At 41.4% G+C, this 144179-nt stretch overlaps 1 protein-coding gene and 1 non-coding gene across 5 annotated transcripts; one reads left to right on the top strand and one right to left on the bottom strand.

Annotated features, from left to right (window-relative positions):
• Positions 1–8063: 8063 nt before the first annotated feature.
• On the bottom strand, positions 8064–81003 carry FRMD6 (FERM domain containing 6). 4 transcript variants are annotated; one of them, XM_087820517.1, is made up of 14 exons: positions 80964–81003; positions 43288–43530; positions 36271–36361; positions 33306–33409; positions 32246–32322; positions 29830–30016; positions 26138–26293; positions 22551–22616; positions 21643–21711; positions 18871–19045; positions 14690–15025; positions 13460–13591; positions 11079–11170; positions 8064–9140 (listed from the first exon to the last, which is right to left on the bottom strand). In XM_087820517.1, the coding sequence occupies exons 2-14, from the start codon at positions 43384–43386 to the stop codon at positions 8856–8858; spliced, it is 1869 nt and encodes a 622-aa protein (XP_087676643.1). In that variant the 5' UTR covers positions 43387–43530; positions 80964–81003; the 3' UTR covers positions 8064–8855. The 4 variants fall into 4 exon arrangements, with proteins under 4 accessions (XP_087676643.1, XP_087676646.1, XP_087676633.1 ...); XM_087820520.1 differs by lacking the exon at positions 80964–81003 and adding an exon at positions 80737–80810 and having other exon boundaries at positions 33330–33409; XM_087820507.1 differs by lacking the exon at positions 80964–81003 and adding an exon at positions 80737–80810.
• Positions 81004–83479: 2476 nt separating this feature from the next.
• Positions 83480–83608, top strand: LOC148094086 (small nucleolar RNA SNORA30/SNORA37 family). Its single transcript, XR_015716510.1, has one exon. It is a non-coding gene; the product is annotated as a small nucleolar RNA SNORA30/SNORA37 family (small nucleolar RNA).
• Positions 83609–144179: the final 60571 nt, after the last annotated feature.

A 144179-nucleotide genomic window follows, 5' to 3' on the forward strand; every position in this document is an offset into this window, starting at 1 on the left:
GAATTTATATTCCTATAAAAATTATGAAAAAAATCTATTTCTTCACACACTTTTAAACACTGGATATTATCGATTGTTTTAATTTTTGCCGTTTGATTGGTTAATCTGCCAATAGGCAAAAAATACGAGTACATTGTTTGGTTGCCTAGTTATTGGTAAGATTGAACAGCTTTGCATGTACTTATTAGCTGTTTTAAAATTTTCTTCTTCTGTGAATTGTCCAGTCATATTTTCCCCACATTTCTTCTGTGTTGTTTGTATTTTTTTAAATTGATTTGTAGAATCTCTCTATATACTATAGATGCCAATTATTTGTTTGTTAAAAATGTTGCAGATATTTTCTCCCTGTTCCTTGCCTATCTTTAGAGCCATCTATTTTTAGGTAGTACACAGGAGAGCTTAAATCAAAAATTTTATGCTCAAGTTTATCAACTTTGTTTTTTGTGACCTGTATTGTTTATTTTAGGAAAGCTTCCCCCACCCCAAGTTTATGAACATATTTTTCTTTATTGCCCTATAATACTTTTATCACTTTAATTTTTTAATGTTTAGCTCTTTAATTAACTTAAATTTGTGAATGGTACAAGGTTGAGATCTAATTTTATTTTTCAAAAGTATAGATCACTTTTGTGGCACTAACTATGAAATAATCCATTCTTCCCCCTATGATTTGAAATGCCACCTAAATTCCCTTTTATATACTGATCTGCTCCTAGTCTATGATATTGCTCTAAATCCAAGCAATTGTTCTAAATGTGGCAAACCACAACCCATGGGTTAAACCTGGCCTCCTGACTGCTTGGTAATTAAAGTTTTATTGAAACACAGCCATGCTCATTTGTTTCCATATTGTCTACGGCTGCTGTCATGTATAAAGGTAGAGCTGAGTAGTTGCAACAGAGAACACTTGGCCTGCAAAGCCTAAAATATTTACTATTTGGCTCTTTAGAAAAAATATTTGCCACCCCTTGAGTCAGTATCATTAATAACAGAACTATACAGTGTGCTTTGCATTTGTAAAAGTAAATATGTTCTCATTGGGTTTATATTTTTAAAAATTCTTGGCTTTTCCTTATAAATGTCTTTGTGTGAATTTCACATTTAATTGATTATTGACATGGTTGAGTTTAAATGGACCAACATTCTATTTGTTTTTTACTTGTCCTACTACAAGTTCTTTTCTCCCCACTCTTTGCCTTCTTTGGTTTAGTAATTTTTATTATTTTGCTTTCTCTCTTATGCCTCTTTGTTTTATTTTTAGAGTTTACAGTACGCACCCTTACGCTATCATAGTTCACCTTCAACTAATGTTATATCACTTCAAATATAGTATGAGAAACAACAGTTGAGCACTTTCATTTCCTGTTCCTGGTCTTTTTGCTAACCTGGTCATACATTTTACTCTTTACATATGTTATAAACTCCATAATACATTGTTTTTATTTTTTTCTTTATATGACCAATTATTTTTTTAAGAGATTTAAAATATAAAAAATGTATTTTATATTCCCACATATAATTTCTCGGGCTCTTTATTCTCTGTGCACATAAAGTTTTTCCTATGGTATTTTCTTTTTGCCTGGAAGACTTCTGTTAACATTTCTTGCGCAGATATGCTGGTATTGAATTCTTTCAGCTTTTGCAGGCTTGAAAAAGTTTTTACTTCATTTTTGTTTTTGAAAGAGATTTTTGCTGGGTATAAAATTGTAACTTAACAGCACTTTTCTTTCAATATTTAAAATGGCTTGCTTTTTTAACTTTGTTAGGCAGGACAGTGCAACTGTTAGTTTTGGAAAATACCCTTCTGAGAACTTTACAAGATGCCCACGTAGTACAAGGTGGTTGTTTTTCACTCCAGCTGGTGGAAACACAAACTATTTCTGGCCCTATGTGGGCTCCAGGGATTGTGCTGCCCCTTTCTCATGGTTCTCTCCCCAACTCCAAATGCTTTTCTCACGTGTATATGCTGATCCATACTCAGCTGCAGCCTTGAGAACCTTCTGCAGGTCCCCAGAGCAGAGCATGTTCTCTCCATCTTTCCTCCCGCCCTCCCTCCTGCCCTGTGCAGCGCTCTCTTCTCTGGTACTCTGCCCTGTGAATTCCAGTTACATTGGCCTCCCTGCATTTTCCCCTCTGCCTTCTCAATTCAGGGAGACCACTGGGATCTACTTGGGTTCCTCCTCCCTCACTGTGTCCTGGAAACTCTCTCCAGGCAGTAAGCTAGGGCAATGAGAATGCCCATCTTGTTTCCCTCCTTATGGGACTTACTCTGCTACACTACATAGTGTTAAATGTCTACAAAACATTTTATATACAGTATATATTTTGTTGTCTCAGGTGAGAGGGTAAAACTGGCCCCTATTACTCCATCATTGTTAAAATGTTTCACTTGGGGTTTTAATTAGAATTGATAGGGAAAATTGACATTTACATTATTGAGCCTTTCCTTTAGGAACATGGTATATTAATTTACTTGGGCCTTCTTTCAGTTTCTCCAGTGGATTTTGTGATCTTCCACATTCATACTGACCTTGTATTCAAAGGCCCCAATATAAGCTATTTAATTCCTCTCTTATAGCATCTTTTTAGACCCTGTAGCAGTAACTCAGGGATTGTGTAAAGACGACCCTGGGGCTTCTACTTTGAGTGTCTCCTAGATCCATCCTGTTCCTCCCACCTGTGTAGATCAGGAGAGGGCCTGTGACTGGATCTCAACTGTTGACTTAGTTCCCGATCCCTCTTTCACGATGGCAGAGCAGGGTTCAGCAGCTCTGGACTGGGGCCTGGAGTCTGGATGAAAGAACCCTAGAAGCACCCCTCACAGAACCTCACAGAAATCAGCTTAGAGCTTTTTCATTATGGCATGGCTTACCTGAAGCTTTTTTTCTCGTTTCATTTATGGTTGGGCATGGATGAACTCTGAGGAGTAAACCCTAGAGATCTAACTACTGGACAGGCCTCCTGGGGGTGCTGTCATCTCTGCCTGGTTGTGGAGTCCCTCCACCTACCTTATTTATACTCTGGGTCTCTTCTTTAATAGATGGTTACTCATTCACAGAAAAAAATTATCTCTAATATCATCTCTGGGATAAACAGGCATTCGTGAGCTAGTTAGGGAAGTTGGGGATGTGTTTTCTAAATATCAAACAGCAAATTTAGAAGCAGACTTGGAACATAATCCCTTCCTAAGTTGGGAACTGTCTGTTCTTATGAAATCCATCTCCTGCCATAATGAGTAATAAACTGAGGAGACCTTAACTGACTACCGTTCACACTAGATGGGTAAACACACATTTTAAGTAATGAGTTGGTTAATTATAGCTGTGCCATGTTTATAGATCTTCGCTTAATCTCCTGAGTATATAAATCCATCACCTACAGCGACTCACAGCTTCTGAGCAGAACTTTTCAGAGGTCAGACTCCTCCATTAACTCAAAATACATGTCTTAAGAATCAAAGAAAGGCTCTGGCTGGTGCGGCTCAGTGGTTAGAGTGTCATCCGTGCACCAGAGGGTTTCGGGTTGGATTCCTAGTCAGGGCACATGCTCAGGATGCCGGTTTGATCTCCGGTCAGGGTGTATATAGGAGGCAACCTGTCGATGTTTCTCTCTTTCTCTCTCCCCCCCTCCCCCTTCTTCTCTCTAGAATCAATGAAAAAACATATCCTCAGATGAGGGGTAAAAAATAAAAAAGATTTGAAGGGCGGGGTGGAATTTAGCTTATTTTCATTATACCTGTGTGTGTGTGTTAATTTGTATGAAGAGTCAGAGCAATGATGAGGCAAATGAAGCAGTGGCAGGGAGATTCTTAAGTATTTTACTATACTCACAGAACCCCACCCTTCTACTTAGCCGAACAGTCATATGTATGTAACATCCAAGTCTCTAGAATGTGTTTTTAGACTTCCTGAAACAGTGAGCTCAGTGCCTCACGTGAACCCTGGCCCACTCTCTGACAGCTGTATTGGCAAAACGTTAGTCTCACAAAATGCAACACACCCACTCAGGAGCTGCAACCCACCCCAAGTGTGGGTCACACTAGCTCAGGAGCTGAGAGCCTGACTGGGCTGCATTGCTTGGGCTCACCCGTAGACCAATGGTTTGCAACCCTGACGCGCATAAGCATCACCTGCAACACTTTCACAGTCCCATGCCCACTGCAGGCCAAATACATTGGCAGCTCTGTTCTAGATCCTGGGCACTGTTGTTTCTGTTCCCCAGGTCATTCTAATGTACAGCCAGGGTTGAGAACCACAGCTAGAGTGGTGGTGGCCATTGTGCCAATATTCAAAGTATCCATGCAGAGTAGATTTTTAATTTATAATATAAAGCAGTAACTCTTTAGTCTTCCCAAGGATATTTCCAAGTATGGCAAAACTGCCTGTTTCTAGTATTTAGCTTAGGAGGTTACAACCACGTGTGTGTATATGTGTGTGGGGGGTGGGGGCCCAGTCCTGTAATTCCACTTCCTACAGAGCTTTTGAATTGTCCCTTCCTCTCTCTGCTGCCACATCCTTAGTTGTGGCTCTCATCTCTCTAGTCTTGCTGGCCCCTCCCCACCTTCCCCTAGCACTGCTCTCATTATTTCTCAAACCCCAAACATGCCTTTTCTCTCATACCCTCTTCAATGGGTCCCTGCTGTCCCGAAAAATCTGTGTCCTCATCTGGACGCCCAAGGCCTTTCATGATGAGGCTGGAGAGTCTCCTTGAGTCAAATGGCCCTTGTGGGTCCTTGCAGGTCCCTTAACTAGCAGGTGTCTCCAGCTCCTAAGCCTTTGCCTGGACAGCTTGTACCTTACCCCCTCCTGCCAGGAGTCTCCACTTAAGGCTTTTTTTCCAAGTAAAACCTTCTCTGATCTTCCGGCCTCCTGTTCCCACCCCCTAGGTCTTCACTGCCTGTGAAGAGCAATACCTGTATAAGCCTTGTGTATGTCTGGCAGAGAGTGGGTGCTCAAAAAACAAGTAGTGCATGAACAAATACTTTCATTTATTACACTATCAAAATTTCAAGTCTGTCTTCCCTACTAGATCTGGGCTTTCTCTAAGGGCAGTCGGTAGCATGGTGTATATAACAGAGAAAGCAAAGCATCTGGAGATGAGTTTGGGTTTAAAACTCTGCTCTATCATTTACCAGCTGTAGGATCTTGGGCAAGTTTAAGAGTTTCCTCAGCTACAAAATGGGGGTGACAACTCCTTGAAGGGTTGTGAGGATCAGACATGCTGTGTGTAGTATGAGACAGTAGGCAAACAAGTGTTTTCCTTGCCTCCAGTTTACTTAGTTTACCAGACACTCTGCAAAACTCATGAGTAACACCCACTAAAAGCTTGTGTTTTGGACTTTATGCTTCCAAATGACCCAGTGGCTGAATTCTATAAAGTTCAACGATTGTCAGGAGATTTGAAAACTTCGTCTCTCCCACCTTAGTCATCTGGGGCACATCAGACCTATTACCTTATTTAATCCCCAATGGCCCTTTGTACTATTATTCCCGTTTCTACAGCCAAGGAAACAGGAGCAAAGAGGCGCAATGGACTTTCTTTTCGGAGAGCCGGGGCGCTCCAGAATCCTGCCTGCGGTCCCGAGGCCCTGGCCTTTGTCCTTGATGCCGTTGCCCTCGCATGGTCTTGTGAGTGCCCGCTTTTAAGTGCAACCACTTAAGTTTTTTGAAATGAAAACCAATGCTCCAATGATAATTGTTTTAAGGGCAAAAGTAATAATAGTTATTGTAGTTAAAAAACAATAGCCTGGCCGGTGTGGCTAAGTTGGCTGAGTGTCACCAGTGCACCAAAGGGTCACCGGTCTGATTCCTGGTCAGGGCACATGCCGGGCTGCAGGCTCGATCCCGGGTGGGGGGAGTGCAGGAGGCAGCCGAGCGGTGTCTCTTTCTCTCCCTCTCCCTTCCAATCTCTCTAAAATCAATACAAACATATTTAAAGAAGCAGAGTCTTTACAGCCCCACAGTTGGAACTGAACAGTGGCTGACTGTCCCAACCTCTCGGACTGGGCTCAGCCTCCGGAAGCCCTGCTCCTTCACCTCTAGCGTAAGAATAAGAATAGTACCTGCCTCGGGGACAGGAGGGTGGCAGCGTCAACAAAGGAACTTCTAGCGCACGTGAAGCGGGGTCCAGCCACGGCCCACGGCCCACGGCCCACGGCCCACGGCCCACGGCCCACGGCCCACGGCCAGCTCGGTGCTCTAGCGCCCTGGAGCTTTGGCCTGTCCTTCAATGTGCTCTACAGGAAAGAACAACAGAGAAACCATTCACCCTTTAACACTTTTGCTCAACTGAGAACTCCAACAACACAAAAAGCACTCAAAGACAAATAAAAAGTAACTTTATTGACTGTTAATCTTACCATGAAATGCCTATAAGAATAATTACAAAATAATGCAGTTTTGTTTTTTTTTACACACTTTTGGTATCATCCCGATATGATCCTTTCACAGAAAGGATTATTTACAGTTTGTGTAGATATAAAGCTCACTGTTGCAAATACAAATGTAGAAGCAATGGGTATTAACAAATGCAGAATAAATAACAGCTTTATACTTTTTTCTTTTCTTTTTTAAAACAATGTCCAAATACAAAAATGTAGGTATTCAAAATGGATTTTCATGTACATATATATAATCCTGCTGCAAACAGTGGATCAAAAAGCAAAGATGCCCTCAGCATGTTTCATTTTGGAAAACCTACAAGACTATTCATCCACCCAATTAGAAAGAAGGCGTGCAAACCACCAACAGTGCTGGCAGAACCCTGAAGACTTGACTCAGGTTGAAGTCGAGAGAAAAGCAAGTATAAAGCGCTACCTAGTAAATAAATTTATGTTTTCTTCTTGATGTTTGCAAGAAACACTGAGAGCAAGGGAAACGCAGCACATTGACCTGGGGGCTCTTTACAGTCCAACTTCACCAGGACTTGTCCCTCCAGCATCTATAGGAAATAGTGGGTTATTTAATGACTTCTAAGCAAAACTGTCATTAGATGATCCTTTCATACTTTCACCCTTTTATACAGAGACTGAGATACTTTCATACATTCTTATATCTGAAACTTTGGTTCGTTCAAAACATTTGATAGAAGTAAAATAGTTCCATGACCACAAAATTCTATAGAAATTTTTTTTCTCTTACAGTGTCACGTTAGACTGATTGACCAGGCTTGTGCGTGCAACATGGCCCTGCCGCACCCACATGGGGCTTGTTCGTGTTCTCCGTGTGTCCGTAATACTGACTCCCATGCATGGGTAACACTGCACATTCTGCTGTGCCCTAAATCTATGTCTTTGTTACCTGAAAACTTAATTTTGTATAAAAATATGACTGTTTCTTTAGAAAATAATATATAGCTGTTTTTTTAATAAAACCTGGTAGGTAGAAAAAATGGTATATCAAAATATGGTAAACAAATGTTTTAAATATGAAATCATTAAAAACAGCTCATAGAAAGTCATTGTGCTAACATTCTCCCCTGGAGAGAGAGCAACGTCATCACTGTACATCTAAGGTTCACACGTTCACTCCCTTGGTTTCCTTTATACCTAACAGTAGTGGCAGTAACTGTCTTACAAACAGCCCCTTCTCAAACTCTAACACTTTCTGCTTTTACTTTTAAATTAATAAAAAGACATCCTCTTAATCAGTGGTTTTCAACTCTGCTGCATATCAGCTCCATTTAGGGAACTTTAAAGGAAACGGCAATTCCACCTGGGTCTCACCGCAAGAGACTCATTTAATTCATTGGAGGTGGGACCCAGACATTATATATTTTTTAAACCTCTCCAAAAAAAAACCTATTATGCAACCAGGGTTGAGAATCACGGCAAAAATCACATGAGAAAATAGTCATTTTTTAACTATGTATGTCAGCTGATTGTCTGTAGGTATCATTCATTCAATGACACATCCTCCATATTAAACAAGACAAACCATGTTTACAAGATAGTCATGGAAGCTTTCAACACATATACACACGCACCATCTCGTGTATTTATATATGTATAATAACATGTGTATAGTTAGGGTATTTTTGGTTAAGCAGAAACTAGCATTACCATAATCTGTTCTTGATTTATTTAAAAAACAACACCACTAAGTACAACGCTAAGTACAAAATGTCTAAGACATTTCCATAGTTTTAACAGAAAACAGTGTTGGAAATTCCACAAAATACATTATGACGTGAACACAACTGAGCTGGAAGAGCAGGCCGACGTGGCACTGACCGGGGGGGAGGCATCGCAGCGTGCAGTCTCCCGGGTGCTGCTTCATTCGCGTCTTCGGGGTTACCCTGGGCTGCACTTCTGTTCTGTACGTCTCTTTGGCTTCTAGAACCACAGAACTCTGCCTGCTCTGGGACAGCCCCAGGGAGGCGGCAATGGCTCTGGACTAGGCAAGGCCTCTCCAGTAAAAGAAGAGAGACTCTTTTCTCTCCTCCCTCAAAACGTGGGCATTTCATGAGGGAGCAATAAAAAAAATTTACAGGCAAACAAACCTAACAACACATTCACATGGTAAAAAACATGATGTTATGTGTGACTGAACCAAAAACCAAAACGATCAGCAAACACACCACGGTCCAATATTTTGAAGGCTTGGTAACCAGTAAAGCACATTTCCTTTCAAAGGATCATGAACTTCCAGGCACTTATCTGGCTGTACATTCTCTTTGACCTCTGCATAATACTTAAAGTGCAATTGTCCCAAGGCTTTTGTTTCCGTCGCAAGTATCATAAAGAACGAGCCGTGTTTTGGGCGGAGGAGATATGGCACAAGAAATAAGAAAGAACTCATGGCTTTCACAGCCTCTGGCCAACAGCAGGCGGCCGCAGAGCTGCACGCAGATGGACTTTATACAACAAACTCCGGAACCTCATCGTGAGTGAGATCCAGAGAAAAGTATTTGCTGGTTCTTTTGACTGGAAAAGCATCTTGGATGTTGACACACTGCTGAGCCAAGCAGCTGTTGCAGTAGAGGCCTTCTTCATCCAGTTCATGACCACATCCGAAAGTGTAGCTCTGAGCAGTGTCTTGACACAAGCCTGCGATGCGCAGGAAGTCTTTCTGGTAAAGTCTGATGTCATCGAGGCTCAAGCTATGTCGATCGGTGGAGGTCTTTGGTTTTCGACATATAGTCTGCAAAACAAGGGAAGGCTGAAACAACTGCAAGAGTACAGGCTCAAGTGAAAGGTCAGCAATATTTGCCCTGTAAAGAGAGGCTGCAAAATTATGTGCAGGGATAAGGAATCCCTGTATGTTAGACAGGCTTCCAATCTCAGGTACCTGGCCCCGAGAAGAAAAATATCCCCACCGCCAATAACAGTAATAGCAGCTATATTTACTGGGTGTTTATTATGCGGCAGGCCCTGATATAAACACACTACATGCATTATCAACTCATTTAATCTCCCTATTAGCCCTATGAGTCCCGTGCTATTTTCCCCATTTTACAGATGCATAATCCAAGGCACAGAGAAGTAAACTCAACAGGAATCCAACCATCTCTGGCATCTCAGAAATGAAGCAATTGTCTTAAAATAAGGCTGTATAGAAAAGATAGTGTTTCTTTGTTTTTTTCACTGAGATACGGCAGTTCAGTGCAGCAGCACTTTCATGCCGAGGTCTATTATTATAAGAAATGGGAAAACAAACCAATTATTACTCAAGAAACACAGATCGAAGAACTATTTTTTTTAAAGGCCAGAATTCTTGGGTAGAAAAATAACCTGAAGCGTTCTTGGTGCGGCGAAGGCTGGTAAGCAAGCGCCAGGACCAAGAGGCAGCTCTGGAACACTGCACGGGGCCCAGTTCTGCCAAATGCTTCACACAGCAGGTAGCAGACTTTTGGAACTGTTATCCCAAGAGGTGGTACTGGCTGAACATATAAATAGGCTGCAAAATAGCTCAGCTAATTACATAAATGGAAGATACTAAATGGGTTGTTTATAGAAACGAGATATTATATCTCTAACTTATGCTGCTGACCACCACAAAGGCCAAACCTGCCAGAATTAAGAGGCAAAAGTACCAGGAGAGAACAGGGTCTGAGTCCAAGAGTATTTTAGTGGGAAGTGTCCCATCAGCGCACTCCCTAAAGATGACAGTCCCCTGTACTGATGTGGCCCTCCCAGGCGCCCACGTGCTTCCACACGGAGAATTCATTAGGTCATCACCACGAATCCTCAAGGCAGGCACACAAATGCTCTCCCTTTGTAGGTAAGGACTCTGACCCTTCGCTGTGCCCCACGAACGTTTATGTACAATAAGAGCGAACACATAGTGTCCTAGCAGGATGCAAACCCAGGCAGCTGGAGCCTGGAGCTCGTCCACCTAATCGTCATGCTACATACACAGCTTTAAAAGTCACTCATTGGAGTTTTCAGAAAATATTTAATTAAGTGTCATTTCACATTATGACTACTAAAATGGGAGAGTAAGAAAGGGCAAGTCGGGGTGTGTGGGGGAGATAGTACGCAAAGACTGCCGGAATACGAGAGAGAAAAAAAATAATAATAAAAGAAACACACAGGAAGAAAAAAAAAAGAGAGTGAGAGAGAACCCAAGAAAGAGAGACATAAAGGAGCAATAGAGAGTGCTCAGAAAATAGAGATGAATATATGTTGTACGTTATATCCAAATGCTGCAACCATGAGTATTAGATTGTTAATTTATCTATATCTTTTGACATTTTAACAGCCTAACCAGTGAACACAGGTTACCAAATACTCTCCCTTTGAAAATTTACCCTGAACGAAAGAATCAGAGCGTGGAAACACTTCTACACAGCCCAGCTGACAGGTTGTGGCGAGTCAGCGCATATGCACACAGAATCGACCTGAAGTCTGAGCACTAGGGCTTCCCACCCACAGAGTGTGAAACGAAGTACATAATTTATCCCAAAACCAAATCAACTCAAAAGTAAGTGGAACTAGCAAATAAAATGGAAGTGAACTCAGCATAAAACTGTAATGTATGTCTCTGGTAAGAACCATTTCCTCAGGATTTTTAATTTTTGCCTCTTTATATAAATATAAATGTTAAGTTCCTATTTAAAATGTTCAGTTCCTTCCATACCTGTGGAAGAGAATCGGTACTCTGGCCACGAAGTTTGACAACTGTTTCTGAGGAGCTGGAGGTGGAAGAACCGATTTCTTTCACAATCAGCCCTAAAGTAAAACAGAAAAAAAAACCAAAGACTTCAAATTATTCATACCTCTTGCCACATATCTGAAATATATTACTACTACTAAGAATGAAAGGTCAAATATTAATCATTATTGGAAACTCTCACTCTGACTCTTTGGTGGTAGACAACACCGTCTATCTCATATCTTACAGTAAATCGGGGGTGGGGGGAGATGAATGTAGGAAGTAGTTTAGAGCCTGAATTTTCTAGAATAAATTTCTAATTAATGATGAAGTTAGTAGTAAAACCAAACACTGTAGGTGTAAAGCAGTCTCTTCATTACACCTCCTAAAGTTTTCCCACTTTTCAGACAACACTAACTTTGAATGGAACCCCACCTGAACAGTGACGGAGCCTTCCAGGTTTGGTTCCACTTGGACGTGCAGTGGGTAAGTGTGGGGGCTCTGGCCTCTGGGGTCACACAGATCTGGGCTAGAACTCGGCGGATATGGAATTAACTACACATCCTAGCCGGTTACTTAGCCGCCCTGTGTCTCAGTCTCCTCCTCCTATAAAGGGCGCTCTCCATAGAGTTTTATGATGATTGAAGGGCACGTGCTTGAAAAGGGCGAGGCACAGGGCCTGTGTATGCAACACGCTTGGTTCACGGAAGCTCTTCTTGGCTGACAGGAACGCTGTGGCCCATACCTCCCGCAGGCAACCCCACTCACTGGTAAGAGGCTGAAAGGGGACGCCACAGTGAAGACCCAATCTGGATCTCTAAGATCAACAGGGTCCCTAATCACCCCAGGGCTCAGGGGCAACCTGCTGATATTTGGAAACAGAAATCCAGGGCTGACACTTTCTTATGAGACTGTGGCATGTGAGTGAAGCATCCCCAAGAAATGCTTCAGAAGGTAAAACTGCCAACAAGAACTGGAGATATAAGGGGAGATCACTGATATTTTTCTTGCAAGTAGATAAAGCAAGTGAGTAGGTCAAGTCCTAGGTCCTTAGGGCCAAATAGCTTAAGTACCATCCCACCTTATTAAAAAAACCCCTATGAGTAATGTGGTTTTTATTCAGCCACTGCTAGTAACCTACAGAAATAACTTTCTGTATTATTTTCCCTTACACCCCCTTCCCACAGGCACTTTGGTGTACATTGTTTTAGGTGCTTGCACTTGCGCACACGCACGTGCACACACATAAGCGAGAATGTGCTGGGAAAAATGGGCAAAAAAAGGGGGGAAGCTGGGTATAAGAACTCTAAGCATGACCAGAGCACCAGCCTGCTGAATCTTTGCTGGTCAGGCAGAGCGATTCTCCTCCACCGCCGGTGGGTCTGCTCCTGGCAGAGCATCTGCAGGCCATGGTTCTGCTGCGCTAGCAACTGGAGTTCGGCAATAAAAGGTCCCTCACGCTCTTGCAGAGTAAGAGCCAGGATGGTGCCGGCTGCGTGCTGGCCTTACTCACTGCCCCTGCGCATGGCAGAGGCTCGCCATCAGGGACTGGGGGTCTGGACAGGGCAGTGGCAGTCACTCCGGTCCTAACAGGGTCTCTCACTCAGTCAAAGCTTTGAGTGGCCTAACAACAAGCACCTGGGCCATTCAATAGTGCTGTTCCTAAGGCATCTTTCTCTAAAGAACAGAGGCGAATTCGTGACGTGTGACAAAAACAGAAGTAACTGAGGTTTAAAAACAAAACCTCTGTTGCTATTTTTTTTAGGATAACATCTTTCATTTGATGGAACTAAATATTATACTATATTCTGTAACATTATAGAACCCTATACTAGGGTTACGGTGAATGGATGTTTTCTAGAATTCATCAAACATGGAATATAAAAGTGCCTTTTTATGTCAATCTTTTTGATACTTTTTCCTCCAGATTCCTGTACCTTGTGAAATATACTGGGGAAAACAAAACAGATACACCTGGGGACCTGACCTCTTTCCAGCCATGCAGCATCTGTCCTCTCTAATCTACAGGGTTTCTCATCTGTGAAAAGGAGGAGGCTGGTCTAAAGGGTCTCCAAGGACCCTTCCAGATGTATGATTTCCTGATTATCATTTAAAATAGCACAGGAGAAAGAACTCTATATTACAACTTTATCCAGAGCAAGGGGTAGAAGATGCCACTCCCCAATCCCGGGGGCCTCTCCCCCTTCCCTTTCCTTCCCTCCACAGGAGGCACTCCATCCTGCTGTTCATGACACTGACTTGGAAAGGCTCTAATTCTAGTCCTGTCTCTGACCCAGTCCCACCCCTTCTATTTTTGCTTCTCATGGACAATCACTAGCTAAGAAGAACTTCCCATGAGAGCTCACCAGAGTGTCCATTCAGCTTCCGCGACAGGAGCATGTCCTCCGTGATGTAGATGCACATGTCTGGGCTGACCTCCAGGGACTCTTCGTTCATCTGCTCCAGGTCCCTGGGGTCATCAACCAACATCTCTATTTCTGCCACAGAAAAGGAAAAGACATGTAGTAACATAAAGGGTAATGGCCGTCATAATGAATAGCTACATGAGGGAGGTTATGTAATTATTCATACTTAAAAATAAATTGGGCTAATACGGCTCTACAACAGTCCACTCCAGGGACAATTCTCAACTAGATGCTATTTGTTTTCTTTTTCAAAGGACTCCTGTGTTATCTACAAGTCTTCTAATGGCACTATTTGACTGTTGATAATTGTTTACTCTTTAAGAAAGAAGAAAAATTGCACTATCACTCTGCAGTGACAGGGCAAAAGAGACCGAAGGGTCACCTGCCTAATGCCAAAGCAGACTGTTGACACAGAGAGAGTGAGGAGTTCATGAAGCTCCCCACTGCCCATAGCTGCCTACTCTCAGGGCAGTTAGTGACTCCATTAGAGACCCACATGAATCCTATAACAACCAAACATATGTTCTGCAGTTTTCCTTAATGGAGTCAGAATCTTCTCCCCAAACCTGAATGCTATAGCAATTATTTGAGGCAGAAAATAATAAAAAGGGTGCACACAAATGCCAAGTTTGGCTGATACAGGCTGTTGGTCTTGTCTCCTTTCCTTACCACAGAGTGAAACAGCCAGATGCTGCATTTATTTTATACTCCCTAGGGTTCTGGTGACATGGGAAGTATTTAAGAAATGCTAATTAATCAAATGGCCTGGGCTCATATATATTTTTTCTTTTTTTGGTATAAGTTCAAGACATTTATGTTACCATCACTGAATCCAGTCTGTTGTCTTAATCGATGCTTATTTCAACTGGAAATCAGAAATGTGGACCCAAGGGCTGCAGGACTAACTTCTACTCCATATAAACCACTAAACTTAGAATCCACGAATGCACAACCATCCAACCCTGTGTGGCAAAGGATCATGACTACAGGGATGTTTTGTTCACAAACACAACCCAACCAAGTCATTGGGGAAGATGGCAAGATACCTCTTCCCCTCCTGCTACTTCTCAGATGTTCTGCTGACGTCAATTCTATGGACCTAATACCTGAGAAACAACTCGGAGAGAAGAGGCGGCACCGTTAGCTTGGGGTGCCTGGGGAAAAGGTTACCGTCGTCCTGGGAGTCCTCTTCCAGCCGGTCCTTGCCCCCGCTCTCCACCCCGGAGGTGTGCGAGCTGCCGTGGCTGGTCATGGAGCTGCAGGTCTTCAGCTTGCGGTGGACGGCACTGCCGGAGTAGCTGTCCTCGGGCCCCGCGTCCCGGGGCTTGGTGTCCGCCTCGATGCCTGAGGTGTGGGAACTGCTGTGGCTGGCGGTGGAGTGACGAGACAGGCGCTTATGCTTCACGCTGCCCGCGCTGCTCCCGCTGGCCCGGGACCGCTTTTCCAGCTGGTCCATGTCAAGGTCCAGGTTGTCGCTGATGTAGGACTCCCGGTACTGCTTCTTCTCTGGGGGGGGAGCACAGCTCATCACTACGGTCAACCCAGAGAGAAGGGCCGGCTGGGGAGCTTAAGGGGGTCACTCATCAGGCCCGAACAAGGACAATTTCACACTCAGAATCTAGCGGCTGGAAAGTGGTTCTAATTCTGACAGGCTCTCCACTTAAGAACACTGAAAAGTGAGTAAAAACCAGGATGACACATTTGAGGGGAGCACTTGAACCACCAGGGCGTTCTGAAGCTTCTAAGGCCAGGGAAGGATGCTACCGACCACCTCTGGTCAGCAAACTGCTCCTGGTGCACAGTGAAATAAGTTCGGTAACTGAGAATAAACACTTAGAAAGTTTTAGAGCAATCTGACACTGTCATGGCAGCCACTAGTGTGACTTTGCATTTTGCATAAGTATCAGTCCACAGTGGATCAGAAATTTTAAAAGCCCGGTCCTTCCCCACCCCCCGGACAAATTTCAGAAGCACCGCTCTAGGAGACTGTTGAATAAACCTACTGTGCTAACTGCCATTCGTTTTATTTGTTCCTTTGGTCCATTGTTTGCTTAGCTCTGTTGAATATGATTTAAAATAAAACTATTCTTCTGAGAATTTCTTTCAAAGAATTCCGAAATTTAGACTTACACTGGTGAAGGCTGCTTTTCTCCATGAAGGCTGAATTAGTGAGGCTTTGTCATCTACTTAGAAAACACAGTAGTCACTAATGGTTTGCCATGTGGCCTCTGGCTGGTAAAAATGTTCTGTAACACATCGGTGCTGTTCTTTAAGGCAGACACACAATATTGGAAAGTCCCTTTTATCAAATGCTAAACCAGCCATTATACTAAGGCACCAAGTTACAACTGGGGTGCAGGGGTAGAACTGACACAAAAACGTCAGAAATTTAGAACAAAAAAATAGTTGAGCCTCCTCATATTTTTAATACGGATAAGAAATAGCTCATTAGAAGAATGCTAAAAATGGAGAGAGCATTTGGGGAACGTTAGGTTGATATTATCTCAGAAACTGCTAACGAGGAGACTAATTGGGTTCTCAGGGGGCTGAAATGGATTTAATTGTCTTGTTTCTCGTTAAGTAAAAACACTTGCACTGTGGATGTCTGAATCCAGCTCTGAAGTGCAATTGCCACAGGATCCTGAGAGGGAATGAGCATCAGCAGAAAGAGAAGATGGTGTGCTTTCCTGGAGGCATAATAGGAAAAATGCTTGGAGAAGGGCGAGTGTGATTTCTGGGCTCCGGCCCCTTCATGCCAGTTCTAAGGAATTGGGCTAAAACACAAAGGTGTGTGTGTGTAGCCACAGAGAAAGCAGCCTCGACAGGACATCAGAGCCCAACACACATCACTGAGAAAAAAGTGCATCCGATCCATTTTTAGGGCAGGACAGGGTTCTAATGATTCCTGTTTTCTGAAGGCAACAGGGGTCAAAATGAAGATGAGAGCTTTATAAAAGCACCTGCAAAATTCTCATACAATTTCTATTTACTGTAGTTTGAAAATAATAGATAGTCAGTGACCCCTGGAAGAGTGGCAAGTGAAGAAAAAAAGAAAAACAGTAAAAAAAAAAAAAAAAACACCAAGAAAAAAAAGGAAAAGTTTGTATAGGGTGTCAGAGTTCTAAGACGATTGGGAATTGTGGATCTAATCATTTAAAAGCTTTACTACCTCTTTACAAATAGTCCTTTTAATCCCAGCTTCCTGGAGGCTTTGGAGCCAATCCTAGCCGTCTGTGCTCAGGAGTCCACTCCCTGGACGACAGGCACTCGCCGCCTGCTTTCCTCCTGACAGGAGTCCAGTGTAAACCTACTTGCTGTCAGTGTGCAGCAGCCCTGGTGCTCCACTGGCTGGCTTCTGTCCCCTTCACAGTGAGTACTGCATCACTCAGACCCTCAGCAAACCTTTAAGAAGCTTCACACCACTCAGTCACAAACTGAGGGAAATGCTGAAATAATGCGGACATTTATTCTGAGAGATGCAAAATGCACCAGATGCAACCTCTCATCCCCCGAGTAATCTCTGGTGTCAACAGCGCAGGCGGTCCACATGCCCGTGTTCTGCTATTACTTCTGTGCTAAAAGCTCAGAGACCACAGGTGTTCACACATTATTTTAGCATATATGCAGTCGATGTGACTTCGGGATATATGACTTAAGAATAAGCTCCAGCTACCGAATAAAGTTGGGTTAAAATGTTTTTAATGACAAAGGCATTTCTTCCCTTCTAAATACTATGGGAGAATTCTTGTGATCATTTTCTACTACAAAATGCTAAAATAGTATTTCAGACAAGGTGACTCTAAGTTAAATTTAATTAAGAAAAATAAGATTCTTTTTGAAGATCCAGCTTACAGCTTTTTCATTCCTTCATCGCCCTACATACATAAGCCCCAAATGCACCTGGTACTATGCTGAGTCGTCTACCTTAGACTACCCTATGGTTCATGTTCATTAATTTTTATGGGCTCTAAAGAGCTCCTCCTAAAGTCACCTAAACAAGAATTTACTAAAATGCTGCTGGTAGAGGAGAGCTGGGGGAATAAATGAACTTCTCAAGGCACCAATTAGGAATGAGACTGACTTGGCAAATGATGGGCTCTGAACCTAATGAAGCTGCCTACCTACTCTCGCAAGTTTCCTTGGCACTCTTTCCCGTCTGAATTCTTCATAGTCATGTCAGTGTCGGAGAGATATATTTGTGATACCAATGAGTCACCGCGGGGAAGAACTGGCAGTCTGGCAGCGGAGGAAGCCAATACACCTGACACTTTTACCCATTCTCTCAGAAGACAGATGCAGCTTGGTGGCAGACAGGGAGATGATTCATGTTCTGATAGTTACTTAAATTACAATGACAGCTCCAAACTGGGTCTCATTTAGATAGGGACAGCTTTGGAAAGATATCTATCAGATGTGCACACCTCTATCAGGTTTTTAGCTTGTTAAGAGTGAACTGGTATTTGCCTTGTTTCTGTGGGAAAGGTGGGGTCTGAGAGGTGATTGTTTCAGACACGGACCTAAGATATGAACCCGCATCCTAATGATCATGCAAATCCCTAAAATCTACTGATCTGATCAAATTACCAAGAATTAGAGCAACATAAATTTGCAAAGTAAACTAAAGACATTAAAAAAATAAACAAATACGCAAAGTCACATTTTGGGAGATGAGAAGTTGGGAGTGTTAAATGGAATAACCCCAGGTGGCATAACTGAAGACAAAGAGCCAGCCATGAGTTTATTATTGTAAAGTGGGAGCCTGCTCTTAGGGGCCCTAAGCAGACTGCTCTATTCTGTCTGTGTCTCAGCCAAGCCCCCACAGAACTGGCTAATAAAAATCCTCAAATGAAAATTTCTCTCTCCTTTGTCATTCTTCCTAAGACGGACTTGGGGACCTCCCTGCAGGCAATCCGAGACACTCAAGCCATTTCTGTGACCCACTTCACTGGAAGGAATTTCAGATCACTTGCAGATAATAGAACCAAGGTGGATCGGTGTACATACAGAGCTCTAAGATGCAGATAACCCTGCGCCTGCACCTTCACGTAGTGGCTTTTTGCAAGGATTTTTAAGCCGAGCATGAGATAATTTAAAGAGACAGTACTCAAGGGGTAGCTAAGTGACAGGGATAACCTGGGCTATTTGGGATGGGTACAGCTGGTGGCGTCCAAGCTATCCCTTGCCTCTGGGAACGTTGCTGAGATATAAGCAGAAATGCTACACTAAATCTGAGAGGCCCAGCCCCCAAATCCCAGCCTGCAGGCGCCCAAAGCCAGCTCATGGCAGCTGTGGAGTAAGGGTCCCCGGTGGCAAAGGCAGCATCTGCCTCCCCATCAGAGGGCCCGTGATACCTTCGTTTTCCTCCAGCTTCCGGATGTGGCGCAGGACGGGCTGCAGGTTCATGTAGAGGCGGTGGCTGTTGCTCAGGAGCTGCAGGAGGTGCCGGGAGCGCATGGGGCACCCCGTGTAGTAAATGAGCTTCCTGGCCGAGGGCAAGCCATCTGGCAAAATCTCAAATTTCTTACCCTGGGGAGGGAAAGAACAAATCACATCCGGGAAGAAAAGTCTCTGATTTACCCAGGTCTCCTTCGTTTTCTGTTTATTAAGGAAAGCAACAGATTCAGAAATAGATATGCAGAAGGGCCTTGGATGACGTCATTTCATCACAACATTGACGAGATGCTGTGGGAACCTAACTCTTGTTTCTATCAATTAGCCTATAGCAACATTGGTTTTGTCATATGTCATTTTGCTGAAAGTCACTGAACCTATTGATGGCTTTGAGGACTTGCTGTATAAAGCTCCATTCAAACTTGGCTGAGGCATAAATTACTGTGTTCTCTTTCAAAACTGCCACAGATAGAGGATTACCCAAAATTCAGGAGAGTGTCTAGCAACTGTCTGTTGGTAATCACTGGCTGAGTATGACAGCTGAGGACTATCTTCAGTTTCTCTGGCTGGTCAAGCCATTTATATTATGGAGGAGAGAAGGGCCCATCATGACAGCATCCTCAAATGCAATCCCAGCACCTTAACTCAGCAAACCAATTCCAGAAACGGAATGCATTCAAATACCTGTGAAACGCGTGCCACGGACCAAACCGTGTGCCAGACAGAAACTGAGAAAATAAGTGACTAGAACAGACAAGGTCCCCACCCTCCTGGAGACACATTCTGGTGGGACAGATGGTAAATTAACACATAGAATAATTATAGTTTAGGATAAATTCTGGGAAGGAAATAGAATTATGATAGTGGAAAATACTGGATACCTATTTAGGGGTTAGAAAAAATATAAAACCTCTCTGGCTGGGAAAAGAGGGAGCTGGAAGCTAGAGGGATGGCGAGAGGGATGGTGAGAGGGATGGGACAGGAAAGAGAAAGAAGAGATGTAAGTAGTATCAAGTATCTATCAAAAGAGATATAAGGAGTCACATGTTTTTAAGTCTGGGGTCATTAACATAAAGTTCACAGTTGAGGGTGAGTTTGGCAGAGTTTCTTACAGTTATAGGATATTTTGAATTTCTTTCACTTTCCTAATAATGAATAAGGCTACAGAACTAGGAGAAGGAATATTCCAGACAAAATGATTCTCAGCCAGAGGGGAGAAGTGAAGCAAAGAGGGAGGCACAGTCTAACCTGAAGTCAGTACAAAGCAGGGGTTTATGTAACTCAGGTAGGGATGGAATTTTTCACCTCTGAGTTCACTAAGCAGCTCATTCATCCTCGCAGTAAGGCCATCGGGGAGGGCCAATTATCCCCATTTTGAAATGAAGAAACCAAGGCACAGAGGTTAAGCAATTTGCTCAAGGTCACACAGCTAGGCAGGGCTGGGCTGGCTGCGAGAAGACTCATCTGGGAAGTCTGTCAACCCATGGCCACTGAATCAAAAATCTCTAAGACAGGAGGACGCGGCACAAAAACCTGTATCTCCAACAAGCTCCTCAAGACGTGTCTGATGCAAACTAGATTCAGGGACCACTGAGTCCAGGACCCTTAAAACACTCAATTTCATAAATGCATTTTATTACTACTTAATGTGGGACACGAGAGGAGCAAGTATGGTAATAATTTGCTCATTTTCAAACACCTCAGATCCTTTCACAAAGAGCTGGAACAAAAGAGAGCCAGCAGGGAGGAGGCAGGTCAGGCCCCACTTAATGTCTGAGTAAAGTGAATCAGATTGAACTGTGCCCAAGCAATTAAAGTAATGTAAAGTCAGGAGCAGGTCTTCTGACTCACAGGGCAGTGTGGAATCTGTGCCCAGTGTTATCTGGCAATACGGCCCTTTCTTTACAGAGGCCATCTTCCTCATGGGACAGGCCCATGTGCACAAGTCCTTGTCTTCCCCCTTTCTTTGTGTATTTTTTCAATAGTTTCTGAATAAAGAAAAACTGTGGATTTTAATGACTACTAGACAGGCACACTATTAACTGTAATTCTTTGAACCCTACTAAAATATGGATATAGCTGACAAAGAAAAGAAACAGCTGGAAAAGTCATGAATTTGCTCTACCCAAAAAAAAAAAAAAGTGTACCATTCTCAATATCCTAAAAGTAAAAGTGTTTTTCCCGTTAAGAACTCTAGACCTTTCTTTATAATGATGAGTTTCAAAGAGTCAGATATTAATAGAAACATCTTTTTATATTACTCTTTATGCTTTGCTCAAAAGAAGTAACTTCCAAAAGAATTGGCCGGTCCCCGCACTAAGAGTAACTTACCCTGTGATTACCACTTTCTGTTTTCTAATCCCTCCACTGTATGCTTTTAAAATAATTCTATTTGAATGAACTCATCTTGTACTTTTCTTACTACATTTATTCTGTGAGTAGAATAACTTAGGGTGGTGTGGTAGAGACCAGATACACAAATTAAATTAGTAATTTATTTGCTATAAGATTCTTTAATTTTAGGTTCACTACTGACAAGTGACAAGGATTATAGCACATGCATAAGAATATAAGAAAGCTAATTATCTTCATCATCAACTTTTAAAGCCTATCAACTTTTGTGCCTGGGACAATATTGTTTTAAGAAACAAGAAACAACAAAAATACAAAAACCCCCACAAAACCCACAAATAAGTTGAATAATTTATTTTAGTCAGTTATTTTAAACTTACCACAAACACCAGCTTTCCAACATTCGTCCAGGGGAAATCATAAAGTAATTGTTTCTCTTCATCTAAATTCTGTGGGAAGAATTATAATGCATATGGAGTTACTGATGAAACTGACAGACACTGAAATGGCTCTAATTTATCTCCCAGAAAGTGAAAACCCATTAATTAAAATCTGAAAGAGGTCCTCAACTCTCTCTGGAGATGCGCAGACAGTAATTAAAAGATTAGCGATACAATTCTGTAGCTTCTGGTTCCTGAGTGACTGCATCATTAACGGGCCCTTTTAAGGCAAGCTTTCCTCTCTTGGCCTATCCGTAAATTTAAATAAAAAGTCCAAAGACTCAGGCATTCAAGAGATGAGATAAGGTGCTCAGGCTTTCACAGTTGGGTATTTGGCCTACATCCAAGAGAAGACATCCTTAGATTCTCCTAGGTCTCCCGGAAAGGGGCCTTTACTTCCCCTCATTGATGGCTGTAGCAGAGCACCATCCCACCTATTTATTCAAGGGACAGCTTCATCAGAAAAGTGTGACGGAAATTAAAACGTCGGCTCAGGCACTGTATTAATATGTCATCTCTACACAGTTATAAATGCTCCAGAGGACAAAAGAGTGCACTGAAAACCAATGACACAGACCAAAAAAATGTCTGGACATTAACGATCTATTGGTGATGAATGTGGGCTGATCTTTGGCTTTTTGTTTTCTGTTCTAAAGGACTTGTTACTACAAGGTTTCGGCTGCATCGCTCCGTCCATCTCACATCATCCACATGTGCGCTGGATGCAGGAAACAGGGGCAATCCCTGCCATGGAAGGACCGGCGGACCCATCCCAGGACCACACAGGCACCCGGCCAGCGTGAGAGAGAGTAGGCACCACTGGACACTCATTTCCCTCAGTTACTAACCTGGAAAATCTGTATTCCCCGCATGGTCAGTCCAAGGGTCAGAGAAGCTTCAATTTCCCTTTTATCCTGTAGGAATAAAATTTTATGAAGAAGTATATTTTTCTTCTATAATGGACAATTCAGCACCAGACAAAAGAAAGACAAAGAAATTTCAGAACTGGAAAGTTTTTGACTTGAAATAACTTTGCTCTTGCCTTTTGCATCCCTAGTTTCCTACAAGCTTTAAGGAAATCATAAGCTCTGGCCAGTGTGGCTCAGTTGGGTGAGCGTCCTCCGGTGCACCAAGAGGTTGTTGGTTCAGTTCCCGGTCAGGGCACATGCCCCGGTTGCCCACTTGATCCCTGGTCGGGGTGGGTAAGGGAGGCAACTGATTGATGTTTCTCTCTTACATCAATGTTTCTCTCTCCCCCCACTTCCTTCCTCTCTCTAAAAGATCAATTGAAAAAAGAAAGAAAAAAGAAAAAAAGAAAAGAAAATCATGAGCACGTGGCAAATCAATGATGGTCTATTCTACATTTTTAAATCCTTGAGATTTAAAAGCATCAGTGTTTTCACTATATTCAATATACTTTCATATCTAACAACATTCTAAATACTTATGTTCTTGAGAACTTCAGTAAATAAGACAATTTTTGCAGCGTTTGCATTTTTTTTTTTTTTTTTTTACCTCCTGCCTTATACTTAACCTTCTCTCAGATCTTAGAATCTTGACTCTAATGTGATAGTTAAATTCTGAGATGCACCAGGCTTTATATGTTTCAAACTGGGTAACTCTCCCAGCTCAGAAGCTAAAAATAGAGGCAAGCCTAAATATTTATGGGCTTCTCATGCAGACAGATAATAAAGCTGTAAAAATTTTATATTCAGTTAGTTTTTTTAAAAAGTACTTATTTTTAAAATGTTCAATTATTACTTGCCAAAATGATATACAGTCTACCAGCTAAACCATAAACTGTTAAAAATAAAATACAACTACATAAGGAAAAAAATTCTACCATTAAGAATGTACTCAGAGAATCGGCCAAATCTTTTAAGTGTGCATCTGTAACAGTGAATATAAACGATAAACTTTAAAATGAGACATAAAATTACTAAGTAAACTATTTTCATTATGAAATTTCTCAGTAAAAACAATAAATATGTACTCATGTTTATTACGTTTGGTGCCAGTTTCTCCGTGAACATGGTAAAAATATTTTTTGAAAATGCATCCTCACCAGGCACAGAAAACAGAAGACATAGCCTGATTTTACTGTTTGGGTTGTTTTTTCCAACCAATATATTTTTACAACAAGAAAGGAACATATTTATAAGAGAAACCAATCCATCACTAGGAGTTTAGGCCAATTTCCTTTTCAAGGCTGTTCTGATTGCTTCCTGAAATCAGACTGTGCTCATAAAAATGCTGGTTGTGTGTGTATGAGGTGTGCAGTACTGGAAAAGAGGCACAGAATTTTATCTTTTTCAGCATGTTTCCTGTCCTCCATCTACCTTATTTCCATTTTGTAACCAGGCCTTAAATGAAGCAGTTTTAGTGGCCGCCACTTGACTTCTCCAAGGAATGAAAACTCTGCCCATTAGGTGACAATATCTATTTCCCCACTTCATTCAGTTACATTACTATGATTAATTATCTCATTTTAAGAAGACAAGAGTCATTTTCCATGCCATGTAGAAGTACTGCACTTTAAGTAAATTTGAAAGATTAATTTTTACACAAAAGATAAATTGAGGATGTCTACTTCACTAAATGATTCTTAAAAGGGCTTTTAAAAATTGATTTTTAGAGAAAGAGAGGAAGGGGGATGAGGAAGGGGGGGAGAGAAAGGGAGGGGAAGAGAGAGGGAGAGAGACATGGATTTGTTCCACTTATTTCTGTACTCATTGGTTGATTCTTGCATGTGCCCTGACCAGGGATCAAACCCGTAACTTTGATGTATCAGGACACCGCTCTAACCACCTGAGCTACCTGGCCGGGGTGAATAGGATTTTTTTTAAATACTAAATTTCCCTATCAAATAAGAATCACTGATGTACCAGGCACTCTACCTGGTTATTTCAGATTCATTATCTCACAGAACTTCCCCAACCTCAGAAATATATAGAATCATTCCCACTTAATAGATGGCCCAGAATTATAGTTATGTTTGCTTGGGGTCCTAGCAATAATCAGTGGTAATACAGGGTTTCTAACTGACATCTGATTCCAAAGCCATACTCTTTTCAAGGCACCATTGATACTTCACACATTTTAAAATCCTACACTGATTGTCAAAAATGTCTTTATTTGCATTTCTTCCTATAAATTGTCACAAATAAAATTTCTTAAGGAAAAAAAAAATACCGATTCAGTCCTTTAGGAATTTAGCCGAAGAGATTTTATGGAACTCAGCTGAGCCTTTCATGGGTGACAGGGCGTTAACAATGCATCTCTTGGGCGTGGAAGAGAAAAAACATACCATCCTTTGGTCCCCTGCTGAGTTTTCTGAACCAGGCACGATGATCAGCAGAATATCCCAACTATAGACCCGTGTCCAACGGTCCAGTTATGCTAATCTTACCATTACGGGTGCGGCAGTGGTGACGGTAAGAACCGCTTCAAGCGCTTTTCATCCACTACCCTTTCGGTCTTCAGTGAGCCTCAGAGGCAGGCATGTGACCAGCCCCATCTACCTTCGGGGAAGTTAAGCAAGTTGCCTAAGGCCACATGGTGAGAGGTCAGAGGAGTCAATCCCACAAGTCAGGCCCAAGAGACCACTCTCTGAACCACGCAGTATCCGATTCGGTTCGAGAATATACCTCTGAATATGTTACTGGGAATTCAGGAGTGAAATGTGGCAAGGAGAGGGGAGGGGAGACAGGAGATGATCAACAGTAGTGCGAGTGATTCCCTGCAGAGCCTGGCCCCCAACGGTTATTTGGGAGCGTGACCTCTGACCCCTGAAACAATGAGGCTAAGGGATACACAAGACACAAAAGAGAGTGACAAACATCAGAGAGAGAGGGAAGCGCAGAGTTCGGTGGTGAAAGCGCACAGGCTCTGTCTTCAAATGGACCTGGGTTGAATCCTGGCTCTGCCACTTACTAGCTGTGTGGTCCTTAGTCTGCTTCCTTGTCTGTAAAATGATTATAGTTCCTATCCTACAGAGTTGTGAGGAATAAATTTAAAAAAGAGTAAAAATAAACATAGGACTCAACAAACACTAGCTGTCTTGGTGACACTCTTGTTATTAATGGATACGATGCAGGCAGGACTTCGCTTGGAGGAATATTAAAAACTACCGATCAAAGAAGCTGCCAACGTTACTCCCCGAGACAGGGGTGCAGATCCGGGGAGGAGAAAAGGAACTATTTCTTATCACCGAAAAGCCAGATCACAATATGCGGCCACGTGTTACTGCAACATCAGAACCTGCGCCCAGGCCCGAGGAAAGGCATCACCCACTCCGAGGCTGGCCTGCGGTGACAAACGGCGGGTCGCAGGAATCTCTTTTAAAAGCCCCTTAAAAGGTGAAATGAGAAGTGAAAGCTCCTTGTGCTGGAGAAGGAGGTTTCCCCGAAGTCGAGGACGCGCTGCAGCTTTGTACCTTGTACAGTCGGTAGTAGTGGACAGCGACGTCGTCCAGCCGCACGGCCTCTTTGATGTACTTAAGATGAGCCTCGGAGGCGGTCAGGGCAAACTGATCTTTGTGCATGTTCGGAATGTGCTTCAGGATGTAGTCCTTCCCTCGCTTGGAAACAACCTGTTGGAATACAACGGGCCTGCAATGCAGCGTCTGTCGGGGGGTGTAAGTGCCCTCACCCGAAAGCGACTGAATGACAAGGACCTAAAATAAGCCGCAGACACAAGCTGATAACCCGCTATAAAATTCCCCTTTTACTCTGTTCTCACCATTGGTTATGTTACTAGGCTGAATCAGCTAATACTAAAAGCGACAGTCAATTTAGCTGTAGTTCTGAATATCTAACAAGAAAAATCACAAGAAATGGGAAAAAGATGTTCCCTTGTCTTTAATCTCACCAAGAATCAAAAGAAGAAAAAAACAAACCAAAAACAAAACCATGCAAACTTGCAAATTTTTGTACACATCATTGCTTATTCTTGTAAAATTATTGGTACCATGAAATACATCTCCTGTCAGCACATCTTCAGGTTCTGGATCCCACTTAACTCTTCTAAAATCACAGTCACAGAGTGGGAGGTACTAAATGTTTAATCCAAAGAAGGCAGGGGACTGCAAGACATTCTCTGAAACGTGCGGTTTTTGCATAAGAGGCTGATATGAACAGCTGATTTGAATACTTATGAGCAAACAATTTCTTTCATACATTCACTGTGGCTTATATTTTCATCAGATAGTAGCCTGAGTGTTTAGATATCAAAAATACACAGTATCCAGCAGCTGCAGGCTAAGAGGTGTTGATTAAAGATCCTACCTGATTTCATAAGGATTATAAAATGAGGAAAGAATTATGTAAAGGAAATAGGAGTACTGTTTAAAATCATCAGAATGAAAAAAATTAGAGAATTTTTAGTTTTAAAATGTTTTTATAGATACTGACATTTTATTTCTTTCTATTGAATTAAACATGATAAATTACCGGCCAATTTTCAAGTTTTCCTGAGAACTCAAATTACAGATTTTTCTTTTAGATGCCTTTTACATAAAGATCATCCAAATCAGTACTTGTCGACCTTTTCAAGGTCAAAGAACACATAGAAAATAGTATTTGCAAGGGCAATGAAGTAATGGTTTTGGTGGTCCCATGTGTTGAAGGCACTGGTACCTGGGCACTCCGGATGCCAGGCACACTGATGGGAAGCTCTGATGTAAATGACCAAGGTTCAGTGAGTGCCTGGTAACAACTACGGAATGTAAACGCAGGCTAATTTTGGCCCAACAGACATTGGTATGTAAAAGCTTGACACCTTTTGTGGTTTCTCTTCCAACAACTGAAGCACTGTCAATGAACTATTAACCAAAGCTTATATTGAGCACCTTAACATGAAGTGCTGAAGAAACAAAAAAGGTTATGTTTATGCCTGTCCTTTAGAACATACTAAGAAACACTAGCTGGGGGGGGGGGCGGGGGGGAGCAAAAGAGAAACAGATTATTTGAAAACAACGTGTCAAACACATCCATCCAGGGTCTTGCTGAGTGCAGAGAAGGGGTGCTGGGCACCTGGATAGTCTGCCCAGAGGAAACTACACCTGAGCTGAGTCCTGGAAGATGAACAGGAGTTAGGGGAAACAGGGAAAGGGCTTCACATGCCAAAAGAACTGGAGGCAGAAAGGTCAGAGTGTGAGCCACCACAGGTGTGGAGACACAGGAATTACTGCAAGATGCTACAGCATGAAATTCAAGGTGCTGGGCAGTTAGAAAGGAATCTGGAAAGGCTGGCAGGGGCCACATCCTGCAAAGATCCTCAGTCATGTTTGGGAGCCTGGGCTTCGCTCTGTAGGTGACAGAGGTGCCCCAGGAGGTTTCAATCAGAAGCAAAGTCAAACCTGCACTGTAGAGCTGCTGAGAGCTGGGGAGAGCTGGGGAGAGCTGGAACCTGGGAGGTGGGAGGAACAGTGATGGCAAAGGGGCGCAACAGACATTTTGAAAGTTAACAAAAATACAGAGGAACTTTATTTCTTAAGCTGGGTGATGGGTTATCAAGTGTTCATGGGTTATCAGTGTTCTGGTTGACTGGGTGGGACTGGGAGAAGGGAGGGTGATGAGGGAGAGTTCTGTGCAACTCCAGGTTTCTGGGTGAGCGGGTGGATGGCAGTGCCACGGGCTGAGATTAGGAACACAGAGGTAGGATTACACAGAGCTGAGCTGGTGGGAAGATTAATCTGATTTGGCACATTTTGAACTTGAGATGCCTCAGGACACAGGGGAGAGGTGGTTGCTAAAAGCATTCAGCTGGATGAAATCTCCCAAGACTGGGAGGAGTGAATTGTCAAGTGCGGCTGAGAAATTCAGGAAGTGAGAAGGATTCGTTGGACTTGGCAATTTAAAGGTTATGGTGACCTCGGGGACAGCCCCACAAGTGGAGCGGTGGGGAAAGAGGGCAAGTGGAAGTGGGCGGAGGAGTACATGTGGGAAGTAAAGAAGCTAGAAAATCAAACATACATCACTTTTTCAGGAAGCTTTACTGGGAAGGGAAGGCTAGAGAGACAGCATTCCTTTCCCTCCCTTCTTTCCCGAGGACGGGCCGGTGCAAACCACACACGTCGTGCATGTTCTGACTGAAGGAGGGTTGGTTTGAGCAGAGGGTAAAGGTATAGGACAGAGAGAGGTTACAGCAGAGACCTGGCGGAAGGGTGGGAGCAGGAACAGAGGGGTGGGTGGAGGGAGGACAGCTGAGACTGTTCATGCCAGAATAACCTAAATTTTCCTGCTGAAGTCAGGAGACGGCGGTCAGAGCAAGGAGTTTACTTAGACACAGCGTCCCTGGCTTATATGATAGCTCGACTTACGATTTTTTGACTGCGGTGTGAAAGCGATATGCACTCAGGAGAAACCGTACTTTGAATTTTGAATGATTTTTTTCCCCCTAGGCTAGTGATATGCAATTTGGTACTCTCTCTGATGCCGGGCAGCGGCAGTGAGCCACAGTATCGCTGGTGAACAGCTAATACTCTGTGTCCACTGTGCTACATTTTTCGCTTTAGTTCAAGGCTGTAAACATGCTTCAGGCTGTGTTCAGGCTGTCAGCTGTGCTCCTCAGAGCTGGGTGCCCACACACCCTTCTACTGTTCACTTTCAGTATCATATTCAGTAAGTTACATGAGATATGCAACACTTTATCATAAAACAGGCTTTCAGTTGGGTGATTTGCTTAAGGGTAGGCGAATGTAAGCGTTCTGAGCATGTTTAAGGCAGGCTAAGCTAAGCTAGAATGTAGTTTAGATGTATTGAATGCATCTCAACAATATTTCCAACTTACAATGGGGTTGACGGGGAAGGAGAATATGCTGCTCCAATTAAGAGTAAATAAGAAGATCAAGGCCATATAAAAGCCAAAAGAAGGCTGGCAAATTCCAAATTCCGCCACATTTAGAATGAAGAGCAGTCATCTTCTGCGTTAACTATAAGCCAACCAAGTGCATCAAGAGATCACGTGCACCATGCTCTCAAGTGTTAAATTTATACTTGGGCATCATGAAGGGTTTCACTGGCCACACAACATCTGGGTTCCCATTTCTTGAAGCAACACGAGTGGCTGCACAATGAACTAGAGATGCGCTAGAGAAAACATTTAGGACTTGCAAACAGTGCCTACCCAAGATGGGAAGTAAGCCTCGGGCTCAAAGTATTTTCCACAGTGCTTATTCCTTTTGAAGTTCCCAAGATCAGCCTGCAGGGCAAAGGCTGCCAGCAGGAAATAGGCCTCCTCTCGGAGCACACACTGAGAGTGAAGAACTTGTTTTCTCAGGTGCCAGTAATAATAGTATCTTGCTGCTCTGTCACTGGGAAAATAAAAGAAAACAGAACTCACATTTTGATGGTACAATCCAATGGCATGTAAACAGAACCCAGATCCTGCTATCCATCTGCTGACAAGGGCTTTTCTGTTTCTGCTCCCTCCTCCCTCTCCCTCCCCACTCACTGAGAAAAGGGGAGGCTGAAGGGAGCACCTGATCGCTGTCTCGCCGATTCTAAGTCAGACTGCGCGCGCTGCAAAAATAACACCTCCTAAGACCTGTAACGCTCCATTCATTCAGACACTGGGGAAAAGGCCTGACTCTCTCCACTCTAATATGGTAAATACTTCATTGAACGAGCATGACAACAGAGGCCTAGGCATTAGCTGTAGTAAAATAACTCTGTTGCAGTAATGCTGTACACCTAGCATGAGGAAGGGCAAAGCTGAGGGGACAAGCCTGGCTTTAACGTTTTGCTACTCTTTTCTGTGTTTCAGCTGAGCACCTTACAAATACTCTAAGGCTCTTTTTAAAATGTTTCTGTTTATGAGACTGTCTAGAAAAAATTTTTAACAATAAATGGTGTTTTAAATTCCTCTCTCAGAATGAATGAACTGAAAAATGTTTCCCTTAAATATTTTATTTTTACTAAGCGGATGTTACTTTAGGGGTGTGTTTGAATAAGCACATGTTATGACAGTCATGATATTCCTCAAAAACGGAAATACTAATAGTGCACTCATTGCAATTTGTTGAGATCAGCAATAAATATAGTCCCCACTGAGTAAGAAGTGCTGACTGGGAAAAACATGGTCGAGTTCCAAAAGATGTCATAGGCATATATAAGATGTCTCTGTGATCAAAGTAAAAATGCAAGAAAAAAATGTAAGTATATATTTAATGCGCTTATTTGCCTCCCTATTATTTTAGGTTGAAAGTTTACCTGAGATTCATAGCTCATTAGCTGATGATAATAAAAATACATGGGGTTTATTCTAATCAAGATCATGTTTAAATATGAAGAGTTTAAAAATAAAGCATTTAACAGAAACAAACACAAAAAGAATAAAAACAAAGCATTTATGTAATTTTTTCCCCTTGGTACTTTCAGAGCACTTCTTTTTATAATGCTGACCACACAGTGTTTGGACTAGTTCATCCCAGGGGAAAAGGGCAGAGGTACAGGGATAAATTAAACATTCATTAGCCCCAGGGGGTTAATTAGTGGCTAAATAATATATTTTCTTTCTTTCCAGTGCGTTCCATACTTAATAGATAAATTGAATAAAAAATTTGTACGAACTGGGAATAACTAAAAAGTTTCTCAGCCTTTAAAAAACATTCTTTATGCATATTTTACTTTGTAATATGCATATGGCGATGATATAATTAAGAGCAAATCTCACATATAACTCACTAGCCACACGTATCTTTGTCTCTTACATGGGATTTCTCAAAGTTTAACAGTAAATAAGTAAAACACAGAGTTCACATGTCTAGTATTCTCTTATCAGCCAGCAAAATCACCTCTGAAAGTTTTCTAGTATCAAATCCTCCTAAGCAAATGATAAGTTGCTTTTGAAACAGTGAATTCTCAGTCTGTATCATGAGGATTGTATTGTCCATGCAGCCACCTCCAGAAAAAGCATCAGTTACCTGCTTTTGCCAAATGGCATCTAAGATCCTCACTGGGTAACTCCACTGGGCGTAGCCTTAGCTTTAAAGCTACTGCCAGGAACAGAAGCAAGACCCCCAACGTGAAAAGAACACCAGGCTGTGTAAGCACCCAGGCGATTTTATAGAAGAGAGTTCTTTCGGCTGCCCACTCCCCACCCCCACCCCCACCCCCACCAAAAAGGAATATAATCTTTTCATCAATTTCTCTACTCTTCACAAAAGTGCTAGTTCCTTCTTGAATGAAGTATCTTTATGGTGACTGATTTGTTATTGAAAATGTGGAATACAGAAAATGAGAGCTAGTGATATTGCTAACGTTTTTATCAACGGCCTAACATGATCATTCATTCATTTAACAAATTCATTTAACAAACTGAGTGCATACTGTATCCCCACTGTGGGACCTGAGGATACATGCGTGCGCAAAAAGGTTTAAAAAATAAAAAACCCCTGCTCTTACAGAATTTATAGTCTAGCAGGTGGAGACAGACAACCACAAGTACTTTATTTGGTTGTAAGTACTCCAGTTGGCTTATTTATGTAGGGAGATGAGTGCTATGGGCAAGGAAGGTTCCGAATCTCTCCCCGCCCTCTCACCTGATCAGCCTGCCATTTTCCACATAGTACTGCACTCGGAAGTGGATGATCATAGGAGGTCCGAACTGGTCAATACCCTACAACGAAGACACATAAAAATCAAGCCCTTTTCAGTTACTTCAACACTGGATTTCAAAAGTAATAAAACACCATTATTTACAAGATACTTTTTAAACACTGAAAGGTTTTATCTACTTCTAGTGAGTGCGGCCTTGCAGCGGGTAGACCGTTGTCCCATATGGATACCAGATTCGTGCACAAAGCATCATTACTGTATCTGATACTCATTCACCGTAATGCCAATGACAACATACGGGAAGATAAAAATAAATGCCAGTGGAAATTTCTAGCTGAGATCCAGCTCCTTTCTCAGCTCTGTCCCCTGTGGTGACCATTTGCTCCTAATTACAAATGCTCCCTTGTTCCTCTGACATTCCACATACTGAATTCTAATATGCTGTTTGTTTATGTAGACATTCGTGTTCCTTACTTTGTAGTTCGCTTTGAAGTAGCCTTCCAGTTTATTCCAAGAATTCTTAAATACAAATTGGAGGATCCAGGATTAGACTCTGGGGATTTATTCCCGACTTGCCAGGGTGATCCTGCAAACACTAGGCAAATCCTCCGCGAGCGCTCCCCCTTGTAACTAGAACTGATGTTTACCAAAGAAAGGCTCCAGCATGACAAGGGAGCAAAGTATCAAATGTAAGAACAGTAAAAGCAGATTCCAAAATTGCTAATAATATTTAGGACATCGGTTTTGACAACCAGAACAAGCCGCAGAAAAGGAACGTGTACACTTTGTCCATGCTTTTCATGTCACAGCATTATCCCATGATCCCTGAGAAGTTATTACCAAACATCATTTAAAGATATCCAAAATCTAGTCATACGCTATAAGCTATTAATACTTCATTAATGTGACACTTAAGAACTTTCAGAATTCATTTCCCTTTCCCATTCTCTAATGTGTAAAATGTTGTTTACAGTATTATGTATAATAGCGAAAATAAACCTTTTAAAAAAATCAAAATAATTTTGCTCATAAATGTAATCTCACCCAAGTGACTTCGCATTGTCGTACCTTGCTGGCCTCTTTCTTCCATTCTTTTGGACAATATTTATAAAGCTTTTGTGACAACTCCATATATACATGTTCGTTATCTGCACATTAAAAAAAGGAAACAAGATGATAAAGGTGGTTGGATTTTTTAAAAGAAAAGAATATACAAAGAAACAAGTTTTTCAAAAAAAGCCTCCGGACCTGTGAATGTACTCTGAATTCACATACTACCAAAAAAGTACAAGATACTAAAACCTAAGTTCTGTGGGCTAGATATTAATGAGGGTCTTTACGAATCATTTCGCTTTTGCCATACAGAGCACATACTATTAAAATATGTACTATTTAGAAGAAATATTAGTTTCCTACTCCTGCTTTTACTTAGTTTCTAGGGTCAGTACAGCTTACAGTCTAACTTCCAACACTGGGCGTTACTTGGTCTGGCACCAACACATGCTTTTGTTTAGCTCACAGAAGACTCTTCTCACCAGCGCAAAATAATGAAAACTGGGCAGAAACACCATTTTAGCTGCGATATAAGAAATCAGATAACACTGATGATAATCGTACATTTTCGAGTGAGGGGGCCTGACCCACGCTTTGCAAAGAACAGTCCTCAAGTGTTTTCCACGTAAAACACAGCATGACAAACGGTGAACCATTCCTCACACTGCCTTTGGGATTGATCTTGTGGGAAGAGGAGAAGAATCTCATGAAAAACAAGAATGAATGCCAAAATAGTTCAAGACGAAGAGAAAACAAGGCTGCTAGAAGCCCATGTCAAAATGATCTAAACATGTGAAAGCAAGCTAGTAAAAAATATAAAAGTTTTGCAGGCTTCCCAAAGAGAATCTTTTAAGAGCGGTTTATTTCACAAGAAAAGCCTTCAACATTCCTATGTTGTACGAAGTTTTTAATCTTTTTTTTTTTTTTTTTTTTTAAGCTTATTCCTTTCTCTCTAACCCTCACGGAGGGGGCAGGCTCATGGAAAGCTCTCCATGAGAATGTACTCCTTCTGGAAGGGAGGTGTGTCTTTGGATTACTCCAAGGATGACATACTTGGCCACACACGGCCACTCCTCACTGCATGCTGGGGTTCGACGGGAAAAGTGCCAGGAGAGGAGAGGAGAGGAAGGGTAAAGCCACTCTTGGTCTATAAATGGCGATACTAAATCAACCGACGTGAATGAAAGGGACAGGGAAAAGGTCCCAGAGGAAAAAAGAGGTGCTTCTCAAATCCACTTATCAGATCGATTAGCACCACCTCCCGTCTCTCCCGTTTTACCGATTCAACATGAAATGGACAAGACCAGGCAGCCTTCCCGTTGAACCTGATTTGTGTTTGGCTTGAGTTCCCATCTGCAGCGGCAGAAGGAACAGAACTGAGGCCGCTCCCCAGGAGAAGCACAGACATATTTGCAAAGTACGGCGCTGTCCCTGCCATCCGGCCGTCGGACCAGACCTTTATCCTCTGAGGATTCTCAAGCGCGCATCGATCTGCAAACAGGTGGCACAGTCATTTCCGTCTGACGTGTGAGAAAACTGAAACTGAGGACGTCAAGAGACACGTCTGAAGCCACACAGTTAGCTAGTTGTAGAACCAGAATTAGAACCAGGTCATCAGATTCCTGTTTCCAATGTTCTTTCGCCATATTACAATCTCTCTTCTAAAAAGATCATCTTAAAAACCCTTATTTTGAAACCTAAGGAAGCTGTAAACTGGTTTTATCAGACTGACTTGTTCAACAGCAAAGATCAACAGTCTGGCTGCAGTTGTAGTAAGAATGAACTTTGAGTAGAGAGTAAAATTTGTTATTCAGAATCTACAGGGCACCTTATTTCCTCCCAGCCCCTTTCTTGAAAGAACGACTGAGGTATGTACTAATACAGGGATGGAACTGAGCATTTGTGCTTTTATTGCTTTAACTACCATAGGAAGAAACTGAAGAGCAAATGGTTGATTCAGCCATTCCTGGTGTGTTCTCTGCTCTGGCCTCGCCTAAAAAGACTTTTGAAAATAGTTCACATTTTGGAGGAGATGGGCCTTGCTTACCAGTGGATCATGATACACTTTCTAACCTGACAGATCTAAGCATTTTATGGTACTAACCAGATTCTCAAGATATCATAAGCCTTTAAATTTAAACCAATTCCAGTAGTAGAAAATAATTCATATCCAAGTATAAAACATAAAATCATTTCATAAGAAAATCTCCTTGAAAACTGAGCAAAGACAGGGAAGATTTTTGGCATCTAGAAGATTAGAGAAATTTAAAAATACAATTTGAAAGAAGAAAGCTTATAAGGAATGGCTACAGCTAAACCCTGGGAACTTTAACTAAGATGTTGGGGGGGAGATGCCCTTTACTTGAAAATCTTCTCCACATAAAGTATACAGAGGAAACTGATCCCACATCTCAAAGTCATATATTCTAACTGGAAAAAAGAGAAGGGGTAAAGAGAAAAAAAAACCCAAAATAAGAATAAATTAACAGAAAACGTTGTTGTACAGTCAATCCCAAGTGAATATGAATAGAGGAAAGTCAGTTTTATTATGTCTACATTTCTTTTCATGCCAAAAATTATAAAACAAATTAAATTACAAAAGCATCCAAGCTAATTTCCTACTAGCTCTGGCTGCTCCCTCTGTGCAAGTAAACAAAAGTCAAGCTTGTTCATTAAAACATAAAAGAGCAAACACATAAAATCCAGACTCCTAAAAAGGAAACAATCTTTGAGTTCAAACTATAATAAATACATCATCTAAGATTCTAAATCTTATAAAAAATACCCAAGAGTTAAGTTTAAAAGATGAATACTAGACTAAAAATGATCATCAGTTTACAGGTATTTTCAGAATCACAATTTTATAGCATATGCCCAATTTAAGTTACAGGTATAAAATGTCATTCCCTTAGGGATATAGCTGGCTAAACCCATCAGAGATGAGAATAAGACTTACTCTGTATAACACTGAGTCCAAAGAGGTGACAGTCCTTTAGCCTGAGTAGGTCACACACCTGGACCAGCAACTGGTGACACAGAATTTTAACCTGTAGGGGGGAAAAACACAACTTGAGATAAAAATTCGACCAACTCCACAGAATGAGCCACAATTGGACAATTTAATGCAGCCTAAATAAATTCCTTAAAATAAGCTGACACTACCAAAACAACTGTTGGGTTATTGAAATCATCTACTTTAATCTGTAGCTGAGTTTCAATGATTATCACAATACAAATTTTTACAACAAGGTAATAAAGTTCCAATGCACTCTTGTAGAAGACTCAGGTAAATCTTATGATACACGGACAAGGCCTTAATCTAAATCCATTACGGTGCATGATAAATATTTCAAAAGGAATCTACCCAGATTATCAAAAGTATTAATTTGGCAAGTATCTCAGATTATCAAAAGTATTAATTTGGCAAGTATCTCATTTATCTCTACAATAAATGAATTCTTAGCTCTTATTTATCTTAATTAATCATTTTATTGTTTTATACCTTTCAGGGGCTTAAACCAAGTTTCTTTTCTGAATTCTAGTATAATTCAAACCTCATAAAACCACATTAATTTGAAACCCTGGGAATAAATTATTCTGAAAAGTCACATGATGAATGATAAACCAGTCCTTAAAAGATACAGTTTTAAGACTTCTCAGATGTTTAATGAAGTGTTTTGGGGGAGAGCAACTGTGCTGCGTATACCTTGTTGAATTCAGAATCACTAAAGCATCTTAGAGTTGGAATTGACTTTAAGAGACCCTACTGGTCAATTTCGTCATTTTATAGAAGTAAAAACTAAAACCCAGAAAGCTTAGTCAAGTGGCAAAGGCAGCAACTCACAACTTTGCTCATTTGTGTATTATAATATTATTATTATTTTTTAATCCTCACCTGAGGATATTTTTTCCCCTGACTTCTAGAAGGAGTGGAAGGGAGGGAGGAGGGGGAGAAGAGAGGGAGAAACATTGACCTGAGACACATTAATTGGCTGCCTCCCCCACCCCCACCCCCCGGGGACAGGGACAGGTAACCTATAACCAAGTTACATGCCCTTGACTGGGAATTGAACCCGTGACCCTTCAGTCCGAGGGCTGACGCTCTAACCACTGAGCACACTGGCCAGGGCTGTATTATAGTATTTTTATATGTGTATATTAAAATATGTGCAACATGCCCGGCCGGGCGTGGCTCAGCGGTTAAGCGTCGACCTAGGATCCAGGCGGACAAGGTTCGATTCCCAGTCAGGGCACATGCCCGGGTCGCGGGCTGCAGTTGATCAATGGCTCTCTCATCATTGATGTTTCTGTTTCTCTCTCTCCCTCTCCTTTCCTCTCTCTGAAATCAATAAAGATATATTTTTAAAAAAAGAAAAAAAAAAAGAAATAAAATAAAATATGTGCAACATGCCCAGCCGGTGTGGCCCAGTGGTTGAGCTGACCTGTGAACCAGGAGCTCACCGGTTCGATTACCAGTAGGGGGTGTGCAGGAGGCAGCCAATTGATGTCTCCCTCTCTCATCAATGTTTTATCTCTCTATCCCTCTCCCTTTCTCTCTCTCTAAAATCAATAAATAGCATATTTAAAAAATAAAATATGTGCACCATGACTGTCCTCTCAGCTATATCTATTAGGTGTGGCATTTCACCTCTCGCTTGTACTACAGCTTGCAAATTCTGTCTTCAACGACAATGAGGCCAATTACAGTCTTATTATTCTAAATTAGTTAACTCCAAATTATGACTTCCTATCATGCCTTAATATGTTACTCAGATTCGGAAAATAAAAACATGCTGAGATTCCTCAATAACTAACCACCAAACAATTCAGAATGGTGTTGATGACAAATGGAGTAAGAAAAATAGGCTTATTACTCTTCCACATTCGTTAGGAAATGGGGACTGACCTGAAGCACCTCATCCTCCGAAAGTGCGAAAGGTCTGTACATCAAGGCCAGAGCAGCACAAAACTGGCGGCTTAGGACCACCAGGAGCTCGGCGAAGCTGGAAAGGTGTTTTGTTTTATACTCAGGATATACAGTAGGCACTCAGTAAATATTTGATGAGTGAAAGCCAGGAGTCTGATTTCCCTTTGGGCTCCTTCTGTTCTGTCCCACGACTGCAGACTGCTCTCTGACCCACTGAGCAGACCATTCTATAAATGCGCCAGTTAAGAATTTAGGGAAAATGTATTAATGCAAACCCACCACCACTGAGAGAACACATTTGCCAGCAGGAAACCATTATCATCTTCATTCATTCAAAACACTTTGGCCCGGCTGGTGTAGCTCGGTGACTGAGCATTGACCTAGGATCCAGGAGATAGGGGTTCGATTCCCAGTCAGGGCACATGCCTGGGTTGCGGGCTCGATCCCCGGTCAGGGGCATGCAGGAGGCAGCCGATCAATGACTCTCTCATCATTGATGTTTCTATCTCTCTCTCTCCCTCTCCCTTTCTCTCTCTGAAATCAATAAAGATACATTTTTAAAAAGAGAAAAGAAAAAAAACATTTTAGAGTTCTATGTTACCCTAATTCCGCTTTACAAATAAGCTTCCATAAACAGAATGATAAAGGAAAAAGTATCATGTTACACAAAACTGAACTATATAACACAAATTTCAGAATTAGAATGGCATACAGTCTAGGGAACCTTTAAACCTTAGTTTTGACTGTATTTAAAAATGTCATATACAAAGAAAGCACTTAAGATAAAATGTGACAAAAAGTTAACAGAAAAATTCTTAAACCACAAGCTGTACATAAAAATAAGCCACGATGCATTGTGTAACTGCTGTTCAAATAATGCTGTAGATTTCCCCCATATATCCCATATAATTATAATAATAATAATTATTATTAGTATTATTATTCCACATGTTAAAAGCAGGTCCTTGAAGACTACTGATAAAGCTCTTTAACAACTATCAAGTAAGTACAGTGTTCTTGTTTAAAAACTGCAATTAACTAAGGCTGTGGCGCTGAAGTCTCCCCGGCTGTGAAAACAGCTTGGGTTTTTGTGTTTGTATATTGAGTCTTTTAAGGCAACACTTTAGCTCTTGTGAAACTTTTCGTTCTTTAATCTTTAGGAGCAATGAGAACTTTAAAAAGTGCTATAGAGAATGAGGTATGAAGAATAAGAATTAAGGCATTATCTAAAAATATACTCTACACGTAAGTTTTTAATAAAAACAGCATTTGATCCTAAATGTCAATGGTTTGTTTTGAGCGAGAATGTTTAAACTATGTTCCAAGAACACACACACACACACACACACACACACACAAACTGTTCACTCTAGTTTGAGTGAAGAGCTTTAAGTTCTTGATCACAATTTATATCACTCAAAAATTTTGTGGGTCTTAAATTTACCATGATTTTATTTCCAAAATTTTCCCAAGTTTCCAAATTTAATATTTATCTGGTGAGTAAAATAATTTAAAACAGTCCCTATCAGTTCAACTACTCAGGGAGAATTCGGAATGATCAAAACACTAAATTTACTCCACGGGCAGAAAGACAACGTTCTATCAACGGCACTTGTCAGGGAATAAACTTCCTTTGTTTAAAAAACTATTTAGAAATGATGAAAAAAATCAGACCATTAATGAAATAGTTTTTGCTGCAGTTAATTTGTTATACCACAACTCTACAAACATCGACTGCTATTTTCCGAATACAAACACAACACTTTGTAGGAAAAGACAGGCCTTTGGCAACTTTGAACGGGTTCGCTAGCAAGGAGGGGTTTCTTCCTCCTTGGGTCGGGTAGGAGAGGAGTCCGGGCGTGGCAGGGCAATCTGTACGCCCTGGAATGAGACTAGGCCTCCATGGGGTACAGGCTCCCCATGTGGGTTTCATTAACACGGCGCCCCAAATGAAGTGAGCAAACAGCTCTAAGTGCCTGCCAGCTGCCGGGAGCCGCCATAAGCACTTTCTGCATGCTATAGCTGTAAATCCTTGCAATGTCTCTGTGAGGAGGGGACGATTATCTCCACTTTAGAGATGAGAAAACTGAGGCAAAACATCTAACTTGCCCAAGGTGCAGAGTAAGTCACGGACTATGGATTTTTACTCAGGTCCCTGTGACTTTCAAGCCCTCCTCAGTCATAATGATACATGGCTTTATAGTCCATGCTCACAATCCCGACCATCCTGTAGGAATGAATTATTATACTAATTGTGCAAAAGAAGGAAATTAAAGCAATGCAAAATTAATCTCTGAGTAAGGAATGAAAGTAATAAAAGCAGCTATCATCTATGTGTGAGAAATTATGCTCTGTGCTAACCCTTACTTCTCCCAATCACAGGTACCGTGCCCTTTTTATAGGTGAAGCTGTTGAAGCTGAGGGAGGTTTAATGAACTTGCCAAAAGTCATTCAGACATGGATTTGAATTCAGGTCTGTGTGTGTGTTCAGTACATTCATGTGTTTTTACTACCATACTGGCCCTCAATTATTCTTCATAAAGGGAAGGCAGAAAGGGAGCTAATATAAATCAAATGCCTACTATGTGTTAAGTACTGGGCAAGTTGCTTTTGCAAGTGAGGAAGGTGAGTGAGCTTAACTTGTCCAGAGGTCACAAAACTAGTAAAGTGTAGAGTCAAAATATGAAAAATCTTACATTTCTCAACAACAATGATGATAACTGTATTACTAACAACCAATATTTACTTTGTGTTTACTACATAGTCTAAGGACTAGGCCACTGACACGATGTGAAAAACACAATCCAGTAAACAGAGTTCTGTGGAGTTAAGCTAGGTGGTGCTGGTATTAAGGTCTTGGCCCATCTGGCTTGATTTTAAAATATCTATAGCACCTGCTTAGGGGAGGTTGTTAAATGCAGTTTCCTGTGTCCTACCCTAGACTTACGACATCAGTATCTCCAAGGAGTGGAGTATAATGGTTTGTATATTTAACAAGCTCACCAAATAATTCTGATGTACATTAAAGATTTAAAGCCACTGATGTACAACAATGAATGGATTGGCTATCTTCCAATCTGTTCTCTACAGTTATCTTCCTCACCTGAGATTTTAGTTCAAAATAATTTCCTAGAAAATTATAGTCAGCTTTTAGTACTCCTTATGAAGTCAGATTGGTCTTCCTTCCACTTCCCTGAGATCAGTAAGGTTTTGTTCCACATTCTGTGTGTCTATATAAACACACATGAACACATGTATACATATTCCACCAGGTGAAAAGACAGAAATGGAACTGAGAGAAGTATCTTAAGTGCTTATGCTATATGATTATGTATACTTTTAAAATTTAGTGGATACATTTTTTATAACTGTATAAAAGAACTTAAATAGCATACTCACATATATCAGTAAATTACATTTGAATATATTTTGCCAGTGCCCAAAATGAAACAGAGATATGTTGCCAATCTTTATTAGGTTTTAAAAACCAAATGCTGTAAAAATAGTGTGATATTCACACATCAAAAACAACTCAGGTACCTCGAGTACCTAAGCAATAGAAATTATGCCCAACAAATGATAGTTAATGCAATAGGTAGGTTTGATTCTCAGACAACCCCTAGAAGCAAAAACAAGGTTGCAATAGTAAATCAAGAAACTGTCGTGATTGTCAAAATAAAGCCAAAATAGTTATGGTAATAAGCAGAACCTTTTCCCATCTAAGCTTTTTAATGGGGCCACTTAAATATCATATATGTTCAGTGTAACATTTAGGAATACTCTTTATACAGCAATTGAGTTGAAATATAGTAGCATTAGCAAAAACTAATTCAAGGCATGCACTAAGGCAATTTTTTCCTTAATTCTATCCGAATATAATCAGTGAAAGAAAGAATATGAAAGTTGATAATAGGGAGAGGGGTTGAAAAATGCTAGGCATGATACTGATTACCATAAAATTGCCTGGCAGTCTCTACCAAAGCTAAACATATGTGTCCCTCAGGATTCATGATTCCACTCTCAGCTGTAAGCCCAGAAATATGTACATATATGCATATACATAAAATGTTCATAACATTTTTATTTATAACAGCCCTAAACTTAAAATAACTCAATGCCCATCAGTAGTAAAGACACTGGGCATATTCACACAATGGAATATCATACAACAATGAAAAAGAAAGGATTACTGTTCCATGCAATAAAATTGAAGAATTTCACAGGTCAAACGTTGAGTGAAAGAAGCCAGATACAAAAGAGAACACACCACATAACTTCAGTGTCATGAGGTTCAGAGACAAGCAAAATTACTCTCTGGTGATAGAGGTGGTAATAGTTGTTACCCTCTGAGTGGACATTACCGACTAGGGAGAGTCACAAAAGATCTTTCCAGGGGGTTGGAAATGTACTGCGTCTCAACTCTCACATTGGATGACGATTACATGTATGTATACACCTGTAAAAATTAACTGAGCTGCACACTTCAGATTTCCTATGCTTTGCTGCATGTAAATTATAACTCAATTTTAAAAGTTAAAATAAATAGTGTCATATCCCTTAATGTCCAGGTGAACTAAAGAGAATTAATTTTGACCCATGAAGCATCGGCAACAGCTTAATGTTCAAAAGCACGGCCTATTCTTGAAATTGGCTCGACGTAGGCTACTATTAAAACTGATCAAAACGCATTAAAAAGCCAGCAAGCATTACCATTTCATGTGTGTGTGTGCAGGTGCAACTCAGAAGTATTTAAAAAGAAAATTCATATTATATATCAATAAAAACTAGATTTCAATAGAAAGTTTAAAAATAGTAAAGTGTTTGGTTTTTTATAATACAGTAACCAAAATTCTCTAATTTTACCCCAGGCGAGAGAATACTGAAGGCAGCTGCACTTAAGCCAAAATTCAAAGTTCATACCTGCGTGGACTCCTTTAGTGGCCTCGTTCTGTAATAACTTCAGCCCTACTTAACCAAGTCATCACTTGAACGTGGCCACTGGTGGAAACACAACGAGCTACACATTTCTAAAGTGGATTCACTCACATTGATGATGATGTTCAGAGACTCGTCGTTGGGGAGGAAAATGCACACGCTGCGGCGGTCCTGCATGACTCTGTTGTTATGGAAGTTCAGCTTGTTCATTGTGTGCGGGCTCCCTCGCCGGCAGGGCTGGGCGCCGAGGCCTCGGCAATTCCTCTGCTCCGAGAACGCCAAAGCCGAGCTCCGCTCCTCATCACACTCTCTACAGGAGGAGCATCGTGGTGTTCCACTATGTAGGCTTCATAGCTGTAAAAGAAGAGAAAAAGCCCAACACAGGCAGTGAATAAAGGCAGCGAGACTGGTGAGGGCAGCCACCCAAACCCAGCGCCTCTTGCTGGCACAGGGACAGCATGTCCCAAAGCTCGGGCTGCCTGGCAGAATAAATGAGAACTCCCTGACATTTCTTCTGTATTTTCCCCACTAACAACTATTTTATTTTATTTTTTTAAATATACTTTAATTGATTTCAGAGAGAGGAAAGGAGAGGGAGAGAGAGAGAAACATCAATGATGAGAGAGTCACTGATTGAGCCCGCAACCCGGGCATGTGCCCTGACCGGGAATCGAACCCCGATCGCCTGGATCCCAGGTCGACGCTCAACCGCTGAGCCACGCCCGGCCGGGCTCTATTTTAAAACTTTCATTCACAGTCGTGAATTAAACACAAGCCCATGAGTGCCCCTCACGTTCACGGTGGTGCCGTGTGGGCAGGGCTCACAGAGGCAGAGCCTGCCTTTGTTTCCAGCCTCACGGGACAGGTAACAAAAGGCGCCGAAAATAAGCAAAATGACAAAATAGCAACAGCAACGAAGTTCTCAAACTCTTTTTTCCTTCCATTAGAAACTCAAATAAACGTCTTGGCTTCTATGTGACATTCCTTCTTCAGCCACTCTGGTCCGGCTTTCATCTCCTTCATGTCACCCACGTGGCTCTGACAAGGGAAGCCAGTGGCCTCCAGACCGTCAGTAGTATCCAGTCACTGTAACTGGCGTCTCTATGACATTTACCAAGTTTGTTACACCCTCCTCATGGCTACTTTCCCCCTTAGGTTTCATGGCACTACTCTCTCTCTTGATTCTCTAACCCGACAATGCAAACAATTTTTCTATTTGTTATTTCGCCAACCAATAAAATACATAGAAACAACAAGAATGTATATAGCAAACCATGATTGCATACAAAAGAAATGTGGATTTTGGATACCTCTGATATCTAATCAGTTTATTAAACATATTAATTTTACTTTTTAAAAATATATATATATCTTTATTGATTTTAGGGAGAGGAAAGGAGAGGGAGAGAGAGAGATAGAAACATCAATGATGAGAGTCACTGATCGAGCCCACAACCCGGGCATGTGCCCTGACAGGGCATCGAACCCTGATCACCTGGATCCCAGGTCGACACTCAACCGCTGAGCCACGCCCGGCTGGGATAATTTTACTTTTTAATGTCTCACATTTTCAATGTATACAACTTTGTTTGCAGGTAATGAAGATTTTCTCTCCAATTTTCAATAATTACACCTTTTATTTCTGTTTCATGTCTCATTGCATTGGCAAGATCTTGCAGAATAATTTTAAAACAGTGGTGGATATTTCCTACTTTTAAGGAGTATATCTAGTATTTCATATATTATTACTAATATGACACTATTCAACCAAGATAATGTTAAGACTAGATGCTTCTCAAACCATTAGCAATATTTATATTGTTCCTTTTTAAATACTGTTATATTTATATTGTTCCTATATTTGTGAAGAATTTCCAGGAATATAGAACTGTTTTACCAGGCAGAGAGTTATAGCTTTAATAGAAAAGTTATTATCAGAGCTCACATAAATCAAAGCATAAATGAGACAGAATCTTGGCCTATTTGCTTCTTAAGGTTAAATGTCCATCTGTTATCAGCAGGAGGGTGGGAGAGAACACACTCTTGGATGACACCATGGGTAAATATAAACTAGAATTTCAATTTTAAAGTATAAATAATATACTATCCACAAGGGAGCTACTCGAACTAAGTAAAACCAAATGGTAATATTATATACAGTGTTCCCTCCTTAGGAAGGTGACCAAAAGCTCCCTTAGGAGTATCCTGCTTTTCTTAAAGGATATTTCACATTGTTTCAATTGTTTCACATAAGGTTGTAGCCAGCACATCATCCTACAGGGCCACTGGAGGTTGGTGCTGCAGTTCTCTGCAGGATAGGATGTTTGACCCATGGGCTCTACGACTACAAACTAATTGCACCCCAAGTCCAATCACCTATCTAAAACATGCACACTCTTAGTTCAATGGTTCCAAAGCACTCATTGTAGGACCAGCGCTGATTGCATCAGAATCACCTGGACATTTGAATTAAATACAGAATACTGAGCACAGTGACATTTCTACTCAGCAGAATCTCCAGGATCAGGGCCCCAGAACCTTAATCTTTTAAAAAAGCTCCCCAGCTATTTCTGATATGCAGTCACGTTTGGAAATCACACTTGAGTTAATAGAGGAAGGTACTGGGCACAGGGTTGGATATAATACCTCCATGTATATATACACCAGGAAAACATCTTGAAAGTACAGAATTAGGGGGAAAGCAACACATGTGAATGATATCATCATTTTAACTGTGGAAAAAAAGTCCTCAACATTTTCAAAGGTATTAATTCCTAAAACAGGTCACATGTGTATACTCAGAACATTTTCCTGAAAAATGTTACTAGGTGATCTAGAAATAAATTGGCAAAGCAGGGTACCCTATATATACCTTCTTGGGGAAATTCAGAAAATGTTAAAGGCTCTGAGAAGTCCTGCAGGCAAACTTTTTAAATTTGTTTAACTTACTATTTCTCGAACTTACTTGGGCAGAGAATATTCCCCCACCTACCACATATCTATCAAGATCCTGTAGAATAAAATTCTTAGACAAGCCATTTAAGAAACACAGTTCTAAAATGATTTCCTTGTCAAGTATCATACTTCATGGCAAATGTTCCCCTCTGTAATGATATATTCCAACGCCCAGTCCTCCTCTCTGCTATTAAAATCTTTCAAGAATAAGTTATAAGCTATGCTTAAATGCATCTTATTTAAATGCAAACACTTAAGTGATATTAATCCCAGTATATTTCTTCTTATTTAAATCTACACTTCAAATTGAATTACTCCTATAATTTTTCATTTCTAATTAAACCAATTACAGAGCATTATTTCTACTGATCTACTTTCTGGAATTAAAAAAACAACAAAAACCTAGGGAAAAATATGTTCTATGGTTTGAGAGGTTTCCAAAGCTTCACTAATTTTAAACTTTCATTTTAGTACAATTTTTATTTCTTTCATGGTTCAAATAACGCAGTGAAAAAAGACTAAAAGAGGATTACTGAAGAAAATTTAATAAAAGCAGAGTCTTTAAGAAGCAGTAATGCTTCATTGTCACTTTTTCTAGAAAGCTTTGAGGAGGCAAACTAAGAGTCCTAAGAGAGAGATAGGATTAAGTTTTTACTTTACTCAGGACTGCATTAAAGTTTATTAAAAGGTTCAATTGAAACAACAAAATTACCAGATCTCTAATATACTGCTGTGTAAAATTTAATCTTAAATTGGACAGTTCTGAGGAAAAGAATTAGAATAAATTGTTAGCAATCTGAATTGTAGAAATTAGCCTTTTATCCACCAGCTACTTATTCTGTGTCCTAAACTAAGTTTCAGTTCAGTTCCAGGAGGGCACACTTCTTATTTCAGGGCAGGCTTTTTTCTGCCCAATGATCTTAGGAAAAATTATCTACAAAGAATAAACCATTTCATAATATTATATTTTCCAGGCAAAACAAAACAGCTTTACTAATGACCAAACTCTACCTTACCATCTGTATTAACACCCAACTTACAAATAAAATGTTAAGCTACAAGATTTCCACTCTCGGATTTTAAACTCATATTGTTATAAAGCCCCGATTTCCTGATAAGCACCATTGGTTACAAAGTTACTTAATTTCTTTTAAAGATTAGGAAGCGACTAGGTAGTATGGACATTCAATATTGATTTCCATTATTTAGAAATTATTGGAAATAGCCTTTAAAACTGGGGGGATGGACAAAAGTAGGTTAACAGTTGTGAGTACGTGAAAGAGTTTATTCTTATTTATTGTTTATTATTTTCCATTCGAATAACTGTATGCCTACTTTTGCCCCACCCTGTAATATAGCAAGATTGGTTCAAATGTACCACATGGGGTATACAGAACTCTCGGAAATATCTTTGCAATTCCGGTATACAATAACAGTTTATTTTTAAAAAATTAAGTCACTAGAAATTTCCTACCCACATAACATAGTCTCACTTTGAATGGAGGCAAAGGGGAACTCTCAATTTTGAGATTGTCACCCTGAAAAACATGAAAGGATGGTAACTGGATAAAATTATTATAACGCAACCCAAAATACCTCCAGACATTGTCAAGTGTTCACTGGGGACAAAATCATCCATTGCGAGAACCAATGCTCTACAGCAGGGGTGGGGAACCTTTTTTCTGCCAAGGGCCATTTGGATATTTATAACATCATCAGTGGGCCACACAAAATTAACTTAAAAATTAGCCTGCTATATTTGGTCAAACATTTAACTAACTCACGCCTAATGTGATGGCTGAAACTGCTTCTCTTTGGTGAGGCCTTGGCAGGGCCAGACCGAATGATTTCTCTTGGCTGTATACGGCCCGGGGGCCACACGTTCCCCACCCGCTCTACAGGTTCCCTTAGAGAGTCATCATGGGCTACTTTTTACCATCCAGCTGTTTTTTAATTACAGCAGGTCCTCAAATAATGTTGTTTCATTCAATGTTGCTTCGTTACAACGTTGGTGAGGGGAGAAAAACTGATTCCCAGTGGGGGCCACTGTCTGTGTGGTTTGCATGTTCTACCCAAGGGTTTTTTATGTGTGTTTTCTCCTAGTACTCCAGTGTCCTCCCACATCCCAAAGATGTGCACATGAGGTGAACTGGTGTGTCTACATTGTCCCAGTCTCAGTGAGTGGGGGTGGGTGTGAGTGGCTCTGTGATGGAAGGGTGTTCTGTTCAGGGTGGGTGTCTGCCTTGTGCCCTAAGCTGCTGGGACAGGCTCCAGCCACCTGTGACCCTGAACTGGAACAAGCAGGTTGGAAAATAATGATCTTACTTGTTTTTATTAACCTTTCTTAAAAGTAAGTATAACATACATTTGTTTCAACTTTTAACACGAGAAGTGTTTTGGGTCTTTATTTATAAGTTTAGTGATGTTTCTATGACCAGAAATACACTGTAGGAACTTAACTCCTGTTTATATCAATTAGCCCATGCTAAAATTAGTTTCATTCTACATTGTTTTGCTTAAAGTTGCAGTTTCCAAGAACCTACTGACATGTTAAGTGAGGACTTATTGTAACAGTACAACTCTTAATAAACACAAATTTCCCAACTAAAGGTAAGCAATTGAGTTCCAAACTCAGAAATCTGGCTTGAACCTTGAAGTCAAATTTTTCAACCTCTTGAATGTCTAAAGGCATCTGGCTTCGGAAAAACTTTGAAGGTTAGCCTTCTTGACACTTAAATTTTAATGCAGTGTATTGCCAAACTTCTCACATAAGTACACATCCATTATTACCAGGTACTTGCTCCTAGAGAGCCCTGTATTTTGATCCTAGCACCTAGAAATACAAAAATTAACCTGGAAACAACTGACACTTGATTTCCAATTTGCCTGTATGCTCTGTACTATGAAGATTTCTTAATAGAGTCATTTGGGTCATTTGCTCGTAAGTGCTATTTTGGAACCACAGAATAATTTTTCTTTAAGTAAATCAAACACTTTCTACTTCATGGCCTGTTTTACAGTTACTGTTTTACCCTAAAAAGAAAGTAGTTAACATCTATCAATATTCTGGAGCCAAACCTTCTGGAAAGAACATCAGAATCAGTTCCTGTCTCATCTTACCCTCCAACCATTGCTCTAGTAAATAAACAAGGGCCTGTCGAAAGCTTAAGATCACTTCCCATGTGACTGAATGGCAGGTGCTTAGAGGCAATATGAATAGAATATTAATTAAGAAGACAGACTTTTAGCCTCCCCGGTCAAACCTGGGTTCTAATCTGGATTCTACAGTATTAGCTATATAACCTTGGGCAAGTAACCTAATCTCTGAGCCTGAGTCTTCATCTGTAAAATCTATAATATTAAAAAGATTAAGTGAGATAGTAAAGTATTAGCTATCAGGTTGTTGAGGGAAGGTTTGTTAAAATAAGTTAGCCATGAGCTGCCAGGTCATGAGAAGGTGCGTCTACAATTAATCAACAAGAATACTGTACTATCACCTAGAGATCTAGAACTTAGAGCCAGATGCAGTAACTGGACTAAACTCTGGGAGGCCCACTTTGGGCTCAGGAAGTTAAATGTACTGTTTTTTGTAAATGGAACTGTTGCATTATGTTAGGTGGTGACTCCTTTGAAATTTCATTTATGAAAAAGAGAAAGTGTGCATGACTGCATAGGTTCAAATGTGTGCTTGGCTGACCAAAGAATGGAATGCAGGCGACATCTGTTTTAATCTACTTGGCACCACCTTTCCATTGAAGAGTGCTCCTCTCCCATCCCAGAGGTCTCCCGGGGGGTATCAATCACAGTATGTTCTCTACTCTGGATGGGTGGAGAGATGATGAAGGGTAAGGATGTGACCCAGGGCTGGTCAAACAGGTACCCGGTTCTCCAGTCACAGTGCTTGAGCTAAAGGGTGCACATATAATCCAAGCAAAGTCAGAATTCCTCCATGAAATCTGTTATACAAATGTTGGGATAGAGAGGGCCGCTCCTCTATTTGGATTGCCATTTGTGTGAAAGATATGAGTCTGGAGATGCTGGCAATCACCTTTCCAGGTAAGAATTTTCCTGAAGAAGGAAGACATCACAGAGGAAAGTGAAGCTCAGAAGGAATCCTGATGTCATTTTAACTGTTGTATCTGTGTCTGAAGCCAAAAACCATTCCTGGGAATTCCCATCTAGTAAGCCAATAAGTTATCTTTCCTCTTAAGCTCATTCTGTCAACTGTGACCAAGTCCTCTCTAACACAGCCTATTCAAACAAGAAGCTGACTTATGGCTTGACACACTCATTCATTCATTCATTGAATGTTTACTATCACTGGCTATGGAGACTGATATTTATTTAGGGAAAAAAAAAAACAATGCTCCAAGGTTTAAAATTTCTCTCTATTCTAAAACAAAGTAGAATAACCACTATGATGAATAGACATCATTAGCAAAGAAGACCTTCTGGGTAGAAAAAAACCTGAGTAACTGAAAAGTTTAGGTGGTTGAGTTGCTGTTCATTCTCTAAGAGCACTACACACAGCAAGTGATGTATGGGAAAATGCATAAATTCATTTAATGCAAACAAAGTACAGGGCAATTAATTCATGACAGAAATCTTCGGCAACAACAGAATATCTCATCTTGAATACAAATTTGTGGGTGAACAGTTCTGTCTTATTAAAGACCACAATGTGCTTTTACAGAATTGTGCTGAATGTGCTTTTACTGTGTTGTCCATTTGTAATAAATTATAGTAGCTGCAAAAAAAATGCTTATTTTTGCAAACAAAGTAACTGGAGAGCACACTTGATATATAATTTGGCAATTGGTCACCTTAAAGTATAGTCATAGCAATTTTAGTAAAAATAGCTTTAATTCTGGGTATACTTTATAAATTTGGTAAGGGGAAAATCATTAAGCTAGTTACCAAATACAATCCAGTATAGACTGCAAAGTTATCACACTGTATAAATGGATGTGTTACTTGAAATAGTTATTGTAATATGTATTGTATGTAATATATTCATATAAATATGTAAATATATGTGTATGCATAATGTGCATGGATATGTGTATGTTATGGAGATCTTCAGAGTTATTTTAAATATTTCAAAAAGCCTGATAAAACTGGCATATTTACCCATGGTGATACCTCAAGGGAAATGAAAAGATCACTTACTTAAGTAACTTCATATAATTTTTAAGTGCTTATTTTGGTAGCACAGTTTTACTGCCAGATTTAAACACTGAAAACAAATGACCTAATTTATTTTGATAGACAATCTTTCCAAACATAAGGCCCAAGGAAGGTGAAGGAGAGAAAGGGTAACAAAAGTGATCCTCGATGGTAGGAAAGGTTGGGGCAGATTTAGCGGCTCCACGTGTATACATTTAAAAAATAATCTCGGGAAGAAAAGGAAATCCTCCTTTTGTCTCGTCTATCATTCTAGGTGCCTTCTCCTCTACCATCGCTCCGCGCTGTGCTCTCGCCTGGATTTCTGAATGTGCTTGTCCTGTCCTGTTCTTTACATCTGCCACCCCCACAGTGCTGGCAGCGTGGCCTCGTTTAAACTGCACATCCAGCCTTGCATCTCACACCCCAGCTCACATTCTTAGCGCCGCGGCACTTGCACAGAACAACGCCTACCCTCCAAGGCACAGCGATCCTTCACCACCGGGCCCCATCCATCCTCATGGGACCATTCTACAGCTCATGTTTTATGTCACTGCAACGCTTTTCCTTTGGTTCCCTGAACAAGTCTTGCGCTCACATCTCTATGCTTCTGACCACGCTGTTCCCTCTGCCCAGAATATCCTCCTTTGCATATTACCTCACCCACCACCCACCTCCAAAACGAACAGAGTATCTTGGTACACCCTGAGAACTCGAGACAGTGGTCTGTGAAGCATGCCTCCACATCGGTGGGCAGCTGAGAGGCAGTTCTCCCAAACTTTTTAACAGAGGAAAATAAAATTTTAGTACATGTGCACAGGGAATTCACATATGCATGAAAATTCCAAAGACAGTGAGGTAAAACTGGGTGATCGGGTGATATGCAGACAACTTAGGAAGAGCAGAGCACACATGACAGGTCTATTTTTGTTAGGCCACCAGGAAATAATGGGACATGGGGTGGGACAGTTAACAGGCTCTTGCTTGGAGTCTTCCTGTCTAATGCTTTCTCCTGCACTCTTATCATCTTTGTACTTGTTGGCAAGACTGTCTCCCCACAGAGGACTGGAATTTCCTCAGCATCTTTATGTCTTTAATGCCTGGGGTAGCCCTAGGTCTGTAATAGGCACCCAATAAATTGAATAAATTATTTCAAAATTCACCAGAAATGTGAATAAATCCCTTAGCAATTAAGATTAAAATCATGTTCTTTAAGAAGCACTCCACATCCCACAGCTTCTTAAATATTTTCTGCACGCTATTTACAGGGGGAAAGAGGTGCATTTTTTCTTGTCTTTAAACATGGTGGACAAACACAATGGAAGAATACTATTCCCCAACACTGCCAACAAAATACAGTTTCTAGGAAAATCTCCATGTATATCAAGTTAAACCAACCTGTGTAAAAGCAAACAGAAAACAATACACTGGCTGGGATGCAGTAAGTTGCAAGCAACAAAAATACTGACTCAAACTTTGACTCTGGAGCTAAATTGCCTGAGTTGCCTCTGAGTTAGCTACTCACGAGCTGTATGACCTTGGACATCACACCTCTCTACATGTCAGCTTCCATCTGTAAAATGGAAATCATAGCAGTCTCTATTTTATAGGATGTTGGAAGACATATGGCAAGCACTGTGTAATGGTTAACTAGTAGTAGTTAAACTAGTTAAATGATATAAGGGGAATTTATAAAAACCAAAATAACTTGAAGCCTAGAAGTAGGATGGGTGGGCTTGTGGGAGGTTTGATGTGGTAGCTCACAATGTCATCGAGGACCTAGTTTCTTCCTGGTACCTTGAAATCACTGCACTTTAAGGTTGGCATCTCTCAGAGTGGTCACATCAACAAGAGTACTGAAACTCACCCTGACTGGACGCCTCAGATCACCTTGCTGACCGGCTATTTCAAGCCAGAAATCACCTGCTGGCAAGGTGTTTAAAATTACTTAAATTAACGTAAGTGCAGACACAAGTTATCCTGTGACGGGTCAGCAAGGTGTTAGGCCATCCATCACCAGGGGTGTTAGATCAGCTTACACGGCCCAGGGCCCACCTCCAGAGCTGTAGCTAGAGTTGGGATTAACTTTCCTGAAGTACATGGACATCGAAACAAAAACTGCGTGGAGGTCGAGGTTCGATTCCCAGTCAGGGCACATGCCCAGGTTGCGGGCTCCATCCCCCGTAGGGGGCGGCAGGAGGCAGCCAACTGATGATTCTCTTTCATCATTGACGTTCCTCTCTCTCTCCCTCTCCCTTCCTCTCTCTGAAATCAATAAAGACATATTTAAAACAATAACAGTAAAACCTGGGCACCTCTGAGAAATTGGGAGATGAGGGAAGATTCTAGGTAGACAACAAGAAGAACAAAGACAATGATAAAATCATGAATTTTAAACCAGAGAAACTACTTCTGGTCAAGATGGTGGGAAGATGTGGTACTTACCTCCTCCCACAACCACGTCAAAATTACAACTAAACTACAGAACCACCATCATTCAGAACTGCCTCAAATCTGGCTGAACGGCAGTCCTACAACTAGGGAATTAAGCCACCTCAAGGCTGGCGGGAGAGGGGGGTCGCAGAGCGGGCTGGCCCCGCACCTACGTGTGGTGGACAAAAATCAGGAGGGACATCGCGGCTGCAGAGGAACCCCGAGAAGCGAGGGGTCCCAGTGCCACACCAGGCTCCCCAGCCCAGGGTGCCGGTGCCTGGTTGAGACATCCCCATAACTCGGGCTGTGAAACCAGCAGGGACTGAGGCTCAGGAGGCTGAGGCTGCGGGAGCCCCAGGCAGCGCCTCTTGAAGGGCCCGGCACGGACTCACTTGGATTCGCTCCCCTCGGAGCTCCAGCGCTGGGGCAGCAGCTTGTAAGGCCCCAGAGCTGTACCGGGAGGAGCTGAGTTGTCTGACATCAGCGCGACGGCTGGGGGTGGGGGCAGCTTTCTCCCAGACAGAGCGCTGGCAGAGGCTGCTGCTCCTTTTACCAGCCCTCCCCCACGGAGCTGGCAGGCAGGTGCCCTACCTGAGGCTCCATCGACCTGGCTCGCACAGCTCGCCCTGCCCTGGTGATTCCCCGAGGCCCCTCCCCACCCTGCTTTCAGGCCCACCCAAGCTGTTTCCAGCCGCTTTTCCATTCGAGTGGCCTGTCTTGGCTCATGCTTCAGGTTTTCCTAAAATCTCTCAAACAAGAAGTATTTGGCCTCAGTGAGCCCTGTACCTCTAAGTGGCCCCGGGCCAGGAACTACCAGCAGCTTGGCCTCACCTGGGCATCCCCAAGCCCAGCACAAGTAGCAACCGTCTGCAGATCACTTTGTAGCTCCTGCTGGGTCGGCCTGGGCAGAACACAGGCAGCGACTGACCTTGGCCTGCACTTCCCAGGAGGCCCCAGAGCCAGCACACCCGGTGGACAGCTTCAGACCATGGCGAAGCATCACCACCCAACCATCTCTACAGACAACACACTCAAGGGGCAGAATGAGCGGGCACCGGGGTCCTGCTCTGTGGGGTGGGCCCCTGCACACCGTGGTAGGTGTTTGCAGCCAGTCCTTGCAGCTGACTGGCCTGGGGGTAAATCCCTACCATTGATGTACAAGAGGAGGGTGTACAGCCCACACGAGCGGTGCACCTCAAGTGCCCAGCTTGGGTGTTTGGAGAGGCTGTGCCACTGGGCCCTACAGAACACCTACCACATTAGGCCACTCTACCAAGCCCGGGAGATGAAGCAGCTCTATCTATACACAGAAACAAACACAGGGAGGCTGCCAAATTCAGGAGACAAATAAATATGTCCCAAATGAAAGAAGAGAACAAAACTCCAGAAGAACTCAACAAAATGGAGACAAGCACTCTACTAGATGCAGAATTCAAAGCACTGGTTATAAGGATGCTCGATGAACTTAGGGGACGAGTGCATGAACTTAGAGAGGGCCTCGACAAAAAGACAGGAAACATAAAAATGGAACTAGAAAGCATTAAAGAGAACCAGTCAAAAATGAAGGATCCATTAAGTGACACGAAGAATAACATTACTGGGAATCAGCAGTGGAGTAGATGAAACAGAGGGTCAAATCAGAAATCTGGAAGATAAGAAAGCAGAAAACACCAAGCAAAACAGCAAACAGAAAAAAGAATCCAAAAAAATGAGGATAGTATAAGGAGCCTCCAAGACGACTTCAAGTGCACGAACATTTGCATCATGGAGGTGCCAGAAAGAGAAAAGAGAGGGCAAGGAATTGAAAGCCTATGTAAAAAAATAATGATGGAAAAGTTCCCTAACCTGGTGAAGGAAATAGACAAGTCCAGGAAGCGCAGAGTCCCAAACAGGAGATGAGACGGGTGTTGCAGGGATGGGTGAAAAAAGATTAAGAAGTCCAAACTGGTTGTTACAGAACAGTCACGGGGATGTAAAGTACAACATGGGGAATGTAGTCAATAATATGCTAATAATATATAGAGTCAGATAAGTGTGAGGTTTATCGGAATGATCACTTAGTAAGTTATGCAATGTCTAATCACTGGGGTGTACACCTGAAACTAATATAATAATGTATGTCAGCTGCAATTGAAAAATAAAAAATGATTAAAAAAATAAGATAAATTTATAGTATGGTTTTTATAAATAAACCAGAGAACCTATTTTTTTACAGCCATCTGTACTCAAAAGTCATATTAGGTTTAGTAACCAGGCACAAAAATTCCTTTCAACCAAGATGAATTTCTAGCATGACATCGCCAACAAAAAGTGCTGTTCTCAGGGAAAATCCTTCAACTTAGAAGCATCTGCTTCTAATTTCCACAAAGAAATCTTTGATTCCTTCATTCATGGGACGTGCACTCAACTCCCTGACACAGGAGCTACACTGTTCTAGATGATGATTTTGCTGTGAAATTCTCGTTACCTGGCAGTAATATCTGAAATATTAACATTAACTTTATGTTTCTCCTGAAATGCTTTTTTCCAAAGCGAGTATGATGTCTAACATCGATTGAATTAAACACTCAGAAAGTCGCTAGCTTTCTTGTAACATTGCACAGGGATTTTCCCATGTCACTGAATGGTTGTTAAAAACAACAACTATGATGATGAGATGTGATGTATACAAACTGGAAACCTGAAAATCCACTGATAGTAGGACACATAATTAAAATATGATACATTAGTACATTAAGACAGTTCAGCAGTGAACACTAATGAACCACAGCTCCACATTAACAAGTATAAATCTCAAAAACAATGTTGAGCAAAGAAAGCAAGTTAAAGAAGACTACAGATATGGTATGGTTATTTTCTATGAATAAAAAGTTCAAAACCAGGCAACTATAAACAATGACTGAATTAGGAACACACACATACACACATATGGTAAGACTATAAAGAAAGGCAAAGGCTTGATTAACCTCAAAACAGTAGTAGTGGTGCTGGAGGGGCCGGCCAGGGGAGGGGAGTCTTAAGAAAGGGGCACGAGCTTCAAAGGTGCTAGAGAAATATTCTTTTTCTTAAGCTTCGTAGTGAATACAGTGGTGTTCTTTTATTATTATTATTGCTTAAAATGTACATAGACATTATAAACATTCTTCTATGTGTGTATTTCACAATTTGAAAAAGTAAAATAAATCAGAGGTATTGGTGCTGAAAACGCTGTGGATAACCACGTACTACTAATTAAGCTTTAAAAAGATACATAAGATAGGGCAAGTATGAAATCAGCTACAACACATTAAAATAATCCTTATAAAATATTATTTTGCATAATAAATAATTGTTTCCCTGGCCCTGAAACTGAAAAAAGCCTTAGGTATTCTAGTGTTGTTAATGAATTTTTATAGGAGCTATTACAATTTAGTGGCATGTACATATATTAATTTCTGGCTTTCTATCTACTACTAAATGGAAAAGTAATATAAAAGTACTATCAAATGAAAGCATGACCACTGTATCAGATCTCTGAGATGATCTAGTGCAATCCCTTAATTTGACAGGCAAAGAAACTGACCCTTTGAGTGAATGACTTGGCAAGACGATACCAGTTAGTTTTAGGCAGGCACCCAGTATGCTGTTCCTTCTAGAATTTTTCTTCTCTAAATTCTATTCAAAAATTCCCACAGGTAGGAAACAACTTAATGGAATCTAGACTCTTTTCAGAAAGTTCACGTTTTATGTATTTAAATAGAAAGTCAAGAAACATGTTACAATGATTTACTAAAGTAAACATACCCAAATGCTAACCTGCCTCCTACCCTGGTAGTTGTAGAATTATATGTAAAAAAAAAAGTTTATGAAGCCAGGAAAAGACTTTGAGATGCAAAGAACCCAATCTTTACCCTTATACACATAAATTATGGGCTGAAATTATTTTGTTAAGTGGACACACCCAAAAAGGTAGCATATGCAGCCAGACACACCCTCACACATACTGTGCATGTGCCAAATGTGCAGAATGGGGTGAAGTGAGGCTCCTGGGTGCAGGCGCTCTTTACAGTAAAAGATCAAAAGCACGATCTAGACTTCAAAGTAAAAGACTTCTCCGGACATTCGAACAAGGCCTTATGTTGCTATAAAGGTCCTTATTTAACACCCTTTTGGGGGTTTTGTTGTGAATACATAAGTTAGAGACAAAGTTGTCACATAAACTTATGAAGACATCTGAAAATATCAATTAAAAAAGTCAGAGAAAAAGAATGATTATTTTAATCATCAAAACCCCTAGAACTTTGATTTATGGTTTTAAAAGCCCGTAAGAAAAATGATGGAAATGCTTATTTTGTATATGGCTTCTTTAATTATAGCTTCACAAAATATTTAACATCGTTACTGTCATGTGGGGATTCATCCTCAACCCATTAAGACACATAGATCCAAAGAATTGGATGAAGATTAACCAGAGATGAATAGTCCAATGACGGCCCCCCACCCCACACCCATTCCCTTGGGACATCATCAATGCATTAGCCGATCCACTCTAAGGAGACGGAGGTGTTGTGTTATTCTGGAGAAACATGAATTTAAGACTGTTAAGGTGGCGGACGGGAATATTACTGGGACCCGGGGGAATATTACTGGGACCCGGGGGAATCTTCAGTCAGAAGCTGGCTCTCTCCTACCTGTCATCCAGTGTTTAATTCCCTTGGCTCACTTCTGGAAGACAGTGACCATAAATTTGACAACTCCACCAAGTGTGAAATCCCATTTTCAAGTGGTACTTATGCAGTAACATTCTATTTCCCATAGAGCAATTCACAGTCTTCTTTCTGAAACTCTTCTCAACAGGGGTTTTGAAATAAGATACAAATCAAGGTCAACTCAACTGTTACGTATGTATTCCAAAGCTATTAGAAATAAAAGCCATTTAACAGTGAACCTCTGGGCTCCCTGGTGTGTGAAGTCAACAAAATCCAATACTGAGTCACTGAACAGCCCAATCAAGTTGCCTCCTTTTGACTTGCCTGTTCATTGGATTTTCTGGTTCTCTGATGTACATCCCCCTGCATATTGCTAAAAGACAGCATTCCTTCTTATAGCAATCATCCTGTAATGCTTTCAGAGAGACTTAAAGTCTGGATTTTAAAGGGTGTGGAGGAAGGAAATCAGAATTACACCTTACCCTATGCTAACAGGGTTAATCCTCTTTAAAAAAATGGAACCACAGCTCAACCTTGAAGGTTGGAGTTAAAAACAAACAAGCCAATTAAACAGAAAAACAGAAACCACTCTACCTCTGCTCAGCACTGCTTTTTAGAGGACTCCAGTCATGCTGGAAAGGCAACTAGTCCAGGAGACCTAAGGACTTACCCTGGAGAAATCAGATGAGCGGCTTCATTCCAAGGTCAGCCTTCCCTCAGGGCAGGACCACTGCCCAACACCAACGGTGCATATTGCCATCCATCCCACTCCCTTACTCCTACCACACAAGGCCTATATGCTACCAACATTTAACTTGGAATCATATCATTTCAGATCCAAAGACAAAGCTATTCAAGTGTTCAAAAGTACTCAGTGAGAGGAGTGCCAATTTTCCTTCATGGCCTTCACATTTGGGAGAGTAAATTAAGAAACTATGATGTTGATCCTAGTCATGGGCTTTCTAAGGGAAGCTGGATAACAATTCTTTTTCCGATAAAATTTGGAAAATTATAAGTTATCTACTGGCTTTTCACCTTCATTACAGGTCTAGGTAATCTGGAGATAAAATCCTGAAATTCCCTCTAAAGAGTCTTTCAAAAACATCTTCCAATTGAATTCACCTGTCTACGATTTGGAAATTATTTGCTCTAAGAGTATAAGAAATCACAACAGTTTATGAAAAATCTACAGCTAATATTACACGTAACAGTGAAAGACTGAATGGTTTTCTCCTAATGTAACAAGACAAGGATGTCTGCTCTCACTACTCATATTCAAAGTTGGTGGACTTAGGCTTACTCTGAAGGGTATACACAGTAATCAAAGTGGTATAATATTGTACGAGAGAGAGAGATAAGCCAATGGAATAGAATAGAGTCCAGAAATAGAACCATACACAGTCATTTGATTCTGACAAAGGTGCCAAGGTAATACAGTAAGGGAATGGACTTGTCACAAATGGTGCCAGAACAATTAGATATCTATATGGAAAAAACTGACCTCAACCCTAACATAAAACTTAACTAGAAATAAATTACAGATCTAAATGTAAAGACTAAAACTATAAAACTTATAGAAGAATTTTGTGATATGGGGTTTCTTAGGGCACAGAAAGCATTAAACATTAAAAAAAGAAAACCTGAACTTCTTTAAAATTAAAAATATTGCTCTCTGAAATTCACTTAAAAATGATAATGCAATCCTCAGGCTGAGAACAATATTTTAAAAACATTTATCTGGCCCCGCCAGGCGTGGCTCAGAGGTTGAGCATCGACCTAGGATCCAGGAGACTGAGGTTTGATTCCCGGTCAGGGCACATGCCCGGGTTGCGGGCTTCATCCCCAGTCGGGGGCGTGCAGGAGGCAGCCGATCAATGACTCTCTCATCATTGATGTTTCTATCTCTCTCTTTCCCTCTCCCTTCCTCTCTCTGAAATCAATAAAGATATATATATTTTTAAATGTTTATCTGATTAAAGACTTCAACCCAGAACACATAAATAACTTTTACAACTAACTACCAGAAGACAACTCTCTTAAAAAAATATGGAGAAGAGACTTAAACAGTCACTTAATCAAAGAGATATACAAATGGCAAATAATCATTTGAGATTATGATCAACATTACTAGTCATTAGGAAAATGAAAAATACCACAGTGAGATACCACTGTGCACCCACTGGAATGGTTAACATTAAAAAGACTGGTAATACCAAGTCTTGGTGAGAGTCTGGAGCAACCAGAACTCTTAGACACTGCTGAAGGGAAAGCCAAATGATACAGCCACTTTAAAAAACAATTTGACAGTTTCTTATGAAGTCAAACATTCACGGATCATACAACTCAGCTATCTCATTCTCAGCTATCTGCCCAAGAGCAATGAAAAGATGTGTCTACCAAATCACGATGTTCATAGTAACTTCATTCACAGTAGCTTCAAACTGAAAACAATCCAAATGCCCATTAATAAGAGGTAAATGAATAAACAGATTGTGACAACTGAATAGTACCCAGCAATGAAAAGGAACCACTGACATACGCAACAAAATGATGAATCTGGAAAAAGGAGAGAGAAGCATTACGCCGCGTGAAAGCCGGGCACAAACGCAGGCACGAGAGACTGTGTCCTGCGAGTCTATGCCTATGACATTCTGTAACAGGCAAAATGAAAGATTAGTAGTTATCAGGGACTGGGGTGGGCTGGGGGGTGTGATAAGGGGGAAAGGAAAGAAAAGAGGAAGTGAGGGTGGAGGAGAAGAGGTTTGACCAAAAAGTGGTTATAAAAAATTTCTTAGTGGGACAACCATGTTCTCTTTTTTTTTTTTTTTAATATATCTTTATTGATTTCAGACAGGAAAGGAGAGGGGGAGAGAGAGAGAGAGAAACATCAATGATGAGAGAGTCACTGATCAAGCCCGCAAGCCGGGCATGTGCCCTGACCGGGAATCGAACCCCGATCGCCTGGATCCCAGGTCGACGCTCAACCGCTGAGCCATGCCCGGTCGGGCCATGTTCTCTGTCTTGACTGTGACACTGCTCACATGGTTACATACATTTGTCAAAAGTCACCAAATTATCTACTTAAAATCTGTGAACTTTATTTCTATTTTACATCATTTAGATCATGAAAACGCTGATATAAAAAAAACTTTAACGAGGCTACATATTCATTAAAGTGCCTTATACACTAAGGATTACATTACCTCGATCCTTCGCTGCATGATGCAGGGTGTAAGCGCACGTGAGGAATACCAGCCAAACTGACTAAATTCATGGCCTCAGAAAGTTTAATAAACCAGACATCAGAATTAAAATGTAGGAATTCATGGCGATTTGGAAATAGATTATAAATTTAAAGGATACTGAGTAAAAACAGTTTCTGGAAATAAAAGAAAATTTCTTATTTTAAAAAAATAAGCAAAACTGAATAGCAGGGTTTTAGGTAAGTAGTACTTCGCTTGTCACGGGGTATAATTGTTCAGTGTCTGTCTGTCTCCCCTCATCAAGCAGGTTCTAGCTTCCGGAGGATAGCTCTATGCCTTGTTTCAGCATTGAATTTCCAGCAAAATGCTTGGCGCATTAATGACTGTTGAATGAAAGAATGAATTGCAGATGTTCTCATGCTAAATTTGGTTTCTTATGCAAAATCCACATGTAAGTAAAACTTCCTACAGAAAAGCCCATGGCAGACAGATACGCTTCCATAAAACACTAGCACTACTTCATTACAGTGTCATAGCCTTCTTTATTCCAATTCAGAAATTACAAAGTTCTAAAGAGAAATAAAGCAACTGTATTGAATGTCTCCCTTTTAAATGTATAATGTGAAATCATTTCAAAACACCTTCATTTTAATTTCACTAACCAAGCCTACAGATTAAGATTTTTTTTCAAGGTAACAGCTGTTCCGCACAAAGGATTGATGGTGTGAAATTGTATACACCTTTTGCTTGTTTCAGATAAAATCTAATGATCTGGAATTTTGTGCCAAGTTAAATGCATTATCATGGGAAGTAGAATATGTTTGAAAAGATTACTCTGTCTAGTTCAGACTAACACAAAAATTCTTTACGGCAAAATCAATGTAAGCTAATTAGGGAACACAAGTTGATTTAGTATCTGTCAAAACTAAAACTGACTTAAAAAGGCACTACAAAAAAAAAATCAAAATGTTGCAACATATTTTGCAAATACTCTAGAAATCGACAGGGTAACTGTGCCTGTGGTGGCCTGAAAAAAAAGCACAGGTCTAGAGTTAGGTTTTGTCACAGACTGTGTCAGGTAAAGGTGTCAAATCATACAAGTCATTTAACCTTCTCATCTGTAAAATAGGCTATTTGAGGATGAAACAAAAATTCCTTTTCAATTCCTTTTAAAACTACAAAATGTCATATACATATGTAAAAAATTCTTTTTAAAACTATAAAATGACAAATAGATATGATGCTAGAAATCTAGTTGAAAGAAATAAACTCTCCAACTTTTTAAGGCAGATAACATATACAAACCATGGTTCTTAGATAATCTGATGAATATTATGTATCCTTGCTCTACAAATAAGTGTCCATGCACACATACACACTGGTGTTTAATTTTAGAGTTTCAGAGTCTCCCCCTCCTGACCCGCAGTCTAGGTTAAGCAACCTTGCTGTGGGCTGGCCCATGTACACGGTAATAATTTCTACTCTTCTTTGTCCTGCTGACACCTACCAGTAGTAATGACTACCCAGGGAACTGTGATAAGACACTGAGGTGTGTCTGTACAGGGTATTGCATTTACAAAGCACTTTCAAATGCTCTTATTTCATCACAGTAGTATCTTCCATTTGATAAAAATACTTCAAGATGCATGACTCATTCAAATATCAATTATAATTCAACTTCTGAACTGTGATTTTTTTAAATAATACCAAACTGTTAATGAGAGTTAAATTCTTTTTTTTTGTTTTAAACATATATTTATTGATTTCAGAGAGAGGAAAGGAGATGGGGAGAGAGAGAGAGAAACATTAATGATGAGAGAGTCATTGATCGAGCCCGCAACCCGGGCATGTGCCCTGACAGGGAATCGAACCCCGATTGCCTGGATCCTAGGTCGACGCTCAACCACTGAGCCACGCCTGGACAGGCGAGAATTAAATTCTTAATCATGCTGTATGGCTATGTTGCTATCACATTTAGGCAGAAAAACCTCATTAATTAAGATGTATATATATTTATGAAAACCTATTTTATTTTACATTTTAGCATCTCAGAGAACTGAAAAAACACTTATAATTATTCTTATGGTTACCTAAATTATTCTCATTAGCAAGTATTTTAAAATATGCATATGATTTTTTAAATTACCATAGGAACCTAACCAATGACATCTTTGATTTGTTTCTTTGAGGAAAGTGGGGTTTTTCAATAAGTTACATTCTATTGGTAATCTTCAAAATTCAGTCTTTATTTATGGTTTTTGAAAGTTTAATTAATTTATTTTCTACAAGTGGATCAGAGTTTATTAAGGAGGGAGTAGAGAAGGTGGAGCAGAAATAGAAGTATGCAACACCCAAATGAAACCAAACCTGAGATTCCTGAAAAAAATCTATTACTCAATCGGCCACTTCCTCTCCCATAGACAGAGGGACTTGTCAGGGGAGATGAGGGAATAGGTCTGGTGGCAGGACCAGTGGTTGGCTCCTGGGGCTGGGAATGATCTCCGCTGAGCTTTCAAGGCCAGGCCGCCAGCTCAGGGTTGAGGCCTCAGAGGCAGTGCAGCCAGACCCAGCAAAATAGCTGCCACCGTGAAGCCCTGGGCAGCAATGTGGGTGAGCATCATGAGCTGGGAGTGCTGGCTCTGACCCAGTGGGAGCAGAGGCGGCCAAGGGAACGGCAGCCGCCATGCCCAGTCAGCCTATGGGTACCCTGGGTTTTCATGTGTCTCCCGTTGGATCTTCTCCTTAAAGCTTTTCATTGTCCTAGAGTACTCTCTTCCAGGGCCTTTCGGTCCAGCCCAGGCATCCCACCTGGGCATCAGGGCATTCTGCCCCACTCCCCCATCTCATCATCGCTCTGGCCTAGGCCAAGGCATCTGAGGGGACGGAAAGCTGTCCTCTGAAGTCCATCCTCGGAGTGATTCAGGTGGTAACTGCCTGCAGCTCCATCTCATCAGCGAAACAAAATTTATTTTTCAATGCTACATTAAATCTAACTATGTATTTACTGTTATGAAAGTTACATATTTTACTCATATGTCAAACTTGGAAGATACATGGGTTTTCATAAACATAGTTTTTAATTTGTTTTGTGGGTAAAACTGCTCCCTGGCTTGTGGAAGTGTAAATTCATAAAGGTACTTACAAAGTAACTTTATTACTTTATTAATATCCTCAGGGGGAAAAACATACACACACACACACACACACACACACACACACACAGAGTAAAATACACTAGGAAGGAGTAGCATCTGTATACATAATTTTAGTCAATTGTTTTCTATTAGCCTTTTCATCCTAATATAGAACATGCCATATGAGATTTTTTTTTCTTCAATTAAAATAGAGAACACACAGGTGGTCAGATAAAGCAGGACCAGAAAACAGAAGAGGGCCAAAGAAACAGAAGTCTGGGAAAACTAAAACTCCTATCTCCAAGGGGGTAAAGTCAACAGCAGATAAGATGGATGGCACAGCAATATAAGTTTCATTAGAAATAATCCCAACTTTGGGGTCTTTTTCTCCCCAATCTGAAATAAAGACCAATATAAACTCTTTTATAAGAAAATAGGCGGTCGATTATCACCTCATTCCCAGGTCACAGGGCCAAACAAATCAGCTCAAATGGTCAGAGGTCCATGTCATGTTAAGACTACCTCCTCATGGACAACTTGATCACCACAGCAGGAGTGGACAACACCAGGTGTTAAGCTAAGGACAGAACTGCAGCAAAGGTTAAATGGGTGTTTGCAACGCATTAAGCTTAGGCCTTGTCAACCCCAGGAAAGCAGAGGAACTTGGGCCCGCATTACACTAACAGAAAACTCATGGCACGAGGCACGAGGAAACAAGAAACCCTGTTCTTATGCAGGCTGGAAAGAAACCCCAAACAAACTAAGGCATTTCAAAAGAGGCCTTGCCTTCCTACATCGAGAAATCACAGGTAATTTATATTGCTGCGTTCTGTGTTAATATTTAAAATCCAATCTTTTTTTAATTCTCACTAGAGGATGTGGTGTGTGTTTTTTTAAATGACTTTAGAGAGAGAGGAAGGGGGAGAGAGAGAAACACCGATGTGAGAGAGAAACATCCATCAGTTGCCTCCCGTATGCGCCTTGACAGGGATGGAACTCAAACCTTTCGGTGTAGGGGGCGACATTCCAACTAACCGAGCCACCCAACAAGGCAAAAATCCAATCTTTACTAAGGGTCTTTTGAAAGTTTAAGGAAAAAAATGTGTATATTTCATACCCTTTTGAATGTTTAAACAACAAAATATATTTTTTTTCAACGCTAACATTAAATCTGAATACATTATTACTGTTATGGGTATTTATATGTCAGACTTGGGAGATAGGCATGAGTTTTCATAAACACACTTCTGTTACTTCTTTTATGGGTCCAATGCCTCACTACTGACTTGCTCTAGTCTTAAATCTAGATAACGATTGTTACCTTAGCTAGATCAGAAAAAAATAAAGTTGTAATACTGTGGGGCTTAAAAGTCAAGAGCCAACAGTTTTCTAGAGACTATGGAAGAATTCAAGAGAGGGAGATTGCTGGGGGGTAGGAGGGGGGAGGTGGAAGAGGGTATAAGGAGTATAAATGGGGACGGAAAAAAATAAAATAAATAAGAGAGGTAGAAATGTAACATTTTGTGTGTCCTCAAACAGCTTACTGCCTACCTGGGAAGATGTGACTAACCTCCATAACACAGACAATAATATCATGCCAGGAGAAGATATATAAACAGGAGTCGCCACTAACACATGTCAGGATTCAAACCCTGGAAAATGGAGTTCAGGTGACCAGTAACCAGCTTACCCAAGCTTCAAACAAAATGTCAGACCTTTTTCCACCCCTGAGAAAATATTTCAAAGTCACCTCAGTAGAAAATAGATTATACATTAAAATGCATTAATTTATATCCTGTATCTGTAATATACTGAATACAAATTTCCTGAAAACTTATTGGTCAGAAACATGAGTGGCGGCTAGTTCAAGAATCCATAAGGCAATTGTTAAAGGAAATTTTATGTTATAAATTAGATAACTTCTACTAGCTTTCCTTGCTAGATTTTACTCTACATCTGAAATTCATGAAAATTTCTCTTTCCATTTCTCTAGACCCCATAAACAGTAAAATAATGTAGTATATTACAAATCATCAGTTCAACATCCTTTTTGCAGATTGAAAACGAATGTGGACTCAGTTAATGAATATGAGAGGTTAAAAAGATTGTATTTGGATTTTAAATTCTAGCCTGGCCAGGCGTGGCTCAGCGGTTGAGCACTGACCTAGGATACAGGAGATTGGGGTTCGATTCCTCGCCAGGGCACATGCCCGGTTGTGGGCTTGATCCCCAGTCAGGGGCGTGCAGGAGGCAGCCGATCAACGACTCTCTCATCATGGATGTTTCAACTCTCTCTCCCTCTCCTTTCCGTTCTCTGAAATCAATGCAGATATATTTAAATAAATAAATAAATAAATAAATAAATAAATAAATAAATTCTACATGACACTTGACATTTCTTAAAAACTATTCCCTGATCTCATTTCCTCAAGGTCACCTTTGGAAATCTTGGGCATATTTGAAAACTTCCTTAAATATGTTAATTTTTACGCATCTCCTTCTATAATCACAAGTAACATGAGTTTCTCAGCAGACATTTCAAAAATGGCACCATCACAGCTGACCCTTGTTTCAGCTTGACACTAAACTATGCAAAAAATTAACTTTACCACTATATTTAGATGGGATTAGTTAAGTATAGAATTCTATTTTCTTTGGGGGAAAAGATACTGAAAGCATTTCTGAGTGTTGTTATAAAATACATGCAACCACACAAAATTCTACTCTATTTTTTGGCTTGCTCACGTATGTCACCAGCTTTATTGCTGAGATTTGTTGACACCATACTCACATCACTCCAAGATCAGACTGATAAACTACTAATCCTTCTCAGTCATGGGCTTGGAAGTATAAGATAAAGGTACTATCCACTAGTTACTCTTCAAGAAACAAATCAGTTTCCTTTTTATAACGTATTTTTGAGAAACATAAGAAAAGGCCTTGCTGCAAACATCTTTGAAAAAATTACAGTTTCATAAAATAAAAGTCTGCTTTGCAAGTTAGCTATATCTGAAATTTCTAGCCCAATTTCCCTTTACTTTATTTATTTATTTAAACAGAGTGCAACTCAGGCACCAAGCAAAAGAGTAAACTCAAGAGCTATCAATTATAATTATTTTTTAATTCATTAATGCAATGAGGATAGCCAATGGTAAACTATTTGGAAAAGTTTTAACTCTTATTTTGTTATAGAAATTACACCTCAATTTATTTGTTTCTAAGGTTAAATTTTTATATTCAGAATATTTGACAAACTGCTATGGAATTATGAGAAATTAAAGAGTCTGGAATTTAGTTGTGTTATACTCCCCATTACAGCCCCTATGCCCAGACCACAGTGCACTTTTTTTTTTAATATATCTTTATTGATTTCAGAGAGAGGAAAGGAAAGGGAGAGAGAGAGAGAGAGGAACATCAATGATGAGAGAGTCATTGATCAAGCCCGCTACCCGGGCATGTGCCCTGACCGGGAATCAAACCCGATCGCCTGGATCCTAGGTCGACGCTCAACCACTGAGCCACGCCCGGCCAGGCCACGGTGCTCTTTTATAAGAGCTCAGAGCACCCCCTACTTTTTAGTAATACTTGTCAAAACTGAACAATTATATACCCTGTTATCTGACATCTGCCTTTCCAGCTAAAAGGTAAAAGCTTCAGGAAAGCAGGTACCACCAAGCATGTCACATTCATACTTTCTCCAGGGTCTTCTGTACACACTATTTGTCAAATGAATGGGGGAAAAAAAAAAGGACATTTAAAACAGTATTAGCCATTAGAAAGAAGCATATCTAAAATAATAAAATGGTCTGCAGTAATGACTCATTTACTTGGAAACTTCATCCACTCACATAACAGAATCAGAGAACTGGCAATAAATGAGGTGTTCAGTAAATCAATACTCAGAGAGATTACATAAATGTTACTACGAAGCTACAAAGGAATGGATGCAGTAAATTAAGAAAGCCCTATTGAGGAAGTAGATTTTACACAAGATTTTGATTTTCTAATTCTTCTATAGCACCATTATAATCATAGATTACCATCCACTGGAAGCTAAATCTAAACCACAGTCAATCTAGTAAACCTAAAATAAACTTGCTAGGCACTAGTAAATTATAAGATGTAGTCACTGCTCTCATGAAACTTTTAATACAGCTGGGGAGCTAGAAAAAATATATAAAAAGATGTGTATATAGGAGCATGTGCTACGTTCCAATGAAGTGACCCACGGAGCACACAGCTCAGTTCCGTAGAAGGAGAGGAAGCATGACCCAGACTAAGTGTGGGTGTGCTGGATGGGACAATGGGGAGATCAACTGGGCTGGACTTAGGGAGCTTTGCAATGACATTGGAAAGTCAGTCAAGTAAGTACAACACAGGGATAGCAAACTCACATGCCTGCAGGAGCAGATAACAAAGGAGTGAAGCCTGCAGGATAAAAAACGCCAGCAGCCACTTGGTCTCAATGTTGGGGGCAAGGGGAGCTCTGCTGGGGACTTTGGGCAACTGCAGAACACTCATGCTCCGTGTAAAAGGGGAAGCTTGTATGTTGCTCCAAAAGATCATTGTCACACCTTCCAGTTTTTCAAAAGAAGGTGTAAAATTAAAAAATTTTAACGCATAATTTCTCAGTTTTTAAATGTTGGCAAATAAATGTTTTTAACGCTGCGTTAAAAAACAAAACATGTCTACAGCCAATCTTCCCAGCGGGCCACAGACTTGCAACTCTGGTTTGGAATGTTGAATTCCACACTAAGCGACCTGGACTTCATCCTACAGTCGCTGACTTAAGAAACTTAACACTTGTTTCAAAATTTGCTTAGTTTTACACCTCTGCACACTCCAGTGTTTACCATGTAAAATGCTCAGCACTGCCAAACTATTTCACATTGGCCTTGTGTATTTCTGTTACAAGCCAGGTACATTCATTTAACTAACTGTAGAGTGACTTATAAGTTTCAGCTGAAAAAACATTCAAAATGATACCAATAAAACCGTGTTGACAGAGCAGTACCTAAGAGAACGCTGGCATGAAGTGCATATGCCACAATCCACGAGAAACACACATATAATCACTGAGCTCCGCTTCTCAAAAAACGTGCTATCATCTACTGCAAAGAAAAAGCCCTTGCTCTTTCCAGCATTTTCCCATAATTAGCCACTTTCTAAAAACTATTACTGTACTTTATTACCAAACAACACTCGAACACATGTAACAAAGTTTTAATTCTACAATCACTGTAAGCTTTTAACTACCCAAAAACAATATTTAGGCATTAAAGGCCTAAGTGTTAGCATTTTAATCAGCTTAGGGAAAGAAAAGGTAATTAGTATCAGAGGCTTGTTGATTCGTTCTGATGATAGTATTATAGAAAGTTAACATTATAATTCAAAGGTAATTCCCAGAAGAGAAAATTCCTGGTGCATAATTATGACATAAAATACAGAGCTATGGAAACTGCTTAATCACATGCTTTGAAATAATATTCACAACGAAAGTCATCAACAAAGTAAAAAAGAAATATCAAGCAAGCCATGTTTCCATGACTTCACTTGCTCTGGCTCCTGAGAGCCCCAGCGCTGAGCCATCCCCTGCGTGAATGAAGGCTTCCAGGCTCGTGGGGCACCGTGGTGCGTGCGTGGACTCCACAGCCCAAACCTATCACCACTACTGAAAGAGAAGCCAGCTCAGAGGGCATGTCTCACTGGGGCTCTGCTGTATCGTTTTCAAATAAAGGATCAATGGGCTCAACTAGAAAACAAAACAAACAAGAAAGTCTTAACAAAGTGACCGTGCCTCCAAGATACAGTTCTTACCCAAAGGGATGCAATAAAAAAAATAAAAAATAAAAAGAGAGAGAGAGAGAAACTACATTAGGACTCTTTTCTATTTCAAAGAAACGGACTACAATCCACACACTAGAGCTTTGCCAATAATAACCGGGGGGAAGCTGAAAGGCTCCCATCCCTGGCAGAGTCTACTAAAGACTCTCGTGGCCCCAGCATTCCAAAGTCCCACCCCTCATCCTATCAGACGTGTTAAAATGTACTCACATCCAATATTGAATATTTATGAGAAACTGAACTGAAAGTCAGAATTATCTTTCATAAGCTTTTCATTCTCTCTTGAGCCCACTCCAATGAGGTTTTCATCCCCAATCCTCCATTGACACAGCTCGGGTGGCCTGATGCGGCTCAGGTCCAAGTCACCAATGACCTCCATTGCGAAACCCAATGAGCACCTCCCAGTCCTCACCCTACTTGACCTCTAACCAACCCATGACGCCACTGATTCACTCTCTCCTCCCTTGAGACACTTTGACTTTAAGGATATTCTGATTTCCTTCCTACTCTTCTGGCTGCTACTTCTCAGTCTTCTCTCCTGGTTGCTCCTTTATCAACTCAACCTCTCAAGGCTGAAGCACCCCAGGCTCAACCCAAGTACCTTGTCACAGAAAAAGAAGTCATAGTTCCTTCTTCCCATGTGCGGGTCAACAGAATTATCAATATCTTCTAAAAATAACACTGTTACTTAGGAAATGGAGACACCTTAATAATTTCCACTATGTTAGAAGTATGTGCACCAAGTATCCCGCTTAAGATACTCTCTTATGGGATTTCTCCTCCAGAAACTGTAAATACGGATATGACCCAAAGCTTAAGCCATGGACTGCTTTCTCTACACACATTCCCCAAGTTATCTCATCCAAACTCTGTTGGTGACTTCCAAATTTATATCTGCAGCCTACATGTATTCTTTAAGCTCTTTTTAAGAATGTATTTCTATTGATTTCAGAGATAGAGGAAAGGAGAGGGAGAGAGAGACAGAAACATCAGTGATAAGTCACTGATTGGCTGTCTTCTGCACGCCCCCTGCTGGGGATAGAGCCCACAACCCCGGGCATGTGCCCTGACCAGGATTCGAACTATGATCTCCTGGATCATAGGTCAATGCTCAACCACTGAGCCATGCCAGCTGGGATATTCTTTAAACTCTTGATTCCTATATTCAACAACTTACTCAACTTCTCCACCTGGACGATGAATAACATGTTTAAAACAGCTTGGAGTTGTCTTTCTCAAACCAGCTCCTCCATGAGATCCCCATCTCAGTTCATGGCAACCCCATAATTATGCAAAAAGTCCTGGTGTTATCCTTACTCTGATCTCTTTCTCATATTCCTCAAACAGTTGACCAGGAAATCCTACTGGTTCAACCTATAAAATAAGTCTTGGTCATTTCCACTGCTATTGGCATCTCTCAATTGGATTACTGTAACAGCTGCTAACCTGATTCGCTGCTCCCTTGACCACCCTTGACCACCTGCTCCATTTTTCTATCTCAATACTGCAGCCAGTGATTCTATTAAAATGAAAGTCAAATCACCTTACCCTCTGCTCAAAACTCCCCAACGATTCCCCATGTCACTCCTGGCCCACCATGCAGGCCCTGCGCGACACGCTCTCCAAACCTCTTTGACCTCATCTGGTGCTCTGTGGCCCTTCTAACTGTCCCTGGAACACACTGGGCACATGTCCACCCGAGGCCTTTACTAGTCCCTCTGCTGGAACACACTTCCCCCAGGTGTCTCTGTACGGCCAACTCCCTCCCTCAAGCCACCTCAGTGAGGCCAACTTTGACCACACTACAGTAAGCCCTCACTTAATGTTGTCAACGTTGTCAATAGGTTCTATGACTTTAAGCAAAAGACATATAATAAAACCAGTTTACTATAGGGTAACTGATATAAACGAGTTAAGTTCCTATGGCATCTCATCAATGTTATAATGAAACGATGTTGAACAAAACGAGGATCTGCTGTACTTCATATTGCCAGTGCTCCCACTTCCTACCTCCTATATGCCTATAAAGTTTGCTTTGTTATGTTTATTGCTTGTCTCCTACTAGGATATAAGCTCCATGAAGGCAGAGCTTCTTGATTTTGTTCACTGATGTATCTCTGGAGCCTAGAACACTCCCTGGCACATAGCAGGCAAACATTATGCGGACTGAATGAATTTAATTAAATATTTAATAATTTCAATTTCATAGTTTTCTTTTAATATTTGAGACTTTTATCAGATCCTGAATATTTTTGTTGTTCTTAAAAAAGCTCATTTGTACTTGAAAAATAGAAGGATCCCAGCCTAATCTCATGGCTCAATACAAATCCAGTGGCCCCAGGACAGCCAGGAACATCCTACCTTTGGCCCTCACTGATTCTCCTCCCTAAAGCCAGGGCTCCATTTAGTATGTATCTGAAACATCCAATACCTTTCCACACTCATGTGTTCTGTTCTCCCACCCAGACAAGAAACACCTGGGTAGGACTTGCACAAAGTATTCAACGTAGACAAGGATACTTCATGAAGATGTAAAACCTGTTTTTTGATGGACTTAGTGAACAGTTAAAAGCATTAAGTTTACTAAGTTCAAGATATTACACAACACATAACAGGGAACAGGGTTATCTGGGGTAGGTCCCCCTTTTAATAAACAGATCAGAATGATACATCATGATTATTCTGGAGGAGCCTGTGCCTATTTTGACTGGGCTTATAATTATGCTGTTTAGATGTAAATGTGTCTTTCTAATGTGCTTAAGTTTGTTTTTCTTAAACACTTCCTTTGAAAGTTTCAGACTATTAATTTCCTTTGAACAAATGGTTTAAAATCTTAAGCTCTGGGCCCCATAACAGAAAATTATAAAGGGGTCTGGGGCTGGGAGGAAGAAACAATTGCCTTATACTGTACCAATAACAGTGGCTTTCTTTAAAAGGACTCATGAAATCTACAGGGTTACAGGAGCAAAAGACGTGGGCCACTGGCACACTTTAATTTTAAAAGTACTTTGCACAACATTAGTCATTGTAAAGAGAATTTTTAAATCTGCAGATTTACTTTTTGGCATCTGGGAAGAAATAATTATCCAGCAGGCAGGAGCGGGGGGACTAAGATAGCTAAGAATTAGAAGAGAATCAGGAAAAATAACTCGATCACTTAGTGATCAGTAAGACAGGCCAGCTGTTCTTGTGCAGCACTACAGACTGCCCCTTATCTTCAGCTGAGAAATACTAGGGTTTGTTGCCTAATGAATGCCATCAATAAACAAAATACAGAGTGGGGCAAAAGCAGGTTTACAGTTGTGAGCATGGGAAACAGTTTATTCTTGTATTATTATTTATTATTGTATTATTTTCCATGCGAACAATTGTAAACCTACTTTTGCCCCACCCTGTATAATAAAATCTTGTGAACAACTGCTTACTAACGAAAGCCTAGGGGAAGTCTAAGAAAACTTTAAATCCTTCTATACATCATTTCTTTCTGTCTTTGGTAATAAGAGCTAACATTGCTTGACTTTTTACTATGTGTCAGACCATGCCAGTTGCTTTACATACACTATTTTGTTTCATAATCGACACAACGCTGTGGGATAGTTACTATTGTCTCCATTGAACAGATGAGGAAAAAAGGTTCAGAGAGGTTAAGTAACTTCCCCAAGGTTGCACACTGGAGAACAGTGGAGCCTGGATTTGGGCCCCAGAGAACTGATCTAAAAGATCTCGACATTTCTACTTCACGGCCTCTCTTCCATGTTACTCTTTTCTGTAGTTCATTTCAGTGAGCAACTTGTCAGAATTGTGGCCCTAGAGTGACCTCATTTTTTATTTTCTACGATTAAACATGCTGTTATAAGCAGTATTTCATTCGAGCAGGATATATTTACTACCCATTTGTAAAACGTCTGCTATTTTACCCGTTTTTCACCTTTCTAATGAGCTTAGATTCTTGGCCTTTTTTTTTTAACCATGTAAACGTCATTTTTCTCTTTAGGGAAACATGAAAGAAACTATCAGTAGTTTTCCTTTGCAAGCACTTTGTTTTATCTATTAGATTTCTCAGTGAAATAATAATCCTACGTTTTACAGTAAGTGCCTCCTGGGGACTGCCACAGATTTCAGCATCAGAATGTCACTGCTGTTTTAAGTAGATACCGGATGTTTCCAGGGATATTTAAGAATTAAAAAACCTTGGGGAGAGGGGCTAGGGGGTGGTGTACATTAAAAGTGGGGAGTCATAATGGCAGGAAGAGGCCAAAAAAAAACCCCATTTTTTGCAACATTTTCTTAAGAATGAACTATTTAAAAAGTATTTAGGAAGCAGTCCTCTGAAATTAGGGTCACATCCCAAATCACTTATGAATCGATGAAACAATGAGTCAGGAGGGACAAGATATCACTTCCTTGGCACTCAAAAGCCAAGGTCTCACTGGAGAGCCCTAGGAGAGGGTGAGGAAAGGAGAGAGGAAGCAGAGGCAGAGCAGGCTTGAGGAAGTAAAATTCTGCCTCGCTGGGCCACACCTTCATTTTCTCAGGACAGGTCTGAGTCTATCTGTCCACAGGACACCTTTGTGTGAATCAGAAAAGGGTTCCCTGTCCTCCAGGCCAGTGGACTCGGTCAGGGGGCTGGGTTTCAGCCCTCAGATGGCACTAGTCTAGATCAGACCATCAGAACCAGCTTCGACCCTGGCACTGGCGTTTGCTGTAAGACTCTGTATGAGTCACTCAATCTCAAGGGACCTCAGTCCCTCCACCTCTAAAAAGTGATGGGACTAGCTAACTGTCACCTAAGGTCCCCTCCCTCTTCCCAGTTCTCAAATGAAATCTGGCAACATCCAGTTGGTATATTCCAAACGGAGTCCCTGAAACACTAGGAATCTGTGGACTGAGTTGAGCCTTTAGTGTTTTCATGATATTGCATTTTTTCTCTCTCACATTTCTGAACTATTTTTTCTCTTTTAATCTTGACTATACTCTTCCTTTAGCTCCAAAGTGCTTGTTTTTTCTTGAGTCATCTAAAGTTCATGCCTGACGACATCAGCCCCAAACTACTCAAATGTCCATCAGTAGAATGGATACATAAATTGGGTATATCCATTCACAGAAATAATAAAGAACTGCATCAATTTGGACGTGATACTATGTTGAGCCAAAGAAGACACAAAACAGAACTTACATTTTATTTCATTTAAATGCAGCCCATGAATGGGTTAAAGCCAAGCACTGGCAATCAGAGTGAGAACAGTGGTTGCCCTGGAGCAGGGATTCTAACTGTAAGGAGAGGCTTCTGGGGGCTGGCAATGTTGTTTCTTGATCTGGATGCCGGTTACATGGGTATGATCACTTTCTGCTATACACTTCTAATCTGTGCATTTTTCTGGTTGTATGTAATTATTCAACAAGTTCACTCAAAGACATTAAGCCATAGGGACCCTTCTCCCCGCAAAAAAGCAATCAACTAAAACTGGACAGCACAAGTGGTGCTACCTATAGGGAGAAAATGAATTACCTTTCATTTAATGTTAACTAGACAGAGGACCACCTGAGAAGCTAAGTAAGAAACTTCATTAATTTCCTAATATCTTAATCCAGAATTTGCTTGATTTTTATAATGATTTCCTCCTTCACATGAAGCCATGGCAATAAGTTAGTATTGCTTTTCCCTGTCTCCATATATAAGTAAAATGCTACTGCTCAAAGTTCTATAATATATACATACAAAGGTATTAGAAAACATTTAAGAAGACCCCAGGATAATCAATTTAGAATACTGAGGTTCTAAATAGGTACTTTTGGTCAGAATTATCCCAATTATCACATTAACGAAATCACCTAGATAGTGCCCAAATCTCCACTCAGTTCCGTGCTGTACAGATCAAACTCCACTAGGTAAGGTCCCACAGGTGGGGAAAGGCATCCAAGAAAATGCCGTGCTTCAGACAACTTCAGGGAAGCTCCCACAAACCCTGCCTTCTCCTTCAGCCTATATGTGGTTCATCTGTGAATTTGTTTCAGCACCACCTTTTGCTATTCCTCCAGTAATACAACCAGCTTGTCAAATCAGTGATTTCTTTTCCCCTTCCCAGTGTTCAAAACTCCCTCTCTGATCAATGTGGTATACTGCACGACTCCATTTGATACATATAAAAAGTGATAGTACACAAATTTGCATTAGAAGTAATTATACCACTAATTCATATAAGATAACTGGAAGCACAGCTTGTTTCCTCTCAAAACTCTGTGATAACTTCTGCCATTACTTCCATAAAGCTCGTCTGGTCCCAGAGCATGGGGGTGGGCAGTTGTAGTTCTTCCAAATGCTGGGGCACAAATTAAAATATTTGTAGAACCATTAGAGCTTCAACAACAACAAAATGTTTCCAGTCTTTGAAATGGGAAGTAGGGTGGGGGAGGTGGGGTGACACAATCATAAGCATCCAGTCCCTGAACAATACTGAACACCAAACGAGTGATTCAACACAAATTTCGGGTAAGGTTTCCACGAGAAACGTCACTTAGCGCTATTTCATGTTGTAAACAGACCTTATGGGGCACCTTAATTCTAATCCTTTTTTCTCAGCTAAAAAGACCTTGTTCTTTAATTCCCAATTTTAAATAGAAAGTTCTCCCTACACTCATCCTTCTAAGTTTAGATTTTCTTTGCAATTCAATGCTCGGTATTCTACTTCCTCCTTCCTCTCAAATGATCCCTTTCACTCGTTCCTACTTATTTTTACAGGCCCCCAAAGCCTCTTCCTCAGGCTAACGTGCAATTCAAAAAGTCCTCTCAACGACCCCTATCTCAAAGTTTAACTACAGAGGCCAGCAATACCATTTTTCCCGTTTGAGTTTTAGGAGAGATACATTTTAACTACAATTTCACTACTCATAAAATTCCTTCTCTAAATCTTTCCTAACCACCCTGCCCCCACTTGGTTGCTCTATACACAATCACAATGTAATCAAACTCCCAAAATATGTAATTATATAATTGTACAAAGACTTCCTAAGATATATATAATTTTAAGTGTGCAACACACACCCTTTTAACTATGGTGCTGGAAGTACAGGTTGAAAAAATGCTGGAGTTTTCTTATAAGTTGTGTGTGTTGGTTCTTGTTGGCAGAGAAGACAGGGGGATGGGAGGATCATCATACAAGGACCAATCGCTGTATCATAAAACATAAACTGTGTTCCAATAGGATTCTACTGAAGATTGTCAACACACTTAAAACTTTTCTTTCTTTAAAAGAAGAGAGTTGAAGTTGGCATAATTGAAAGCCAAAGCTTCTATGCCTTGTCCATAAGGATACACAATACTGATTACCTTGTTTCCCCACTTACAAAATAGGCTTCATCTACCAAACCAGAGCATTTACGAGGTTTGTATTAATGAGTAATTGGAAAAACTCATCTCTGCATGAATGTAGAAAACTGTCTGTTCTTTAGAAGACCTAAAACAATATTAAAATGACTCTAGAAAAGGCCCCTGAAATTTAGTTCTGAACCCAGAAAACCACTGAAAGGGTAATTTGTGCATGCCATCTGGGACCCAGGCAGCCTCATCAACTAAAGGGAAAACTTGTTGAGATCATCCAAATCTAAAATTCACATACATTTTTACATCTGGACTGAATTAATCTTTTCTTGGTACTGGCTTTCATGTAATAAAATAATTGTTTGCAGGTTTTATATTTTTTGTAAACCCGTAGCCTTAGAAATCAAAATGTGCAACATCCAAGTTGAAAACTACAAAGAATTCCTTTATCAAAAAAGTTAGTTGTGAGACAGGACTCATTTACACTAAACTCTGAACTTGACAGCTCAGTCAAAAACAATTCTGTTTGAAACTTTCATTTCAAGCATCTGACACAAAAGGCTACACAGTCTATTATGTCATTGGTTCTGAAAGCCAAAAGGTTTATAAGTGAAGTTAAAAGTGGAAACAAAGTACAGAAACTAGAAAAGCTCCACAACTACATCCCCCCCAATTCAGCTAGTCTAGCTGAATGAGTTTTTTAAAAACTTGTAGCTAAAAATTATTACCTAACAGATTTTGCTTTCCAAAGCAGTCTTATCCTGGCCTGTATTGTTTTCCTGTAGAGCTAGGAGCATCTTAAATCTTCCAGTTCAAATTATGTTTTTGAAACTGGTAGTTTACCCCTGTTGACCCCCTAAAAGGAGAGGGTGAAAATAGAGAAAGGTTTCCTGTCCCTTAAAATGTTCTGAGCACTGCAAGAGCTGCTGCTAACTGTGGTCCGTAGGTGTCAGATCTCAGGCATTCTTACAAGCAATTGGGGGGGGGGGGCGGGGAGTTGGATTCGTTCATATTACAGTCAGTCTGCTTTCTGGAGAAGATATCCTGCAGATAACTTGATAGTAGATATCCCCTGGAGGACCCTTCTCATCTAATAACCCCGAAGGCCCATTTTAATATGAAATATAAATCCAATACGTTTACAAACATACTGAAAGAGAACTCGAAGGTCAGTTGTCTCATATTGTGAAATATTTTCATTTTTAATATAGTACTTTTATTTCTCAAAACCACATCCAAGGAAAATGATTAAGTGCTAGAAGTTTTATACTACATGGAACAACAGCAAACGCATCTGTTTTCCTGCCTCTCTTCTCTCCCCTCCCCCACTCTCCATCCTGCTGGCTGTTTGTAGGTCTTGGTGGTTGTTAAAATTACTCTCTACAATGGTCTCAAAATGCTGTCGATTCTGAAAAACCTCTTATCCTTTAACATTGCTGAGACTAAATTTATGTGCTGTTCTAAAGAAGAAAAATCCAAAAGTCAAAAAGCCTTTTTAATGACAGATGTATTACGGAAAATTTTCCCCACAAAGTTTTGATGCTGTGAAATATCAACTCCCTGAAATCACAGAAAGGAAATGACTTACATTCTTGGAAAATGAAGCCACTAGCAGCTTTCTCCAGCAGTATTTTCTAATCCGTAAACTACACCCTGTGGCAACGGGGAGTATTTCCTGCAAAAACTAAATTTAAATAGATGCTTATAAAACCAATAAACAAACATCGTCGGGTCCCAGAGAAAAAGAGACAGAATCATACATGGAAAATCCAGCACAAGATACTTTTTCTGAACAGTAAACACACACACACACACCACACACACACACACACACACAGAGAGAGAGAGAGAGAGAGAGAGAGAGAGAGAGAGAGAGAGAGAGAGAGAGAGCGAGAGAGAGCTGGAGAGCACAGGCTTGAAGTCAAAAGCAACCCGAGAACATTGCTGAAGTTTTCCTTCCCCGCTGTGGGCAATGCACAGCTCCGGAGGGAAATACTGGCAAAACAGATTTGTGCTAAAAAAACAAAAACGAAAAGGGTGTAAAGAAGCTAATATTTCTCTGGACAAACAACTGCATGCTCTGAAAATCTGCCAGCTTTCACTCAAACTTTAAAATATGCGTATTTTGACAGCTTTCCATTTATTCATGCCTTTAAGAAAACGCCCTCACCATCACCATTTGGTTATGCCGTCCCGGGACTCGAGGTGCTGCTCTAACCCCGCTGGACCTCACACTGGCGGCTCCCAGCTGTCCATACCTGACAGTTCCTGGCCATCCCAGAGGAGCGGCTGGCGGTCCCCTCTGCCTGGGGCCGGGCCTGCGCGCCGCGCGCAAGCTCCTCCAGGAACCCAATTCTGCAGGCTGCGCCCCCTTCTCACATCCCGCCGAGGCCCCCTTCTGGCGCCGCCGAGCTTCAACTCAATCTCCGTCTCCCCGGACTAGGCACTTTCAGGGACCAGGGGGCAGACGCTGCGCTCGGGTCCCTTCCCGCAGCCGGACAGCCCGGCCCCAAGGCGCGCACAACAGGCGGCAGGCACCGCACCCAGGAACGCAGGGCTCAGGGGCTGGCCCCGGCGCCCAGTCACAGCGACCGGGCGCGACGGCTAGGCGCCCCCAGAACAGGGCAACGGGGTCCACCGTGGAGCCGAGCGCGACGCATCGAGCCCGGGGCGCAGCCAGCAGCCGGCCTCCCGGCCTCCCGCCCTCGCCGCCCAGGCAGCCCCGGAGCTCCGCGTCTCCCTCGCTGCCCCGCTCGGTTGCCCCGGGGCCCCGTCCTCCCGCCCCGGCGTGGGCGAGCTCTGACTCGCAGGGGGCGACCTACCAGCCCGGTGCCCGACGCCCAGGGCAGAGGAAGCAAGAAGACGAAGAAAGACGCGGCGAAGGGAACACTGCTTTCGCTGGAGCTCGCGACTTTCCCGAAACCCTCCCAAAACCCGGTCCAGCCGCCGCCGCCGCCCGGCCGGCAGGGGGCACAGCGGGCGGCCGGGCGCAGCAGCCGGGCTAGGGGGCGGGCTGGGAGACCCCAAGGCGCCGGGGTCCCGCTCGTACCTTGAATAGAAGTGTGGAGCACCAGCGTCGGACGCACACCCGCGCTCTGTCCTCCGGCCCCGCGCCGCGCCTGCCCCGCTCCTCTCAGCCCTTGGGCCTGGGCAGCAGGGGAGCGCTCGGCCCCGCCCCCCGCCCCCGCCTCCGCCCCGCCCCCGGGCCCCGCCCCCGCCCCGCCCCGCAGAGGCGGGGGCGGCCGCGGAGCCGCCGGAGCCCAGGGCGGAGATCGGGGCCGCACGTGCAGCGCCGGCCGACCCCGCCCCGGACCCAACCAAGCGTCCCGCGCGGGGGTGCCGCGCGTCCGGCGAGAGCGGGCGGAGGAGCCGCCCCTCCGGGGTCTGGGGAGGGCGGCGACCCGCAGGAGGTCGCTGTGGGTGGACCACCGCCATCTAGGCCTTTCCTCGCGCGAAGGACTCAGAGGCGCGCGGGGACAGTGTCCGCGCCCCCGCTCCTGGCCCACGGCCCCGTCCGACTCCCGCCCCCGCTCCCGGGGACGCTCCCTTCCCAGCTCGGTCGTGCGGGCCGGGGGTGGCTGTTTGGCCTCGGCGTCGTTTTACTAATTCGGAACGACGGGCGGGAGGCCACTCGGAGAGGAGGCGTTCCCCGCGCGGGCGGCTTCGTGACTCCCGGCTTCCCGCGCCCACCTGCTCACCCAAACTGGGGACGCCGAGCCCCCCAGAATCGCCCTCTGGATGGAGGGGCGCCGCCCGGGACCCTAGCTCGGCCTCTGCGGGTCCGATGGAGACACAGCCTCTGCGGGCTGTAGCGTCAGTGCCGTGACCCCTCCAAAATTACATTTGTCCGCTCCAGGTGGTGTCCGGAGAGGGCGACGGGTGATGGGAGGGCCGGTGGAAGATGTTTTTATGGCACTGAGGTCGAGGATTTTTTTTGCCATCTGTAGTTGGGCCCTCCGTGAGCCTGCGCCCACTGGGCGTGGAGACCGTGGGACGGACCCAGCCTCTTACCGGCGCCCTGGCCTCGACCCACGAACCCACGAAGCTCCAGCCTCCTGGGCTTCTGCCCTCCCGCGTCTCAGGCGGGCTGTGGAGCCGCCGACCTCTGGCCGGGGGAGGGAGGGGTAACTCCCCCAGGGCCCCTCACCAAAGGAACGATGGGCTGTTTGTTCAGGCTATGACAGTTGGGTGAGGAGACGAGGAGGGAGGACCTGAGAAACGGCGCTACCTAAAATCAGATTTATGCCCATAGAAGCCACCTTTAAAACTGGCCCACTCTTTTGATCCAAATATAAATATGTAAAGCTAGCCGTTGGTTACTGGTTTAGAGCAGCGATTTTCAACCCTTTTCATCTCAGGGCACACATAAACTAAAAATGAAAATTCTGCACAACAAAAAATGTGTTTTTTGGTGAAGTGACAAAAAAAAAAGTATAATTTTTGATTCAGTCACACTCGATGGCCAGTGTTGTGTTGGCTGTTGTCATTTTTTTATTTGACAATCTAAGGGAAAAGAGGTCAGTGCCCCTGACTAAATAGTCAGGTATTGCATGTTTTAAAAAATTCTTGCGGCACACAGGTTGAAAATCAATGGTTTAAAGTATGCTAGTCTGTGTGCCTTGTTTGCTTGGCAAAGAAATTCAGTTTTGTGTCCATTAGAACAGAAGCTCACCTGGAATAGTTGTCTCATTCACAGCTTTTACATTTGGGAAACCAGGACATTAGAACTGAGTATGAGGAACGGTGATCTTTTGTCTTTTCACAATTGACAGTACATTCAGAGCTTATTTCTGATAAAGCAGAGTGGTCTCTAGGGATATTGCACATATGATTTAGAGTCATGACTCCATTATGGAAAGGACAAGAACTATGTTTCAATGACTGCTTTTAAAATGAGCTGTAGTTAATTAAAAGACTAAATTAAAAATTGGTTAATGGTAGTTTATTACAATGTAGGCATTTAAAAGTGGAGGAGTGAACTTTCATTTTCATCTGTTATATGCATTCAAAATGAACGCATAGTGAACACTAGTTGGAAAGGTCTTAAATTAATTTGATGTCTAATGAGATAATCCAGCATTTCATATATAAATATAAATGAGAAAAATGAATAATATATTACTACCTTGGAAAACAGTTCCTAAGTCTGATTTCTTTTCAGGCTTTGTGCATAAAAATCTAGCGAATGCAAAACAACATATTGTTAGATTGCGAAACATTGCTGCAATATAAAATAATTAGGCAACCCAAGGAGCAAAATATTTTTAAACAGCTTTTTTTAAACATGTGTTTAAGATTGGGTTTATTGTCTAGAATTAGACTGTAGCAAAATTTACTGTATGAATATTTTTTGAATTGTAATGATCATATGAGGGAGACAAGGAAGCAGAGGAGGACCTGAGAAAGGACACTACCCAATTGTAGTACAGTGTGAAGAGCACTTATAAACATAGATTCTTACATAATACTTAGTAAACTAAGTACTTTAAAACTCTTAAAATCAGTTTTATAAACCCCTGAAATATCATAAAATTCTGAAAGGATTGCTTTGGAAAACAACACATACTAGCACTTTCACAGGTCCTCCCCCAGGCAGTGGGGCCAGGATTTGGTAGTTGGTGCTAAAAGAAAACCCTTGATTGCATTGTTGCCCTGGGACTGTGCCAAGGGCACCTGTCACTCAGTGGCAGAGAGAAAAGAAAAAAAAAAGAAAAAAAGAACACATAATCCATTCAAGACGGAAGTGGAGTTGAGAAAGAATGGGTAATTTTTTATATTTATCACAGGAAATGTTTTTCTGTGCTTATTAAAGAATGTAATTTTGTAGGCAAAATTATATTTTATGGCTCTTTTTGATGTTGAGATATAGTTGTATTTTTATTGGTATGAGATGTTTTCCTAAATATGAGACAGTGCCCATCAGTGAAACCATTCTAAACACATCCAGGCACGGATGTCAACAGTTACAATACCCTTTAATGCTTGGTATGGTAGAGGTGTGCGGGAGAAATAGTAGGAAGGCCTAGGACCTTCGGGAGGGTATCATCAGCCCTCCCCGTCAATGATGGGAAGGGGGAACAAAAGTTTGCCTCGGAACAAGTTTGTTGAGGTGGTGGTTCTCAAACTTGTCCCTACATTGGAATCACCTGGGGGCTTTCAAAAACTGTTAATGCCTGTGCCCCGGGCATGTGATTTAATTGGCCTGGGACATGACCTGACTTGGGAGTGTTTTCAAGATCCCCAGATTATTCTAAGTGGAGACACATGTGGGAACCATGGGTTATGGTACCTCAGGTAAAAGTCACAGAATGAGCAAGTACACGGAGGCACTTTTAAATCACAATGGCCATAGCCTCATTTTGTAATTCAAGAGGCTTAACCCTTGGTAGGTGATATGTATGCATTTTGGTGAAAGGAACACAATTATATAGAAAATGAAGAGGTGTGAACAGCTATAATTCACATTCTTTTACAAGTATTTTCTGAAGACAGGAACAGCATGTTGAAAATTAAGGTTTCTTCAATGTATTAGAAGAAAAACTTTAGTTCTTTCTCATCTCTTATATATAGTTCAGGGTTATTTGGGACTTGGAGTATGATTTAATGCTGAAATATAAGTTCTAGTCAGAGAGAAAGAAGTAATTTGACATACTGACTTTTAAAGAATAGTTTCCCAAAATTAAGTACTGTTCATCATTTTGGCTGACAATCATAATAAAGAAATTAGGGTTGCCTTTGCAAGTTTGGCTCAGTAGTTAGAGCACTGGCCTGCAGACTGAAGGGTCTCAGGTTCGATTACAGTCAAGGGCACATACCTCGGCTGTAGGCTCAATTGATCTCTTGATCTCTCTCTCTCAGCAACCAATCGATGTTTCTCTCTCTCTCTCTCTCTCTCTCTCTCTCTCCCTCTCCCTCCGTCTCTCCTTCCCTCCCTCCCACTCTCTCTCTGAAAAGCAATGGAAAAAATATCCTCAGTGAGGATTAAAAAACAAACAAGAAAATTAGTGTTCTTTTTCTTTTTTGGTTATTGCTGAAATTCACTTAAAAGAACAAAACAATACATTTTAAAGATATCAAAATAAATAAGTCCTATTCTAAGGTCTTAAATGTCCATTTAGCTAATGTATGGTACTTTGAAAGACAAAATAATTGCATGTGGAAACTTAATAGTGCAGTGATGAAGTCCTGGTTTTTCACTGCCTAACATTTAAAGTGTACTTTTTATTATTCTCAGTTGGTATATTGCTGTGTTCTGTAAAATAAAAACACAGAAAGAGATTTTAATGGTGAAGATAAATCAGGAGAATTGATTATCAGTCATTTAATCCAGCTGTCTCATTACTATGTAGCATGAACCCCTAACCAGGAATACAAATAATTACTTTGTAGGGCCAGCGCAGCACAGGGATTAATATTATGTAGCACCCTAACTCTGGAAGGTCTACCTTTACCCAAATTAGGGACACAAAGTTGAAAAAATTAAATTCTCCCTTGGCCATCACTCTTTGAGATAATACTTAAAAATAGGATAACTTGATTATCCTATTTTTGTTTGGTTTGAATACAGCATGCAAAATTTACTAAAGGCATTTTTAGAGCTATTTTCTTTCCCTTCTATTATAATTTTAGTGTCACCACAAATATCACATTCCAGCTCCTTGAAGGCTTGAATACTGCAGACAAAAAGTTTGATAAGACAGGATGGGCCGGGCCAGGCCCTCCGCTCTGGAGAAGCGGTTCTAAATGGTGCTGCTAAGGCGTGAGCCGCACAGGGCGGGAGAATCCAGCCAGAGACCTGCACTAAGGCCTTGGTGTGGAAAGGTGTGGTGTCGCACGCAAGTGCTAGGTTGAGGCAGACTGCTGCTAACCCTGACGTAGTGAGGAATTTAGCGTGAAAATAGCGCGGCTGCCTTACACACAGGGCCTCACTTTATAGGAAAGAAGACTGAGGACAGGTAAAAGGGTCCTCGTACAGGAAAATGTCTAGTAGAAGGGATGAGACAAGGGGTAGACCCCTGACAGTATAAAACTTGAGGATGTGAGCCCTTTGTGGGTTTATACAAAGGGCCACAGAGGTCCCAGAGTGGTTTTCCAGCTCGGATGCCTTGGGGAGATAGACCAGAAAGGAAAGGAAGTGGGAATCTGAAGATAAACTGGTTAGTCTGAGTAAGGCCTCAGGCACTCTAATCATCTTTATCTGATGATAATGCTCTAGGAGAAAACACTTCCAAACACAAACAATAACATTCATGTCAGTGAAATTCTCTTCGGTATTTTATGACATCTTATCCATTTGTACCTTAAACACACTGAACTAGAACGGGAAGGGGGGATGTGAACATCCATCCTCCAGAGTGCAGGCTTACAGCCTGGCCCACATGGCTTTCTTGAGAATAACAGTAAATTTCCATTTATAAAGAGGGTTTATGAAATCCCTGTTCTGTCTTAATTTGGTTACCTTGAGTAGATTGTAACATAACAAACATACACTTAAGCTTGTTTTCAGCTGCTTGAAAAAGAACCATGAGTAAAAGTGCAAATAAGAGAGGCTAGTTCTGGAATTTCACAGGAAGTTTATTGAGGCTATGGGGCTCTGTTGGTGGGGTCTCCCAGGGACACCCCACCCATCGCTGGTTGTTGGGAGTTTGGGTGTAACACAAGATCCCGACATGCTGATTATATTAACTAATTGGATAAAAGGGGGAAAATACTTATGAACACCACATTAGATCCCTGTTTTGCTCTCACTTGATCCTAGGTCAGAAACAAAATCCTCATTCACTCTTGCTTGGCTTGGCTGTGGAACCAAATGCCAGAAAATCTTAAGAGACTCTTCTATAGGCAAGGCAGTGGTTACATTTCCCTTTTAAGGGTAGCCTAATATACTACTCTTAGCCTAAACAGAATTCTTAGGCTCTAGTTCTTTGAAGAAAGAACACTGGTAATTAGACCATGGAGTTTGATTTAGAAATCAAGGGTTGTGAGATTGTTCTCAAAGGACCTCAGCCCCAGATGTTTAGTTTTGACAGATAGGCCTGGAGACAAAAGTGCTGGGTGGGAGCACTCTACATCTAGCTTTGAAGATAAACTGGGGCAGGTGGGAGGTAAGGCCTCCTTAAGCATGCTTTCTTTTAAAAATGTTATTATGTATTTGTGATTCATATATGATTGAGACAAACATTCTATGTGATCTCTTGAGCAGAAATACAGAATCAGCAAATCAGTGATTTTCTGTTTGGCCAACAGTTCTATATTGGATAATAATTTTTGCCATTTATACCCTAATTTCTTTTTTTTAAGTCCTCACCCAAGAATACTGTTTCCATTGCTTTTCAGACAGAGTGGAAGGGAGAGAGAGAGAGAGAGGAACATTGATATGAGAGAGACACATTGATTGGTTGCCTCCTGCATGTGCCCAGACCAGGACTGAGTACAATGCCCTTGATTAGAATCGAACCCGAGACCCTTCAGTCCACAGGTGGATGCTCTAACCACTGAGCCAAACCAGCTAGGGCTACCCTAACTTCTTAAATTAGGGTAGATCTCTAATACATGATAATTTTATGTATATATAGACTTAATATGACATACAAATCAAAATAAAATATTTTATTGTCACATTACTTATTTTTTCATAGCACTTTTCACTACCTGAAACTGTTTGTGAACATGTTTACTTGTTTGTCAACTGTCTCTCCCTCTGGAGTTTAAGCTTCACATGAGCACAGACCCAATCACTCTAACTGCCATGTTCCCCAGCATCTAGAACAGCGTCTGGTACATATTTGTTAAATGAACTAACCCCATAAATTACGTTTAGGTAAGGGGTGTGTGTGTGTGTGAACAAGCACAATGAGGATGGGGTGGAGAAAAGAGAGAGGCACTGAGGTGACAGTGAGAAAGGATTAACATTTTTTGAGGTGCCTCTTAGACATCCCAAGTGATAATGAGAAGAAGTGATCTATCCCTTTGAACGGGTTACATATATCAGCCAATTCCTATAATGTTGATATTTAAAGTATAAATATATGACATAATTATCAATATTCTGTATCTATTGATATTCCTTAATGTATGTTTGATTTCTCTTTGCAGCCTTCCCCCTACCTTTAACTACTCACCCCACAGCCTTTTGAGATACTAAGAAGACTGTTAGAGGGATTTCACTAGAACAGTTAATCAGTTATGGAATTCCTTGCCAAGCATTTTGATGAGATACCCTTGGGAACAGAGTGGTTTGATTTGATGGAGAGGAAAATAGGTGGCCTCACATCCATTTGCTCAGTGCCCCCACCTCCGTGTGAAGTTTAGCTGAACCTTGTGTCGTCCGGAGCTGCTCCAGCTATGAACATGTGGACTGGAAACTGCTCTGTCCGCCACGTTTGGCCCTTCTACCTCTCCCACCAGAGCCGTTTTTTGACCTTGGGTCTTTCAGTCACCAAAACGCTCCCAGTTCTTTCAGTTTATTAGCTGATTTGGGCTCCCCTTATTTCCTTTTGCATTTAATACCTGGGCTGACCATTTTGAATATAGTCTCCTTCCTAGCCTCATGTCCTGTATTTCCTTGACCTAATGCAGTTTCTTAACAATCTCCAAAATTCATGTCGATGCAATTGACATTTTATTGCATTTTGCTTTAAAGTTATGAAGGATGACTAAAGAAAATCAAATAAAGCAGTTGATCAGTCACATCCCCAAACAACAGTCTGCCACAGGGGAGTACTCAGGGATGCTTGTCAACCTTTTATTCAGTCCTCCTAGGCTCCTTTCCCCTTTCACTACAGTGAATGTTCAGATTTTTTATAAGTATATTTTTAATTGATTTCATAGAGAGGAAGGGAATGTGCCCTGGCTGGGAATCGAACCACAATCTCCTGGATGCTAGGCCACGGCCGCCAGCCGACCGTTCAGGTTTGTAAGGCCTCTTCAGTATCCTCACCCAGCTCCGAACCCCTGCCGCTCTCGAGGGCCCGCCCAGCTTCACTCTTCGGTGGTCACTGGTCTAAAAGGCTTATCGGTCTTACCCTCTTTGAATCCTTGCAACAGCCCTTTGAGGGAGTGACTGTCGTTATTTGTGGTTTACAGATGCCCAAGATCTTAGAGAATCTAAGTGGTGGCTTGTGGATCTGAACTTGAAATCTGACTCCAGCCTCACGCTCTTTCTCCTTACACTGTCTTGCTCCTGGCCAAAGTTGATACGGCATCTTCTCAGTAGGGCTTTAGCCCTCTCCATGGCCAAACCTCTGTGTATCTCCCTCTCAGGCCATTCTCTCCTGACTCTTCTCAGTTGATCTCCTCCTTCCAAAGCTCTGTGTCCTCAGCCCCACTGGCTGTTGAAGGGCCTTTTCTAGTATTCACTTATTCATTTAGCAAATATTTCTTAAGTGCCTATTGTGTCTCAGGTTTGGGGATACAGAGGTAAACAAGACCTAGCCTCCCATCCTGGAGCTTAAATTCTAATTATCCATTCTGTCTCTTAAGTATTCAATATCTAGCAGTCTCCCCGTCCCTTCTTTCCATCTACAGAATGTTGAGGTCACCGTACATTTCACGCTACCTCTAGCACCCACCCTGACGAGGCACCTGGTACGTGTTTGACGGATGGATAAATGATTTCAGATCAAGGTTTGAAAGTTTGTCCTTAGTCTTCTTTCTGAAAAGTAGCCACTTCGGGTGGGCTTTAGCTCGTACACCTTTTTGTCTGAGCAGACCTGGGGAGGTTCTGAAAACCAGCTCTGCCATTATTGACTGACTAGTTCACGTTAGCTGAAATGTGTTCCCACCAAAGTGATCTCAAACTGGTACCTACAGTGCAAGCCCTGTAACCTACGATTGTGGAAAGAAAGACACGTGACCTTATTAAAGGAATTTCAGCATTTTGAAGGGGGGAAATATTTGCGAGACAAGGTACTCTTTAAATCCATATTTTGCCCCATCTAATCTAGTGGTTCTCAAAGGGAGGGTGATTTGTCCCTAAAGGAACATTTTGCCATGTCTGGAGACACGTTTGGTTGTCACAGCTGTCTGGGGAAAGGTGGGAGGGGGGCACACAATACTACTGGTGTCTAGTGGATAGAGCCTAGGGATGCTGCTAAATATCCTACAGTGCAGGGCATCTCATAGCAAAGAGTTATTGCCTCCAGTTGAGAACCACTGGTCTAAAGGGAGAACTTCACTGGAATAGTAGGTGCCCTGTGAGTTAGGTTAAAGGGAGGGTGTCATCTGGGGATGCTGGCTGAGCCTGCTGAAGGCCTGTTGGAAAGAGTTGCTGAAGGTGAAGGATCATTTGGGACCTATGAAGTGAGGTATCTGGACTCACTCCATCTGCTCTACCCCTACTTTCACCTGGATCTTTTTGTTGGTCCCAAGACACTTGATGCACATTTTCTGTCTTCCTGTATCACCTGGGAAAAGTAAATAGCTTAGACCTTTTATCTGACAAAAGCATTTTTTGCATTAGTGTAATTCCTGCCTCTGGCTATAAAACCTCTGTGTGGTAGAACACATCCTCTTTGTCAACAGAGGGATTGCAACATGTGTCTTTGTCCAAATTAAACCATAGTGAAGCTGAAGAAAGTTAGACACACTAAAGCTTTTCACTAAGTCAGTGAAGAATCAACTTATTGAACTAAGATTAGTCTTAAACAAGAACTCTATTAATAAAGCATAACTGTATAATTTAACCAGTCATCATTAGCTCTCACAATGAATAAGAATTGTAATTACTTTAAAAATTTGCTAAATTTTATTTTTAAGTAGCATAGTAGAAATGTTTCATTTTTAATCCTCACCTGAGGATATTTTTTCCATTGCTTTTCAGAGAGAATGGAAGGGAAACAGAGAGAGAGAAACATCGATGTGAAAGAGACACACCACTCAGTTCACTCACCCCAACTAGGGCCAGGGAAGGGCCAGGGATGGAGCCTGCAACCGAGGTACGTGCCCTTGGCCGGAATCAAACCCAGGACCTTTCAGCCCGCAGGCTGACGCTCCAACCACCAAGCCAAACCGGCCAGGGCATAGAAATGTATTCAGCAGATTAAACAATGTGTGTTTTAAGCTCCTGCCAAACATGTAGAGGTAAATTTTGAAAGAATTGTTAGGGCAATCAAAAATTATTTGCATAAATCATATTTATCACATCCATATTGAGTAAAGCTGTTTCTTTATTGGTATACTTCCATTATTCGTATCATTAGCATTTATGATATAGAATGTATATGTATATATTCAAATATGTACAAATTCTCATGAAAGCAAAATCCAAGAAGAATAACAATAAAAAGTACATCATTAAGCTTCCTTTGCCTCTATAACTTGTTTCCTAAGCCCATTTCTTTTACCAATTACTTTTTCTACCTCTGAGATTTTCTAAATAAAAGTTCTCTTATTTAAAAAAAGTACATCATTAAGCAGCTTTTTCAAGCATTGCCTAATTTCCACTTAGACTTATTAGCTGATTTCTTTTAGGTAGTGGCTTCCAAACATGTAAACGCATCAGAACCGTTTCAGAACTGGTGACAGGGCTGGGAATCTCAAACTGAAATAACAGAAACAAACTCCAAATGATTCTGACACCCACTTGTGACCATATGGGTAGTTGCTCTATTTTTTCTTTTTTAAGCCTCATCAGAGGATATTTTTTCCATTGCTTTTCAGAGAGTGGGAGCAGGGGGGGAGAGAGAGAGAAGGAGACACATCTATTGGTTGCCTCCAGCACATGCCCCAACCATGCCCGGGGACTGAGCCTGCAACCCAGGTACGTGCCCTTGACTGGAATCAAACCTCAGACCCTTCAGTCCACTGGCCGAGCCTCTAACCACTGAGCAAACCAGCTAGTGCTGTAGTTGCTCTATTAATGCTTATGCTAAAGTAAGATAAAAATGAAGAGGCCAGATTAAAGATACTTTTGAAATGTTTAATTTGAGCCCCCAAAATGCTTTAGGTACTGTAACTCTACCATCTCCTTCCAATGAATAAGGGGGGGGGGGGGGCACTAGCTGGTTTGGCTCAGTGGTTAGAATGTCAGCCCGTGGACTGAAGGGTCCCTGGCCCTGGTCGGGGTGCATGGGGAGGCAACCAATTGATGTGACTCTCTGACATCGATGTCTCTCTCTCTCTCTCTCTCTCTCTCTCCCACTCTCTCTGAAAAGCAATGGAAAAAAATATCCTCCAGTGAGGATTAAAAAAATAATAATAATAAAATGTGATTAGTAATCTCTTTATCATAATAGGACATTGATGTCAGTGTCCCATTCCAATTATGGAAGGGTTGCTTATTTTTAATTTTCTGTGATATGAATGTAGTAACTAAAACTGTGATTATTAATTTGGGCAATAAGCCATTGGACTAAAGATAAAGCAATGGCACCTACCAGTCTTAGTGAAAAACATAATTGCATCTAGTTCTCAGAAACTCCTACATCTATCCAATAGTGTATAAATGAATCACAGTCTTGCCATTTCCATAAATATGCTGGAGGGCAGCCCTGAGAAAAGGGGATATATACTGAACAGGGTGTGTAAGCATCCCAATTTTACTTCCTATTTCATAGCTTTGCTCTTTGGATGCTGCCTAATAAACATCTGTATATTTCACCCCCACAGCACTGGCCCATTTAGGGCTTTGGAAAGTGACACCTCATAGATAAATACTAGGTTGCATGAATAGGTATGATTTTGTTCTGTGAATGACAAGTGACTTCAAAAGAGGGTTTCCAGGGATGCAATGCACTTAAAATAATGACAGTTGATTGTTTATTGATCATTTACTGTTTTATGCACTGTGCCACGTGTTTTAGTGTACTATCTTATTTAAACATAATAGCCACCCTGTGCGATAGGTACCATCATAATTCTTATTTTTACAAACAAAGAAACCAAGGCATAGATAACTTACCCAGATTTAAATAGCCCACTAATACTGGAGCTTCTAAATAGTTAAAAGAAAAATAACCAATAGAAATGTCACATGAAAATAATGCAAACACCAAGATTTAATTAAATTTTTTCAAATCTGACATTAGTGTGTCCAGTTTTTTAGTGGAGTGTCTGGTTTTCTGATACAAGGTCTGGTATCAGAATAGTACTTAGAGAAGTACCCAAGATATGTGCCCACTCAAACTGATTCAAACCCTATTTGTATATGGGACAGGAAGGGCTGGGAATACAATTCTCAGCCATTTCCGATGGGTAGATGTATTAAAAAATAATTATAAAGAATAACATGAGGTTATTTGTCAAGAAGGCGTCAGTAGGGCAGTTGCTTGATGACACCCCTTCCACTCTGAAAGCTTAAGCTTGCCTGTGTTTTAAATTGATCAGACTAAAGGAAGAATGACCAAAGCTCTCGAGTAAGGTGCTACACCCCCCTGCATCTGTCAGCGAACAGCTTTCCCCCTTCCAGCTTCCAGTTACTTTATTTGAGCCATACACACGGCATAAAGGAGAGAGTTGGACAGTTCAGGTTATTTATGGGGAAGCAGTCGCTAGAATCCCCTTCCCCTTTAGTCTCTGTTTTTGTTTACCATTGCTAGAGCCGGGTTGTAAAATCTAGCATGCGACAGGAGCCTCCTCCTGTGTCAGCTGTGGCTCCGGGAGCAGTGGCTGTCAGCCATGAGAGCCTCCACGAGGAATTCGAACAATGCAGAGCCACCCGCAGCTGGAGGCTCCCAGTCTGAGCGGGGTGGCAGGGACCTAGTTACTATTCCCACTGGCACTGAAGATTGGGCACCACGCTGTCTCACTCAGCACCTTACCCGAGCAAAGAATTTGGCAAACTTTTTATTTCTTCAATCGAGAATTCCCTATTACTTCTGCAACTTGGAGAATTTAACTAAATGTCCTTGAGTTTCAAGGAAAGCCAGCCATTAAAATCTTTTAGGAGATTTGGGGAGAAATGAGTTAAATTGGAATGATCTTTTAAAACTTAGCTGGATTTACAGATTACATTCATGAAGATATAAAGATATCAGCTTGTCTCCTGAATTTTATCTTTATCCTTACCTGACATTGCCCCCACTGTTAGTAATTCCTACTTCAAAATAAAATCCCTTTAGCTCTGGGACTTGCTATGCTAATTAACAAGAAGAAAATGTTTTCCATGTTCTCCATTTCCCTTTCGGGATGTTCGTTTTTTAGTTACACAGCATTGCAAGTGTGTGTGGCAGAGCAAAATGTGGTTACTAATTGTGCTGTTCTGCGCTGATAACGTGCCATTTGCTTTATGTCAGCCACCCCCCCCCCCAGCAACTATTTCTAGCCAGTGGGATCACTCTTATGTGTTACTCTTCAAAAAAATATTTTTGCAAAAGTATGTTTCTAAAATAATGACACATATTTAACATCATTTATTTACGTACTAAACGAGGACACATCAATTATAGAGTAAAAAGAGTTTTTAACGGATTTTGATTTAATGGCTGCTATTTAAAATGTTATCCTTCCCCTTAAATAGGAGACATAGTCCAATAAATAAAATTTCCTGCTGATTATTTTAAAGAAAAACAAAAATTTATTTTTTAATGTAAAGTACAATTACTATGTGTTTAAAATGTTTATGAATGTGGGCAGATAGTTCAGAACGAATCTGGCCTTTTTCTCCTACAGTTGCCTCAGTCTTATTTCTCAGTCGTCTTGGGGAGGGGGCTCTCCTTCCCCCGAGGTCATCCTTCTCCTAGAGCACAACCAGGACGTATGAAACAACTACCGCTGACCCTTGAACAACATGGGGATTAGTGGCACCAACCCTCTGGCATTTGAAAATCCACGTGTAACTTTTGAGCCCCCCAAAACTTGACTCCAGTAAGGGACTTGAGCAGCCATGGTATTTGGTATCCACAGGGTGTCCTAGAACCAGCCCCGTGAGGCTAGCGAGGGCAGACTGTATGGAAAACGGTGCGGAACAACGCATCCTGGACTCCCTGCCCCACGGGAAAGGAGTATCTTGAAACAACGAGAGACCTTCCAGGGATCACATCCCACACTCTGGCCTTTTCCCTCTAGATTTTATCTTTAAACTGGACATTCATATCTGAGCCGCATTTTTTGCAGTTTTTAAACTACAGGCATTATCTCTTTTGCCTCACAGAAACAGTTCGGGGACTTCCTGAAATATCTTCAACACAAGAGAGCATTTCACTTGGCTGCTTCTTCAGAGCTGCCCAGAACAGGCCACCAGCACAGAGCCAGACAGGGAGACAGTCAGCCTTAGACAAATTTGATGAATTAAAGCAATTTAGTCAGCGGTAGAGCAGAATAGTACTCTAGGGAAGAAATGATCAGGAGAAGTGAAGCAGGGATCGCCGCCTGCCTGCCTCACTTATTCCGCAAATGTGAACGTAAATAGGTCAGAGTGAAGGGCTAGGTTCATACCAAATGAACTTTTCTATTGTATTCTTTGCAGGAAAAAGATGTTTTCCTAGATAACAAATTTGGAGAAGATCCATTGTAGCTGCTTTATTGAGTAGTTACTATGTGTGAGGAATTCTCCTGAGTGCCTTCCAAGTATCTTTTCATTTAGCTCCTGAGCCTCCCACAAACCTGTGAAGTAGGTAGCATTCTTTATTTTCTCTTTGTAATCACTTAGAAAAGACGAGGTAACTGAGTCATACAGAAGTCCCTCGTCCTAAGATCTTCCCCCCCCCCCAACTTTATTGGTATATAATTGACAGATAACATTGTATAAGTGTGATGATTTGACACACATACAGTGAAATGTTTCCCACAATAGGATTAGTTAACACATCTATTCCTGCCTAAGTTCTAAAGCCAGGACTCAAACCCAAACAATCCGCAGAGAACCCAGGGTGGGGCAAAAGTAGATTTACAGTTGTTCATATGGAAAATAATATGATAATTAATAAATAATAATACAAGAATAAGTTCTGTTTCCCATACCCACAAATGTAAACCTACTTTTGCTTCACCCTGCATGTTCTTGACAACTAAATACTATGCCTTGTGATAATATTTACTTAAGATATTAAAGGAAATGAGAGCATTTAAATTTTTTTCTAAATAAATTTGTTTAAAAATTGAGTAACCAGAAGCTTTTGCTGGTTATACGCCAAAGGCTTTGTTTGCCAGTAGCTGGGCCCATGTAGTTCGGAGTGGCTCTCGTCCACGCGCAGGGCCACGCCAGACTCTGCCTGCGTGGTACTGGAAAAGGCCCGAAGCTTAACACCAAACACTGCTCAGGAGCCTCTGGGGGAATAACAACTGGAAACTACACTCAGAATTTTAGAGCTGGAAGATAGATAATTTAATCTCACCTTTTCATTTTATAAATGAGAAAACTGATGCTTAGAGAGATTAAGCGACTACCAGGTTACACATAGCTACCTAGTGGCACAGCCAAACTCAAGCCCAGGCTTTCTGTCTGCTTTCTTTCAGTTACACCAAGCTGCCTCCAAATTCATGAGAGAGAAGTTCCATTTCCTTTCTCAGTGTTTTAAGAAATGTCAAAGCTAATACCCATGTATTTAAGTAAATTTATCTAAATTTATTATAGACATTGGTAAATGAAAATGCGTTCGGATTTCCCAAGAGTATGTGAGTTAGTTTCATGAGTTTTACATTTCCTACACAGGGCAGGCTCAGCAATTGAATTTTCCTGGGCTAAGAGCTCTGATGAAAGCCTTTACCTTGACAAATAATTGGTTTTGAGAATAGGGGAGAAAGATAATTCAGAGATATGATAAGCATTTATCCATTTACTCAAAGATGTATATGGCGTGCCTATGTGTTTTAGGCACCATGTTAGGTGTAGGTCATCCACAGATAATTAGAGCATCCTTCTTTCCTTTTAGGAATAATTTCCCCCTTTCTTTTCTATTAGAGAAAAGGATCTGATATATTCTTGCTGCTCTTAAATTAGGCTGGTGTCTCCCAAAATGTATTTATTAAGAGTGCTGCTTGTAGTATGCCACGTGGTTTTAGATGGTTTCAGATAAGCATTTAAAAAAGTAGTTATGTGTTCATTTCAATGTATTTCAGAAAAACCAAATCAGTTCACAAGCCCATAGTTAACAGATAGTATGGCTTATGACATGGCTAATCATGCTGGTGACACTCTTTATAACGACCATGTGAACTACAGGCATGATGTTCAGTCATGTTCTGTGAATCTTTCTACAACAACATTCAAAAGGATGATAATATGGGTTAATAGCATGGATTCTGCACGTACTGAACTTCTGTGTTCATCACGGCATTTTTTATAAAAAGAGCCCAAAGGTTGACTGTCATTTAGTATGTACAGTATAATGTGTAACTTTATTTTGCTAATCACACATAATGCCATTCTCTGTAAGGAACTCGTTTTTAGGTACACATGTTAGAAATGGATTAGTGTTATTATTATTTATATTGTTTGCTTTAAAATGTTTTATTTGGAAAATACAGTATTGCTTTTTATTAGAATTTTATGATTACCTTCTAATGGCAACTAATTATTCCCTTTTTCATTTTTAATTCAAAGATGTGCAACTGTGTTCGTATTGCAAACAGTAAATGTCAAAACTAATCAGTAAAAACAAGTCATGTTGAACTTATTTGTTTAATTAGATGGTTGAGCTTTTAGTTAGCATCTGCAGCCTCAAACTGTATCGCTGGGAAATAGATATTTTTGCTACATTAAAACTACTTCACACACCTACATCACTGCTTTGTAAAGTCTTTAAAAAAAAAAAAAATACTGGTAGAGGGGGAGAGAGTAACCAAAGAATTTATATGCATATATACAAACCCAAGGACATGGACAATGGTGGGAAGAGGGACTAGGGAGGGGGAGGGAACGGGGTGGAATGGGTCATTGGGGAGACAAAGGGACATCTGTAATATTTTGAACAATAATAAAATTTAAAAAAATAACAATAATAATAAATAATAAAAAATAAAAAAATACTGGCCCTGGCCGGGTAGCTAAGTTGGTTAGAGGGTCCTCTCGATACACCAAAGTTGTAGGTTCAATCTCCAGTCAGGGCACATACAAGAATCAACCAATGAATGCATAAATAAGTGAAACAACAAATTGATATTTCTCTCTCTCTCTAAACAAACAAACAAAACAACAACAAAAAACAAGTGCTAGGCTGTGAAGACTAGGCAAGGAATAAAGGCTATAATAGACAAAAGATAGCTAGGATCTCAGTTTTCCCAATTAAAATACCCTGGCAGTGTGATTTAAAAAATGAGACACAGAGAGAGAGAGACAAAGGAAAGAAAGAAGAAATAGCAAAGTCCTAAGCCCAATCTCCAGAAAGTTTGATTTAGTAGATTTGGGACTGATAAATCTGCATTAAAAAAACCTTTTCAGCAAAAAATTCAAACCTATGGGAAAATGTTGCAAAAATAAATAAATAAAAATCCCCATATATTCCATTACTTAGATTGAACAGTTATTAATATTTTGACATTTTTGCTTCATCTATTTGTGAAGTATTTTAAAGAAAATCCTAAACATCATGATATTTCACACTAAACATGTGGGTGTGCATCCTTAAATAAAAAATAGAATTTTGTGATATAACCAGAGAGCATTATCGCACCTGAGGAAATGAATAATAATTCCTTACCCTTCAAACTTTCCACTTTGCGAAATGGTCTATTGGAATCCAGGTCCAAACACATTCCACACGTTGCACTTAGTTATTATACAAGTTCATTTCATTAACATCTTTTGGAACATAGTTTGGGAAGTGCATATGTGCTATTATTATTGCTTTTAGTAATAATAATTTACAATAAGAATTTGTTCTAGCAAATACCTTGTAATCACTTTTGCTACTTTTTTCTCACTCTTAGATCTATGGTATAAAACTGGTATTTTTATTCCCATTCAAAGATAAGTGCTATTAAGTACATAATACGATCTGAGTAACAAGCTACTGCCAGAGACAGGATTTAACTTAAAGCCCTAAAATTTGAAGACTTAATTGGTAAAAATCCAAACAATCCCTAATTACCAGAATTTGTGTTGCCTGCTGTTAGAGAAAAAGTAAATTCAGAGTATATTACTCATATTCTCATCTCCTGTCCCCCCTCTTACCCACATTTCCAACCTAAACATGAACAACCCCTAACTTAATGCTCTAAGGGATAGAAGAACTAAAGGGAAATAGTGTCATTTCTCTTGAAACTAGATGTCCTAAACACGAGCTATCACTTTTTCTTTCATAATGACCATATAAACATTTGTGGGGGGAGGAATGGAGTGAGGGACACAGATCAAATATTCCTAAAGACAGAATTAAGGAGGCCTCCACGGTGAAACCTGTAAAGGCGTTTCTCTGAGAGGGTGCCTCCAAGTGCCCTGTAACTCCTTCTAAATGTCGCACTCCGCCTGTGCCTTGCTGTTATCGCCACCGCGCAGGGATGCTAGTGTGTGGTGGGCGGAATGACATCAGTAAAGACTCCACCTACCCAAGGGAAGCCGAATGATTACTCAAAAAATGTACCAGTTTAATTCTGGAACTTCTCGGTGGCTCACCCTGCATGGTAAAAACGTCTCTGTGGGTTTTCTCTGCACTATCTGGGCAAGCGCTCAGAATGAGCAATCTTTCCTCAGCAGGGAGAAATCAAAATGCCTTTCAACAAGGGAAAATACAACTCCTCATTTCTTCTAATGCTGCCAGTTGGGCTCTCAGTCCCCAGGGTTTGAACTTCGTATATGCCTTTGGCACTGAAGTGTGGAAATAGCAAAAGGCCTGCACCACAAGATACTTGTTGGAAGTATGATTTAGGCATAATAATGGACCATTATAAAACCTCATGGTTATATTTTCTCATTAGTCCACATTTACATGACCCCCCCCCCCAGTCATTACAGTCTTCCTCCTCTGTTTATTTCTTCTCAGTTGGCTTAGTGAAATAAAACTGGCTTCGAACTAGATGAGTGGGCTTGAATCCCAGCTTCGCTTACCATCTATGTGACCTTATGCGATTTCCCTAACCTTTCTGAGCCTTTACTTCTTTCTCTATGAAATTGTGACTATAAAACTTTCTCAAGGATTATGAGCATTTTATGATATGAAAATGCTTATCTCATAACCAGCATGTGGGAAGTTGGCAAAAGTTGGGTTCTTTGCTTTCTTCTCTTTCCTCTGCCTGCATCACTTATCACCCAATCCCATTGTTTTGGGAAGAAAATATAAAATAGACAACTTCTCTGAATTTGTTTGTTTTCTTTGAAATAACCTCATGGGCCATAAGAGACTTTCCTAAAGGGATCCGCTCAAATTTGCTGGAGCAGAGGAGGAGTTGTATAGGAGAAGCAGCTGGCCAATTGGCTGGAGGGAAAAGACCAAGCCTCTACCTCTGCCTACATAAAGTGATGGGTTATTATTAATTTTTTCTTTTCTTATTCTAATAGGCCAAAATGAGAAACAGCAGCTAGGCATTCCTTTTCTACTTGACATCAAAGGGCCTATTTCAAGTTGGTAAGTGGACTGTGGCAACTGTAGCATGCTCATGATACTACTTGAATGGGTATAATTAAAAAGACAATAGTAAGCGTTGGCAAAGACGTGGAGAAACTGGAGCCCTCTTACATTGCTGGTGGGAATGTAAAATATGTTTCACTTTGAAAAATAATTGGGCAGTTGCTTAAGAAGTTAAACCTATCATCCCATCCAGCAATTTTGCTCTTATTCTACTCATGTGGAAATGAAAACATATCCACACAAAGATGTATGTGAATGTTCATAGCAGCATTATTTATAATAGCAAAGACTGGAAACAATTCAAATGTCTATCAAGTGGTACGTAAACAATGGAATACTATTCAGCAATAAAAAGGAACAAACTAATGATACAAGCTACAACATGGTTGAAACTCAAGCATATTATGTTAAATGAATGAAACGAGAACCAAAAGTGAGAAAAAAAAAAGCCAGATGCATGATTCCATTCAAACGTACAGAAAAGGAAAAACCTATAGAAAGAGATATCGGTTGTCACTTGGGATGGAGGTAGGGATGGGGATTAACTAAAAATAAGCATAAGAGAACTTTTGGGGATGTTGGAAATATTCTCAAACTAGATTGTAGTATTGAACTTTCTGAGATGCTGGAAATATGCTCAAACTAGATTATACAACTCCCTAAGTTTATTTGAAAATCATTAAATTGTACATTTAAAATGGATAGATTTTATGGTATGCCAATTATACCCCAATATAATTCTTTAAAAAGCATGCTTATTGTAATGTCATTCGCGAGATGACCTCCAAACCCACAGCGGCTGCGGGAAGGTGCGGAGGCTGTCATAACCACGCTGTGGCCTTGGAACTAGGCACGCGTCTGCCTTTCAGCTCGGATGGGCCTCACTCTGTGACTGATGGTAAACAACCCGGTGCTCCAGCTTCCCACGTGGGTAAGGCACGAACAGTGGGCAAAGGGGAGGAGCAGGGTTGGGTGATGGGAGCCATGGGAGGGAGGGCACAGAGAGAAGGTGAGCAGGCCCAAAGCTACTCTGTTCATCCGCATCGGGGATGGAGCTGGCAGGACTCCTGCACGGCCTGATCTTTGAGATCCAGGACCCAGTATGCATAGCCTGCCGTTTCCTATCTTGACCCGTAGCCTCTTTGCCCCATTCTCTTCCATTCCTGCTTCTTCTTTTTTTCTTTTTAATAAATCAACCTAGTAAGAAAAGGTCTATCATGTTGCAGAGCTAATTCTAACCTAATCACTGGGCTTCAATCCCTTGTAACATGGTCAAGAAAAGGAGGCTGGGACTTCTAGATTTGTATATGTTTTACCTGTCAATGAATTCCTAGCTTTGGGTCCTCACTCCCCACCACCACACACACTTAAAAACATTGCTAAAAATAATAGCTGCCACATCTCTTCACCCTCTTGTTAATTTGGCTCTGAAAATGTATTTAGGCTCCAAGTTCAGACGGGAGGACCTTCCAGGCAGGAAACAGTTTGTTAAGAGAGCGCCTACAAATGGAAATGAGTCTGGGCCAGAGGGCAGAATTCTTGCTTTTTCTCGATTTCCAATCTCCTCTGGGCTGTGCTTCTCCATCCACTAGTCCCTCAGTCATCTGTGCACCAGGGTGTCCTATCTGGCTTGACCCTCTTCTGAAGTGTCTTAACCCCTGTATGCAACAGTTCAAACCAAGGAAAACCCTGTCTTGTAATCATTATTTTTCAGTTACATGTAAAACTTCTTTCTAGGTCTCATTGACAAACATACACCTAAGAAGCTAAGATTATTAATTTGCAATTTACTTTAATGAAGAAAATGAACGTGGGTGAGAATCTCAAAGAATAGTGAAGTTTGACTAGTTCGGGACTTGATAATTCAATAATTCCTCCTTTCACTTTATACAGTCTCAGTATTTCACAGTAAAATTATCAAGGGAGAAGGAGCACTGTTACCATGCAGATAAATGTGGATACACTCCTAATACAGATGGTTACAATTCTAGGCATTTATAGAAATTGTGTAAATCAACTAAATATCATATAATTTGGTACATGGGGCTTATTCAAAGTAAAACCTATTTAAAATGTACTTAAAACTGAAAATACCTTCCCAAACCTATCTACCAGTTGAATAATTTGGATTTTTGAATTATATAGTTTTTGTTTTTTTAAAGAAATAAGAAGCATATGGTACTTTAAAAATAATAGCTAAAATTATTCAGTTCTTGTGATATTTCAAGCACCTAATTTAATCTTCACAGTGACTCTATGAGATAGGGCCAATAATCACCCCCATTTTACAAATGAGAAAAATAAGACATAAAGAGGTCTCTCTGCTCAGTGACAGTTGATAAGCAGCACAACCAGATTCAAACCCAGATCTTTCTGACTCCAAACCCTGTGTCCTCAATCACTACACTATGCCTCTACATAGACTTCATGATTACATCTAGTAAAAAATTGTCATCCTCATTTTTACAGATGGGGAAGCCACATGGGGACAAGGGCAGCTGACTCATTCAAGAGTAGGTAACAAGTTGGTTCTTTGTAGATTTGCTTTATAAAATAAATTGTTATTATAAGACTCTTGAACAGAACTCTTTTCTTTTACAGGGTACTCACCTGAATTTGAGCTATAGGTCCTCCAGACAGCCAGAACATTTCAGACTCTTCATTTGTTGGAAATCACTGAAGTAGCTGAAAATAAAAGGGCCATTTATGTTTAGGTTAGAACTAATTAACTAGCAATTTGGTTTGGTGTACTTTTTTTTTATTTTATGTAAGAGAACATTTATTTAGAAAATCACAGAGGTAGAAGAAGTAATTCATAGAAGAAATGGGCTTAGGAAACAAGTTATAGAGGCCAAGGAAGGGCCCTTGGAGCTTGGGAGAGAGGAAGGTAAAGGTAAGGTGCCTGGGGGGAAGGAGGGGAGAAGGGAGGGGAAAGGCATGGGTGTGCTCCCAGGAGGGTTTGGTTTACATTTAATTCAAAGATTTTGGCATCAGTTCCACTGAGGAAAAGACAGAGGAGGTTATGGATCAATAACATTATCACATGGCAGATAGAAGGCATATATTTTAAGTAATTAAAACTAGTCATTTGACTCAAGGTAAATCATTACATATCAAATTCCTTTAAAAATCTTTCTTTGATATGTTTCAGAGTTGTTTATCTCCTTAATCTGAAATCAGGCCAGAGCAGTAGAGAAGACTGACAAATCCTGAGTACGGAGTGAATGATTTGCAGAGGAATCCACTCTACAACCTTTCATCCTGAAGATGTTGCTGCTGCTGTGGTTACTGTGCAGAAACCCCATCCCAGCCCTGATGATGATAAAAGCAAAGACAAAGGCACACAGACAGGCCTGTAACACACTACAGCCCTTCCCGCTTCCCCTCTAGAGTTCTCTGCCCATGAGTTCAAATATAGTTGTCTTTTCTTTCAATAAGAGAAATCTTGAAACCCTCTCATCTGTTGGACAATCTGGTACAAAATAGAATAATCGTTTTCCAGGCCTTGGTATATAACCAGTAACAACTTCCATTTATTGAGCGTCTGCTATAAAAAAGGCACTGTACTTGGTATTTTCCAATTTATTGCTTTTAATCCAGATAATTTGGCAGTTAGGTCTTATTCCTATATATGGGGGTGGGGGGTGGGGAGAAAGAAAAACAAAAGCGGAACCAAGGGAGATTAGAAAATTCTGTCCGACTCGAAATTCCAGTGCTTTTCATCATATTATCTCGCTTTTCATCAAACCTTGGAGTGCCACCGAGAATTAGATGATTTTTTCAGCAGCTTGAACAAACATTTGTCAGTTGCCTATTTAATGCCTCACACGAACCTAGCATATGATGATCCCCCAAAATAAGACACAAACTTTGTTCTTCAGGGGCTCATAATTGGGCGCAGAGGAAAGGACAGAATTACATTCTAAGAACAGTGATTCCCTTAAGCACCGTAAGTGCCGGGGAATTTAGAGACATGGACATGAGCCGCTGAGAATGGGGCGGCCTCGTCCAGGGAAGGGAGGCCTTGGTGACCCTGAGAGAAGGCACCACTTGGGCAAGCACAGGAAAGAGGGAAGCACTCTACAAAGGCCTGGAACTGGGGGTGGGCAAGCTGCGCTGAAGAACGGAGCGGACACCTGCCTGGTGGACGTGGTGGGGCTTGTGCTAGGGAGCAGAGAGACTGGGATGCCCTAGTGACTTGTCCTATGGCAGCTCATCATGACCCTAAAGAAATGACGTTCTAGCCACGGTCCAGGGAAAAGCTATCCAGGTACTGCTTCCTGTCATGGGTAGAAATATGTCTATTTTTTGCCTCATTAAGAAAAAAAAAAGTAAGGTGAATCCCAGAAGGGCTATGGGACAAGTTTCAGTCATTTATTCTCTAAAACTGCAACAGTAGAAATTATCAAAGTTCTTCTGAATTAGTTTCTGCTAAATGGGAAGCTAATAATATATATGTAACCACCTCCGCACTCAACACATGCAAATTCATCCCATTCTAAATACGCGGAATGCTGGAAGTAAGATACCAAGAGTTCAAAATGCTGATTTTTGGTAATTGAAAGTGCCCTCAAACCGCCGGTTCACTCCTTTTTAACTCATTCTATGCCGGAGACAGGGTGGGCAGTAAATGATGTTGTTTTAAATTATGACAATGTTGGCATCTTTCAGTATTACAGGAGAGAGAGTGTTAACTGTCTTTAGAGGTTTCAAGCATAGTTTCTAGATACAGTGTAATTTTAAAATTACAATTTTCCTGCAACCTGGAAAACTTGAACATTTTCTCAGGTGTTTCATTAGTTTCATTATACGGTTTTTAATTTGTGCAAGACTGAGGTGAGCAATTATTTTAGTGAGTTTTAAGAAGGCGAGTTAGCCTCCCAGACAAATTTTCCCGTGCTCCCTCAGCTCTAATTTAGACTCTAAAAATCACTTTACTAACTTACTGAGCATAAAAGATTAAACTATCTCAGCGCTACAGTTTAGACGGGCAGGTGAAAACCATCCCTCTGGGCTCCTGGGACTGGAAGGAAGCAGCGACTGGCCATGTTTGCATCTATCTACTCGCTAAAAGGAGCCCAGGAGAGGCTCCCAGTTAAGGGGATATATATTCCATGCCGGATAACACTCTCATACACACTCATCTTACCAATTCATCTTGCTTTCAGGAAGGCAGCAGTATTAAAAGCCAGGAATGAAAGAGACTGAAAGGGAAGGTTCAGAAATTGGAGAGTCCAATGTACCCTCTTGTATATCACTCAAGGGCTCCTGGACCCTGGAATTTCTCTTATCTGTACCTGTGGGTAGCACTGCCTATATGGTGTTCCTAATGAGGAACAGTTTCTACATTGGCAAACACCAGAATAATGTTCACAGGGAATTACTTGAACCTATTTCCAGAACCACTAGCACACATTTCTTGCCTTAGAAGGGCTCTACAATGCCTTCTTGCTTTCATTCACTTGTTCACTTATTCATCAACCATAGTAAACACAGTCTTTACATTCAGATGGCTCATAGTCCCGTGGGGGAGACAGATAAGTCGATAAATCTTGAAAGCACAGTGTGGAGTACTTGACGTGGCCAGGAACTAGGTGCTGAGGACTGCAATGGTCAGGAAGTCTTCCAGAAAACCCAGAGCTGGGAAAACTCTGAAGGGTGACAAGGAGGCTTCAGGTGGAGATGTGAAGAGGCTTTCTAATCAGAGAAGCCACCTTTGCAAAAATAGGAAAGGTGACAGAGCTGAAAGAGGGCTGAGTCACCAGCCAGGGCTCTAGTTTTCACACTCTGATGAATCTGAGTATTTGCACCCGTGGAATTCAGGAGCCCATCTGAAAGGACATTTTCTTGATTGGCAGTGGGAACCAGGACGGCAGGCTGGTTCACAGTCATTGCTCCTTGCGGCAGAGATTCTGCCATATACCCCGCTGGTGGTAAAGCAAGAGCCTCTCATTGCATTTCTTGGAGTATGACCAGGAATTCCACTAAGATCATTTTGGTGTTGTTTTGTTTGAACAATCACCTATTCTTTCCTCACATTCCACACTCCTAAGACGTTGCTTTCACAGGTGCGGAAGGGACAGCTGATTTTAAAATTCGATCTATTTTTTTTTTGAGGATTGGGTATTATTTATTTTCATTGTACATCCAAGAAAACAGCATCAAATGCCAAAGCCACAAACATGAGTCAGTGCAGAGAAAGAATTAGATTGAAGGACTCCCAGAGCTTGGTGTGGATGAATCTTTAGGGTGCTGTGATTAGGAGCAAATACCCTGGAGCCTGAGCAGAGGGTGTGTGAGCTGGGGGTTGGGGAGCAGCAGAAGCTGGGTTGGGGATTAGCTCAGAGTGAACCCCAGGGCAGGAAACCACTCTACTGGTAGAAACTTATAAAAGGACTTGAAATTTACAAACATACAATGAACCATCTTCTCCTATTTTTCTTCCTATAACCAAGGACTAGGAAGGAGCCCCTTTTCTTTCACCTATGACCCTCAACTCCAGCTGGGAGATTGACTATCTTCTCTAGAGTTGCCCTTTGTGACCATTTAATTCTAATTTTACTGATATAAATGTGGCAAGGGTAAAACATGGTCCGATTTGCCCCCTGTTGGAATAATGTTGATCTTTGCTTCTCTCCCCAGACTGCCCACTTAGGCAGGTGCCCTCAGCACAAGGTAAAGAATCTGAGGCTTGAACAACTTGGGTGAGGGTTAGGGGGTGAGGAGAGGGATGCTCTTTAAGAAAAAGAATAAAAAATTATGTATGCAAAATTAAGTACACAAATGAAAAATCATTTAGGAAAGAAATCTCAATAGGTAACTGAAGCCTTGGAGATTCGGGACTTTCCCTAAAATATCTTAAGGGGAGCTCCCAGTGACTGTTACATAGAAATGCTCCCTGGTTGCAATCTGGCTTTCGCTCCCACCTACATCGCTCACGTCCCAGCTGCTCCCAGCACTCACAGGGACCAGTGCAGTGAGGGGCGTGAAGCTTTCCCTGCATCGCTCCATGCTTCACCCAGATGTGGCTCCGCTGATGGAGGTTGCGGGAGAATGACTTGGATACGCTTCCTGGTTGCCTTGTTTAAATTTTAATAATCCCCTTTCATTCTAAAAACAACAGTCCTGGTTTGCATAATAAATTATATGCTCGCCCTATTTCTGTTGTTCACCTCTGTGACCACACAGGTCGGGTCCAGGTGGGAGGCTTTCAGGCCTAACTTTAGCATCTTCATTGCCTTTCTGACCCAGCTGAACCTGGTAGGATCTCTGTTACCCAATCTTAAGAGGAGGGGGGTGGGGGGATGGCAGTAATCACATTGACCTACTTAGACTAGGTTGCAAGGAAGTTTCTTGTGTGTTTTTCTATCTTTGGAAAAGTCATTGTTTTGGTGTGTAAGACTTCTTTCATTTAGAGATCCAAGAATCTGTAAGTAATCCAGTAGATTTAGTCCTTTCTGTTAAGCTTTCATGGAGACACACCCATCTTCTTAAACAAACTACAGGATGGAGTGGCAGGATGTGCAGGCCTTGTTAAAAGAATCCCCTGGGTGCCTGTCCTGTGAGTGAAATATTGCATCTAAGTGTGCTGTGGAGTCAAGGAAATGTTATTGGGCAACAGCCTGGCCTTGGTGTGTTACCCTGTGTCAGTTCATCACTATTAGAGAAAAACAAGCAGGAAGGTGAGGCAGAAAACCTCTGCCCCCATGTGAAGCTGGTTTGCAGGAGGGACCAGAGAGCACAAGACAGCTCCACTGTGGGCAGGCTACCGGATCCAACACACCACTTCAGAGCCTCGGAGTCAGACGCCAAGCACAAATAACCGGGCTTCTCTTCCCTGCCAAAGTCACATGCACTGTCGAGGCAACATCGAAAAGTTAAGGTTTAAAAGGCAGTTGGTTTCCTCTGAGTGCTGATTTGGGCACATAAACAGTGGCGTGGTTAAATGCTACTCTGTGTTTAAAGTAATTATACTCCAGCCCTGGAATGTGGTGATGCGAAAGCCCCATGGCAGCAAACAGCGTTGACTCTCCCAGCAAACTCTGGCGAGTCAGCTTCTCCCTGGATTTACCACTTGCTTCCCACTTCAGAACTGTCTCTGGGGAAGTCAGAACTTGAGGACAATTTTGAATGCATTGCCCAGCTCTTTCAGGCTGGTGCCAGCTTGCAACCAACAATATGTCTGTCTGCAAGACGGCTTGGGGACCGTGGCCCTTAGCAGCTGTGGTCACTCATGGTCAGTGGGAGCCCTTGGAAAATAGCTCAGGCCCGTGGGAGTGGCAGTGGCCTGGATCTAAGCATTACCCTGTCTAGCCTGGTCCTGCAGCGGCTGAGGAATCCAGCCAGAGAGAGGCTGGCTTCCTGGGAAGAGTGACGTCTTAGGAAGGAAGAGATGACAACTCTAGCTGCTGGTTCCAGAAGCCCTGCTTTAATAGGGCCAGGCAAATGGCTGACTGGTGTCTAACTTTGTCCCGAACAGAAGGACACAGGGGCTCTTTCATCCATTTCCAAGTTAGAATCACACCTTTCTCAGGGAAAAAGACCTGGTAATCACCCCTATGCCCCGGGACCCGATCTACAACAATGTGCCAGATCAGTGGAACTTGTCTTGTGTCTGGGGAGGACCCCTTTATCTGTGCAGAACTTCCTTCATACGTCACTGTTGGCAGCTGCCCTTGTTAGGTTTATTTCATCTAGCTGTAAATTTTAGAGGACACGTTCCCAGGCCAACTTAAAAGTAGAATTCACAGAACAGGCTGAGTGGAAATCAGGTTTGGATGACCTCCACCGAGCAAGTCAAGCCAATTCCCATGCGGTTTGAGCACAGCATTCCCTGGGAGGCAAGTTCAAGTCCAACGACAGACCTGGATGTCTCCTGGAGACCATTTAGTTCCGTCACTTCATTTTACAAACGAGCCGCCTGGGGCTCATAAAGGTGAATTAACCTGCCTTATCACACAGCTATTTACTGGTCATCTCTGAAAGTGAAAAGGGTTTGGGTGACACTGTTGACTACAGGGGAATGCCTTTGGGGACAACCTGAATACAGTTGTCACATGCAAAAGCCTTGCCTATTTTTCTCAAGTTCATCTTTCATTTCACCTCCTTTTTTTCATGGAGTAATGTTAAATCCCTAAAGAAAACACGTGGAATCCAGCTGTCGAGATTATTTCAGATATTCCAAAACGTATACAAAGTGGCTGATGTAATTCTGGTAGGTGCAGTGAACCAGCTGTTGCAAAGTACGAAGTTCCCCAAACATCTGGGCTGATCTGTGTCCCAGGTTCCAGTCGTAAATTGCCCATTAGCTATAAACCTTTATGCTCTGAGTCTGGAATATTCTCTGACCTCCCATCTGTCTCTGGCACTTTAACAGTTGTTAGGGAAGGTGCTATGAGGTGGTGCTGGGAGGGAGGATTATTTCGTAGGGGATTTGGGAAGAAATCTTTCTTGTCTTTTTTATGACAATGCTTTCAAATGCTGTCTTTTCCTTATGTAGTGGCTTCAGGTTCATGAGAAGTGAGTCAGAATTACCTTTTCTTTCTCCTTTCCACTCTCCCTCCCTCCCACGCCTCTCTCCTTCCTTCTTCTCTCCCTTACCCTCCCCTCTTCTTTGCCACTTGTGTCCCCCTTGTTCGTCTCTTCTTCCTGTCCTTCATACCTCAAAGCCCAGCTGTTTTATTTAATAAACAGTCACCCACAGGCAATGCTTGTGGAAGGGCTACTGTAGCAGTTGGTCACTTGTTGAGCCCTGGCCTCCTATGTATTTATTAAAAGTAAATAATAATAATAATAATAAAAGTAAATAATAATTTCTCATGATACAAGTTCTGTACTAAAACTTCCTGGTTTAGATTCTGTAAGACAAAGAGTTTTCTTGCATCTGTGTTTAAAACACAAATATTCATATTGTGTTCCTTCATAGTGCTCAGCTTTCGTTTTTCTGTGTTTTTTTTTTTCCTAATCCTTACCAGAGGATATTTTTTCCATTGTTTTTCAGAGAGAGTGGAAGGGAGGGAGAGAAGCGGGGGCAGAGAGAGAGAGAGAAACATCGATGTGAGAGAAACACATCAGGGTTGGGGAACGAACTCAAAATCCAGGTATGTGCTCTTGACTGAGAATCGAACCTGCGGCCCTTCGGTTGCACGGGCCAATGCTCTAACCACTGCCAGGGCTGCTCTGCTTTCGTACAGATACTGTGAATATTTGTGTTTTTAACATAAATGAAAGAAAACTCTTTGTCTTACAGAATCTAAACCAGGAAGTTTTAGAACTTGTATCATGAGAAATTTCTGTTTTGTGCACAGAGCTGTAATCTTAATTTAAATGTTGCTGAAGTAACCGTCAAGGTGGTGCTAAACCACTGGATGATTATGTATTTTGCCTCACAACCAATTATTTACTTTTTTTTTTTTTTATCCTCACCTGAGGATATGTTTTCTATTGATTTGAGAGAGAGGAAGGGAGAGAGAAACCTTGATGCAAGAGACAAATATTGATTGGATATCTCCATATGTGCCCAGACTGGGGATCGAACCCAACCTGGGTATGTGGCCCGATGGGGAATTGAACCCACCACCTTTCAGTGTATGGGATGATGCTGCAACCAACTGAGCCACCTGGCCAGAGAACAGCCAGTGATTTAAAATTCTACGAGCATAGGGAGCCCAGGGATCATCTGGACTTCCTTGACAATATAAGTGTATATATCTGCATCAGGTGAAACTTTTGTCAGTTCTTCATAAAATATCCTTTTATCATCATATTATAATTATTTACTGATCGCAATGGATTAAAATAATTTGCATTTCAATGAAATGATTTGGAAAACAAATGGGAAGTAATCATCTTCCTCCCCAAACCTGTTCCTCCTACAGACTACACTGTCATCAGTGGCTACACCATCTCCCTAGGATCCTGGGCTAGAGATCTGGGAGTCGTTCTAGACAGCGCTCAGCCCTCACCCTTCACATTCAACCCATCACCAAGTCCTGTCAATTTCCCTTCCACAATATATTTTGGTTCTGCCTATTTTGCTTCCCATCCCCATTTACAACTGTCTCCCCAAGCCACCTTCATTTCTTTGCTGGACCACTCATAGATAACTTCTCACCTGGTCTCTCTTCTTTCCCACTTGCCTCTCCCCAATCTGTTCTACTCACAGGAATGAGAGCGACCTTTTAAAGAAGTGAGTATGAGCAAGTTGTCTGTTGTCCCAAATTCCTTAATGCAGGTCTAGCTCTCTTGCCGCTTTTTCCTTAGCAGCCTAAACTCTAACTGCCTTCTTTTGTGGCATGTAAAATGATCTGGAAATGTCCCTCCTTCTTCCCTCTCCCTGCCCCCTCCCCCAGGCAATGATTAGTTTTTTTCATCCTCAGACAGGTCTTAACAAAATGTCAATTCTCAGAAAAGTTTTATACCCAGACTAATGTAGTTCCCATTGTTATTCTCAAACATACCAACTGGTTCTTCTCTTTCAAAATCCTCACCACAATTGTGAATTTTCATATTAATTATAGTATAATAGTCTATTATTCTTGTGTCCCATGTAATGCCTAACTTCCGCAGACTATGGGGTCTATGCGGACAGTATATCCTAGCTCAGTGCAGGCATATAATACATCTTCAAAAAACACTTGTGAATAAATGGATCCTCAGTGTAATGCATTTGCACATTGAGTGAGTTATTTAGTTTAAAGTGTGTGCGTGTTCTAATTCCCTTAAATTTAGGTACTTGTTGACCAGATGATTTTACCTCCCTTTCACAGAGGGGAAAACAGGTTTAAGAAAAATAGATTAGGAAAGGCAGTTTAAGGTCCTCAAGTTCAGAGCTGCCTAATATCTATAAAAATAATTGTATAAAAAATAATTATAACAATTAACATTTATTGCTCTCTTATTATGTGCCAGAAATGTTCCAGCCGTATTACTCATTTAGTCCCTATGACAACCCTGTGAGATGGGTAATATTATTACCTCCCCTGTTTTTTAAGGACATGGAGGTTAGGTAACTTGACCAAGGTCTCAAACAGATACATGCATCATATTAAGTGATTTTTACATAATAGGCATATATTCATGTTGGTGTTCTCACGGAGACACTGTTCTGCCTTACTGAGCTTTACCCAAACAGGATTCCCGTATTGAGGACTATTACAGATGGAAGAATGGTATTTGGTTCCTCTCGGTCACCATTCTCTTCTCTCTACAGCCCCTGCCACTGCTCTCCCCGCCTTCCACCTTCCCTTCCCCTCCTGCCCTCCCTTCCCCCTAGCTGTCTGGTAGTAAAATCTCGGACGGAGTCACTTTTCTGCCAGGCTATCATATCACATACAAGGTCAGTGTTCCCACATTCCAAAGGCAGGTAGAAATGTGTGTGGAGAGCAGGGCATTCTGCCAGAACGATGACTCACTGTGTACATGTAAACGGTTCAATAATAGGTCAGCACCTTGGCGGGAGCGAAGCCTCCCATCCCCGTGGAAAATGAGGGGCTAGCAAACAGCTCTCCTGTGATTTGGGAGAAGCTTCCTATGACAAATGGGAAAGCCATACCCATCATAAAGCATGTCCTGGCTTTTTATTTCATGGGCATGAAAGGTGATTTTCAAACAGGGATAGGCATGAAATGAGTTCTTGACATGCAATGTCATACATATTCATAGCACATACAGTCACCTCTAGGTCATTCAATTAGTTACATAAGTGGTGGAGTGGGTGGTCCCCTTGCTTCTCCCAGGGGTTTGTTTACTCGATTGTTTTTTGGTCCATGTGGAGGATTATGGTGGAATTGGACCGGGCTGATCCCTGCCTCACTTCCTTCCAAACCCAGCCTAGACTGCATGGATACGACCCCATCCCTTGGTTCCCTCGAGCCTGTGTAACCCCTACCTCGGGACCTGTCCCACAACCAGCCTCCTTCACTGATATAACACTGCTGCCGGGGGGAAAATCAGCCCTATCAGATTGGGGCTGTCACAAATTTATGATCGTAAGACTCACTTGTCTTTAATATTGCCTCACAGTTATTTTGCTCACCCTCAGCTCCCTTTTCTATCCCCCTAGCAGCTGTTTCAAACCTCCTCAATACTTTCCTCAGCCCTCTTCCATTAGTCGAAATCAGTAGTTCTCAACCTTGGCAACCCACGAAAATCACCCCAGGACCTTGTAAAAGCCCCAGTGCCTAGGCTGTGTCCCAGACCAATTATATTAGATTCTCTGGCAGTGGATCCAGGCATCCGTATTTTTTAAAGCTCCCCAGATGATTCCAGTGTACAGCCAAGGATTAGAACCACTGCGTTTAAGCATATAACTTCACTCCGACTTCATCAGAAAATAGGAGGCAGTAAAGCACAAATATCTCCAGTTCCTATCCGCTCACAAGCCTTCCCCACGCGCCCTCACCCTGCCCTGCCCTCCAGTCTCGCAGGGGGAGGCATCCCTCTCTTTCAGGACAACACTTCAACTCTGTCCTTCCTACCCATGTCTTCTAAGATCTTCTAAAACCTGCTTAGATCTCTAATCTCTTCCTTTCTATTGGCTCTTTCCCTTCAGATTATAAACAAGACTAAGACTCCCACATCTTTGAAAAGATGTCCCCGGAGTTTGTCACCTCTATGTCTCCAGCCTCATACCCATCCACCCTCTGCTTAGTTCTTCGCATTCTGGTAACATTCTCCCTGAATACCAAGCTTTCTTAGCTGCATGAATTCTTACCAGTCTTTCATAATTGGGCTCATATCATACCACAGACTAATGCCACAGAATAGCTTGTTTAGGATGAAATTTTAAACAAATCCAGTGCAGGAATCTTCTCATCAGCATTTCCACATTTTCCAAGGCCATTGCCCCAACAATGATGATCATTTCTAATCAGAAGAATCAACAATGTGGCTTATACTTTATATACAGATTTCGAAACTAAAATGAATACCCCAATGCAGCCCATTTTGTTTTAGAATCTAGCACCACGTCTTTGCAGAGGCGCAGCTGACTTAACTCCACAAAGCAGCCAGAAGAGGATGAGCCTGTAGCAGCAGCAGCAGCAGCTTACTAACGTCTGTTTCCTTTCGTTCTCTCTTAAACTCTCCTTCAAAAGAACAGGTTACTCCCCAGTTGTACTCCAAATGCTAAGCTCCCTCAACAGAGTAGCCAAATCCTTACCCTGCCTGATTAATTAGCTGATAAATCTAAGAAACTCCTCGGCCGTATGGCCCTTCCTTCTGCCAAGTTTTGTATAATTCAGAGTGCATGAATTCGTAAACACGAGGAAACACCTGTGAGCAATTAACCAAGTACCCTTGATTTAGAGGCCTTGGAAATATGCTGATGGCCCTTAGACCATTGGCACGGGTCTATAATTATGTAAGACCACAACCAAATCATCCCAACGGCCAATTACAGAAAGGGTCATTCTTTCGAATACAACATGAATCTGCCTCTAAAAATAATTCTGAGATTCGGGAAGAGGTATCCTTTGTAAGGGCGCTGCTTTACAGCAACACACAGGAGTTTGGGTAGGGAGCAGTGCCTCGGGCCATTTCTTTAAAATATGTATATAACCACAACAAGGGGAGAGGAAACCACCAAAACCAATTTTAAAAATTCACTAGATTAAAAACCGTGTTTAAAAGTATCCACCTGGAAAATAATGCTCATAATTCTTTGTTTCTGTCTGGCCTAGAAACAATATCCACAGGGTTAATAAAATAAGTCTGCAACCACCAGGGAAGGTAAAAATACATCTCTTGAGTAGACAGTCTACTGTAGAATTATAAAACAAAATGATTTGTTTACTTCTTTCTTCTATGCGCAAAAGTAAATTCCTATCACTCTGCAGTGCATGTTACTTCATAACTTTGTGACTAAAATATTTAAAATTAAACCTCACAGTATTGAAGAAAGCCATCTATTTTCAGGATCAGTCTCAAAAAACCCGAAGACCCTAAAAATAGGAGTTCTTAATCAAGTGTAAATAGGCTTCAGGAGCTATGGGCATCCCCAGAAATTCTCAGAAAGTGCTGTGTGTACGCATATTTTTCAGGGCAGGGGAGTGGGAGGTATGAATGTTTACGCCATCTAATGCACTACATATATTGTGGTCTCAGTTGAGGTGTGTTGTAAGTATAAAATTCCCCCTGGATTTTGAAGACTTAGAGTGATTACAAGAATGAAAAATATATTTATAATTATTATATTGATTAATATTGAAAGTACAATATTTTGTATATATTAGGCTAACTAAAATATAATATTAAAGTTATTCCCACCAGCTTCTCTTTATTTTTTTTAAAATACTGCTACTAGAAAAACTAAAACTACAACGCAGCTCATATATTTCTATTGGATGGAAATGTGTCTGTATAGTTCATCGGTTTTTCAAAGGGCTCCTTTTCTTAGAGCAAACACGGAGTTGCTCATCTCTCATACTTTCAGGTTCTGTCTGTGAGGGCCTTGGATAGAACCCAGCGCCAGGGGCTCTGATGCAGGCAAGGCTGTCCTTGGCTCACATTTGGACACATGCTGCCATGGAAACCTCTAAAATTGCTGGTGTTTTCAGAGACAAGCATTGACCCACCCATTACTTCACCACTGGCACACAGATTCTGCAGTCTCTCTCCCTCCAGCCTTAGAGGTCCACATATCCACAAATCTGCAGTCTTCCTGGATGCTCCATCTACACACCGAATGTATTAGCATTTCCCACACCAGTTCTGCTCCTCCTGCATGTTCTGTCTGGGTCACAAGCATTCGTGAACTCCTCCTCTCCTTGTTCCCTGCCCATGCCAGCACCTTAGTCATTAAGGTATATCCGTCTTTCTAATACACTTTTCTGTGTTTCTTTGTCACCACTGCCTGACTGCCTGGATTATTGTCATAGCCTCTCACCTTACCTCCCTTCCTCCAGATCATCTTCCTTACCACTGTTAGAGTTAATTTTAAAATCCAAATCTGATTATATTACTCCCTGGTTCAAAGATTTTATCATAAAGTCCTCATTATAGCCAAAAAGTTTCTCCCTAAACTGTATTGGTCCAGGTTTCATCTCCAATATACTCCTCCCACCTATAGCTCAGCCAGACCAGACATGCAGGCTTCTTTTGTATCTCCAAGTCTTTGCACATGGGCTTCCCTCTGCCTGAATGCCTTTCTCTCCCCTTCTCTCTCAAGACCCACATTATCACCATCTCTACTATATCCACTTTTAGACCTTTATAGTACTTTATATATATATCTCATAATATATATAATCTCATAATATATATATCTCATTATATATATATATTATGGCACATATCATACTGTATTGAATTATTTGACTGTGAGCTTCTCTGAGTTACTCAGTTTTTGTCCTGGCTGCCTGGTACAGTAGAACCTTGTTTGATATCCAGAGAAATTCCAAGCAATTTTCCAAAAAGTAGAGTTTTCTAACCTTGCAAATCAGAAAGGTCCTTAGAGATTTTCTAGATTACTCTCTAATTCCTTGATGAGCAAACCAAAACCTTTAGAGGTTACACAAGTTGTCACTTACTGAGTGCCTGCTATCTCATTTCATCTTCATAATGACTTGAAGTAGGCATTTTTATTAATACCCATTTTACCAAAGAAAAATGAGGCTTCAGAGAATTTGCACAATGTGCCAATTACCTAGCAAGTTTATGTAAGACTTCAGGTCTCCTAGCCATCTTTCCCTTGTCTCACACGATTAGTTACAATTTGGGGTGCTCCCTGAGTTATTTAATAGACACAAAGGTGACATTTTTTAAAACTAAATCCTTTTCAATTACAGTTGACATATAATATTAGTTTCAGTTATACAACCCAGTGATAAGACATTATATAACTTACTAAGCGATCACCCCGATAAATCAAGTACCCATCTGACACCATATGTAGTTATTAATTATTGACTATATTCTCTGTGCTGTACTTACATCCCCATGGCTATTCTGTAACTACCAATTTGTACTTCTTAATCCCTCACCTTTTCACCCATCCCCCCAAACCTGCTCCCATCTGGCATTCATCAAAATGTTCTCTGTATCTGTCAGTCTCTTTCTGTACTGCTTGTTCATTTGTTTTTTAGATTCCATATATAAGTGAAACCACGTGACATTTGTCTTCCTTTGTCTGACTTGTTTCACTCAGCACAATACCCTCTAGGTCCATCCATGATGTTGTAGATGGCAAGGTTTTATTATTTTTATGGCTGAGTCATATTCCATTGCATATATATACCACTTCTTCTCTATTCATTCATCTTTTGATAGACACTTAGGTTGCTTCCATATCTTGGCAATTGTAAATAATACTGCAATGAATATATGGATGCATATGTTTTTTTGATTTAGTGTTTTGGGTTTCATTGAATAAATACCCAGAAGTGGACTTGCTGGGCCCTACTTTTCCTCTTGTTATATAGCCTTTGTTTTAAGTCTATTTTGTCTGGTATTTGTTTGTTTGTTTCCATTTTCATGAAATACCTTTTGCCATCCCTTTACTTTTAGTCTGTGTGCTCCTTTCAATCTGAAGTGGGTCTCTTGTAGACACTATATGTAAGGGTCTTGTTTTGTAATTCATTCAGCCTCTATATGCTTTTTGATTGGAACATTTAGCCCATTTGCATTTAAAGTAATTGTTGGTAGATATGTATTTATATTTATTACAATTTTATTATTTATATTTTTTATTTTTATTTTTCCTTTTTCTTAAAGAAGAGCCTTTAACATTTCTTGTAATACTGGTTTTGTAGTAATGAACTCCTTTAGCTTTTTCTTGCCTGGGAAGCTTTTTATCTATCCTTTGATTCTAAATGATAGCTTTGCTGGGTAGAATAATCTTGGCTATAAGTCCTTGCTTTTCATCACTTTGAATATTTTGTGCCAACCCCTCCTGGTCTGCAAAGTTTCTGTTGAGAAATCAGCTGACAGTATTATGGGAGCTCCCTTGAAGGTAACTAACTGCTTTTCTCTTGTTACTTTTGAGATTCTCTCTTTGACCTTTGGCATTTAAATTATAATGTGTTTTGGGGTAAACCTCTTTGGGTTCATCTTGTTTGGGACAAAGATGACATTTTGTACAGAGAGATAAAATATTTTAGTGGAAAGAACCACATTATGATAATGAGACCAGTTTCAGCCTCTGTTCTGTCTCTTTTAGATTTTCTTATCTATTAGAGAGATTTATGCTGGCTGTACTTATTAATATAAAATATTATGAAAGCCCCCTAATTGTCTATTAATAGATGAATGGATAAAGAGAATGTGGTGCATACAATGGAATATTATTCAGCCATAAAAAGAAGGAAATCCTACCATTTGCAACAATATGAATGAAACTTGTGGGCATTATACTAAGTGAGATAAGTCAGACAGAGAAATTCAAATACTGAATTAAGTCACTTATGTTTAGAATCTAAAAAAGCCAAACTAATAGAAACAGAGAGTAGAATGGTGGTTATAAGTAGCTAGGGGAAACTGGGAGATGTTGGTCAAAAGATACAAACCTAGTTATAAGATGAATAAGTTTTGGGGATGTAATGTACAGCATGGTGATTATAGTTACTAATACAGTATTATATACTTGAAAGTTGCTAAGAGAAAAGATCTTAAATGTTCTCACCACACACACAAAAAAGTTAATTATGTGAGATGATGGAGATGTCAACTAATTTTATTGTGATAGTCAAAATTGCAATATCAAGTCATCACATTATACAACTTAACCTTGCACAATGTTACATGTCAATTATATCCCAAAAAAGCTGGGAAAAATGTAAAACAAAGGCAGATATAAATACAAAATTATATACATATAATTGTTTAATATACCTATATTAAACTATATATAAAAATAATATAATAACTATACTATTATTTTAACTTGCAAATGTTTAGGCATTTCTTTTGAAATGATTTTGTTCATTATAAAAATAATTGCTGTTCACCCGGCCATTGTGGCTCAGTGGTTGAATGTCGACCTATGACCAGGAGAGCAGGGCTTGATTCCCAGACAGGGCACATGCCTGGGCTGCAGGGTTGGTCCCCAGTAGGGGGTGCACTGGAGGCAGCCGATCAATTACTCTCTTTCATTGATGTTTCTCTCTCCTCTCCCTTCTTCTCTCTGAAATCAATAAAAGCATTAAAAAAAAAATTTGTGTTCATTATGAAATACTCAAAAATTATAAAAATAGAATAAAAATATCCACATCAAGATCACTATTGACATTTGACAATTCTTCCCAGTTTTTTCTATACATTTTTTACTTGTTTGACATATTTGTGAGCATATAATTTTTTCTGTCACTTTTTTTTCCCATCATGACATAAACTTTCCTCCTTTATTACTATATAATCTTCATAAGCATAACTTTTCTTGGCAGCATAATAGTCCACCCATTACTCATACCATAATGCTCAGAGCTGTCTGAGTCCTAATTGAATGATATTTAAGGGCATAAAATCCCATAACCTTGTAGAAGGAGTATTAACAGCTCAAAAGGACCTCAGAGATCTCTAGTCCATTGGTTCCCAAGGTGTGGTCCTTAGACCAGCAGCATCTGCATCACCTAGGAGATTGTTAGCAATGCAGACCTTGGGCCCTATCCCAGACCTACTGAATTCTAATCTATTTTTAAACTAGATCCCCAGTGATTCGTATGCACATTAATATATGAGGTAGTGATTAAAAACCACAGTTCTCAATTTTGGCTGCATTTTAGAATTGCATGGGAAGATCTTCAAAATCATGATATCCAGGTCATGCTGGAGACTAAATCAGAATCTATAGCAGGGAGATCCAAGCATCAATCTTTTATAACACTCTCCTGGTGATTCCAACATGCTTAAAGTGCTAGAAGAAGAAACTTAGACCCTACCACAGACTGATTATATGTTTATTCAGCCTCTCTCTCTAGTACTAGAGTTCTTTTCACAAAGTCATTCTATAAATGTCTATGAGAAAGTCTTGTAAAACAAGACAAAGCAAAACATAAATAGAACAACAATGAAAACAAAATAGTCTACAATGCTTTTTAAAATTTTTTTAAATTTAAATTTATTTTATTATTTTTTAAAATTTATCTTTATTGTTGAAAGTATTACAGATATCCCCCCGTTTCCCCATTAATCCCCTTAAATGTTTTAAAAGTTCCCCATTGTGTTTTCCTTTCTGCCCCTCCCTAATCTCCTTCTCCCTTTTTCCCCTCTCCCAAGATATTCCTGGTCGTGATATTCTCTGGAGATGCGCAGAGACCACAAAATGTGGGTTTCCTGTATCACAGAGTCAAAAAGCAATAGAAAGACCGCTCGATTTCTTTTCAATAATGTTATTTGTCTTGGCACATTTTCCTACTTTCAAGCCCCAAATTCAATTTCTCTTATATGCCTGTATTTAAGCAAGCCCATGGATTTCCATACTCTGGCTCTATCTACACAATGTCACAGCCATAGGTTCACAGAAAAGTCAAGGTCATAGTTATGAATTGTTTTTCCTAATTTTCTTTTCAGTGAATTAACCACTTCATTAAAGGGTAAAGGAAGCCAAATATATGGTGACTGAAGATGATCTGACTACTTCAGGTGATGGGCATACAATGCAATATACATATATCATAGAAATCTACACTTGAAACCTGTATATATATATATAGTTTTTTTTTTTAACCCTCATTGAGGATATCTTTTCTATTGCTTTTCAGAGAGAGTGAAGGGGGGGTGGGGGGAGAGAGAAACATCAATGTGAGAGAGACACATTGATTGGTTGCCTCCCGCAGGTGCCCCAACCAGGGCCGGAGATCGAGCCTGCAACTGAGAAAACCTATATATGCTATTAACCAATGTCACGCCAACAAATTTAATAAATAAAAGAATTAACCACTGGGAAAACAAACACCTGAGTTAACTTGGAAGCCTTTGGTCTCCTAGTCCTGCAGAATGTTTAACCATTTTCAACCCTGGGGCCAGGAGGAGTTACACTTTTTCAAAAGTAGGACTTGACATTTGTTTCCCTTTTTTACATAAACTAGGATCATAGCACATACTCTGAATCTTTGGCCTTTGTAGAGAATGTAATAATGGAGCACTGGGCACATGGCATTACACTTGATTAATTAAAACTGATTTTTAAATTCCTTAACTTTTAATCCCACCTTTAGGAACTTTAGCTATTCTGGTTCTAATTTCTTTCAATAGTTAACCCCAATTTAATATTTGTTTTACATTTTAAAATGTTTTATTTTATTTTATCATTTTTAATTAAAGTTAAACAATATTATATTAGTTTCAGGTGTACAACATAGTGATTCAACATTTATGGACCTTAAAAATGATCACTACAATTAGTAACTTCAAGTTTATTTTAAAAGTTTATATTTTAAACTTTTTAGTCTAAGTAATACAAAAAAATTTAAGGTGTCTTGCTAGTAATTGCCAACTGAGCACAAGCAAGTACTTCCTTTCCCTCTTGACAGCCACTACATATTAAAGATTTTTTTTTTTTAATGGTGTAAAAAGAGAATGGGATGGGGGTATCAGCCTGTGAGAGTTTGGAATGTTCTAGTAGGCAGGAAGTGGCTAGAGGAACAGTGGCCTGGAACAAGGGAGGCTGGGCATGCATGCACTGACACCGCTCCCCTCGGGCCCTAGGTCAGAGCTGCCCTGGACCGGGCCCGGGCGGAGGTCATGGAGCGTGTGACTGCCAATGTGGGACACCTCAGGGCTTGCACAGAGCTCTCCACCTCGACTGCCACCGAAATCCCAGGAGGGCTGTGGGCATGTGAAGGTGGCTCCAGAGGTGACGCTACAGCCACACACGCCGGAACCCAGTCCTCCATCTGAGCGTGACCTTCCTGCTTCTGACTTTCAGGGGCTGCTCCGCTGCCCCACTCGAGGAACAGAATGGGCTTCGGCTCCTTTCGGCCCTGAAACTGTGTGTGTGTGTGTGTGCATTCTGGGGGGCGAGAAGGTCCGTAATTTTCATACTTTCAAAAAGGTCCATGTTAAGTGTTTAAGAACCACAAACATAAAGCCCTAATCCTCAGCATGACAGGTGAGGCTCTCCCTGCGCAGTCCAGACTAATCCACCCCTCCGGAGCCTCACCTCCCGCCAGCGCCCTCTCCCCGTCCTCCCTGCCTGGCGAACTCCCAGGCACAGTCACAGTCACAGTCACAGTCACAGTCACAGTCACAGTCACAGTCACAGTCACAGAGCTTCCCACAGGGTCTCCAACAGGCCCTAAGCCCTTTAACACCTCTGATTTAATAATGGCCTCTCTCTGCCAGGAATGCTGTTCCCCCTTCGTCACTGCCTCGGCCCCTTCTGCCTATTATTCTCAAAGACTCCGCCATAAAACCACCTTTTCTGCTGTGCCCTTTCCTCCTTCCCAGTTTCTTCCTCAGTGGTTTCCTGATCAATCCATATACCGATGTACGTGGAGCTTACCCCGTGGTGCTGTCTTTCGTTGTTTATTTGTCAGTGAAATCTTGAAAGTACAGACCATGTCGCTCACCACCCGAAACCATGACCTCCAACCGCAGACAGCAGTAGTATCGATGCAATCAGTCAGGGGTCAAGTGACTGTCTATCAGCTTGGCCCATTGTCTCCGGATCTTACCGAAGACCTGACCCTGAGAGGCTGGGATATTCCTAACTAGGTTTCCTGCTCAGGTTGTTACAATCTGTCCTGGTCCAAATGTACATTACTGGCTAATTTCTATACACTTTTAAAGAACTACTATTAGATAAGAATAATTAGAACAAGAAAGGTGTCTTGGAAATTAAAAAGGTAATTGAGGACATAAAAAATTCAATAGGAGGATTGGAAGAGAGAGAAATCTTCTAGAAAACAGAGAAACCACGGCAAGGCTGGTGTGCATGTCCCTCCGTGAGGCGTTGGGCATGCCTTCTCACCAGAGCACGTATTTGCCACCTGCATTGTAATAGCCAGGTTACCAGTCTCTGACCCCTCCCAGGCTGGGCTCCTTCAGGGCTGGGACTGTGTCTCTTTCTACCCCATCACCTCTCACAGTGCTTGGCACAGAGCAGGCACTCTCGTACATCTGTACTGAATGAATGAATGATGATTCATGAATGATGCTTGGACTTGGGTGGAGAGGAAGCTGGAAAAGTTTCCAGAAAAGGGGAGTGAAGGCAAATCCCAGGGAGCATCTCTTAGGGAAGAGCCAGGCTCGGGGCAGGAGTAGATTCCCATCTATTGCAAGCTTGCCTGAGCTGGGGAAGGTGACTCTCTGGGTAGACACAGGGGGTGGAGCCACCAAGAAGAATTTTAGGAGAAGGAAGGGGAGGGAAAAGCTCGCCCAGCAGTTAATATTTCTTCAGGAATTACTACATGCAGGCACTGAGTCAAGAACTTTTTATGTATTCTCTCACTTGGGCTTAACAAAAATCCCATAAAATAGCTATAGTTTTTACTATCTACTCATCTATTTTCTAGATGAGTAGAGTAAGGTGTACAGATAGTATTTGAACCAAAGTTTCAGAGCTAGTTAGTGATGGAACCGAGATACGAGATAAAAGCCTGGTCACGTCTGTGCTGTTCTAATCACTGGGCAAAGGTTCCCACGTGCCCGGGGTGGCCCCGCTGGGAGCCCAGAGTCCTCCCTGCCCACCATGGCTGTCGGACCTGGCTGAGGATCCTGGCCAATCCCTTTCCCAGATTACCAGTCTCCCTTTCCCAGAAAATACAGTGTGGGAGAGATAAATAGCTGGGTTTGGGGCATAATGGTTTTCTTCTGTTTTGTGTTACTGGATTTGATGCACAGAAAAATGCCCAGAACCTCAAATGATTACAGTAAGACGACTCTGCTTCCTTCACGTGGCCACAGCAGACAGGCGGGAGCCCAGAGACACTGCCGAGCGAGTGGTGTAACTATAAGGTGGGAAACGCAGGAGCCCGGGATCAGGAATTTCCAGCGAACCTCAGGCACAGCGTGGCACTTGGCAGAGGTGGGGAAAGGGCCCCTTGAACGTCACTGACTTGTTTCTTATAAAAATCACTTATTAAAGAGACCATGAAGGCACATGATTAAGGGGGAAAACATGGCAAGTTGTGAGACAATTTACATAGTAGGGCCCCATTTGTCAGGAAAAACCCCCACCAGACAGTCTACAGTCTGGAAGACCGTACACGACCTGCTAACAAGGATTGTCTCTGATGACTGGGCCACGTGCGAGGAAAGGTTGGCTTAACCTATATTTTTTATACTGTGATAGCCATGTACTATCAGGTAGAGAAAAATAGAATAAGTAAAAATAACTAAGTTTAAAAAGAAAGTGAAAGATGAACTCTGTTGTTTCTCTGTCAGGATGACAATTAGCACTTTCGCAATAGTGCCAATTCCTTTTTTTTTTTTTTTCCTTAAGTATGTTTTTATTGATTTCAGAGAGAGGAAGAGAAAGATAAAAACATCAGTGATGTAGTTCCTACTCAGCAGGATCCTAACCAAGGGCTGCTCCGTGGTGTTTGTTGAAAGAAATACAGTGGGCCATAGACTCTTTTCTTCACCTCGTCTTAAGCTCTTAGTATCAAGTCCCCTACCTTATCTTTAGAATTTTTAGTAACTTTTTTTGGGGGGGTAATTTTTTAATCCTCACTCAAGGACATGTTCATTGCTATTTATTTTTTTATTTATTTAAAATATATTTTTATTGATTTTAGACAGAGAGAAAGGGAGATGGAGAGGGAGAGAAACATTGATTGGCTGCCTCTTGCGCACCCCCTACTGGGGATTGAGCCCGGAACCCAGGCTTGTGCCCTGACTGGGGGTCGAACCAGAGACCTCTCGGTGCATGGGATGACGCTCAGCCATTTTTCTTAGTTAATTCTCTTTCTGGGAGCATGTGATTGTCTGACCAAAGTAATTCACATTAGCAGTGATTGGCAGGGACCACATGTAGCTAACTGGATGTTGGAGAAGACATTTTTGAGCAGTGGGACATCCAATTCTTGATTCAGGAAGTTGATTTTGGTTATGAGGCTTGGCAGGAAGCCTGAGATGAGTTGTTTACTGGGTGCTTACTATCCAATTGGGGTGCAGGACAAAGAAAATTAAAGCTTCGAATCAGAGGCTACTGAACGGTAAGAAAGTGAGAAATAAATTAAATGGCTAAGCTATGTTGGAGACTATTAGAATTGCCCAATGGTATCGAGCTCAAGTATTTGGGGCCTTTCCCTGAACACTGATGGACACAGGCTCCAAAAGCTGGAGTTCATCTTTACCCAGGGCACAGGGGAAGCTGGTGAAGGAGTCTGCCCAGGAAATGCCAGGAAAAGCCCCAGCACTAGGAGAAGCATCTTGAAGGTCAAATCTAGGCATCAGATTGATTCTGAAAGTAAATGGTGAAAAATACACCTTTCCTCTAAGTTCTAAAAATTGCTGCCCAGATATCCTTTTTTAAACAAATCACTCAATTTTCATTTCAATGATAAGTGCTAATAGGTTATTAAAATAATATGCATATTACTAACCCAAGCTATTGGAGACTGCTGCTTGCTGCAAGCCCTGACATTGCCCTCCTATATCTGACCATGGTTCCAGGTTGTATGGCTCCTTGCCTTTGGCAATGGCCAGGGTTTGATGGCTTAGAGAAAGGCAAATGCCTAATTAAAACGTGTACTTTGAGCCCACCCGGGCGTGGCTCAGCAGTTGAGCGTCGACCTGGGATCCAGGTGATCGGGTTTCGATTCCCAGTCAGGGCACATTCCCGGGCTGTGGGCTCAATCAATGACTCTCTCATCATTGATGTTTCTATCTCTCTCTCTCCCTCTCCTTTCCTCTCTCTGAAATCAATAAAGATATATTAAAAAAAAAAAAAAAAAGTGAAAAAAACCGGTACTTTGAAAAGCATATTTCTCTCATATTGTTAGGCAACATTAAATGGGTACAACTTCCTTTGAGAAAGCCAAATATAAATTCTGGGCTTAGACATTGTAGATAAAATTGCTGTCTTAAATTTTAAATTGCAGAAAAATAAAGGCTCATCATAGAAATTGTTATTTGGCTGTAACAAGGGGTGTAGGTACGATGATATTATTAACCTCCTTTACAAATGGATGTGTCAGGAACTTTGAAGAAACACCCAGAGTTTGGTGGCCAAATGCCAGCATGGTTAAATATCCACAGTGAACTCTTCTCTCTTTGGTAATTGTGATTCTACGTCTGTTTCTAGCCTTTCTCTCCTTGGTTATAGCATTCTGTGAGAGCCAGATGGATTTCAGATATAACTACAAGAGACTGGTCCAAATCACTATTGATAAGTAAATGTCCCAATTATTGGTGCTCTTCTGAAATACTGTATTATTGAATGAAGCACAAAATTAAGCCCCTGAGCTTCCATATCTTATTTTGCTATCCACCATAACTCTGTCTGTGTTCAAGTAACTCATTCCCTTTGGAAATTCAAAGGAGAGCTTTGAATTGGTAGGAAAGAGGGAAAAATACAACCAAACTGTCTTGTTTATTATAGCTTTCCTGGATAAAAAGTGAGAGTCTTATAATTTAAAAAATCAGAACAGTAACAATATCACTTTGAATTTATGAAGCACAGAGGTTTCAGATTTGGGATTTCAAGTTTTCTGACAACTTGTTTTTTTGTTTTGTTTTGTTCTTTATTTGAGGAGGGGGGAAGGGGGGGGAGAGAGAGAGAGAGAGAGACATCGATCAGTTGCCTCCCACATGCCCCTGACCTAGGATCTAGCCCCCAACCTGGGATCTAGCCCCTAACCTGGGTATGTGCCCTGACTGGGAATCGAACCCACCACTTTTTGTGCATGAGACCATGACCCAAACAACCGAGCCGCCTTGTTGTTAGTGAAAATAGTCGGGAATCTGTGTGGTGGCTGGAAGTCAGGCTGGCCATGAGAGCTGAAATGGTGACCACAACTCCCGGCTCCCTCTTCCAAGCCTGAGGACGCAGGAGTCACTCAGACATGAAACCAGCCTCAAAGAGAAGCATGCACAGAAAAGCAACAGGTTCTCAAGGGTGTTCGTTTCAGATTTAACAAAGAGAATTTTACTTGGGAAGTCATTTATCATTCAGAACCCAACTACCACGCTTGCAGAAGGGACTCAGAGGAAGCCTGCTCCTGCCTTCGAGGGCAAACGGGTGAGGGGGGTGAACTGCATGGTGATGGACAGTAACTGGACTTACAGTGGTGACCCCTGTGTAGAACATACAAATATCAAATTATAATGCCATCCACCTGAAATATATACAATCTTGCATACAAATTTCCCCACAATAATAAAAAAAGTAAGAAGATGAGATATGACAGCAAGTGAGCGATGCAGGCTTCCACCTCGCACTCTGACGCCTGTCTCCTTAGTCCTCAGACTTTGTGTGTCTCTGAGGTCAGCATGAAGGGGACCTGAGGTTGGGCTCCTGGAGTCACTTTCTCTGTCTATGATGATAGATGATAATGTTGATTTCTGTCTGTTTTGGTTTGACTGTTTTTCTTTTTACTTTTCCTCCTCTCTATAGCAAAGCTATTTTTCTCTAACTTTTTTTTTTAATCCTTTACTTGCCAAAGAAGACACAAAAGAGTTGAAGGAAATTCAAAATAAGGAGTTTTCTACTGGGAGGGAAGGGAATGAGATAAAGGGCTTCTTTCCGTTTCTACCAAACTGCATATTACTATTAACAAGTCAGGAGCGGCAGCCGCCTGTTTTCAGAGCCACCTTTCTTTCCAGGCCCCGTCTCTTCCCACACTGTTCTCCACAGCTGTCTCCAGGTTCAATGGTGCAGTGACATTGGGAAGCCGGCCTCTTCCCTCAGAGACCACACAAAACTCACAGCAGCCTTGCCTGCTGAGTCCTTAGAATTAGAAGGATCTTGAAAGTCATCCAGCCTAGAAATCTCTTTCATTACCCCTTTCATTAAATAATAACTCAGATGTAACATTTATAGAACATTTACTGTGTACCAAGGAATGTTCTAAGTATTTTATACATATTAACTCACTGGTTTATCACACAGCTTTATGACATAGGCACTATCTTCCCCATTTTACAGATGAAGAAAGTGAGGCACATAGAGGCTCGACACCTTAGGCCCTCAGGAGGGTGTCAGAGGGTGCCATTCCCCTTTACAGAGTCCACATTCTAGCCATAGTTGCTGTCTATGGCCTCGGTCTCGGTCTCTGCCTCTGTTCTCCTCTGTTCCCTTTGCGTGGAAATCCACCCCATCGGGCCCCCCCCCCCCCGAGCTTGGTGTTACCTAAGTCCTACCTATCCCTCCTGGTCCCAGGCACATGCATCAGCTCCAGAGAGCCTCTCCTCAGGTAAGCACTCTAAGGTCTGAGGCATGTCTGATTTCTCTCTGTGCTCCACCATCACCCAGCTCATGGCACACAGTAGACAGCATCTGTTTCAGGACTTATACAAGTCAGGAAAAATGCCTGAATGCACACTGTAGGTTATGTTACTTCGTGAACCAATGCAATGCCCCCTTTCACACATTGCAATTAGGCTCACTGGCTAAATGAAAAGCATATTGTAAACAGGACTATTTACATGTCAGTCAAATGCTGTGCAGTGTTTCCTGAGGTGGAAAGCGTCTGTGTGATGAACAAACCTGCAACAATAGAACAAGAAATCCGAGGACCCCCGTGAGTACACACAACGCACTGCTGCCCAGAGCCGGGAGGCACATTGCTTCTCTGCATTCTCTTGTGTGAAAGAAACCGTTTCCATCCAACCTCCTCCACCATCACACTTTCTGGGCACATGAACTTTTGAAACAGGGCAGTGGGACTTTGCTCAGGGTGACTCCCATCCACCAACATGCCCACAAGGCCACAAGAGCGTCATTGCTTTGCCATGAGCCTTAGGGCTTGGCCACAGCTCAGGCCACCACCCTCAGGACACAAAACAATTCCACCCTTGTCTAAAGTGGTGTGTTTAAACAGTCAGTATCGATGAATCCACATCTTCTCCTCACTTTCATGCAGAGGGGAGTGCACATAAACTACTTTGATCTGATAATTTGGCAGGGTCTTAAACGGGAAGTGTCAGTTTCACACACAGGTTGAAATCACCTCTCAACTTCAGGCTTAAACTATTTGCAAATATTCACTGAAGTTAATAAAGTGAGAGTTTTTGTTTCTGGTTATGCACCAGAATCCCCGTGGAATTTAACAATTTAACACACACACACACACACACACACACAAAGGTTCTCTCCCTGGGAATTCCACAGTTTGAAAAAGCTGCATAGTTCAGTCTGATGTGAAATGTGACGTCTGGGTTGAGAATTACTGTGACAAAAGAAAACATAAAAACAACAGGCAACTCTCAGTCTCAAACCTTGTCTGTTGCGGTTGCTGCCTTTTCATCAAAAGGGGAAGAGAGGAACATCCGTAAGAACATTTGTTCTGCAAGCAGCAAGACATAATATCTCATCACTACAGAGGACGGCAGGTGGCTATGATTTCAACTCCAGGAGAAGTAAAACATTTTTCACAAGTGCAAACCAAAATACACAGAAAATTCTGCAAACTCTAAAAAGGGGGAATTATAAATTCAAGCTTGTGGAACTTATATTTCATTCACATTCAAGTACCATTAATTAATTATTGGCAATATTTTAGTACCAAAATAAAATCAGAATAGCCAAGACCTGATTACCCGAGACTCGAAGGAAAGCAAGCTGGTTATGGAAAAGTTTTAGTGAACCATAGTCTAAACCAAATGCAAAAGTTAGTGCTTTCTACCCTATAGCATGTAACTGATCTATAGTATTGTCTCCAACTCACCCTGATTAATTGCTTTTTCTATAAAATAAAGGGCCTTCCTCTTGCCTCTTTGATTTAGCAGATGCAGCTGGATTGGACACTGTCAGGCTCGCCCTATGCCCTCCTCTCTAGATATTCTTTCTCTTTTTGACAGTTCACTCCCGGGGTGAATCTTCATGCTGGTAAAATCCTTTCATTTTTCTGTTCACCCTGGAAGCAGGTCTTGTTCTCATCCTTTCTAATATAATCAAAATTTACCAGTCTCACGTTCCATTATCCCAGAGCATTCCATTCCCTAGTCTCTCTTAAGAGAAAGTTAGAGTGTTCTGTAAACTAACTCAGAGAAATGGGATCTAATAATATCTAATAGTATATGACATTTCCAAAAAACACATTTGACTTCAAAAGGATCTTCTGGCATTAATGCCTGGGCCTAAAACTGGAACTTAAAAGGTAGAATTTCAGGCACCCAGAGTGAGGGGACTGATGTAGCTTTTGCAAGATAGGTCTTCCAGAAACTCACAAGTCATAGTTTACAAGTCTTCCTATTCCAAGAATCCTGGTTCCTTGGTCCACGTGGACTCCAGAGAGAAAATGAGGATGGGGATACCAAGGCTGTAGGAATACCCCTGGCCTTCCTCTTATGGTTTCCAGCACAGTCCGGGACTCCCTCCGTGTTCCCTTGAGGCTGGATCATTTGGACTCAGCCCAACAGTATGTCATTCAGCTCTTTCTCTGCTATAGGAGTTCTGGCAGTTTCCCTGACAGCACTTTCTCCAAAAGAAGGAATGAATCAAAATTCAAAGCAGTCAGTTTTGCTTTTGCTTAACAGCTCTGACCAAAGCCTCCCACGTGTAAATAGCAGGGACTCTTCCTGCCCCATTTCCCATTTCCAAGTGTAATGAGGAGTCGGATTCCTGCTGGGAAGATGGTTAAAACACGCACTCATTTCCTGTGCTTAGCAGGTCTCTGCACGAGTCCAAGAAACGGCCTGAGTTTACCCAGGTTCCACCAACAGTTCGCTCTGCTGTTTCCATTCCACATACCCTATTCTGTGCCCCCCAAAGCCTTCTGGTGTGTGCCAGGCCACTTGGCCCCCTCTTTGGTTCAGAAGGTATCGTGATTCGATTCTCAGGAAGAAGGAATGGAAATATTATAGAGGTGGAGGGGTGGGCTTTATAAATGTACATAAAACATTTCAAATCGCAATCCTCAACTTTGTACTTAAAATATCAAACAAGCAGGAGAAACAAGATGGCAGCGCAGGTAACCACTGCACCCGCAGCCTCCCGCAACCACATCAAAATTACAACTAAAATACAGAACCACCATCACTCAGAGCCTCCTGAAATCTGGCTGCACAGAAGCCCCACAACCAGGGAACTGAAGAAGCACCGAGACTGGTAGGAGGGGCGGAGATGCAGGCGGATCAGGGCTGAATCCCAGAGACACAGGTGTAGGCCCACACCCAGTGCTGCGAATTAAATCTGGGAGGACATCTCGGGGGCGGAGGTTTCCTGGAGGAGCGAGGGGTCCCAGCCCCACAGCAGGCCCCAGCCCAGGGTCCCAGGACCAGGAAGAGAAATCCCCACACTCAGGGCTGTGAAACCAGCAGGGACTGTCGCTGAGGGTCGTGGAGGCTGAGGGAGCACCAGCAGCTCCTCTTACAGGGCCCGGCACGGACTCACTCAGACACACTCCCTCTGAGCCCAGCGCCGGGCAGCAGCCTGAAAGGAACCTGGGACACTAGGGGAGGGACTAACCTGCCTGAAATCAGAGCGAGAGCTGGAGGGGCAGCTTTCTTCCAGGCAGAAGAGCGGGCAGAGGCCATTGCTCCTTTGGCGAGCCCTCCCCACACACAGCCAGCAGGCAAGCGCCATATTTGAATCACCAGCACCTGACTCACACCTTTGGCCCCGCCCCGTGATTCCTGGAGGCCCCGACCCCCACCTGAAGCTCATCCAGGCCATTTCCAGTGGCTTTTCTATGCAAGTGGCCTCTCAAGCCTCATGCTTAGGACTTTCCTAAAATCTCTCAACCAAGCAGCAGCGTGCCCCATACCGCTTGATAAGTGGCCCCAGGCCTGACACTAGCCACAGCCTGCATTGGCTCACAGTTTGGCCTCTTCTGGACACCTGCAAGCCCAGCACAAGTAGCAGCTAACTACAGTTTGCTGTGTAGCTCATGCTGGGTGGCCCTGGGCAAGGCACTGGCACAGGCTGACTTTGCACCTCCTGGGAGGCCCCAGAGACAGTGCACCTGGTGGTCAGACTCGACCACGCTGGATTACAACCCTACCACATCCACAAGTGACACACTCAAAGGGCACACTTGGTGAACAGCAAAGCTCCACTGAAGTAAATCCTGCTCCATAGGGGTGTTTCCAGCACAGCAGCTCTTTGGTTATAGCTGCAGCTGGTCCTCACAGCTGATTGGCCTGGGGGTCAATTCCTCCCAGTGACGCCAACAGCAACTGAGGCTCAACTACAACAGGTCAGTGCACACAGCCCACACAGGGGAGCACCTAGAAGGCCCAGCTCAGGTGACTGGGGAGGCTGAGCCACTGGACCCTACAGGACACCTACTACACAAAGCCACTCTACAAATTCCAGGGGACATAGCAGCTCTACCTAATACATGAAACAAACACCCGAAGCAGCCAAAATGTGGAGGCAAAGAAACATCACAAAGGAAAGAACAGAAGAAATCTCTAGAAGAGGAACTAAGTGAAATAGATCCAAGGAAGCTAACAGATACAGAGTTCAGAATTTTGTTTATAAGGATGTTTAAGCAGGCTATTAGGGAAATAACTGAGAAAATCAATAACATAATAAAGTACCAATTTGAAATGAAGGCTACACGAACTGAAATGAAGAATAATTTACAGGGAATCAACAGTAGAGGAGAGGACGCTGAGAATCAAATCAGCAATTTGGAACATGAGGAAACAAAAAACACCCAACCAGAAGAGCAAAAAGAAAAAAGAACCCAGAAATATGAAGACAGTATAAGGAGCCTCTGGGACAACTTCAAGAGACCCAACATTCATATTATTGGGATACCAGAAGGGGAAGAAAGAGACCAAGAAATTGAAAACCTATTTGAAAAAATAATTACAGAAAACTTCCCCTACCTGGGGAAAAAAATAGACTTACAAGTCCAGGAAGCATGGAGGGTCCCAAACAAAAGGAACTCAAAGAGGCCCACAGCAAGACACATCATAATTAAAATGCCAAAGGTTAAAGACAAAGAGAGTATCTTTCTTTTTGTTATTTAGATATATCTTTATTGATTTCAGAGAGAGGAAGGGAGAGGGGGAGAGATAGAAACATCAACGATGAGAGAGTTGTCATTGATCATCTGCCTCCTGCACGTCCCTGACCGGGAATCGAACCCCGATAGCCTGGATCCTATGTTGACACTCAACCAGTGAGCCAAAGAGAGAATCTTAAAAGCAACAAGAGAAAAGCAATTAGTTACCTACAAGGGAGCACCCATACAACTATCAGCTGATTTCTCAACAGAAACTTTGCAGGCCAGAGGGAGTGGCAAGAAATATTCAAAGTGATGAAAAACAAGGAACTACAACCAAGATTGCTCTACCCAGCAAAGCTATCATTTAGAATTGAAGGTCAGATAAAGAGCTTCACAGATAAGAAAAAGCTAAAGGAGTTCATCACCACCAGACCAGCACTACAGGAAAAGTTGAAGGGTCTTCTTTAAGAACAAGCTAATGAACAAAACAATCTGAGGAACTAAATAGATCCAGAGACATTGACGCATGCAACAGACGATCATATTTCAGAGGGAAGGGGGTGGAGGGTGGGAAGAGGTAAGGGGGGTGGAGGGTGGGAAGAGATTAACCAAAGAAGTTATATGCATATATGCATAACCCATGGACACAGACAATAACGGGGTGAAGTCCTGGGGAGGGAGTGGGAGTGAAGTGGAGGGGGTCAATTGGGGTGGAAAATGGGACACCTGTAATACTCTCAACAATAAAGATAAATTTTAAAAATAAATAAATAAAACTTAAAAAATATATATATATCAAACAAGCATTCTGGTATCCAGAATTGGGAGTCAGATTTTACCTAGATTATTCTCTTTGGGAGTAAAGCTCACAAGCCCTAGCAGGGCAGACAGAAGAACTACATTAGGAAGCAGGAGTTCACCCTCTCTGGAACATCTGTGTGCTGACTGTAGCCTCCCCTGGCTGAGGCAGGGACCTGAAGACAGACCCTTAAGACACACATGAGTTTATGGGCAGCGGCCAACTGTCAGCTGGTACTGACACAATTCTGTAAACAGTCATTTAAGTCCCAATTTTGACAGGTACAATTTAGTAAGCCTGCAAGGAAGGGGATGTTTATTAAAAAGGCTAGGGATAAGGGTGGGGGCTAAAAATTCTAGATATATTTTGAAATTATAATTTATTTGTCTTTGCTTACACTTGTTCACATTCTTCCAGGAAAGGTAGATGATAAAGTATCAGAAGGGAGACAGAGTCTTTCTTTGGCTGACTTAATGGCTACACTACAAAAACCTTCTCTCTGTCAGCTCAAGAGAACCCCTCTGCCTGCTCTCCTCTGCCCAGGTCACCTCCCCTTGGAGGCCGAGCTGTGGTGACACCGGCCTCAGCTATGTCCCAGTAAGTTGACCACAATGTACTGAAGTGTAACTTATCAGAACACCATGAAAAATAAGAAGATGGTTTAGGTAAAAATCACCAAGTGCATTGTGTGCTAAACTAAGTGACGAAAATGGCATTCTACACCTCTGGCTCTGCCCACATCCCTCAGGGCCCACACCTCAGCCTGAGCTGATTGGGAGAGCGAGTCTGTAAAAACATCAGGTGCTACAAAGAAGGCACAGATTTTTGTCCTTCATTGAGCTTCATATATTTTCAACAAACATGCATTTTTAAAATATCGTTTGTGAGATATTGTTAATTTTTCACAAACAACATTTAAGAGAAATTGTGATTTTCATAACAATCATAACTTTGCTTTTATATGTATAAACAGATTTTAAAAATTAACCCCATTTGCTGTAACCTAAAGAAATGTGTCAAGGCTCTAAGGTTGAATTAAAGTTACTATGGAAACCAAAAATGTAACCATCATGATTTAGGAGCCTCTATATTCTTAACTATTGTGTTGTTGGGAGAAATTTAATCTTTAATTAAATAAGTAGAACACCTAAGTAATTTTATATGAAGTTTAAAAAAATGTATTCAAATATCCTCCAATGTGTTCTTTACTTCTTTGGGGGTAATTTTCTCCAGCAACTAGTGGCAGGTTTTTGGGAGATGGGTTAAAAAGTTTTATTGATCACTGTGTATACAGAACACATAATAGGTACTCCAGGGATGGGAGGCATAACATATTAAACACAATGTCTCTATACATAAGAAATTTCTATCGCGTTGGAATCATTAAAAAAAGAAATCACAGACAATAACCCACATGCCTTTATAGAATTATTTAACTGCAGTGAGGCATCTTAATTACATTTTAGCTGAGGGGCTCTCAGCAAAGAATAGAGAGGGCCCATCAAATATATCTTACACTTCCAATGGAGCTGAATTTTATTTTATTTTATTTTTTAAATATATCTTTATTGATTTCAGACAGAGGAAAGGAGAGGGAGAGAGAGAGATAGAAACATCAGTGATGAGAGAGTCACTGATCGGCTGCCTCCTGCATGCCCGTGACTGGGGATCGAGCCCCCAACCCAGGCATGTGCCCTGATGGGGAATCAAACCCTGATTGCCTGGATCCTAGGTTGACACACAACTGCTGAGCCATGCCCGGCTGGGCGGAGCTGAATTTTAAACCAAGGTTTTTTTTTGTAAATAGATTCTTCTCTGATTACAAACACAATGTGTGCTAACTGCAGAACAATGTGAAAATATTAAAAATTTTAGAAGAAAATATTAAAATAAGCTATAATTCTAATACATTAAATTTTTGATATATTTTCATCTAGTCATTTTTTTCTCTGGAGGTATAGGTACCAGCAGTTGTCTCTGTCTAAGAGTGTGTGACTGTAAAAATGACCATGAGTGACCTGGGCAGTGTGGCTAAGAGGTTAGAGCATCAGCCCATGGACCAAAGCGTCTCAGGTCTGATTCCTGGTCAAGGGCACGTACCTGGGTTGCAGTTCGATCTCTGGTCCTGTAGGGGCACATGCAGAGGGCAACTAATCAATGTGTCTCTCTCACATTGGTGTTTCTCTCTCTCTGTCTCTCTCTCCCTCTCTTCCACTCTCTCTGAAAATCAATGGAAAATCAATGGAAAAAAATATCCTCAGGTGAGGATTAACAAAACAAAAAAAAAAGCTTAAAAAAAAAAAAAAAGACCATGAATGTTGAAACCATGAAGAGTTATTTTAATAATCAACGGGGAAAATTCAATTGTTCTGTGACCTTCAAAATTTTTTGTGAAAACATTAAAAGCTCTCTTACTGTTGGTTATAAATATGTAGGGAAGTAGGAAATAGTAAAATTAATATTTAGCACTCTGTAATTTAAACTAGTAGAAACACTAAGAATTAAAGCATTTCATTTCTTTGTAAAAAGTTAGCAGTATTTTGCACGGTGCTTGTCTAGTTTTCATTTGTACATTGTGAGACAGCCATCGTTTTCTTCCAGGCCTTGGCGAACTATCGCACTCCTTCCTAAGTGTGAGTCAGCTTCCCACACTGTGTTCTTTGTACTTTCAGTGATGTGAAATGCTTTGAGAATTCCTTTAATGCAAAGGGTCTTTAGTGTTTGTTTTTGGCCAGAATCATTTCCTCTGTGACATTTCTATCCTATTCATCATAATCACTTTCCTCATTTAAGTCAGTTTCACCTTTTCCAAATTCCTCTGGTTTCATACCCAGAGTCCTTCAAATGGCAGCGGTGTCAACATCCCATGGTCAACTGCTTCTTCTGCAATTCTATTTACCTCCCTTCAAATGTTACTTCCACTTTTCACTTCTTTACTGCACTTTAACTATCATTGACCAATTCCCTCGTTCAAGTTTAAAAAAAAATGCCGGGCGAGTTTATCACTGGGAGACCAGGAGGCAACACAAACACATACTTTTGCTGTTTGGGAATAACGTCTGTTGTTCCGTGACCAGTGACAGACAGACTTGGAAGGAGGTCATGTGATTGGCTACTGATCATGATATGCATCTGTCATGGACATGGTGATTTGTAGACTGAATTGCTAACAATGAAGTTTTACTTAATGTAATTACTCATGGTTAATATATTAGGGTAACTGAAATTTGAACTGTGTGGTTGAGTGACTTCTGTTATTTAAATAACCCATGGTAAGTGAAATTTGAGCATATCAAGCTTGTGCAAAGCCTAGACTGCCTGCACATGCGTACTTTTAAAAAAGTATTTGTTTACAAAACTGAGATCATGAATATTCAATTTTGTACCTTGGTGTTGTTTTTGTTTTTCTTACTTAGCATTTTGTCATAAGCTATTAACTAATCTCCCATAATATTATAGTATAATGTATATGATTGGGAAAATGCCTGGGGAATGGTAAAATGAGAGCTATGGATTGGCAAAGCCAAGAAGCAGCACTAAGAAAATCATAGATGTATGTTGTGTCAAGAAGATTAATTTGGCTGGAACATAGGATCTGTGTTAGAATAAAAATGACAATAATGTAAAAAAAATCCATTTTCCATGCTTTAAATACAAGAATAGTAATATAGCTAAAATTTATATCAGCACTTACTGTATTCTCAGTACTTTTCAGGCATTATCTCACTTAATCTTCAAATCTTAGCTGCTGTCATTCCCCTCTTACACGTGAGGACACTAGAGCTCAGAGAGTTTACTGAGTTTAGCCAGGCCACATAGCTGTTATGGCAGAACCATCAATAAAACCCAGATCTACATAGTCCTGCCCCCGACTGCTCCACAACACCCTGCCTTATGAAACCACTTTCCAGTTTACATAGATTTTCATATCTATGGACAGCAGATGTGCAGTTGGCCAGGTGATACCAGGCTTCTGAAATGTCTGGGGCTGAAATCTAGCCTCTGCCACTAGCCAGGCCTGAGCCAGCAAGCTGCATACTTCCAGAGGGGTGCCTGTTTCTAGTTAGCACAAAGGTGCAGTGTGGGCTGGTCTTGGTCCTGATCAATGTGATTGATTCTCACCACAACCCTCAAACTAGACAGACCAGTTAGGATTACTCCAATTTTATACTAAAAATAAAACCCCGAGGCTCACATTGGGTGAGCAATTGATCTAAGGTGAGAAATGAATTGGTGAGATAAAGATGCTGTTGAGGATGGGATTGGATTCCAGGCTGAGCAGGTTTCATTTGAAGCAAAAGGCAATTGGGGATGGTGGGACGTTTACAAATCAGGCTACACATTTGCCTGGGACAGAGTAGTGCTAAGTTACAGCTGTCCACCTGGAATAGATTGCCCGGGCAGCTCGATGCCTCCCACCTGGCTACACCATTCCTTCTCCAGAACTTTGGTTCCTTGCTGCATTCAGATCAGACCTTCGGAGACACCTCAACTTTTCCCTGGAGGGGTAAATATATAATCACTAGGATTTCAAAAGGGTGAGTATAAAAAAAAAAGAAGAGTGGGTGTGAAAGCAAATTTCCCTTTACCTCACTGCCTTTCATAATTGAACTTTATGGACCTCTTTGAATGAGAGAGTTGCAATTAATGTTATTATCTTCAGAGTATCCAGGCCTGGGATTTTTGAGTGCTCTGAGCCACATCGTTTGTGCCTCTACCTTCCAGAGAAATGCGGATGCATAAAACAGATTCTTCAGAATTTAGCATTTCTTCTGGGATTTACAAGCTTAATAAGAATTCTTGTAGGAAAAATGGTTGGGTAAAAACCAACTCATCCTGCTTCTAAGATTAGCCAAATAGTTACTAGGCCCTAGACATGCTATTTGAAATATAGGTCTCTGGTCAAATGTTTGGAAAACTCCAGATTCTATTCCTCTGTGTTGGAATGTCACAATACTCTCCGAGAGTCCTTCTTTATAGGTTAAAAAAGTTTTTAATTTTTACAAACCTATTGTTTTCCACATATATAGCTGAGGTGAGAAATTCAACATTAACAAAACCTTCTTTATTTGTCTCATTGATCATTTCTTAACATCTTGAGGAACTAGCATTCTATGGAACATGTTCGAAGAAAGGCTAGACCATGGCCATGAACAAAGTTGGATATGAAGAGTTAATTCTTTATTTAAACTCGGAGCTATTTCCTGTCCCTGAGCCGAGGGCTGGAGGGGTAGTGACAGGAAATGGAACAGGAATGACAGACCTCTCTGACTGAGGGAAACAACAGCAGTTTCAAACCTCAGGGGGGTTTTGTGTTTGAAATGAGGAGTACGAGGCCCAAGCGGGTGGGGATCTGTTCCCCCTTACTCTTTAACCAGAGCAGCTCTGCTTTTATCTGCCTTAGATACTGAGATTTCTTGTTTTGCCAATGGCAAAACAAAACAAAACAATTTTTAAAACCAACAATTAATTAGTAGAGTTTTAAAATGCATACAAGAAGCAAAAATCTAGAAGTATTAATTTTTTTTTTACTACCTTCTCCAGTCAACTCTGTAAGACTTGGTGCTATGAATTGGATGTTTGTGTCCCCCCCAATCTAAAAAAAACTAAAAAACTCCAAAACCAAAACAAAAAACGTATTTGAAGCTCTTCCCCAAGGAGATGGCTTTTGGAGGCAGACCTTAGGGAGGTGATTAGGGTCAGATGGTCATGAGGGTGGAGCCCCATGGTGGGATTAGTGCCCTTATAAGAAGATGAAGAGAACAGAACTCTCTCTGCTTTGTGAGGACACAGCAAGAGGGTGGCCATCTGCAAACCAGGAAGCAGGCCCACACCAGACACTAAATCTGCTGGCACCTTGATCTTGGACTTTACACCCAGCCTCCAGAACTGTGAGAAATAAATGCTTGTTGCTTAAGCCACCCAGTCTATGGCATTTTGTTATAGCTGTCCAAACTGACGAAGATACTTTTCCTATCTGTGAAACGGGAATAATAATATTATAAGGATTAAAATAAAATTTTGGAAAACAAAACAGAAGCTTTACACTAAAGTTAAGGCAGGGCGGGAGCAGGTAGGGGATAGAAGGGGAAGTGAGAAAATGTCAGTTTGGGGGCTTCCCATTATCTGGATCCCCTTCCTGTGTTTGAGGACATCACCACTGTGTGGTGAGAGGCCAACTGGGGGTTCCCACTGGCAATTTAGTATTGTAATGAGTGACATAGAGAAGCCTGGACAGTTTAGGGTTTGTTTTTGTGGCTTGGCATGTCCTGTTCAATGGCAATGGTGGCAGCCAAGGCACGTAGTCCCCAGAGATGGCAGCTCCTGAGCCAAGCTCTTTATGCCACATGAGAGCTGGGCTGTGAGCTTCCTCTCTTCCCTATCTGGGTCCTGAGTCTGGTTCTCTGACCCTTCCACAGACTCTGTGGGATTCTCTATATCCTTGCATTTAATTCTTTATGGCTTAGATTAGTCAGAATCCTTTCAACTGAGAGACATGACAGGCACAATCAGTGGCATATCAGAGTGTGGGGAGGGGGGCAGGCTGGGGTACTAGAAGCTTTAGGAACTCTAAGGCTCCCTCTTAAATTTGACTTGAAGGGCACTGGAGAACTATGATCTCTGTTTGGGTCTTCCTCCTGCAGCCCTACAAGATATTTCACCAGAGGGCAGCTTTTCTGCCTCTGTATTTATAATTTATAATTTTTGTCACATAATCAAGTAGAATTCTATGAACATAGTCATAAAAATTTTAAATTTCTCCCTGTTTTGTTAGGATACAATGAAAATTCATCTTTTAAAATGTCTAAAACCAAATTAGAAGATATGAAATAGAAAAGTAATCTAGACAATAGTAATGCCAAAGAACATAATAAAACACAAAGGAAATATGCATGAAAAATAGTCTGCTAGAATTCTAACCCAAATAGCCCTTGGCTGCTGGGGACCAGGGGAGTTAACTTGCATTGTGTTGCAAACCTAAGCCTCGCCTAGATCTACACAGAGGAGAAATAAGTACATCACTGCAGCTAAAATCAATTGGAAGGCTCCTCAAGGTTACCTTCATGGACATGGGCAGCCATGAATCCGGTGTCATATAAATAGGACTCCCTAGGGACTTGGGGGTGTCACTGCCATCTCAACTGTATTTCTAGAGAAGTCACCTCACTCGACTTTTAAGAGTGAGCTTCAGGTAAAACCAACAACTGTACATTTTCATGCCCAACTTATTCCTGTACCTCAGGGAGCTATCAAAAGAGCCTACAAGTGCCAAGGAGTCAATGATATCTTTGTCAAGAATATGGAAAAATAAGGCAGGCAGTAACATCATATTATAGTATCAACTTGGGACCTTAGAATAGTGGTAAGTCTCTTCAAAGAGCTCTTTCTTCAATAACTCAGAATCCCATGGCATTGAAATCCTCTGGCCTTAAAGAGATGATTGAAATTCTTGGCTGGTGGTCCTGCCATTGACACTTTTAGCCCAAAGAGCCAACATTCAAGATCAAGTCAAAACAATGAGATTATGGCTTGGCTACCACCTCATTCTGATGGCTTCTAATGTTGGACATCACCTGTCATCACCAGCAACAACACCAGCAACAACTTGGTTGAGTTATTAAAACTAAGGTAACACTTTGTTTAAAAATCTTTATGTTTTCAAACATAAGGTGTACTCATAATTGGGGCTGTCTTTATAGTCATTTCCTTAATAATACAGAAACATATATGCCTGTTATAACTTGGAGGGGAATGGAGTCATGGCAGCAATAACAACAATACTAGTAAGAGTCAGAGTTTATTGAGTACTTACGGTGTGCCAGGTACTATGCTTTCCAAAGGCTCATGACCTTTAAGCCTTACAACAGGCAAGATAGGTATTAAGATTCCTCCATAAGTGAGGAAGCCAAGACTCAGAGGTGGTATATCATCCAAAGTCACATATCTAGTAAATGTGAAGCCTGGATTTGAATGTAGGTCCAGCTGCCTCTCAAGTATTTATTTCTAATCCCTTCTCAGCCCTACGTCAGAAGAAGAGAGCTGACTTCTTGAATCTTTAGTTAGACAGACTCCAGAACAGGGTGATCTACATAATCTGAGAGTTCTTGGGTAAAAGCTGGATGGCCTAAGCACAATTTTGTGTTGTGAGATTTCATGAAAACAGAGAAAGGGGTCATTTCCACCCCTTGGAAACAAGCTTGGGTTGTGTGTGTGTATGGGGGGGGTGAATGGTGGTTTACTGGGCAGGGACTCAGACGTGGTGAGCAGCCAAGCGGCCCAGGACGACCTTTGCTGGAGAAGCAGAGGGGGCTTCCTGTGGTGAACAAAACATGCGAAGGCTACAGCAGCAGCCACAGGGAATGGGTTGCCTGGGAAGGAAGAGCTCTAGCTCTCCAGGCTGTCACAGAGAAAAAAACAACCCTGGAATCATAACAAAACTGAGTGGAATCATGGAATAGCAACAATCATGGCTACCATTTACTCTCTTTGCTGAGTAGAAGTATTATTCTAAGTGCTTACCATTAATATTAATTAGTTTAATATTCACATTATTGCTAGAAAGTAAGTACTGAGCACAGTGTCATTTTCTGGGTGAGGAAACTGAGTCACAAAGAAGTTAAGCAATTTGCTCAAATCACACAAGTCAAGAGTTGTAGAGCAGGATTCGAACTCAGGCCGTTTGCCTTCAGAGCTTACATCCTTTGCCACCATTCTGTTCAGCCCCCTGAGGGAAGTGAACATGCAGGATGCTGGTTGCCAGTAGAAGGACCCACCAAACAAGACCAGGGTGGAGGAGACAATGGATATCAAAGCAAAATTGAGCGGAATTTCATCTCATAGTCTGAGCAACGACTTGCTCACACACTGATGACGGTGGCAACTGCTTAATGGAACAGCTGCCAAGGTCCGTGGAATCGGAACATCATGTTACAGTCTGCACCACATAGACGAAGCATAACAAGTCACCCCCATCATAAGTGCTACACCTGAACTGAGGATCTCTGTGCCCAAGAGGTACCTTTGCCTGATTTCCCTGTTTTTATCAAAGCTGTGTCAACTTGGAGAAGTCTCCTCTCTCCTTTCTTTTATTATTGGTATCCAGTCAAGCTCTCCCAGTCCTTTCCTGGAAATTTAGCATCTCCATGGAGCCCAGGCTTCCTGTGCTGCACCTGGAGTTTAGCATAAAGCCTCACAGGTCATCCTGCCTCTGTGTCTCCCTTCCAAGCTGAACCAAATGTCTCCGCCAGGTGAATCTTCTGGAGTGGCTAGAAACATTGGAAATAGCACTAAGGGGCACATCAGGAGAGTTCTGTTCCCTTCCAGCTCTGCCATTAGGTGAGTGACACTGGGAGCCATTTCTACCATCTGGACTTTTAGATTCCACAATTATAAAACAAGTTGGAGCTGTTGTCTCGAAGGTTCCTTCCAGTGCTGTAATTAGGTGAATGCATGAATGAGTCAATTCTTTGCTTATGTACTTGCCCATGGATTTCTGTTTGAACTTTTAACCCTGATGCTCAAGGCCCTCTGTAAAAATTTTCTCACACAATTTTGCAAGATAGCCATTCCTCCTATTATGCTATATTCATTTCCAAATCCTGCTATTCTTGTTTCCCAGAAAGTCCAATTGCACCCTTTTCGTAGCCTAAACTTTAGGCCATAATTAAGGTTCTTCTCAAGAGCCATATCTTCTACTGACAGCTCCCCAAGTGACTTCAGGCTACAATATTTAAATTCTACATAAAATACGTGTACATGGTAGGCAGGGGCCAAAGGGTCTGGACTCTGGGACCAGACTGCCTGGATTCAAATCCTGGTTGTGCTATTTACTAACTTCTAATTAGTTAACCTCTCTGCCTCAGTTTCACCACATGTCAAATGGGACCATAATAATGGCTATTTGGTAAGATTGCTGTGAGGATTAATGTATATGTTAATATATGTAAAACATGAAGAACAGTTTCAGGCACATAGTAAATGTTACAAAAATATCATCTATTATTATTTTTACAACTAAATTT

The sequence above is a fragment of the Miniopterus natalensis genome, chromosome 1, assembly GCF_054644295.1.
Source record: "Miniopterus natalensis isolate mMinNat1 chromosome 1, mMinNat1.hap1, whole genome shotgun sequence".
Lineage (NCBI taxonomy): Eukaryota > Metazoa > Chordata > Mammalia > Chiroptera > Miniopteridae > Miniopterus > Miniopterus natalensis.

What these genes read in the sequence shown, in the direction of transcription:
- FRMD6 (XM_087820517.1), bottom strand. Translation starts at nt 43,386, where the DNA reads ATGAACAAGCTGAACTTCCATAACAACAGAGTCATGCAGGACCGCCGC. An exon ending in AGAGGACTCCCAGGACGACG is followed by an intron (nt 13,592 to 14,689) that starts GTAACCTTTTCC and finishes TTTCTGTGGCAG; the next exon opens with AAATAGAGATGTTGGTTGAT. An exon ending in GAAGCTGAATGGACACTCTG is followed by an intron (nt 11,171 to 13,459) that starts GTGAGCTCTCAT and finishes GTTTTACTTTAG; the next exon opens with GGCTGATTGTGAAAGAAATC.